The 144,179-nt window shown below is 40.8% G+C and overlaps 2 protein-coding genes across 8 annotated transcripts in view; both read right to left on the reverse strand.

Annotated features, from left to right (window-relative positions):
- Positions 1-952: 952 nt before the first annotated feature.
- FGD3 (FYVE, RhoGEF and PH domain containing 3) lies at positions 953-93,406 on the reverse strand. Of its 5 annotated transcripts, none has more exons than XM_066557917.1 (20): positions 93,234-93,406; positions 44,395-44,565; positions 39,880-40,048; positions 38,212-38,809; positions 31,636-31,725; positions 30,295-30,431; positions 29,227-29,383; positions 25,225-25,363; positions 24,370-24,428; positions 22,661-22,807; positions 21,901-21,993; positions 19,907-19,986; positions 19,492-19,522; positions 18,915-19,016; positions 14,850-14,912; positions 10,385-10,507; positions 7,940-8,092; positions 6,298-6,438; positions 3,941-4,029; positions 2,157-2,355 (listed from the first exon to the last, which is right to left on the reverse strand). In XM_066557917.1, exons 1-20 carry the CDS (start codon positions 93,367-93,369, stop codon positions 2,277-2,279), a joined length of 2,757 nt encoding a protein of 918 aa, XP_066414014.1. In that variant the 5' UTR covers positions 93,370-93,406; the 3' UTR covers positions 2,157-2,276. The 5 variants fall into 5 exon arrangements, 4 of the variants coding, with proteins under 4 accessions (XP_066414012.1, XP_066414013.1, XP_066414015.1 ...); XR_010784365.1 differs by having other exon boundaries at positions 2,242-2,355; positions 3,941-4,033; XM_066557915.1 differs by lacking the exon at positions 3,941-4,029 and having other exon boundaries at positions 953-2,355.
- Positions 93,407-104,615: 11,209 nt separating this feature from the next.
- The window catches only part of BICD2 (BICD cargo adaptor 2), a 50,553-nt gene continuing 10,989 nt past the window's right edge, over positions 104,616-144,179 (reverse strand). The window contains exons 2-8 of one of the 3 annotated variants that reach the window (XM_066557871.1): positions 125,614-125,826; positions 122,463-122,615; positions 119,148-119,600; positions 117,138-118,157; positions 115,916-116,067; positions 109,836-110,001; positions 104,616-106,691 (exon numbers count right to left, since the gene is read on the reverse strand). In XM_066557871.1, coding sequence (XP_066413968.1) covers positions 106,686-106,691; positions 109,836-110,001; positions 115,916-116,067; positions 117,138-118,157; positions 119,148-119,600; positions 122,463-122,615; positions 125,614-125,826 — 2,163 coding nt within the window. In that variant the 3' untranslated portion in view covers positions 104,616-106,685. Of the gene's footprint in view, positions 110,002-115,915; positions 116,068-117,137; positions 118,158-119,147; positions 119,601-122,462; positions 122,616-125,613; positions 125,827-144,179 lie in introns of all 3 variants that reach the window. The other 2 variants (XM_066557870.1, XM_066557869.1) reach the window with 2 other exon arrangements.

Here is a 144,179-nt window from a genome sequence, read left to right on the forward strand (position 1 = left end):
ACAGCTTTTATGACAAAGGAAAGTCTAAAGCTTACAGCTTTTATGACAAATACTGTCAGCAACACCTATTTCTTCAGCTTTGGGAGTTCCTACTTCCTTCCAAAGGAGAGAAGATGAGGAAGGAGAATGAAACAAAGGTCCTAACCCTCCAGCCTTTGATCTGGATGAGATTAGATCCTGCTGTAAATTTAGGACAAGCCTTCCGAGATGTGTGGTGATTTCTCAGAGCTTGATTGTGATTTCACAGCAGCACTGTGTTCTGGGACCTTGTGCTGGTCAATCAATGCCGACCAAGAGAGACTCTCCGACAACAGCATTCTGTAGCCTAGGGCTGTTCTCTGAGGGTACTTTGCTTTTGCATTGCTGCATGTTGGTTTGTTAATGTACTCACTATGCACATTTCCCTTCATTTGCTTAAAATCATAGAATGAGAGAATGCTAGCACATTGTAAACAAACAAACAAACAAACAAAAAGCCCACCTCCAAACCAGAAATGTTTCTAAAAGAGTAAATTTTCAAGCACTCTACATCATTACATTTTCAAGGAAGCTTGGGAGAAGAAATAACACACACTGGAAAAAATTCCTTTTCATGGTAAAAGCTACTCTTCAAGAAATCTTTTCTGTGTAGACTGTTGAGAGAGGGTGGATAGGGAGGAAAGATGCAAGTCTCAAGAAAATTTTCCAGTAGATAATCAAATACATGGCCTATAATTTTTTATCATCATGGACTTCAGATATATGATTTATTCACCAATGTAAAAAATAAACCAAACCCTAAACAAGGATAAGTCCTTTTCTGTAGGTCCAAAAAATACTCACTGATGCATATCACTAATTTTCAACAATCCTAAAAAACTCTGTCTGTATGGAGCATTTCTTCCTCTCTGTCAATATCAGAAAATGTACAAGGCTGAAGAGGAAACAAAAGTTAAACCAAACCATTTAAAAATACAGTACTGTGACAGATTTTATTTCATTTTGATTGATACTACATGCTTACTACGACTAGGAACAGACATGCCTTTTTTTTTTTGGTTTGTTTTAGACTTTTATAATTTTTTTTAATCTATATTAAATGTTGACCTAAACTTTGCTGTGCCTTGGAAATCTGGCTCAGGAGTTAACTGCAGGAATTTTTATTTAAATAGATAAGCATTTATGTTTGAAAATAAGACAAAAACAGGTGAACAGGAAAATTAAATTACAAATTCGGTTCATACAAATATCTCTTACACTATGTAATAAATCCTGTTAATTAGCTGAGGTCTTTTAAAAATTCTTAAAATACTTATGAAACATTATTTACAAATTATATAAATAAAATCTAGGCCACTTAAATTAACCAATACAACAAAAAAGTCACCTTTTTGTATTGTACGTACTAAAAATGTTTTTGTTTATTGATCATAACCCAGTTTGCAGTATAAAATGTTTGTTCACTTACATCAAAATGGGTTCCAATAGAAGGAAGGAAGGTATTGTTTCCAGAAGAAAGCAATCGATATAATAAATGCTTAAAATCAATGAGACTTCTTAATGTTCTGTTCTGCACCACTTGCAGTCATTTTTAGAAGTCCCTTCTACACTATTTGTCATTTGAACAGCTCATCTCAAAACAGCAGAGACATGGTTTTAGCAACAGGAAAATACTCAGTACATTGCTCACACATCACAAAGACCTTACCAGGAGGGCGAGGCAGAGAATGGAATGTCAGTGGCCAGCACAAGCCTTTACAACATTTAACTTAAAAGGCAGCATTTATAGAACTAATCACAGAATATACACATCCTGCACTCAACAGCAATCAAAAGGACTGGAAAATATACATTTAGGAAAACAAGACTGATGATTTTCCACTACCTTCGTTAAAATTAATGCTTTGCTCCTTGCCTTTTGTTTTAAAACCAGCATTGACACCACCACCAACTATAACTACTTCTTTCTTTAACATAATATATGGCAGGTAACTACTGTACTTGAAAAATGTACAATAAAAGGTGAGAAACCACTGAACTTCCTATGCAGACACATGAAAATATAAAGCCATATAGATTCCAAAGTGCCATGAATACCAAATTCAAGTGATGGTTTATAGCATGTAGGAAAGAAACTAAATGAAACTTGCTCTATGGGTTGCTGAGCCCTTCAGCTGTATCCTCAGTCTCTCCTTTGGCAGCTCTGGTGAGAATTTCCATCCATTTCATCTGCAGCTCTTCATCTTCTGCACTGAAATAGAGAGTTTGATGGGACTGGCAAAGCTTAAAAACGTGCTTCAGATCAAACTTCTCACCAGAACCTGGTAAACTGACTTCATAGCCAGGCAGAGGGATTGGACGTGGGCTTCGTCCATCCTAAAGGAGAGAAAACAAATGTAAGGATTCAGGACCAAAGGGAGTTTGAGGTGGGAGGGGGGGTACACTGCATGGAGCCAGCAGGCACACACTGCAGGAAGCACACAGATGCAGTCCCAGGCTCCTTGTTCAGCGCTGCAATGAAAGAAGCGGGGACAAGGCAATACCGACTGCTCAGCTTAAACCAGCAAAAAGCAATGACTTAGTGGTGCTTTATTCTTACGTCACTGATTTCCTTTCACAGTAAATATGGCCAGGGATTTTCATATAATTTCATGTAACTTATGCGCGTGCCTTTTACAAAACTTCCTCTGCATTAGGTACAGGCAATGGCACCCAGCCTAGAAGAGTTTGATGTTGTCCCTTTTGAACATCATGGGATATTTTGTAGGATTGGTTAAAAGGAAGCAATTAAGCAAAGCTGGACCCTGCGAGATACCAAGGCAACTAAAGGGCAAGGGAAAAGTCTTTGACAGAAAAGACAATTTTTGATTTTCAGTAATTTATGATGCTTTTGAGAGATGTCAAGAAAGCCAGTGCTAAAATTCTTGACCATCCTTTCATAGCCAGATTCACTCACACATCTAAGGATCAATACAGCTCTCTAGCAGTCACATCTTGAGCATCAACCAACTCCTCTCCTAATCTCTCAAGAAAGACATATTTTAGCAAGGCAAGGTGTGCCATGGCCAAGCAACCTCTTCAAGTGCTCCCAGCAAAGTGTTTCTAAAGATGAGTCCCCAAACTGAAGTCTGAATCACACAGGCATCAAGCATCTGTACAAAGCTGCCACCTTCTGTAGCAGCTGCTTGTGTTGCAGCCCCATACCAAAGCTAACGAAGCATCCCACAGAGAAGTGGCAAAGTCATTCTTTTGTCAGCCCACACCAAATGCAGATGACTTGGTAAATCTGGAAGAGGACCAAAACTCTGAGAACAATGGTCAAAAAAGTTGCCTACTTTCTCCACACTTTGTCTAAAATAATTAAAGTATCAAAACTGCTCACATTAATGCAGACACATTCATGAACTAAATTGGCAAGAAATACAGTCAAAAATGTATCACAGTTTATTAATACAGTTTATCAATACAGGCTTCTTGATTTATTCATCTATTGCTTGTTATTGTAATGCAAAAATGCCAGAGTCCAATTGCTTGAAGATCAAGCACTGTTCAACGAGATTTAAGGCAGCTTTAGGCTAAACACTGAAGTTACACTCAGTTCCCATTTGAGTGTAACTAGTTGTCCTAAATGAAGCACAGTTTCTATTCCCTGAAACCACAGTCACATCCCTAAAAACAGGAAGGTCTTGCCCATGCAGAAGAACTGGCATGTACAGAGCAGCTCCTGCACACGTGGCACTGTTCAAGCAAGCAAACATGAGACTGATGAACACAAATGCACAAGAGCACATGCATGCTCAACCATGCCTGTTTCACTGGTCTTGGTTTGGAAGAGTAGACATTTAGAGTTGTCAAATGGAAAATTGTAGGTTGCCCATGACAATGACAAATGATATTATTTGTAGCCACAAAGTGCACTGTTGGAGCAAATTGATGTTTGAATTGTATGTGTTGCACCTACCCAACATGTGCAGACACAGGCAAATTAAGCAGTCTGCCTTTGGTCTTGCATCCTCCCTTAATATGCTGCCCTTGACACTTTGTCTGTACCTGCCTGATCCAAAAGGAAGGGATTTACATTATCTCTGAAAAGCTGTACTACTGAGAGGTAAAGGTGAAGCACTTGGCCTTGAGGAATACCCCACCCCCAATCCAGACTTCTCTTTGGGACTAGCAGCATCTGTGGATGTCCTTTGCCGCTGAGCCCTTCCTCCTACCTGAAGCCCAGCAAATCCAGCAGCTATTATGCGCCCATGAGGAATTCCAGCCTTATACTGAGCATGTAAGTAGGATTTACAGGCCTTATAAGAGAGATGAAATTCATGTTTTCATTTTAAGAGCCTACAGGGTTTGGTTGGTTGGACTGTATTTAAAAAAAAAAATTTCTGTGTGCAACATAGTACAACTGCAGGATACTGGTATTTCATCAAACCAAAATACCCAGTGCTGAAAGAACTTCACTTTAGGGCTGATTACAATAATTTTCCTCAGATAGTGTGAGTGACAGATAAAAATTTAGTGGATGTGTAATACAGTCAGCAGTCACATGCACTGTGCACTCATCCTGACTCTCAGCGGCACAACACAAATGGGTTATTTATCTAGGTCATTAGAACAGCATGTATTTATTGTTTTGTTACAGCCATTGCAACATCCAGGGTTTAAGATTTGGGAACAGAATACTCAGTGCCACCAGACAGGCAGTTCTGTTTCAGGCACCCCTGCATACAGACACGCCTCTGGCACTGCACAGTTCTTTGCAGTGTATAAGCCCTTTGGACAACAATGACCCACCAATGGCATTATCCGCCTCCTACTTCCAAGTGGGCTTAGAAAATCCATGTTTTTTTCTACCCAAACTCTACTCTTTATCCACTCATGATCTAACCCCAACCTTACACAAGTCATCGAGAGACTCCTGTGATCTTCAGAACCAAAAAAGGGCAAGCAGAGTTAAGTGTAGGGCAAGGTAAAGCTTCTACTAAACAGGATCAACAGGCAACCAAAAATACCAAACTTCTCAAAAAACCCTGAGATCAATTTCAAACTTAGCTACTCCCTTATTTTCTAAAAGTAAATCACATTTACATGATGAATGAAAAATTTCTCTTTATAAAGCAAAATTTTCTCTTGGATCAAGCCTGATCTGATATATATAAATATAGCTATATATCCGATATATACATAAATACAGCTAATGTACTAGTACAGCTCTAGCTATACTAGTTTTACCCTTCATATTTCTTCAAAATCCATTACTTTTCCAGCTATCCTGGAAGCCTTTGCACATCTCACTCAGGTAAGTTCATGTCAGAGCTTTGCAAATAGCTGTGCATTTTACAAGGCCAACAGCGGCACACGGTTCAGGTGTAGTATTTGTCAATCAGATAAAGGGGGAGCTTTACTCTGAAATGCTTTATAAAATCACAGGGAAAATTTATTTCCTTGACTGATCCTAGCCACAAACAGATGCTACTAAAAAGAAAACCTTTTTATTGCTACAACTACAGCAAGGTAATTGCTGGCTGAATTCAGTTCCATTACTACTTCCATCCCACACAGGAGATAAAACAAAGCTGTGCATAAATGTGTCAAATGCCAAATGCAAAACTGGATATGGGGAATCTCCTTTCAGCATTGTTGTTCTTCAGTGCTAAGGAAGCATAACAGATATTTCTGGTTTGGATATAGATGTTTCTATCCCTTGATTTTCATCACACACAAATGCTAGTTAGCTTCAACAGTGTATTTAGAGACAAAAAACTTTTATAAATGTAAGTATTTCAATTAAAGATAAAACCCCATGATGCTATGACAAGGAGTTTTGTAATTTTTCAGGCTGAAGAACATCTACATTTTCACAAATTCCTCTATCCCATCAATCCAGAACTAGGTTTAAAAAAAAAAGCTTGAACCAGCAGCTCCAGCAATTGCAATATCCAGCCTCCTTTCCAGCTCTATATATTTAACAGGAAAGTGCTTTCCCTAATGACAGCTTAATATAACCCTTGACTACACCTGTATAAAACCTTGAAAAAGGTAAAGCATAACCTAATTATCCTTGTTTTGTCCTCTTTTTTTTTTTAAAAAAAATTGAATGAAAAAGCAATGAGCTTTAATATTTGGTCACAATGGTATCAGCAGTAAGTACAGATAACAAGGTAACCTAAAATCTCTGAGGTTTTGTGCTATCCAGAATAGGAAATTCAGTTCTGTTGTTGAAACCAAGCCAAATCCTTGGACCCATTTCTCAGCTCAACATGTTTAAACTTATGCTTTTCTTTTTCTGTGTGTTAGCCCTCATGAATGCCATCTTACCTGGCTGCTTCCTTGCAGATACAGAACAAGAGGTTCACTCTTGGGGATGGTCACCCACATTTTGGTCCAAGTCTTCCCTTTTTCAAGGAACTGGAGGTAGCTGCTGAAGAGGCTGTTTTCAGCCACAAGGATGCTTTGCTTCTGGATGATGGGGAAAAAATAAAACAGACCCGTTTCCATTTATGTTTAAGTGCACAAAATAGTTAAAATTAAATATAAAATACTCAAGTGGTGCAGAGTCAAATAATACTTGAGGGCAAATGTTGGATAGGCCAAAACCAAATAAGAAATTAATAATTATTATATACAATTAAGAAATAGCACAATTCCATGCAACAGAGGCAGAGGCTGAACCACCATTCCCAGCAGACATGAAGCTAAATTCAACTTCCACCCAGTAAATTGAAAATGGTAATTAAGATGATGCACCTCATTTCTTGCTTAGCAAAGTAGGCTGGGAGATGACTTCAAATTAATGCAAAGGGTTTATTAACAGAACCTCTTGTGCATGGTGGAGCCAAATCAGAGTGCAAAAAACAAAACTGAAGAAATTGTTGGGCTCTCATAGAAAGCAAAGAAAATCAAAATTCCTGTTTGCATTAGGATTTGCACAGAAGCCTTCTGAAGATTTCTGGCAGCTGCTAATAACATTTGTTAAGTGGCAATCTCTTCAGCTTCTACTAAGCTTGTTAAGAAAGTTTAATGTAAATAGAAGGGAAAGAAAAAGCCTGACTTTTCTTTCTATACACTGGCTTTCTTGCATTTTACCTCATCCTTTGAAGATTTAACAAAAAAACTAGCAGCCTGAGTAGAGGAGGGGAAAATGATACTTTTCCCTGGGTTTTTACAGCATTTTGTTGTAATCTCCTTTCTGAAGTAAAGCCATGGGTCCCATTTCACTGGTTTGCCTCTCAGCTTTTCAGATCAACAGGGCTCTCTCTTCCTGTGTAGGTGCAGGTTTGCACCTGCAACTTTTCCTACTGAAATAGTGCTGCAAAGTTTGTCATGAGATATCACAGACTGTATTGGCACCCATAAAGAGCTCATAATCTGTAGTCACAGCTGGAGCATGTATCACAGAATGGCTGGGGTCAGAGGGGACTGTAAAGACCATGATACCATATCTGAAGGTTCTGATGAGGTCAGCTTCCAGATCCAGAACTTCTTCTGCACTCTGCAGACCCAGCAGCTCAGGCCAAGGGGGACCTGCGGCTTTACCCCCCCTATTGCTGAGATCTTGGACGTGTTTAGGTACAAAACTGTCAAAGTCCCCAAGCAACAGAGTTGCTACGTGGAATTAAAAGTGAAAAAACAGATCTTATTTTTTGAAAAGTTACTATGCACAGCTCAAGATTGGAAATACACCATAATAAAAAGAAGTCAGAGGGTTTTCCTTTTTTTTGTAAGTTTGGAAGCTGAACCTTAGCTGCCAAACCTGTATGCATCCTTGTGTAATCAGCATCCTATGATGAATGCTTACCATCTACAAACAGCATCCAGGCTGCAAGCATGTTCAATAAGATTTATAGGTCAGAGGATTAAATACCATGGTGGGCAGAAAAGAAAACAAATTTGATTAGCTTTTACTAAATACACTAAAAAAAGAGAGAGTCTCACAAGGTTTCTTAGCCAAAGACTGTACCTCTGCAGCTAGTCTTTTCTTCTGTTCCCCAACTGCTTCCACCCCAGGGCTGCAGGGGCTTGCTGGGAGCTGCAGGAAACACTCTTTACACACGCGATTATGGCGGCTGTTATCTGCAAGTGGCTTAAACTCAGAGCATTTTGCACAGATCACCTGTAACAGACAGATGTGTTTAATGGTGTCATGTTTAAAGCACAATCCTTTATCAAAGAATTTGACTTACAGAATGGTTGTTAGTAAAGCAAAATTCAATGAAAGCTAATGTAAATGTAAGATAGAGAGACCAATAGAATATTCACTATATCTACCTCCATTAATAATTAATGTGCTTGTGATCCCATGCCATATACCAAAATACCAAATTAAGGAAAACTTATGTCTTTGGGGAAATACTGTATGACTAACATCATGCAACTTTGCTTTTTTTGCCTTTTCTTACAAGCTTTTATAAGTCAAAAAGAGCTTAAGTTGACAAAGCAATTAGTGCTTTTTAATGGTCTAAGAAAGACTCATTTTCAGAATGAAAGTGGCTGACATTCCTCATCAATCAAGGACATCCTGGAGAACTGAGTAATCCAGAAAGTACCAACTATTTTAAGAACATAGTCCAATATATATTATCCATAAAAATTATTTGTCTGTCTGATCTGTCTCAGCTGCCAAGCGCATGCAATAGCACATTGGGCCCAAGGAACCAGTGCTTGGAAACAATGCTGGATCTTCAGCTCCAGAACCTGTTTTCATGCTAAAAATTTGTCCCTAATACACCTGCTCCAGGGAGACAAACTGTCTCCAGGGTGTCAGCCTGATGGACATCCATTCTGAATTTCTGTACAATAATAACCAAAAACCCACAGCACACACATATGTTGTTATATGGTTCACTGCAAGACTCTATTTACTATATGAGGAGGACTGCCTGAAGTCAGGAAGTGTTACCCAAACAAAAGCAAGACAGCATTTTTAGCAATATGATAGTCTTTCCTTCAGAAAAATTAACTTCTTTAATTCGAATGCTATTGCCACACCACAAGGCATTGCACCAAAAATGATGGTTTAATGATAAATTACTCATTTTATATTTCTTGTTATCCCTTTGTTCCTGGGGGAAAGCCATTATTTCATTTCTTTAGTAGCACTGATTTTGCAATGGGATATTTTAAACCCCAGAAGTGTATTTCATGATTTAATAAAAGCAAACCCAGAAGACTGAAAATCCCAACTCTAGGGTAGAAATGCCTCCTCCACAATTTAATTTCAGTTGCTGAGACTGAGGTTTCCTTTAACACTTTAACTATACATTTAGATCTCTCTGCAGCTGAAAATTTATCTCTACTTCAAATGACTAACGTTATTTAAATAACATTACTCTTAGTTACATTAGGAACACTGAATGAGGTTTCAAATAATTTTGCAGAAATCCATCTCATCTTGGCCATGGCTGATTTACAGAAGAAAAAAAGGGAATTCAGGCATTGATAAATGGCTCTAGGGGAGGTGGCTAAGGGCCTTCAGTAACCCAGCCTCTGGGATGGATTTTCTTTGGTTTTTCAAGCAGGAGGAAAACACTTTTGCACAACATTTCTTTAGGGAAAGAAACGAATAATCACAGAGTATGCTGAGTGGAAAGGGACCCACAAGGATCACCAAGTCCAGCTCCAGGCCCCACAGAGGGCATCCCCAAGCGTCACACCCTGTGCCTGAGAGTGTTGTCCAAAATCTCCTGGAACTCTGGCAGATTTGATGCTTTGACTGTTTCCCTGGAGAGCCTGTTCCAGTGCCTGACCACTCTCTGGGGGAAGAACCTCTTTCTAACATCCACCCTAAACCTCCCCTGACACAACTTCAGGCCTTCCCCTTGGGTTCTAGAAAGAGATCACAGAAAGAGATCAGAGTCTGCCCCTCCTCTTCCCCTCACAGAAAGTTGTTGACCCCAGTGAGTCTCCCCTCAGCCTCCTCTTTTCCAGGCTAAAGAGAAGAAGTGCCCTCAGCTGCTCCTCACATGGCTCCACTTTGCCATCTTCACTGCCCTCCTTTGGATGCTCTCTAATAGCTTAATACCATCTTTAATACTGCATGTTCAACTGTTCATTTTAGCAGAGCTGCTGTCTGGGTGAAGCAAGGCTGTCTAAAGGCCATTGCTTCTGCAAACAAACTACAACCCCCTCCCCAGATATACGCCCATCCCCACAAAAAGCACCACCTTTCTTTCTATCCACTGAGGCACTGAATTTGCCTTTAAACCGGCACAAACTAGGACCCTTGCACCAGTTTTGCTGCTTTCCCCCCTGATATCCAGAGAGTAAAGCAAGTGGAAAAACCTGCTCTGTCAATGACTTGCCATGAACCAGGATGTCTTTTAGCCCCTACACTGATAAAATAAAAAATTGTCTTCTATGGTCTCTGCAGAAGAAACCCAAGAGCTGAGCACGCTGGGATACTTACAGCCCCACACTGCTTACAATGGTGCCGCCTCTTTGTGATGGAGTTGAAGCTCTCGCTGCAGCTCTTACAAGACTGTTTCTCTTTTTCTCGCTTGGATTTGGAAGATTTCCTGGAGGAATCACTCTGAAATTAAAAGTACAAGTATGTGATTAAAAAATAATGGCAACATTGTTCATAGATCCTCTTTGGGGTTCACAACATTTTAGGAAAGAATTTGCATGACTCTGCTGCTTGCCTCAGCTGGAGGGCTGGCTCAACCATCAGGGATCTCAGGAGGACATAATGTGGTCTCAGCCCCTCTCTGCCCACTCATCTCCTTACCACCATGGAGCAATCTCCTCTCCTTGTTTGTCAGCGCAGAGGTGGAGGAATGGCCAAGGTGGGCATCTCAAGAAAACTTCTCTTCCAGCACTCACCCTTTCCTTTTTCAAGGTGCATGTTGACTTTGTGAGTGCGCTGTAAACTTCCCTCTCTTGGTGGGAAGGAGATGTGAAGATTTGGGGGAAAATGGCTTGACTGAAGAAGTAAATGTATTAGGAGTGGACTTTGCACCACCCAACTTCAAATGCTTAATTTTGAAGTTTTCTTAGTCTCCCTCCCAGCATAAGATGAAGCATAAGGCTCCTCAGGAAGGCAGGGACACCTCTGCCAGGGACCTGCACTCTCTGGGACCTGCTGTCTAGATGGCCAGGCAAGGTTAGCCTCTAAATCCAAGCCAATACCTAAAGTCACTCAGCAAACCTTATTGCACAATTTCCTGATAAATTGAATAGCATTACTGGATCCAGCATAAACTGGACTTCCCATGCCTGGAGGTATTTAAGGCCAGGTTGGATTCAGCTCTGAGCAACCTGGTCCAGTGGAAAGTGTCCCTGCTCATGGTGGAGGTTGGAACGAGATGATCTTTAGGGTCCCTTTCATCCCAAACCATTCCATGATTCTATGATTAACATGCCAACGTGCAGATCACAAAAATACAACATGTCATATAAAGATGTCTTTAAGTGTTTGATGAATGCCAGCAACATTTCACAGTATTTCTCAACATTGTCAGAATACAGTGAGAACAGAAGAGTTTGAAACATTGCTATTGTAGCTGCAGAAAAAAATAATAAAAATTAAAAAGTCTTTATTACTTGGCAAATTCCAGAGAGCTATTATAAAAGAAAGACTTTCAACAAAATGTTATTTAACGACTGACACTGAAAAGGAATTTAAAAAAATCCCTTTCCATTCCTGTGAAAAAGATGAGACCTTCCCGCACTGGCAGTGCCCTCGTGCCACCCAGTGATGGCTCAGGTGACTTTATCACAGACTCATAACACATGGTCTGAACAAAGAGGCTTTTGTAGCAAACAAGGATACACATTATAACTCACATTGTTCATCCTAGATAAATTTAACAATCACTTTGCAACTGTGTCATTTATTACACAAGCTACTTTATTTACTGCTGATGCCTTTTAAAGGAGGTGCTAACACAGAGCCACCCTCGCTTCAGCATCTTGATAATAATGAGCTTGAATAATTGCCATATTTCTCACCTTTCTCAATATACCCAACTCTGTTTTGAAGCTGCTAAGTCTGACTGGAAAAAACACATAAAATCTGTTCAGAGCCAGGATCTACTTCTTTCAGACTAGGCTGTTTTGACTGCTAATTTGCTTTTACTCTACTGCATTTAACTCTCTAAATCTTGACAGTTTCCTTGAATTTTAAAATTTTGGTGGAAAAATAGCATATATCCCAGCAAGAGGTACAACTCATGTGACTGCAAGATGAAGGCCTATGGCAGGCCTTCTTAGGTGAGCAGACATCTTGAACTTAGTGAACTATGCAGCCTCCATTTGCTTCTGAAATGCAGGGGAGAATCACCAAAAAGCTGGTAGGAGCAGCAAGAAAAGCAGGGGGTTTAGAAGGCTGCTGTTACCATTACTTATTACTTGCTATACAGTCGGAGAATCACGCAGTCCCAGAATGGTCTGGGGTGGAAGTGACCTTAAAGTCCATCCAGTCCCACCCTGTCTTGGGCAGGGACACCTTCCACTAGCCCAGGTGGCTCCAAGCCCCAATGTCCAACCTGGCTTTGGACACTTCCAGGGATCCAGGGGCAGCCACAGCTGCTCTGTGCCAGGTATTTCATTCTGTCTGGGCTAGCAGGTAGAAATTCAGCCCCAATGTTGTTCATGTGACTCATAAATACAGTCTGACAAGACTCTAACGTGAGCAGATGCATGAGCTACAGAGCAGTTTCAATTCTTTTCCTTCTCATTATGCTCTTAGAGGTGTATTTTCCATTTATAAATTAACTACCTGGAGCAACCCACAATGGGGTTGCAATCAGCAAGTGTTTCTGGAAATGCTAACTGTAAGTGAAAAATAATTTTAAATTATATAGCAGATTTTGTACTTTGTATCTTTTAGTTTGTTTCTCTACATGCCAAAATTATATTGGCAAGACTGTGTGTAAGACATTTTCCACAGGCTCACATTTCCTCCTGCATACAGAAGTCTGAGCATAACCTGCACTAGCAGTGCAGAGCAGCAAGAGAATTCAGCAAAGAGGTACCATGATGCAATAGACAAGCAGATGATCCTTCCTGCAATAGGACTTCATTGTCTGGTTATGCAAGCGTGAACGTGAATGCTGAAGAAAATCCCAGAAGCCTCTCAGGCAAGCTGGGGAAGCACAGGAAGGAGCTCCCAGTGTGCTGGCCACCACTACCACCAAGTGGTTTGCACGTGAAGCTGTTGACCACACAATGTATTGCTTGTGCTCTCACTGATCTGTACTAAAGGGATGTCAGCACTAAAAATTCATATTTTCTGAAGCTGCAACTAACATTTTTATTCATTATTCTCTTGATATTATTCATTTTTAGCAAAATTAGAGCCCAGAATCAATATTACAAAATTTAGGATATTTTTGTCTTTTTGATCAACTCCATTTTTTTTTTCTATGTCAGGAATTAAATTTTTCTTTAAATACACGATTTAAGGAAAATTACTTAACATATCAAGATATGCTATCATATGTAAATCACTGACACAACAATTTATAATCAACTAAAAAAGATACAAGTTTTTTATTTAATTACAAATAAAATGTATATACTTAAGACCAACCAAAATTTTTATGTAGGCTTGGGGTTTTTTTAATACTTTAAAACATATTTTTTTCTAAGTAGTTCACTAAATACAGCATCTGCAACTCAAGGCACAAAACACTAATCACAAAACTGACTGTAAATAAAGTAAAAATTGTTAAGTGAAAATATTAAGTGAAGACAAAAAATAACCAGCAAGGAGCACACTAATCACAAACCCTTATAACTTGGGTTTTTTAATAGGTCAGGTTGCTGGCTTGTTTAACAGCTTTGAATTGACACTGTGCACTCTACCAGAAGGTTCCAAGCTTGGCCAGAGGTCTGGAGGTGCTGCTAAATGGCTCTTTAGTTCCTAAAATCATCATGCTAATACAAAACATCCTACAGCATGTCTCTACAGGTAAGGGTATTTCTGGTGGTTGGTTGTTCTTGTTGAGGCTAATCTTGAGTAAATTCAACTAACCCTAGGCATTTCCTGAAAATCTTTTATTCTAGAAGAGAGAGATAAGAACAATAAAAAATAGACCTTATTAAGGACTCAAACCCTTGGTTTGATTCAGCAGCAGTTATAGCCATTTTACTGAGCAAAACGAATAATATCTTGAAAGTATATTTTGCTTTCGTGGCAGGCAATGTTTTACAGGCCAGAGATACACAAAAGTACTATCATCTCTTCCTCTGCATTAGCAGAAACATGGAAAGCATACTGTGGAAGAAGTGTTACTCAAAATGTGGTTCTGGAATGAAATCCTGAGTTATACAATGCAACAGCATTAATCAGATAGATTTCCTGGTATCTTTTTGCCGTTCTCCCTTCAATCAGTATAGCTCCCTATCACAATTTAAATACATGCACACAAAACCAACCAACCAACCAAAAAACCACCAAAAATCCTCACAAAACAACAAACAAACAAAAAAGCCCACACAAATCTCCCTCTCTCCAAACCCAGTGCTACAAATTGAAGGAATCAACTCTGATGTGTGTGCAGCATGTATCTACTACTGAAGGAGTTATATTGCTTTAAGAAGTCTATTCATACTTTGAGGAGAAACCTCCTCATATCCAGCACTGTTAATAAAGTAATGTCAACTTTCTAACCCAGCAAATTGGTTGAAGAGTTTATTTCCTGGTTTTTGTGACACATCTGAGCAGGATTCAAATTCCCCGATGCTGCAAATGGCAACTAGCTGTGGGTATAACTTAGCCAGGAAACTGCACAGCTGAGGCCACAGACAGCAGGATATAAACTCTATAAAACCTATATTGAAGTATGATTATTTTTTCCTGCTGTAAAATAAACATAACCCACCTCCCAACACTGCTCTGACTAAAGTATTAGCTTCAAATTACTCACCCCTCCTAATGCACCACCACCATCTGCTCCTGGCATTGATTCAACTGAGCTGGTGCTGGCTATCTGAGGAGAAAGAGAATGACACAGAACAGTTTCAACATGGACATTCTTCCTCAAATATATAGGGAAGAGGGGAAGGGAAGGGAAGGGAAGGGAAGGGAAGGGAAGGGAAGGGAAGGGAAGGGAAGGGAAGGGAAGGGAAGGGAAGGGAAGGGAAGGGAAGGGAAGGGAAGGGAAGGGAAGGGAAACAAGGTGGGGGTGGTGGGGGAAGAGAAAAGAAAGAGAGTTTGCTTTCAGCCCTCAATTCTTTGCTTGTGAGCACACTTTAATTTATAGAATCAGATCACAGAACCATAGAATGGTCTGAGTTGAAAGGGATCTTACAGCTCATCTTGTTCCAGCCCCCTGCCATGAGCAGGGACACCTTCCACTACCCCCAGGTGCACATGTTGCACATGTGCTCAGCCATCCTCAAATATGGGGTGGGCTGTGATGTGGATGATTTTACAGATGGCACTGAAGTGCCAACCTTCCTTTGGGTGCAACCTGTTCCTTACATGCTGCAGAAAGCCAGTGCCAAAGTTTGAAGGACACTTCTCTATTGGAGCCTGCCAGCCAGACCAGCAAAAGCTCTGTGAAGGTACTTGATTCTGAGAGGAACAAAATTTACTCTATTAAAACACCACTCCGTTAAGTTTCTCTTCTTCATAATGCATTTCAATCCCTAAATAAATGTGAAGTGACATCTCCATTTATACAGTTATGGAGATGTAGATGTACTAAATACACATAGATGTTTGTATATCTATATATATAGTCCTGTAGAGTTAATATATAATATTCATATATCTATATGTATGCCATATATATAGACATATATACATTCAATAGTATTCAATATATATAAAGTGCAAATAAGCTTTGTACATTGAGTATCAAAATCACAGGCTACATTCTAAAAAGAATGGAAAACTACCTAATCTGCAAATGAATTTACAGGGAGTTTGCTAGTTTACACAAGGTTTTCAAACTATTAGATTCTTTATGATAAATTCTCCCGTTATTCCCATAAGTCATTCTTCCTTTGCCAATCAGACAACATCTCTTATTTCAAGATTATCCAAATGGCCAGTACATTTTGGCACTCTGGCTTCATTTCATTTTAAAGCAAGAAGGTTTAATCTCTGTTTGAGTGGCCAAATTGAAGAGCTATTCATTCTGATGCCTCATTGAGTCTATTTATATTCTAATACAATCAATCAACTCTTTAGAACAAGGAAAGGAGCAAATGCATCCTCTGGGACCAGGGCTGTCCCACCCTAGAGCACTTCCTAAGGGAATACAATTGAATTAAGGGAAGCATCACTACTCAGCTCTAACCAGCTATTTCTGCCTCTGCAAAAACCCAGCAACCCTGAGGTGTTCACATCATCTGTTCCTCAGTCCTCTGCAAAGGGGGCTCTTTTCACGGGAATCCTAATCAACCCAGCGTTTTACTCTGCCTAGTAAAATGACATCTGTGTGCTGTGATGGGACTTGGAAAAAGAAAAATGTGGAGGAAAAACAGGATTTGAAGAAGAGCTTGAGAAAACCCCCAGCAAATTTAGGGAAAAGAGTAAATTACTCCAGTTGCCTATTCAGATCCCCTTGTCTGTTTGTTTATTTGGAATAATGTGCTAAAAATCAAATACCCTCTACTCTTATCAGGAAAATATTTCAAAAGGGCTTCTCCCTTTTACATTACCATTACCACTCACACTGTCTCAGAGCTGGTAACAATACAGTTATTGACATGTTTGTCAGAACCACTCAGATCTATGGGAAAAGAAACAGTGGCATCTAACATTCATGATTTAACTAATAGAAGCATTCTCAATCTCAGATGCTAGAGATGTCACTTCCACAGAGCTCAGCTCTCTGCAGCACTTTTCCTTGCCAGCCTTCCAAGACTGCACAAATTAGGTCTGTCACCACACCAGGTGCCTCCAACTCTTCTGAGATGAAGCAGTGGTGAAAGAGGTCCTTCTCCTTGGGAACATTTTTAGATGGTTTTAAAAACAGCTTTCACAAAGCCTGGAAATGCTGCAGGTGAAAAGGGAGGAACTAAACCACAAAGGAACCCTAAAGCTTTCTAAAAACCCTTCTTAAATTACTACTGCTACCACAAAGTATGGTCAGAGTTGCATGCATTAGTCATGAACTGCAACCAGTCCTAAGCACCGTAACAGAGAAAATGTATGGCCAAGCATGGGAAAAAACCAATTTGACTCTTTTTGTACAGGTTAATTTCTATTAGCTGTTACAGATCTAAACAGGAATCCATGATTGCATATCCATTTATTGAGAGAAAAACAAGGGTCACTTTTCCCTCTAAAGTTGCTGCCCAGTATTCCATAGATGATATGTCTGGTGGATGCTACCTAGTGCAGTGTATTGCAGTTAGAATGTTCTCAGTATTTGTCCAGTTTTCCTTAGAGAAATACTTTCAGCCTGTTTTAAGAGTAATTTCTGTCACATTTAGCTGTGACATCAGTTTCAAAGCTGATTATCTAGAGAAGATAATCTCCTAAAAATGCAGGTTAGTATTCTGGCATTAAAGAAATTACAGTACAGACTGCATTAATATCACAGCCAGGGATAAACCAGACTCCTGCCCTGCTTGGCTTTTATGAAGAGTAGAATATAAGTGGGAGGCTACACCATGAACACAGAAGCAAAATCAAATTTGATTTACAAAGCAAAATAATAATAATGAACTTGACCAGACACTGTGTTTTAATTACATAGAAAGAAATGAGTTTATTAGTTTGCTTATTGTTTGGGCTCTGAATGCAGCCTGGCTGTGAATGCAGCCATAAGTTAACTGAAAAATATAGGCATGAATTGACTATTTTCTATTTTTTCCCCAAGTATTCTTAGCTGATGAATAGTTCAGGATAAGTAAACTACGCCAGATTCTGAAAATGACTCATTGCTGGCAGCTATCAGTAGCAGTATTCTAGACTCTATGGAGTGTTGAGGAGGTCTTCAAACTGTCAATCTGATTATGTGGGGATGAAAGGCATATCCAACATCTCTCCTGAGGCTCCTGGAAAACCAGGCAGATAAAAAAATCCAGATTTTTTATCTGAGTCACCAAATCAGTCCTGAATCTCCAAGGAGAGATGTCAAAAATGGTTAGGTACCAAAACAAAAGAACCCCAAACAAACAATTTAGTTGGCAGGGAATGGGGAAGATAAAAAGCTCCCAAAGTTGAATCTCTGTAGATAGACCAATGGACCTTCTCTCCCTCTGCTCCAAGATCTACCATCTTGGTAGATGTCATAAAAGTCATAGGCAGCACCATATGATATTCCTAAATATTTTGCTCTCTCAAGACCCATTCCTCTTTAGTTTGTAGCAAATGCCTGTGCTAAGGTTATCACCATCATTTTCAAGTTGAATGGAGAGATATGGTCCTGATGTCAATACTTCTAAAACAAAATTCCTAGCAAACACAGAGTGATACCATATGGCTGTAGAGAAACAATAAACTTTCAAGACTATACTACATATTTAGCTGAAGAGTGTTTTTCTGAAATATATATACTATCTAGAAGAACTGTATTTCAAGATCCTTTTAAAATGCATAATTTTCCTTCCGAGTCTTTAAAATATTTTAAATAATAATAAAATAACATCAAAGAAATAATCCCAAAATGCATCTCTGATGAGATGGGGAAAAGTAATGAACAATATCTCTCAGGGACACAAATAAAATTCCAGACTGCTAAGCACTTAAAACATTGAGGAATTATACCTGTTCTGCTACAAAAAGCCACCAGCCTGGAAAACATGCCTGATGGGTCTCTGGCAATTGAATTGTCCTGGGTAATTTATTCTGTATCTGCATGGCTGACTAACTGTGACTGATAGACATTTGAAAGCCAGAGAAATGGAGATTACTGCCCTGTAATGTCATATAAAAATCCAGAACAAGACTACACTATTTTAAAGTTAGCTGTGCAAGTCTCAACTGCTGGTAAAACTGTTCTGGCAAAGGAGAACGAAGCACTGGTACTTACTGAGGAATCAGGAGGATGCTCCTCCTCTTGTGAAAAAGAGCTATTGAAAGCTCTGAAGGTCTCACTGTTCTGTTTGTGCTTTTCTATTGTGGCTTGAATGACCTGAGACAAAGATGTCAGCAAAGATAAGAAGCATCACAAAAAAAAAAATTCTCTCATAGGAAGATCACTTGGTGAAAAACCCTTACACTTGTATAAATGAAAGGGACACTTAAAAACCTTAAGTGGTGGTGTTAAACCCATTATTGTTTCAGTTAAAAACTAAGACTGCCATCAGACAGTATTTCTACAAGTCAAACTGGAAGAATATACAAGGTCTGATGCCTCAGTCTCTTCTCATACTGGGCTTGAGGAATGCAGGGAAGGGGAGCCCAGCTGGAGCCCCCAGATACTTTCTGGGGCCAGCTGGTCAGCACCAGGACCCTGACTGAGTTCCACACTTCTCCATGAGCAACTCCACCACACTGGCCCACCCAGCTTCCCTGCACAGCCACATTAATTCAGAACCCCAAAACGATGATTTCAAATGCTGCCTGCATGGTGATTGCCCTCCTTATCATTGGTGCTTTGTACTAACATGAATCCATTCCCTCTTCTCCTCTTCTGTCCTGTTAAAACAAAAGAAAAATAGAGAAAACATCATCGTTCTACTTAAAATATTTTCAGTAAATTCAATTCACAGCTTCACAGCTTTATATCCATTAGATTTTTAGCTTTGCTACCCACTATTTAAAAACATTATTGATAATTATTCACAGTAATTATTACCAAATGCCAAAAATACTTGAATTGTTGACACAGTGGACCCTACAAGCACTACTATAAACACTGCATTCAATAAAGGCAATCAACACACTTTGACTTAGGACCAACATTCTCTTACATATCTGTTACCCACCTCTGCTGCTCACCTCATGATTTAAAGCTCTGTCACACTAGCACAGCCCGTAGATAAATTTCACAAACCTTCAAAGACAGAACAAGTATCATACCTGGCTTGCAGTTCCAACGATCTCTTTTTTCCTGTTATGGAAAATGTATGAGCCACATTTTGCTTGGCAATTTCTTGGACCTGTAAAAAGCACATCAGCTTTTTTACTCATTGAACTTGTCTTTCCAACATTTTTAATGACTTACAAATACAGTCATTCTTAGAAATGCTTAGTCAAAAAGATCATTTGGAATAAAGTATAGAAGTAGAAAAAATAAGGGACTGTTTCTATAGTTACCTGTCTTGCTACAAAACTTGCATGTCTGTATCACCAATCAGACTCCTATGGCAGGTGGGGGGGTGTGCCAGCCAGGGGACAAGGTAAGGCACTCAATCCAAACATGTCACACAGTCACCATTACTATGCTCCCTTTTTGAATGATTCTTATAAAAATTTCAAAAGCCCAGCTGTCAGAGACTGAAATGTTATAATTTATGTCTTAAACATCTTCATGAAAGACTTTTGCTTGTTATAGCAAAACTAAAAGATGCAGAGAAAACCACCAAAACAAAAGATGCAGAGAAAACCACCAAAACCCTGAATGGAGCCCTACACTGCTCATTGATGAAGATAAGATAAAGTGATTTAGAGGAGAAGAATACATTCAGAGAGAGATCAAGCTTAGCACCTTCAGGGTGGAAGTCACAGCCCCAGGGCTATCAGCTGCTAGGCTTGAACAGACCCTCACACCAAAGGGTGGGGGGAGGAGAGGTTTTGGGTGTGTGATGAAAAAACCTCTGATTCGAGCAGTGAACACCCATCCTCTGCTGTGCAGAGGAGCTCAGCTGTGGGCTCCTTCACCCTGGCAGAAACCGCATCCACATGAAGGACAGCAGAGTCATGGTCCATCAAACACCCTCCTACAAAGGGGTCCCCAGACCCTGCACCAGAGATGATGCAACAGATCCATAGTGTTGCAAAGGACAGTGTCAAATATGCCCTACTCAGGGGAGGCATGTGGGTGCTCCCACCTGACCCAAGCCACTTTATCAATCCACTGGATTCCCTACTTTCCAGCGACAGGTGGCAGGGGGACCCTCACCACCAAGAACAGCAGATGGAGGGGAGCAATGAGATGTTGTTGGGACCCTGGGAAGTGTGATATGTTTCCACCTAACTGGTGTCACCTTCTCCCTTTCTCCCCACCCATGCACACCTCTTTTTCTATTTCTGTCTTATTTTCTCTTTCTTTCTCTTTGCCTCTTTTACTAATTAATAAAATATATCACTTTTTTTTTGGCATCAACATTGAACTTCATTTGGTTTTAATCAAGTTTTGGGATATATTTTGAACCTTTCTGGGTTCGATCCATTTTATTCACAGAGGCTTAGTTTCCTTTGGTCTTCTGTGTTAAACTGGTTCATAACACCAACCAACCAAAAAAACCCCAAAAGAGATAAAATCATAGAATCACTAACGTTGGAAAAGAACATTAAGATCCTCAAGTCCAACCATCAAAACAGCACCATCACATTCACCACAAAACCATGTTCTCAAGTGCCACATCCACATGTTTTTTGAACACTTCCAGAGATGGTGATTCCACCTGGGCAACCTGTGCCAGGGCTGGAAAACCATTTCAGTGAAGAAATATTCCCTAATATCCAACCTAAGCCTCCCCCGGTGCAACTTGAGGCCGCTTCCTCTCATCCTGTCACACGTTAGAAGAGGCCAACCCTCACCTGGCTACACCCATCTTTCAGGCAGTTGTAGGAAGTGAGAAGGTCTTGCTCCTTATCTCCAGAATCCCCCCATCTCCCTCATCAGACTTGTGCTCCAGACCCTTCCCCAGCTCTGTTGTGCTTCTCTGGACACACTCCAGCACCTTAAGGTCTTTCTTCTTGTGGAAAAACTGCATTGATCCAAAGTGATCCAAAGCTAGGTTTTAGAATTCTACTATATTTTTACATTCATACAATGTTATGTATTTAGATTCAGCAGGGATCCAAAGCTATCGAGAACATTAAAAAAAGAGAAAAGAAGAGATGCAAACCTGCAGTCCTGCAATGTCCATCTTCTCTCGGACACTGAACTTCTGGCCGATCAGCCTCAGTTTTGGCACACAGTACAGCACCATGCTGTTAAACTGCAATGAGGCAAGAGTTTAACTTAGGCAGTTACATGCTAGACACAGCCTGCACTGTGAAGGTTTAGGGCTCTGGTGTGTTTTAATCTAAGAGATAGCTCTCAAGAAGAGATTTAAGGTGAAAGTGAGACTGATGGATCATTACTGAAAGAAGTGGGCAGACAGAAACACCTCAGCCAGTCACTTCTCCCTTCTGGCCCTCCCTCTGAATTGGACTTCCTTGAAAGCATGAGAGCTCTTCTCCCAGTGCCAGTGAGAGCTGGCCATCTCCTGCAGCGAGGTGGTTTGGCTGGAAACCACCTCCTGTGGCACTCTGCAAAAACTCAGCCTCTGAGGAGGGAGATGGAAAAGACCCCTTTGGGCCAGTAAAGGCACAGCATGAGAGAAAGAAGGAAATCCTTGAGCAAAAAACTACAAGAGAAAACTGCTGCTCAGAAGGAGTAGCTGGGCTCAGCTGGTGAATGCTTTTTGTCTTTAAGCTTAGGAAGATGTAAACATACCACAGAATCATAGATTCAAAGGATGGTTTGGGTTGGAAAGGACCTTAAAGTCTATCTCCTTCCACTGCCTGCCATGAGTAGGGACCCCTTCCACTAGACCAGTGTGCTCTAAGGCCCATCCAACCTGAGCACAGCCCTGAAAATAATAAAGCAGCTGAAACACTCACCAGGAATAAATACCTATCCTGTGCTGTGCCATTCTTTGCTGAAAGTTTCTGAATTTGTCCTTCTTTAATGAGCTCGTTGGCTGGGTTAACAATATCCTCTTCACCACCCAGGCGCTCATAGACTTCCAAAAGCTTGTGCATCTTTTCCTGCCAGTACAAACACCCAGCAATTTAAATTAAAAAAAAAAATTATTCCATGTGGTCTATTTTCCACTCTTTAATTTCTGTGGTAAATGTATGTAAGTTGAAAGAAAACAGTCTTTCACTTCCACTATAGCTTTGCATTTATATTAAAACACGTTGCATATTCTTCAGTGCTATTCCCCACTCTGGATTAGTCATACTGGATTAGTTATACTTGGATTGTACCATTTAATGACACTTTGAGATAAATTTATTTGATACTTTTAGACTATTACTATTCAACACTAAATATGTATTATAGAATGACAAAGGTTGAAATAAATCTCTAAGATCATCAAGTCCAAATATTAATCTTTGGAACTTTAGAAGCAATATCCAATAAAATCACTGGCCAAGCTGGAGACCTGTATGCTACCAAATAATGGAAGCATGATTTATTTCTTTTACTGCACCACAACAAGAGTAAGCAGCCAATAATTAATTCAACCATCCACTAACTTTTGGGGATTTTGCTACAGCATTCACTTTCCTTTCAGTCTGGCTTGGACCTCAAGCAGCAAAATTATTGTAACAGCCTTTTCCAACGGGTTCTTGTGTACTAACAGAAAAAGCAACCGACACAGAAACCAATGAGCCAATGAGTTGTTTCATATTCCTGATATCTGCAGAGATACTGTAAAAAGCTCCCAGGAGTTAAGAGGCCCAAATCCAGAAAAATTTCCACCAAAATATATCCTTATCAAGAGAACATGCCAGACTCAAATAGAAACAGATGGTTTCCTAACTATGTTTTCAGACATACTGGAAATACACAGACATCAGCTGGCTACTTCCCCATAGCAGCCACAGGAAACATGGTCTCATGGTGTCCCCACCAGCTGAGAGAGGAAGTAATGGTCTGATAGGGAAGTGAATATAAACCTTGAACCTAAGCCAGATACACAGCATTTCAGGTCTGTTTGATACAAAATGTCCTGAGACACCTGGGTGCACCAAAGGGATAACATCTGCAGCTGTAAAGCCCATTTACTTTAACGGTAATGCACTACCTCTTCTATATTAAAACCTGTGCTAATGTCCAACATCTCCACATCTGACTGCCCAGCTTTTGAAACACAGCTTTCTGAAGCTACTGATGCATGCAAAATGCACATTCTGTGCACTTAAGATGGGCCAAAATCAAATCAAAGCAACCTTCATTCTTCTGTTGAAGAACTGTAGGACTAAAAAAACAGTGTGAAAATCTGCAAGGACACCTTGTGAATAGGCCTAATTGGAACACTTTCAACACTTTTCAAGGACAAGCAAATAACAAGTTTTATGAAGACTTCCTTTTTCAACTCATTGGGTCCTTAAGAATGAGGGAGATGGAATTTAAGCCAAACAAGCCACAGAAAACTGCATTTACAATAAAAAGGACTCAGACATCCAACACATGTTTAAAGCCTGAGTGACAGGCAGATATTCCTCTCCAGTTACCGTGCTGAGCCTGTAGCACTGGGAGGCCTTCAGTTTATACAAGTGTTTCAGTCAGATCACGATTCCGTTCTGGAATTGCTACTCACCATCTTCCGGATGGCTGCATTGGAATGGTTTGCTGCTGTCGATATCAGCTCCAGTGACTCTGCAATAAAGGTACCAACAGTTATGCATTCTCTAGATTATATCTTTTAATAGCACCTTGGGGGACAGGTTCATCTCTCTGAGTAGTTTGTCCTTCAAAATTGATGATACATAAGCAATTATAGACACAATCAGTTCTGCCTGTTCAACTGATCTATGTTTCATCTTTCTCTCCTAAAAATCTAGATGAGCCAAAGCACATGACAAAGAACCCTCACTTTCTAGGAATCACCTATTAAAAGTCAAGTTTCACTTAAGTCTTCCCAAGCATATTTTTAAGATTGTTTTCCTAAAACAGGGATTATGGTGATATGCCTGTTTATGGTGATATGGACACTCTTTTGGTTGAGAGCAAAAACTCCTTGTAATCAAGAGAAGTCCACTTCTCCTGTTTCACCATATAAACAGAGTCTATCTGGCTTTCTTGGCAAGAAATACACATTTAAATTCAATACAAATTTAAAACCATTCTTCCTTTCTTCCTCTGGCTACTGCAAGGATGTCTTCCTGTCTTTGTCCTTAGCCACACAATGGAGTAAACAAAAATTTAGATGTTCTACTACAGCAAACTTCAACATATTGTCACTGTTTGTTTGCCAAAGCTGCTTTCATTCCTAGAGCAGGTATTCCAACCGTTTTCTTCTCAACTCCAAAAGCATTCAAAATCCCTTTGGTAATAATTTGATTAATTCAAATCTCCATTTCTACCATAGTCCTGGCTGTAAGTATCTGAACACACAAAGAAAAACTCCCCAGGATTTCATTGTGCTTTTAAACAGAGAGGCGTTTACATGTACTTTCAGCATCTTTCCTGTCTGGAGATTCTTCTGGAAGTTTCTTTAAATAGTCCTTCAGGAGAAGCTCATAACGAGGAATCCTTTGCACTGGTTCAAGCATATGATGCTGCAAAGTCAGGTTTCCACACACCTCCTGTTTCTGTAATGGAGAGAAAACAAGAACAGGAGGGTTTGATTTTTTTCTGCCTTTGGTATATAACAGAATGAAAAATGACCATTCACATACAGCCAGAAGAGTGTACAGGAGCTTCTCAAGCCATCATAGGTCGACAGGCTCATTAGGTTGGAAAAGACTGAGATGATCGAGTCCAAACATAAACCTAACACTGCCAAGGCCAACTCAATCAAGTCCCCAAGTGCCACATCTGCATGTCTTTTAAATCCCTCCAGGGACAGTGATTCCATCACTGCCCCGGGCAGCCTGAGCCAGGGCTGGACAACCCTCTCCATCAAGAAATATTTCCTAATATCCAACCTAGACCTTCCCCTGGCACAGTTTGAGGTCATTTCCTCTTGTCCTGTCTCTTGTTTGCTGGAAGCAGAGCCCAGCCTACCCCACATCTGCCCCTTCCTGTCAGAGAGTTGTGCAGAGTGAGAAGGTACCTCCCAAGCCTCCTTTTCTCCAGGCTGAGCCCGTTCCCCAGCTCCATTTCCTTCTCTGGACACATTCCAGCCCCTCAAGCTCTTTCATGTTGTGAGGGGCTCAAAACTGACCCCAGCATGTCCAGCACAGGGGATGGGCATTGCCCTGGCCCTGCTGCCACACCAGTGCTGAACAGCCCAAGGTGCCCTGGTCCTTCTTACCCACCTGGTTCAGCCACTGCCACCAGCACCCCCAGGGCCTTTCCAGGCCCTCTGGCTCAGCCTGGAGCTGCAGGGGGTGTTGTGACCCAAGGACAGGACCTGGCACTTGGCCTTGTTCAACCTCAATCGCTGGCCTATGATCCAGCCTCTCCAGAGCTGGAGAGCCTGAGAGCAGATATCAGAGCTGGCAGCTTTTATGTGAATCTTCATCCCATGTCAGGCATTTTCTGCCGATATGCAACTATCTTCTTTCAGAAGGCTCAGAAAAACTTTTCCCATCCATGGCCCTGTGCAGCATTGTTCTCCCAACTTCATGAAATCACAATGACCCCAGGAATGTATTGCTTGCCAGAGCTTACTGTATGAGCAGTAGGCACACTGCTCACACATCAGCTTTGAAAGGCAGAGCTCTCTCAAATTCTGCTTCTTTTGCACTTGGCCAAGAAGGGGAGGAGATTTGAGTCTGGTTACACAAAACATCATCCAATAAGGCACCAATGTGCTCTGCATACAATGGCACTGAGTATTGCAGTGTACTTGTTTTCATAGGATCCTACGAAGCAAAAGAATATTTTCATTTAAAAGAGGAGAGATGAGAATCCACAAGAAGTTGCTGCTAGTGATGTAATCTGACTCCACAGCAGCATGTTAACCACAGACACACACAAGCTCTTCTACACAGCATTATTTTTACATCAGCCCACTAATGTGGTCTGCTCTCATGTAAACAACCTCTCTATAACCATGTTAATTTCACTGTGTATTTCTCAGAGAAAGGAACTTCTTTCAAGTATCTGCAATTTCCTGATAAATATTCCAGCCCACATCACACTGCTGACTCGCTCCATTCTCACAGCAAGACTGGAGATAATGGGATGAATGTCTGAGAGAAAAATATTAGCTTTCTTTCCAGAAATTCAAAGGACTAAATTTGATAAGTCACAGTCATCAACTTATTAGTAACATTTGATTTTTGTTTTCTGCTTTCCCTAATTTAACATAATTAGTAACAGTGAATGCCTAATGCTGTATATTATATATACACTACTCCATTAGCAGCTTAGGTAGACAGTGCATCCCTGAAGGATCACAACACACTTCAACTGGTATGTTGAAAACTATCAGTGGCTTTTGATAGTGCAGAGATATGTCAAATAAGTGGGCTAAGCATTCTGGGTCTAATCTCTGCCTCCTGCAGCTATAATCACCGAGCAACAGAGCAAAAGGTGCTGTGTAGGTGTGACTAAATAACCTACAGTGCCCTTCTGTCATCAGCAGGCTTCCGAAGTGCATCTCCTGCCTGCATCGCCAGTGCCCACACTGCCTGGCAAGAGTTCTGCTCAAGCAAGAGCAGAGCTGCCCATGGTCTGGAACCAGTGTAGACCAACAGGTGACATACATAATTTATGTTGGAACTACTTGGTGGGAAGAGACAGTTGCCTGTGCTGTAGGGAAAACAGTCCCAAATGGATTACCCTGCAGAAAGTCATGGCTTGCCACAGGCTGAGGACAGCAAAACACAGTGCTGGTGCACATGCCCTTAGTGGGAGCAGGATGGGTACAGACAAAAAAGGGGTAAGAAAAGGTCCTGTGGAGCAGTAGCATGGCAGGAAAGGACCTCCCCCAGTCCTTGTTTCTCCAAACTTCTGTCTTGAGTCCCTGACACAGCCCTAAATCTCCACTCAGGGCCTCTCCTCTCCCAGCTTGCTAGGGGATTACTTGATTCCCGACAGCTGGCCCAGCCACAGTCCTCCCATTTAGGGCAGGCAGCTGTGCTCCCTGTTCAGCTTAACCCACTCCTTGCCAGCCCTTCCTTCCCAAAGGATGGTATCTGCCTTCCAAAGACTGGCAGAGGGATGCTTATGAGCATCCTGGAGCCTGCACCCATTCAGCTGGCCCAGGGGACGAGTGGGATAGAACAGTTTTATGGATACATCAGCATAACCAGAGCTCTTCCCCTCTCCCTGCGCAGCTTTTTGTGCAATTATGAGAAAACACATGAAAATCCATCTCAAGCATCCTCCTGTGGAGTTGTGATCCTGAGAGCTGCTTGCCACTTTGGAAGCCTCAGAAAAACCAGACAAACAGTAGATGCTGTTAGTGACATATCCAAACTTAAGCACACCCACCTCAGAATGAAACTGTATTTAATAAAAAAAAAAAATTAAAGTTAGAAATGAGGAAGACAAATTCAAAAGAGTCAGAATTACTGGGCCAAGGGTGAAGTTTAATTCTGTGATCAGATACTCCTCTTAAACCACAGAATCACGGAATGGTTTGGGTTGGAAGGGACCTTGAAGACCATCCAGTCCAACCCTCATCCACTGTCCCAAGTTGCTCCAAGCCCCATCCAGCCTGATCTTGAACATTTCCACGGATCCAGGGGCAGCCACAGCTTCTCTGGGCAGCCTGTGCCTCACCACCTTCACAGGGAAGAATTACTTTTCAATATCCCATCTAACCCTGGCCTCTGTAAGTTTAAAGCCATACTTAAAAAAAAAAAAAAAAAAAGTTTGAGTGGAATAAAAACTGTGTGTGAAATCTATGTACCAGAAAAAGAGAAGAAAGGAATGCCACTAAAATTGTGTAATTTTAGTATGTCTTATTATCTTGACAATGTGTGTCATTAACTGGGAAACAAATAAATACACTGAATTAAGTGAGGATCTCTCACTCCTGGTTCTAGCCAGCAGAGAGTTAATTTTTTCCAGTAGCCAGGAGGGGTGTGGCCAGGGCCTCAGTGTTAGTGGATAACACCTCAGGTCATTGCCAGGCTGGAAGAGAGGGCCTCATTTCAGAGAAGGTTCCTTATGGTGGAGCAAGTTGGCATGTGGAGCAAGTTGGCACATGGAGCAGTTTGGGTGATGCTGGTCCTGACTGGAGGGAGTGGTTTTGGTGAGTAGCTGCAGCTGGATTGAACTCTGCACTCTCTTTTTGGTACACCTTTATTTTTGTTATTAATATTGTTGCTCTTACTGTTAGTTTTCTTATCTCATTGTTTCCAGTAAATTGTTCTTACATGATTTTTGCTTTTTGTGCCTCCAGCTCTCCTCTTCAGATGCTCCAGAAGGAGGGGAAAAGGGCAGTGGGGGGGGAAAACAAAGGAGTAGCACCGTGGTTTTGGACTCTCTAAACTGGGGATTATCATTCCTAAACCATTACAATCTCCAAGTCCTATTATGCAAATTAAAAACATACCTGTATATTCTGAACTACATCTTTGAATGGAGAGGACCGCTGCATACATGTGTTCACTATGTCCATTGCCCTGTCAAAGTTCTTTACATACTCTCCATACATTTTCAGAAAAGGAGCAAGTTTCTGCAGGATATCTCCTAGCCGTGGGTTGACGCTCCTATGGTAAAGAGACAGGTAAGTACTGAAATCTCTGGAAATGAATGGTATCTTCAGAGAGAAAACACAGCTGTAAGATTTCCACAGTTGTCTCCCACATGCACAAGCATTTACACATATGTGCAATCAAGACAGGCTAAGTTCAGTTTATGGTAATCTATGCAATATCCTAGATCATAGATATGGTAATCTATGCAATATCTTCTGTTACAGTTGTCCCTGCAAGTGCAAGCCAGGCACAGAGGTGCTGAGACTCATTTACTCCTTCTGGTCACTGACAAACGTGTGAAGACTGGACTCAGACAAGACAGAGGCAAACTGTGGTCCTGTCTTGATCAATCATGGGACCTGGAAAGGTCAGCACTATCTGCACCTGCCACTGCAGGACACCATGCACCCAATGTGTCCCCTCAAATTGGGTTTCCTAGATCTGACTTACAATTAACCTTTCTACCTATCACTGTGTTTCTGCCTGATCTACAGCTTACAGCATCACAGAATCATTAGATTTGGAAAAGACCTCTAAAACCAGTAAGTTCTACCTTCAACTTCTTATAGTAGCCAAATTTGAAATGGTATTTGAAAATATTTATTTCAGCTATAGGGCCAAAAGAAGCAATTTTATTCCTTCCTAGTACTGTAATTTCATAGTACTGCAATAATAGGAGAGTGGGAATGCAGTAAGGAAAAACAGCTCTAGTAATACTTCCAACTAAAAAAATGCTCACAATATATTCTGGAAGTTTTGAGTGCTCAGGCCTACTCCTTAAGTCAGAAATGTTTGAGAATTAGTAAAGAACTAACGTAACTACTGCATTAAACAATAAAGAATTTGGAATTAGACTAGGCCTTATGGTTGCTACAGTTTCTTGAAAATGTATTTTTTAAATAATTGTAATGACAGCAACCTACCATTCTTGTGTAATTCTTGTTTTGAGCTCAGGAAGAAGAAATTGTCCATGGAAACAATAGATGGAAGAAATATTTGAGAAGATGCCTGTTATCACTTCAGATGAGATCCCTGCTTCGGACAATTTAGTGCAAAAAACCTGCAGAAGGAAACAAGACAGTACCAACATTTTTAACAAAAATCAGTCCTAGATATGCTGATTTTAGATTGCAATTGTGCAAAGCTGACTGCTTAGAACAGAGCTGCAGATTTTGACCCCTGGTAGCCAGTCCTTGGAGTCTTAAGGAGGTTCACAGAATTTAAGCGTGCTGTCACCCAGAGTTAGATATACCACTAAAGGCTATTGAAAAAACTAGGAAAATTTGAGCTATAATTCAGAAAAGATTGAAATGACTGAGAAGATCAGACATCTCATATTTGAGTGCAAGCTGCAAACATCATTCAGTCCCTGAAAAGCATTTACTGCTATTTACACAAAGTAAAATAAATAATGTGATTGGGTTTTTCTCAGTAGGAAAAATTACACTATACTGAACAAAAGGAAAAGACATTCCCTAGATTTCTATGGTCCAGAAACAGTTTCTGTTAATCTAATACAAGCACTGTAAGTCTTCCATACAGCTCCAAGAGTTGTACGGTGAATCATTCTCCAAGTTACAGCTTCTAACAGTATTTCTTGCCAGGTGACAGTTTTCTATTTTTTTTTTCTTCTACTCATTTTTAAAAAGCACTTTGCTAGAAATGTGTCTCATCCTCATTTTTATTTCTTTCCTGCATATTCATGGGTTTTTTCTTTGAGGTAATTATAGAAATGTCAGAATTGTGCAGTGTCAACTCAAAGTCTATGGGGAAGAAAGTTCAGACTCATCACACCAGTTTCACTTCATCCCCATGTGTAAACATGATGGGCAACAATTACAAAACAGACTGGTAAAAAATAGTTTGCTGTAGGCTCAGGGCTAACGCACGTGGCCCAATTTTAGTAAAACTTCAACTTCTTGCACATCAAAGAGCAATCACAGATTTCATCATTTCTTAGTGCCTTCATTATCCCTGTGATTTCCTCTCCCCATACACCCAGGGAGGAACCAAATGCTGGCAGTGTCTGTGTCTTGGACTGCTGCTTTCCCATTTCCCTTTCTGCCATCCCAATCCTCTGTTTCCTTTCAGAGAACCCTCTTGCTCAAAGCTCACATCTGGGATCCACAGCACACAGCCTGACAAGCAAACTCCATCTTCCACCTACACACAGCATTTGTACTGAGCTACAGCTTAGGCAATGGACAGGAGACATCATTGCTGCTCACTGAAAAGAAAGGAGAGTTAATTCAAAATGGAATTACCTGGTCCAAGAGATGGAGTCTTTTAACATACGCTTCTTCTGTGTGGAGCAGCTCATTGGCGATGTTGAATAGCTTCTGGGGCTCTGTACACTGAAAAAAAAGTCACAAATGACACAATCCATCTCCATCTCCACACCTAAGTTCCACTAACTCTTCTATTTTTCATTTTGTCAGTGGCCAAAATCCTACCAGCAGAGGAGCCTGGAGTGAAAGAGGTTAACACATTTCAGAATCTGCCCCACATCTCTCAAAAGACCACTCTGCTCCAGAGATATTTTAATGCTGTTTTCTGAAAGAGCAATTAGTAGTGCAATCAGTGTCTGGTCAGGACATCACTTGAGTTCATTACGGCTTTATAAAAAGAACCAGAAACATCCTCTAAACCTGGAAATAAGTCTAGTTAATTTGAAAAATAAGGCAATAGACTGTAAATCAACTGTTCTCATTTTTGGATTCAGGTCCTGTAACTAAAATGAAAACTAGAAACCAGGCTGTTTGGCGAGATTTCTACCCTTGCCAGCACAGCATTACTCTCTATGGCATATTTCTAAGATTTTTGTGCAGCTTTATACACAGGCCAGTTCCCTGGAAAGAATTTTCATCAAGGTAACACAAATTACTCAGTGAAGCCTTTCATTAAGCTCATAATAAAAAAAAAAAGAGAGAGAGAGAAAGGACTACTTAAAAACTCTAAATACAGTTTTAAAGCACTGACTTTAGGCACTGTTCAGCCAAAAGCTACATAGACCCTTCACTCACTAAGTGCTTAATAATACCTGAATTACTAGAATACAGGCTTGAGCTTCCCAACAATCTTTTAAAGTGTTAGACTTTAAATACCATGCCAACATATAATGAAACCAGTCCAGAACAGAGTGTTGGCTGGCTTGCGTTCAGGAACATAAGCATGGAAAATGGGCAGCAAGGATGATCAAATGTAGGGAAACTATACTGGGCTGGATCCAGAAAAAAAAGACAAATGCACTGAAGGGAAGAGGTGCATTAACGATTCCTGGAATGAAGAACATTGACTGGGTGCAATTAATCACTATTTCTATGGGAAAACTGAAGGGCATCAAATAAAATCACCAAGGTTCCGCTTCCTCAAGAAACACAACATTGCTGGCAGTAACCTTCACACAGGTTCACAAAAGAACCAGAAATATCCACAGAGGAAAGATTTAGCTGAAGTCTATTAAACACATGGGGCAATTTCCAGTTCAGGAAGTACCTGGGCCTGTCACCAGTAGCAGTGCTCCATCCCAAATGTCTGTCTCTGGTGCTCACATTTGGGGCAAAGACTTGTAGATATAACCCTGTGAGCCACCATCAGATTGTTGGAAAACATCAAATAAAGGGTCTCTTTAAGCTTCTTCAACATTACCTTGTTTTGTTTCCAAATGAAGTTGATGAGAAAAATTTAAACACCTGCCCTCCACACAGATTCAGACAAACTGCAGTACAACTGAAAACCTCAAAGGTTTTTCAAAGAAAGCCATGAACTCCAACAAATCAGACCCACAATTATCCTGCATGGAATGAGGTGCCACTTGGCATGAAGTACCCATAGCTCCAAGATGTAAGTATTATTGAAGGAAAGTGAATAGCTTTTGAAGCAACATCAGACTTCCTTTGAAGCAATCCAGGCACAAATTTGAATTATTTCCAGGCACAAATCTGAAGATAGGCAAACATGCCATGAGTGAAGTTTTGACATGGACTCTCTCTGCCCCGCCTCTCAAATTATTCCAAGTCAAGTCAAATACTCTTTTACACTCTTTCAACATGCTACACCACATCGTGCTCTGTTCACTATGTATTAATATTTAGGGGAAGTGAAAAAAAAAACAAACCACAGCACAATAAGTTTTGAAATTGTTCCAAGCAAATACATCTTATTACAGTTTACACTGAAGTGCTCTGCAGGCTCAGTCAAACCCAGTAACTACAAGGATCTCTCACTGAGAAAGAAATTATCTACTGGTGTTGCTGGGCACAAAGGAGTGCTCAAATGAAAGGCACTGATGTAACCAGCTGGCATGCCAGTCACCAAGAGCATCCTTTGAGTTGTTTGAATTCAGAACTGGAAAAATACTTATTTCCAGAAGTAAATCTTTACATAGCACATGTACTTTTTTAGCTCCTGACCTTCACCATCTGCAATTCAGTTTATATTTCAAGAAAACTTGCTGACATCTGCTTAAATACCAAACAAGGGCTTAATAGACTCAGCTTGAGCTCAGTTTTACAGAGTGACTCTATCTTCAGAGATAGAGTCTCTGCTAAGCAGAGAGGTAGGCACATTTTTCAGATAAATTTGCAACATATTTGTCTTTCAATGGGCATAACATTTTAAATGAAACTATAGATTAATTAAATGCGAGGCAGTCCCATTCTTCTAACTTCATTTTGTGCCATGGTGGGATAGCTTTAACAAAGCCCAAGCCATCATTCAGTCCACTAGGAACAAGATATTTCATGGTCCATGTTTCTAAAGGAAAAGTAAAACAAACCTGCAAATTGAGATTATGCTCTGCTTTGTGCAGTGTTCTTGCTGAGTGACTGCTTGCCACAAGCCACAGCATCTCCTGTGCAGTCATTCCCTAGAACCTTACACCTACTGCAAAGGCTGGACAGAACAGTGTGGCTGGCGGGGTGACAAGAAAGATGAGAAAATTGAAGAGGAGGTGTTGACTTCACAACACAGAAAGTTCACTCCAGTGCTCGAAGCAGCATGATGCACTTTCACTTTGTGAAAGATTCAAAAATTAATTTTCAGCTGCAACTGTCCATAAAACATTTTAAATAAAAAGAAACAACAGCCTGAAATCAAACAGAACCAGTTTCTAATGAAGGTCAGATTCACACTTAGAATGCATTTGCACCTTAAATCTTGCAGCAACCATTTTCATACAATGGGTGTGCACAACTACATTCAGTCAGCATTGGTCTCACATAGGGCACGTAGGGCTTTCAGCAAATCTTGCAAGAGAGCTGCTGGGATAGAGCTTAGGTTAAAATCATACATGGTTATGCTTCAAAACTCCATCAGTCAACTCTCAAAGACCACAAAAAGTCACAGAAAGATTATAGACCACTTCCTACTCAACAATCCTGAAAACAATACAGAAAAGTTATCCTATGCTTGGTTGTCTTTGTTGCACTGAAATCACATTTTCCTTAAGATATTTAAATCATGATGATGTCATATCTGAATTTTCTCAACCAACATTATGACTAAAACATTGACATACAGACTTTTTTTCTGAATATACATGGAGATAATATCACCCAAAGGTCATAGTAGCAGGACTGCAGGCCAAATTTTACAACACACACTAGACAATGAAATCAGATGTGAAACCCCAGCCACGTACAGGCAGAATGGAAGCACGGGTCCATGAGTGCATGAGACCCAAGGGGGGCTCCATTGTTACTATTGACACATCAGGAAGCATGACAGAGGGAGAAAAGCATTCTTTGGTGATTACAAATGAGCATATATGACTCTTAGTGAAAAACTGCCTTAAAAAACCCCTCGAAGCACTGATACCCCTCCCAGAAGCATTACTCAGGCTCTCGGTCAGTCAGCAGAAGTCTTGGGACTTTGGAGCACGACAGTCCCTCAGTCTCACTTTCATGTCACTTCTTTTCTTTGCAGCCATCTTTGTAACCATCCAGATTAATGTGCATCACTTCCTGGAGCTCCTGACATTTTCTGAGACATTATCAAAACTAATAACCTCCCCTTGGTTAATTTTTATTTTGATAAAAGATAACTGGAAATCCCAGTAAATCACTCCTGAGATTTTAAAACATAATTTGTGCTAATAGTGAGCCCTGTTAGACTGCTGCAGACTCCTAAAGAATCACTGCATAGCTAAGCCTACACTAAATAAAACATTACCACTCACATATCAGGTAAGGTTACCTTCCCCAACCATGAGCTGTGTGCAAGTTTGGGTGGAAGATAGAGAGATAACTAGAAGTAGAAAAAAATAGTTATTCATGATCTTCACTTACATTGATATCCCTAGGAGTTACTGAGCCATCATTAAATCACTCTGTAGCTGTACTTATGATTCTCCTCCAACTATAACAGCTTTCATATTTAATGAGACCACTGGTTACGTTCATGGTGCAGCTGCAAAGCCTGGTACTAGGGGTAGGAAGGGGAATGCAGGAAAAATGCTTTCCCAACTTAAGGCTTTTCAAAGGAGATGAGGGCCCCCCAGCTCCCAGGCCAGCAGCTGATGCTAATTGAATTCTCTCTTCTTTCAAGCAGGAAAATTATCAGTTTTGTCAAGGATGATGTGAAATTCCAGCCTAAGAATAACCATGGAACATGTCAACTTTGAATCACGTTAGCTCTCCTTGCTGGAAGCTATGGCCCTTCACTCTAACCCTGAGTCCATAGTGCCCCAAATCTGCAACAGAATCAAAGAGGGGAGCAGGAAATGAACTCAAGTTATGCCAGGAGAGGTTTAGATTGGATATCAGGAAAAAATTTCTTCACTGAAGGGTCAGGCATTGGAAGAAGCTGCCCAGGGAAGTGGTGGAGTCACCACCCATGCAAGTGTTCAAAAGACAGGTAAATGTGGTTCTTCGAGACACAGTGGGCCAGTCAGTGTCAGAGTAGTGGTTGGACTCAATGATCTTGGAAGTCTTTTCCAACCATAATGATTCTGTGATTTTATGTGGACACTTGACACAGAAATTGGCTTTACCCAATGTGTCCCCAGAAGAGGGCACAATCTTTGCATTGAAGAAGAGGCAGCTGCTCTCTCAGCCTGCCTCCTCTATGTGACTGCAAAAACCAGGTGACTTAGTGTAGCTTGGTGAGCCTCAAAACTGCCTTTGGGAAGGGGAAATAAACTCAAACTGCATGGGAAAACATGCAGCGCATCACATAAAGGAGGGAGGGTAATACAAAAAAACCAAAACAAACGAGTTTTCTTCTGGAGATACTTCTCATATATTCACCAGGTGAGCTCCAGAGAATTATAGCCTCATAATTTTGTGTCATCCTTATTTCCTACTATATGGACACATAACCTAAGTACGAAGACTCAAAAACAGCCATCAAATCATTGATATCATATGAAACAGTGGTATTTGTCAACAAAGCACTTCTTAATCATATGGTAAAGTGTTCAGTTTGGGGTTGTTCCAGTTGGTTTGATACAGTATTCCTAGTCCAAACTGTAAATTTAATTACCAGATTAAAGATTTTTAATGTAATATATTATTTTCCAAGAGCTGGTCTTTGATGATTGTTATGGGCTCCTACGAAGTCAGGAAATTCTACAATTCTAGGCTTTCTTGCTGGCCTGTTGCAACTAATAACATATCTTTCAAGTAATATTTCAGTGGCACACATACACATTATGAATATAAAAAAATTAAAGTATGTCACAGTATGTGTATGTAGGTATAAACACACTTGTCAAGCTCTGAGGTACAGAACTTGCATGTCATTTCATCATTCTTTTATTTATATCAGATGATTGACCTAGAAACTAAGAAATGCATTCTGATGTCCACATTTCCCAAGGGACAAGCCCTTGACTGGCACAAATCACTATATACTTGGTGATTTCAACAGAACCACACGATTTATAAAAACTGAGGTGTGGACACTGCACTTCACTAGCTACAGATCATTAGCTGCAACTGCTCATCATATTCTTTAAAACACAAAAATCCCACATATTAACTTTACTGTCATCATGGCTTGGCAGGGGGGGGAAACCCTAACAAACCCAAACACCTGCAAATACAAACAAAAAGAGCCACCAAACAAAAGGTACAAAAAGTGGAATATTTTGCAGATATTTTGCAATATTCTGTTCTGTTTTTCTGGAAAAATCGAATCCCTTTTAACAGCAGTATTTCTGAAAATAACTGTCTTGATAAGCTGATAATCAAAGGAATCTGTCATTAATCTTACATAGCTGCTGCAAACACACAACAGCCTGGACTACATTACTCTGGAATCAAAGAAAAATCTCTTTTCCAGCTACAGTTTCCTGAAGAGTAATTTGACATAACTACCATTAAAACAACTTCTTTGCACTCAAGAAGTGGTCACATCAACAAAAGCACAGGTTTCTGTAAAAAAACACTCTAAATTTTGTGTGAGACAAGATTCTGATCCTGCCCATTCTACTCAGATGCAAGGTCCTGACCCTGCAAGATGCACTAGCCAATTAACTCTCTGAATAATAGGGAGCTCCATGGAAAATAACATGCTCTAACAAGCTGAACTGAGACAAACCCAAGCAACAAACACAAGGTACGAGTCTTGACTTACAAAATATCTGAATTTTAACAGCTAACCTCTGGCTGTGATGGATTCTCTTATATTAAACCTTTTGAAGCAAGCTGGGAACCTTTCTAAAAAACTATTTAGGTCAGAAACAAGTTAGGACCTGCATAAAGCAGGAAACAATACTGACTATCATGATCCTTTGATGAAAAACCAACAAAACAAATGATCCAAACAATGTATTAAAGTGATGCAAGCGTCAGGAACTGGTTTCTGAGCACGCGATAGCAACAAACAAACTCCCTTACCTTGTTTACATCCAAATACTCCAACTTTGGCACTTCTGCTATCTCTTGCTCCTCACTGCTTCCTTCATCAATGTCACTGTCGTCATCCTGCGTGGAGTCTCTCTTCTGCTCCACAGAGGAAGGTTTGGTGCCCTTTCGGTCAGGTTCCATCTCTCCTGGGTTCCCAGCCATGCTGGGCTTCTTCTGCTCTGCCCCTTCTTCACTGGGGAATGTTTCCCCAGTCACACTACAAGAAGGACTGTCAATGCCACTGTCTCTGTTGGGGATTTTACCACTCCCATTCAGTTCTGCAGTTGAGTCTTTACTGCCAAGCTCTTCTTGGGACTCTTTGCTCAAAGTCACAGCAGTACAGTCTTCATGGCTTTTGCTATCACCTATGCTCAGCTCTTTAATTTTCATTATGTCTGCGTTAGTTAGATCCATGCTGCATGGTATGCTGGGCTCAGTTTCATCCAATTCAGTTTTGTCATTTGTGGAAGAGTCACTGGAAGCCACTGTGTCACGGTCACACAAGCTCATCTGCTTGGATGAGTCCAGGCCAGGTTCCATTTTAAGAGCTAAATTTAGCTGGTTTCTTTGAAGAATATGTACAGGTTGCCTGTGAATGAAAAGAAAGCACCACAGTCATATTAATACTCAGGTTTCACAAGTGCCCTGAAAAAGAGAGGGTGGTGATTGCCATTTGATTCAAGCACCCCACTGACAAATCCCAGAAGGCAAGAGTGTGCACATTTGTAATAATAACGATCACCCAACAACACCCAACGAAAAAACACCACCCCTACATTCTACTGAAATGGCACCACCAGAATCCTGGGCCTTTAGTGCTTTCCATGTCACCTTAAAGAACAGTCTGGTTTGAGGGTTTGGAGAAGAAATCGCCTCTAAAAAGAAGCAATTGGTTCTGGGCTCATTTAAACAGAAACTTTCATTCTTCAACAGAACCAAGCCCTTTTGGCAAGGTGTTTTCTGCCAGAGAGGATGTACTGAAGCATGAGAAGGCACTACTCTTCCTTTTTCAAAGATACCAGCTTCACCCAGGTGATAACACTCCAAGGCACAGTATGATGACTGTCTCCATCTCCCTCTTTGTGGAAAAAAACCCATCATTTAGCTCCATCAGGCAGATTTGTTCTTCAGGAAAAGTTCTTGTGTGTTTGCAACATGAGCTGGTTTTACAGCAAAATATATATATTTTATCCAATTTAGTGTCTTTCATTACAAAGTTTTAAAACAGCTGCTGTTCTTCATGACATTGTTTCACAGTACCCTATATCCTTCCCTGCCTCCAAGAAGCAAGATCTGATGTTTATTGCATCTTGGACAAAATACTCAATTAGTTCATGTCATAACAATCAAGTTCCTATGATGCAATTCCCACATCTAGCCAACTTACCAAAAGCAGACTGTGGGCTACTTGCCTTTGTTAGAATCTTACCAAATTCAGCAGGTCTTAAGCTCCTTAATCATGACTGCATGTTACAAACTAAAATTTGCAGCTTTTATTAAAAATATTCTTTATCCTTAGTGAAACTTTGCACTTCCAGTAGAAAACATCCCAAGAGGACTTTCCAGGGGATCATTATAGTTAATATTTTCTATTATTATATTCTAAGTTAAAAATGCAGAAAAGGGAGAGGAGAGCAGATCTGGCAAAGTCATATTTACCTAATACTTTCAAATTTCTCAATGAGCGTGTTGACTCCTGCTGATATTGGTATTTCTTCCTCTCCAGGTGCTAAGCTCCTTGATGACTTGGGATCAGCTGGCAAAGGCCGAGATGGTGCAGGAGGAATTCTTTCCTGCCCAGGTTTGAGATGGACAGGCTTAGGAGGTACTAATGAAAGAGAAGGGAACAAACAGGAGGATAAATCTCCATCTTCTTTATCCTAAACTGGGAACAAAATCCAGACCAAGATTTCCTCATTTTTTATGAGCAGCACTGGTGCAGTCCTGAAGTACTGCTTACACCAAAGCAAGCTGCTAAAGAAAAATGACAGGCTTCTATTTTGTGTCTCTACAGCTGGCTTAGCCATGCTAACAAACTGAGCAGCTTGCAGCACTGCACTGCTTCCTCATTACCAAACAGGATGCAGAGCTTACGCTTCAGTTTGCAAGTTTGCTTGCCATCTCAATCACACTAATGAGCTTCCCCTTCCACGACTTCTCAAAATTCTGGTACCCCATTGAATGTCTTATATTGAGAAAAAAAAGGTAGAGGGATGAACCATGTCCCAAAATAAACCTAACCCCAGCATGGATTTCAGTGCCTTGAGTTTGCTTGGTCCAAAATGCCACAGGCTGAACATAATGGCTTTTCTTCCTCTCATTCTCTCACCCCCCTCTCTTCTGTGGTGTACTAGTCTTCACAAATTTCCTTCCTCTTTTGGTTCTATGTTGCGTTATATATGGTATAAATAAAACAAGTATTGTAAGAACACTCACATTTCTCTTCAGGACTCACAAGGAGGCCAAGGTACAAAGTTTAATACAGTATTTTTTAAAAATGGCATTAAAATGTAATGTCATTCTAAAAAGATTATTCAGATCTTACATTAGTTGCAGAGTAAATTATTTAGCATAGACAGGCAGTAACTCATGGCAACAAGTTCCCATGCTGTCATGGTTTCATATAGGGAAAACAACTCCCATAGGAAGAACTGACATTGGAAGGCAGGAAAACTAGCTGTGGGATTGTTCCCAAAGCACACACTGAATGGAGTAGGACTGCCAAGTGTGCCCTCCAATCTAGACTATCCAATGAGTTGACACATTAAGTGAGGAAATTCTAAGTACATGTTGTATTTTGAAAAAACATTTTTGAAAACAGTTTCTTGCAACCATTTCTGACTCTGATCATCCAGTTGGGACATGTGATCAGCATTGTAATGGGGCTTGAGTTAACAAGCCCCATTGTTCTGAATGTAATTCCAGGGTTACTTTCTTTAGGAAGATAAACAGAGGAATATGCACCCAAAAAGTCAATTCCCATTTTCCCTTCCTTGCATAAGTCCCTTCATTCTGCATTTGTTCTAAGATCCACATCAGCCCAGATGTCTGCCCTGCTCCAGCGGATGGGGAGCTGCCATAGTGGTCCATAGCCAGACAGTGTCTGAGGTCAGTGATGAAGAGGTGTTAAAGCATTTTGGAGTTCTGAGTATAGGTCAGATTTAAAACTTCCTGCATTACTGAGTTTATTTCAGCATGAAAGAATAAAATCAAAAATTTTAAGGATTTGAGCTTTAAGAGGACACGTCCTATAAGCGGACTGATTTGCCCAGTCTCCAAAATCATCTGAAATTCCTATCATAAAATAAAGATGTTAAAGTCCAATTCTGAAAAGACCTCTACAAACCCTATCTTACACAGGAATAACAGGGAAACAGGAAAGAAAATCTTCTTGCATATAAATGGGATGGTGAAGATCTGTGTTTTGTTCACCAAGTTTTCAAGTGCACACCATGTAATCAGTGAGTGTCTGACCATGTTTCTCCATGTAAAAATAAAAAATAACCTAAAAACAAGTAACCACACAGACATCTGGTCCATCAACCAAAGACAAGCTCTGCGCTCCTTACAGAGGGTGCACAGTGCAGCAGGCAGACATGTCAGAACCTACCCCACATACCCCATCAGGCCTTCCATACACCCAAGGTTTTATAATACTATCAAAGCATTTACACTGGGTCTCACCACTGTCCTTGTAAAGATTTGATGTCTTTCATGTTAGTGGATTCATCTGAATCACCTCAGACACAAATTCTGCACTGGACCAAAAGGAAGCAGGAAAACACTTCATTAATTCTGAATTTTTACCTACTGAAGTAATGTTGAGAAATGGAGACTTCGACATGGAGGCAAAGCCACTAACCCTATCAAGGACTACTTAGCAAGCAAAATTTCAGCCACACCAGATGTTCAAGGCCACCTTGGTTCAAGGCCAAGTGCACCTGTGTCAGGGCAATCCCAGATGCAGACTGGATGGAGAATGGATCAAGATTAGCCCCAGGAAGAAGCACTTTGGGGTGTGGTTGTCAAGATGTTTCACATGACCTGAGCACATGCACTGACAGCCCAGAACCTCATCATGTCCTGGACTGCATCCCCACCTATAGCATGAGCACCAGGTAATGCAGATTCTCTGCCTGTGCTCCATTCTGGTGAGACCCCACCTGCAGCTCTGGAGCCCCCAAAACAAGAATGATGTTGACTGGCTGCAACCAGAGGAGGCCACAGAGATGCTGCAAGGCTGCAGCCTCTCTGCTCTGGAGATGGGCTGAGAGAGCTGGCAGGGTGTTCAGCCTGGGGAAGAGAAGGCTCCAGGAAGAGCTTAGAGCCCCTTCCAGTGCCTAAAGGGTCTCCAAGAAAAGTGGAGAGGGACTTTGGACAAGGGCCTGGAGCACCAGGACAAGACAGAATAGTTTCCTGACTGACAGCAGGGTTAGATGTGATATTAGGAATTAATTCTTCCTAATTCCTAATTAATTTGGAATTAATTCTTCCCCATGAGGGTGGTGAGGCCCTGACACAGGTTGCCCAGAGAAGCTGTGGCTTCTCTATCCCTGGAAGTGTCCAAGCCAGGTTGGACACAGCTTGGAATAATCTGTTCTACTGGAATGCATTCCTGCCTATAGCAGGGGATGGAACAAGATAAGCTCTAAGTTTCCCTTTCCACCCAAACTGTGATTCTTTGGCTCTAATTAAATCTAGAAGTTTGCTACATGGAAGATACCAACATTACAAAGCATTTTCAGGTGCCTCCTAAAGGCTGAAGCCATATGCTGGAAAGATATCTCCTCATTCCTCCTTCTCCTTAAGGTTTTACACAGCAGCTCATGGCTTCAAACCAAGCTAACTAGGGCCCCTCCAACTTTCTGAAATACACACATAGAAAAAACAGTTTACATCCTCAGTGATTGGAAATCAATGCTCATGAATACAACAGCAAAGTATTTGCACCAGGTGAATTCATTCCAGTTCTCACTGAACAGACACTTTTGCTATTCCTTTTTGTTGCCAGTAATAACAACATTCATGGAACAATCACTAATTAAACTTGGGCTACCAAGACCTCTAGGTGAAAGCTCCATAAAGACACAGACCTTGTGAGATGTTTCAAGCATGAAGTAGTATATTAATTTAATGTTTAAGGTTTACTTCCAGAAGCAGATAATACAATGCTTTCTTTGTTGTTGTTTAAGGCTGAATTGCTTTTCTATAGATATTTTAATTGGGATGGGGTGGTAGTGCAATGGCTTAGAGTTTACAACACAAAAATATCTTCTTTTTCAGATGACAATGACCATCTATCACATGAATCCATATCTTCTAAACATTTTGGTTTATGAACTTAGTATCTTCTTGAGACTTAGCTTCCTTTGTTCCAAACACCTGTCAAGTTCCATGCTTTTTGCATCTCCAATTCCCTTGAGGCAAGCACCCATTACACACATTCTACAAAGCATGGGGTGGTGAGAGTAAGACTCTTGGCAAGCTGGCATTACAAAGACAGACCACATGTCATTTCACTGATGAAGAAACATGAAAACAATTTCTACTCTTTCAAGAAATTTCCTGCAATCTTTTTTGTAGAATTCAGAAGCCTGGGGAGACCAGAAGAACAGCTGGAACACACTACTTCCTGGCTCCTCTTCCATCATATTTTGGTTGTGCCATCTATTTGACTATTAGCTGGCAGTTCTGTGGAAGTACCACAACCCACAGGTGATTGGTTTAGCTTCTACATCATATTTTCAAAATACGTTTGCTCCATTTAGGCATTTCCTGTTGCCATATGTAGTTCTTACAATAAATGGAAAACAGACCAGGTTTTGACAGTAAGATATTATTACCTAAAATACTTCTAAAAAAATTTATCAAAAATATAAACAATGTTGTTAAATTCAACTTACGCTTCACAGCTGCATGAGGTTTACCAACAGGACAAGAAATATAAAGTGACAAGTTAAGTAACTGGTTATTGCTGAATCAATTTCTTCTTGAAGGCTTCTCTAGGTGGTTATCTAACATTGGAAAATTAAGATAATAAAACCATACCAGCTGTACATTAGAATGCAAAAGTAACTGTTTTGCTATGACTCAAACTGAAGCAATAATTTTAAAATATTATACTTCCTGTGCAATAGAAGCTTGTACAATTTCTAGAAGGACAAAGCCACCTACCTTGGGGTTTCTGTAGAGGATGCATTTTGGCCAGTGCAGTTTTGGTTTTGGGCTTCCTTCCAGCCTGATGGAGACATTGTGCTGAGCTGATGTGCTGCAGTTCCCCACATGCTTCCAACACAGGACTGGAGTCAATGTGACACTTGATTTGAAAAGGACAACAAGGGCAACCTGAGGGAGGGAGGGAAGGAGAGAAGAGAGGGAAGGAAAGGAGGGAGGAGGAAAGGAAAGGAGGGAGGAGGAAAGGAAAGGAGGGAGGAGGAAAGGAAAGGAGGGAGGAGGAAAGGAAAGGAAAGGAAAGGAAAGGAAAGGAAAGGAAAGGAAAGGAAAGGAAAGGAAAGGAAAGGAAAGGAAAGGAAAGGAAAGGAAAGGAAAGGAAAGGAAAGGAAAGGAAAGGAAAGGAAAGGAAAGGAAAGGAAAGGAAAGGAAAGGAAAGGAAAGGAAAGGAAAGGAAAGGAAAGGAAAGGAAAGGAAAGGAAAGGAAAGGAAAGGAAAGGAAAGGAAAGGAAAGGAAAGGAAAGGAAAGGAAAGGAAAGGAAAGGAAAGGAAAGGAAAGGAAAGGAAAGGAAAGGAAGAAAAAAAGTTAGTATTTGTTCTATCGATCCTGAAGAAAATTTGTGCTACTTCTGGAAGAATATCACTCATTCAAGTTCCTGAAGAAGGGAAGGGGGAAAGGAGAGGGGTGAGCCATTCACTCACAAGTTATTACAATCAATATACCAGCATTAATAATCCCGTTAAACTGCCTGAATGATAAGACAGGCAGAATTTCCACAATCCTGTCTTTAATGAATTATTTACTTCTTTACCATAGAAACCCAAAATAAAAGAGCAAATATAAAAGTTAAAAAACATTTCAAAATTATTTCTCAAAAAAATTTCTCCAAAAAATACAAGTGTTGTAGCATATAATGTTCTGTTACTTGATAAAATACAACTGTATTAGAATGATTCAGAAATATGTTCCATGTGGTGGGAATGGTACAAGTGCCATTTCTTCAGATTTAATCACTCAAGTTATTTATTATTCCCCCTTATATAAAAGATTAACATGCAAAAGCTCCAGCGTAGAAGATGCCATTAAGATACAATCCAGTGGCAACAGAGAGAAAGATGTTATTAATATGATTGTTGGTTTTTTGGTTTACATTCTTGATTCAATTCTGTGAAGACTCAGAAAACAAACCATCATGGACCCCGCAGTATTTGATTTGGAGTTTTTTTGGATTTGTGGCAAGGCTACATAAAACCCTTATGTCAGCTTTACTAGTGTGTCATAAGAAGGCTGAAAAAAGAATTTAAAAAGGAATGTGGTTTAAAGTTGCTGCTTTTGAACATATAAATATATGGGGTTCTGGCAGTACTCAGAAATAGAAAACACATAATTTAGAAATTTGACATAAATGCACTAAAAAATGGCAAAGAAAACATTCTTTCCCTATTACTGTTTTGAAATGGACTAGCTGAATTTACCAGAATCTCACCAGAGTAGAGGGTGGCCTACATCACATAGAAAGGATACATCTAAAGGTGAAAAACCAGTTTTTGCCTTTCTGTGATGTCTTCAACAACATGGCTTTAGCTTCAAAAATGCAACCTACTTTCTCCCAGATTCCAATTAAGATCAAAAGCCTGAAATGAAAAGCACTCCCATTCACATCAACTAAATTTTCCTAGATTTATATTAATGGTATTAAATCAGGATGTGACCTTTTGAATAAAGCCCCTGGAGTCTGAGCCATGCAGACTGCAGATTTTGTTGTCAAAAATAGATTCAGATGGCACAAATCTACTTACTGATCTCTGCCACCCAAATATACAATCCCTGAATTCCCCATGTATGGATGCCAGTTGCTGCTGGTTGAAGCTTCATTAGCATTTCTACCACAAATATCTTCTTTTCAGCAGATTTGAGACCAGCTATTAAAACATCCTTCCAGCTAAAACCAGGAAACTATAAGTATTAAGTTCTATTCAAATATAATTTCATTTAACAGAAAAATGCAGTGAAAACAGAGAAGATTATTAGAGCAGATTAATATACTGCAAACACATCATCACTGACAGAATTTACGCTGATGACTTGGCTCTGGGTACCAAAAGCTCCCTGTGACAGTAGCAGTGCTGCTACAGGCCAGATTTTAAGGGGAGGGACTAGAACTTCTTCCTTATGAACAGTAGCTCAACACAGCCAGAAATTAAAACAGTGCACAAGGGAAAAGCCTGAATTCGAGAAAATTAAAAGGGCAGCATGCAGAAAACAGAGCCCAATATTTCAGCAGGTATTCACTAGCACGTGACTGGAATGCAATCTAGCAATGTTGTACGTTCTTAAAAACTGCTTCAGTGATCCAATTCCTCAATGGACAAATCTCTGCACCTACCATAGCTCTAGAAAATATGAGAAGACCCCTCTAACCTGTGCTGTGTTGTGTGACGACACAGGCACAGCACCGGTTTCAGATCTGGCAAAGCATTGAATTCCTGGCAGATGCCAGACACGTCCACAGTCCCCCACAGGCGCTGAAGCAGGAGAGCCACAGCTTCTCCTGCCCTCAGGCACCACATACCTAGGAGATCCCCAACTGGACATCCAAAGCTGAGCCCAGCTACCCCATGCTGACTTTGGATAAAGTACCAGTTACCCTAAGCATTCCCCATTCTTTTTCAACCACTGCCACATGTTGGTATCAGTTTGTGAAATTTCAAAAGGAATTAAACCCCAATTCCTGTTTCTTTCCTCCTGGGATTCATTGCTGTGAGCCACCTTACATTTATACTGAAAACAAAAGCTAGTGGTTCCTTCATTGGTTTCAACTGTGTGGCACCACCAGACACCCCTTTTGTCTAGGCTAAAACCTCTTACGAGCTACTTACAGTATTGCAAAGTAGGTGCTTTGACCCTTATTTTATAAATTCACACATTAATTCTTTGTCTTATGCTGCTTTATTAGCTCCAGCATTTTCCTCAAACCTGCTTAAAGCTCATCTCTTCCTCCTGTCCACGGCCAAGCTGAGACTTCAGCAGGGGTGTAAGGCAGTGTTTGTGCTGGGGCTGTACAGCCCTGCTATAGAACCCAGCTCAGTGACACTGACAACAATTAGCTTACATTTTTCAGGCATTCCAAAACATCAAGTTCAGCAAAAAGAGTGATAGCAGAGTTACCACCATAAGCTTTCAGAAACAGATGCAATCAAACAAACATTATGTTTCAAAGCAAGCAAGAATCTGGCATGGACTGCAATTCCCCACCAAAAGAGAGGAATACCACTTACTCGTGCTTGAGCAGAGACTCACACATTTTTTCTTACTTGCTTAAGCTGTAAGACAACTAAAAAGAAGGAAGAACAGCTCCTGCTGCAGCTTTCATTTCATGGGTTAAATGCCATGTTCACAGGAAGTGACCTCCCCCAGCTCACTTCCGACCACCACTGCGGTTGGTGAGTCAAAGCATATAAACGTGGCAAATGCCCATGGAGGAGCTGTGCTAAGCACAAGTCACAGGAGATTACTCTGGGTTTGAGTTTCAAACCATCTGAAAGGCAATACAAAGAATGTGGATGGTTTAGAAGCCTGAATCTTCTGTAATAGAAAAGAGAAAGCTAGATCATGGAATCATAGATTCTCAGAATGGTTTGGAGCAGAAGGCACCTTAAACAAAAAACATCTTGTTCCAATCCCTTTCCATTAGACCAGGTTGCTCAGAGTCCCATCCAGCCTGGTCTTGGATGCTTCTGGGGATGGAACAGCCAGAGCTTCTTGGGGCAACCTGTGCCAGGACTTCAACAACCTCACAAAGAAGAATCTCTTCCTAACATCCAACCTAAACCTAAGCTCTTTTAGTTTGAAGTCATTCGCCCTTGTTCTATCACTACATACCCTTGTAAAAAGTCCATCTCCAGTTCTCTTGTAGGCCTCCTTCATAATTTTATAGAGTTTTTTGATTAAATGTAGTTTGATATTAATGCAAGAACAGTCAGTAACAGCAGTAATATGTCATGGAAACCAACAAAAACACAGTTCTCAGCATGCAAACTCTCAGTCTGCTTCACAGTCTGAGAAGGGAAATGAGGGACTACAAAAAGTGGCAATAATGAGGGACCACAAAAGTGACAATAAGTGCAATTCTACCAGCATGGGATGGAGCTTGCTAAAAGATTTACATCAAATGTCTTGAAGATGTTCAAAGATTCCTCTTCTCCTATCCTGCTCTTCCATCAGAATCTCCATGGGAAATGATAAAGGATGAAGCAAAATCTAAAATTTTTGAATGAATGCTGCATTGCTGGGCAGACTCCACCTCGGAGGAGACAGCTGCTTTGAGGGGCTGCTGCTTTGAGCTCTTACGAAAAACACAAACCTGACAAACCCTGACAAATTGCTCAGTCTGAGCAGGGCTGCCAGAAATTTGGTCTATTCAGTTCATCTCACACCACCACAGAAACACAGACACAAAAAAAGTTTTTTGTGAAAGAAGCACATTGCTGAAATTAACAAATTTGTGCATGTAAAGCACACGGACCAAAAGTTTCCCTAGACCTATAACACTAGTATTTGGGAATTTGGGATTTGGTGTATGTACCTTTATCCTGTCCTGACTAATTTTAACTGCCTTAGGTGAGGATGCTTTCTCTAACAGATGTTTCATAGCTTCTCAAGTGTCACTACTGAACATCATTGTCATTGTATCTTCCATAAATCTGGATCAAAATACCCCACCTTTATTCTCATTAGATTTTCCTATGGTACATTCCTGCAAGCTAATCCAAATAAAGGCTGTGCTTTACCAGCACTAGCACACACCTTCCATCTCTCTTCATCTGAATCACAGCAGGCATATTCCCGAGGAGTTTTCAGCTCTGACTTCTGTTCTTCTTGAACAGATTTTTACATACAAAGAGTAAAAACCTCTTTTACACACTCATTTCAGTGCAGTCTCTGTATCTGTCATTGCAATGTTGTTTTTATTGCCCTATCCAGAACAGCACATAACCCAGGTACCTGTGCAAAGCTTTTTCAACACTTCTCTGCCTCTGGGACATTTCACACTTGATCCTGCAGCAAGGGATTTCTCCACAACTGCTTTAAAGGAACCATTACAGAATTTTCATTACTCATTTAATCTGGTATACTTACATTTGAAGAATTAGCTTTTCAATAGATGTACATCAGCCCTTTCCTCACAACAATAAAGCACACTCCTTGTCCCACTCAATGCTCCCTAGACAGAGTACTACAGTACAGTCCTCATTTTCTATCTTGCATGTAAATAAAAAAACTTCACACTGCAGACCCACATTTCTCCAGCTAGAAACACTCCTGGCACTATTAGTTCTACATGAAGCAGGAATGCAGTGTCAGTACAGGCTCTCTGGCCCCCCACTATTGCAGGGGCAGCTTGGGCACTAGGGCCTTTCTCTTAGATATGGGTTAGCTGGCAAACTGCTATTGAAAACTGGTTATAAAAGTGATTCTTAAGTGTTTACTTTACATTTATATAATTACAGTGGTCAGGAGAAGATTTTTGAGTGACATAAAGGAGAAGCTTCCACATCTAATTCTTTATTGCAGCACTAATTAACCCAGATGTGTAAACCAAATTCCTGACAAAATCTTCATACCTACCCAATGACAAGGTAAAGAAAAGGCAAAATTACAAGCACATCTCAGAAATCCTGCTGCTATAAAGTCATTACATACAGTTTTACACTGGGGCAAGGAAAAAAAACAGACAAAAAAAATCAAGCAGGCACTCTACTTTCAGGTGTTTTATGTTGCTCTGAGCGCAGCTGGCCACTACATCCCCCACAGACAGCACAAAGCAAGGATCCTTCCAAGGCCAGTCAAATATGCCCCATCGTTTCTACCATAGTGGCAATGATACCATCTCTTGAGACGTAATACAGGATCAACTCAACTTGCCACTGAGTTGCCACAGAGAAAATTTAAACTCCTTTCGAGGACAAAAAATCAGAATCTGTCACTAACTGTATGGAAGGTCATCTTTCCCTAGTTAAGAAGGAAAGTGGTATTTCTTATTTAATTTTCATTTTGTAGCAGTCTGCCAAGCAAATTCTGTCCAAAAAATGAGTGAAGGGGAAAAACACATCAGCTGAATGGGAAGAAGGGCCAGCTTCCAGCCCTAGGTATTCCAAGGGGGCCTGAGGAGTGGAAGCAACAACCAGAAAAGCCATACTGAGAACAGAATAAATTCACTCAAAAGGAAAACGAGAAAGAAAAAGCACCACAGAATATATTCTCCTCCAAGACTAACAACAGGCACAATAAAGCCTTGAAACAAAAATATTTTTCTTTCCCGTATGAAACAGGATGTGGTACTGCAGTTAGCAAGAACTTACCTTCAGCTCCTGGGGTTATTGGTACAAAGTTAAAAAAAAAGTCTTGTGTTTTTACTGACTGTGTTTTGAGTCCTCTGTTAACACCCACAGAGACTGAGGACATGCAGTCTGCTGCTCAGCCCCAGCCTCCCTTCAGTCACAGGAGTCAGCCCCAAATTACAGGGTTGTACTGAAACCTCTCTGTAAGAAGGCACCTGGCTCATCCAGCTGGCACTCCAGGGACAAATCCAGCCTGAGGATCTCCTGCAGAGAAGGAGGGACTGTGGTGAAGCAGCTCCTCCTTGTGCATCACTGTTATCAAAGCTCTATATGGACGCAAGTCCCAAGAGTGGAAAACTCCACATGTAATTATTTCTTTGCTAATAAACTTCTAAGTGATTATAATCTAAACTCTGCTGAAGAGTAGATGAGGACTAATGGATTTTGTGGGGGCTTGGGAGATTTTTTCAAGTAGTAATATATGTTCATGTGGTTTAACGCAAATATTGTAATTTCTAGATCTATGTCTGTAGTGCTGCTGAGTGGGATAATGAACTACACAATAAATGTCCTGAACCAATGTCAACGTTGTGTGCTTCTCCACAGTATCACAGGATCACAGAATGGTTAAGATTGGAAAAGATTTCTAAGAGCACCAGGTTGAACCATCAATTCCCCCATCATCTGCATGTTCTCCACTAAACCATGTCCCCCAAGTGTCACCTCTACACATTTTTTTGAACATTTTTGAAGACTTCCACTTTTTGAGCACTCCACCACTGTCCTGGGAAGCCTGTGCTGGGCTTGACCTCCTTTTCAGTGACAAAAATTTCCCTAATATCCAACCTAAACCTCCCCTGGCACAACTTGAGGCTGTTTCATCTTGTCCTGTCAATTGCTACCTGGGAGAAGAGACTAATACCCACCGAAGTGGCAACTCTCAAGTTCTTCCATGCTGTTCTGTGACAAACTTGTACCAAAGTTATTCTTTCAGCTTTTGTTTATATTTGTATCCCTTTGGAGAGTATCAGTTTGACCTTAGGTTTTGTCTCTCAGTTGACTTGGACACAGATGCCCATCAGCAACTTTTGCATTAGCATTTCTGTCATACCTCAGAATTTGCCATATCTTTACAGATCTGGTCCCTGAAACTTTGGCATTATGATTTCAAACCTCCAGTGACATTCCCACACAGGAAACAGACAAGGAACACAGGAAACAGGTTTCCAATTTGAAAAAAACGTTTAATTTCTCTGTCTAGGGCTGGAGACTATTCATTGGTAAGCAAATTCCTGCATTTAGCCACAGTCTTCTCAGTATTTATATTTGGCCTGCTCTTCATATTGACATAGAGAGAATAGATGTTAGGGGATACTGAACACCAAATCCCCATAAATGAAGGCAGTTACAAACTTTTATGATCTAACAAAATATAACAAAGAGGCTGTGAAAATCTCATTCTTCTGGAGGAAACATTTAGCTCATTTTACCCCTCAAATGAGGAAATGGTTTAATTAGGCAAAAATGATCATCACAGTTACTTTCTGTGACACAAGATCGAAGGTAGAAGAGAAAAACCCCTGAGACTCTTCCATCTAGTAAGAAAAGCAGGTTAGATGACATAAAAAGACCGAGGCATAAAGAGTGACAAAGAAAAGGAGAAGGAGCCTGGGATAGGTGTCAGCCAGCCTGACATTGAAGGAGACAAAAGCCCTGCCAGAATGCTGCACACATGAGGAGATTCAGCCATCACATGGGACTGTCAAACACTGTTCGTCTACTAGAGAAAATGGAGGCAAGGAGGGATGAGCAGCCAGACTAATTTCTTTGGTGCATACAAGTCTTGTCTTACTTTTGTGTGATGAAATGCAAAGCAACTTGTTTAACTTCAGCAGTAGATTTCAAGACTTAATTATTGCATTGGCCAAGGTGCAGATGCCAAGGTCCAGATATCGAAGTCCATCTTAAGTTGTTGCATGTGCCTAATTTAGAAGGGAAAAGGGGAATTGGTTTTTATTCATATATTTCATTATAACTAACACCAAACCCAGAATTCATTAATTCGTAAGACCGTGTTTTGCTTTGATTTTTTCTTTTGCAAAAGGATTCATTGAAGATGGAAGATAATGGGCCTTCCTCTAATTTTTTCCTGAGTTCAGGATTGAATATTGGGCAGATAACATGCACAGAGTAAAAAATAAAGTAAGCACTTGAAACAGGCTAAAACACTCAAAGAAGTTCTAGTTATAGTGAAGTATTTCTGACCATAATTTTACCCTCATTGTTCTTATTCTAGCCAGGTGAGCATAAGCAAGGGTATTTCTCTGACTTACAGGACAAGTCCCACACACCACCACTGTGGGGTCTTTCAGCACAGCAGCAGCATTTCAACATAGATTTTCCTCCTCCTGCCTCTTCCCCATTCAAAGTCACTTTGCATCCCATGTTTCTGGTAATTAACTTGGTTTAGCTCTGGTCTCCAGATTTAGTCTGGCTGCTTCCTCCATGACACAGGGATGCTTACGCACGGACAACTCCTGGTCTCCCAGAAGGGAACACCCCATACCAAACTGATCTCTCTACAGTGTCCCCAGAGATCAGCCAAAGGAAGCTGAGCATGACGTGCAGTGTGTAGCTGCAACTATAAATGCATTTTCACCACGGATTTTCAAAGATGAAGCTATCATTTTGCCTGACAGCCTCAGAGCCCTCACTGATGTCAGATGTCTATACCACCTCTAAGATGGCCACACTGGATGAGCCTCCTCTAAGATGCACATACCAGATCCTGATGAAGGGATGCAGGCAGAATCTTTATTCAGCATTCCTGAGGCTTCCCTCTTAGATGAGCACAGTTTGTTTTTTTCTTTTCCCCCTGACAAGTAAAAGGTTTTTCAATATGATGAAAGAGTCACAATTAATAATTACACTGATTTTGCAAATCAATGAACTATTTCAGCCTAATAATATACCTGCAACTTCAAATCTGTACTACTTTAACACAGAAATTGCAACACCAAAGCGATCCATTACTGTGAAAACTTAAAGAGATTTATTCTACAAACAAATTACTGCAGTCAAAGCCATCTCAATTTGTTCCTTTCAGGTTACCTGCAGCTGTGTGATTTACTGTCTTTGGGATTCTCTCCCAAGAACAAAGAGAAAGATGGCAGATCTCCAATTCCCAGAGTTGCAGGAAGAGCTTCTCTGTTCTCCGAACAGAGAAAAGCATTACACTGCCCACCTTCCAGTGATTCAAAAGACAAAATTATGAGAAACAGCCCAGTCAAGTCCTATGAGCAAATTCCAGTCTTCATTCAAAACCATGTCAAAAAATGCTTTGTGTGCTTTGTTTCTTCTCTTACTGAAAGCTTACTAAATTATTCCTAATGACAAAAGCAGCATGCAAGGATCTCTCTCTGCTCAGCAGATGTGCCTGTGCATCTTCTTAATGCTACACATTGCAATGTGTAAGATCTTATTTAACCAACAAGATGAGTAAAAATTACCCTCCACTTAAGATTTAATGACAATATAATTCGTCTCCAACAGTGTCCCTACCAACTTGCTTTCTCTTTATAATCCTGAATTGTTTCATTAGTTTTAGTAAACCAATAATTAGCCTTTGCTGATTTAAAAGTCTATTTAGGTACTAAATAAAAGCAGGTAAGTGAAAAGTAGCTCAAAACCGAGCCCAGGTTCTTTGCTACAGAAGTAAGCTTTGCAGGGCAGGTCTAGCTTTTCTGTGTGATCACAAAGTGCTCACTCCACACTGCAGATATTAAGAAAATACAACTTCATTATTGAAACACACAAGGAGTATTTTTACACTATTTTGACAGCAGAGCGGCATGTTTCAAAATTCAGAACACTTTCAAAATAATCACTAGAAGAAGACATATTTCAGCTCTCAGTGTGGCTCAGTAATGTCCTACTTGAAGTTGAGAGCTTTGATAGAAAACGGCCAAGCCACAGATTCTGTGAGCTTGGAAGGAACTTGTGGAGATCACCCAGTCCATCCCCTCTGCTCAAAGCAGGGCCACTCAGAGTAGGCTGCTCAGGACCTGGTTTGACTAGGTCAATCACACATATTACAATGTGACATGTATAATAATATTTTTGTCCCATTTAAAACAAATGTAACAAAATAACAATGTAAATTACCAATAAATAATGTTCTCAAATAATAACTCCTTTATTGAGAAAAGACACAGAATAAAACATTTCTGACTGATAATCTGAACATGAGCAGCAATGAGAAGCAAACAGGTTGCCGTGGTGCCTCGGCTGTGGACTGGGTGATTGAGTGCCACATGGGCTCACAAAAGCACAGTCACAGTTTGGAAGAGCCTTTAAGAGCCTGGACAGCACTGAGAGGCTAACAGCAAAAGCATCCCTAGTCCTGTGCCTTTTTCTCATATCTATACTTCCAAAAAAACAATCCCACACAATGACTGCAAATCCAGCGCAAGAAAAGCCTTGGAGGGGTCTAGCCACTGTGAGTCTACTTTTTGGAGACTTGGAGCAGCCTATGACGTTGACCAAAGGTCCACACTACACTGCACTGACTTCTCAGCTGACTAGAGAACACCATCTTTACCCTTCTCTGCGGCCTCAGGCTCTGCACCCTGCTCCTCCAGAGACCTACACACCCAGGTTACCCCAGAGCCACTCCTGAGGTCAAACTCCATGTCTCTTCCAGCTCTGAGGGGACACACAACCATATTCTGTATATTGCAGATGGAGGAACCAAGAGCAAAGAGCACTCTTTCACTCGCATGGCCATCTCCTTATGTTAGATGAATGCTTCCTCACTCTGTGATCCAGAGTCTCTAAGATCCAAAGTGAGAGCAAGAAAAAGAACCTGGGAAAGGTTAAAGGTGTCCATGGGAACAACACACAGATAAATAAAGTGGAAGAGACTGAAAACCACTGAACCAGCTCCAGTATTTTGGATCCCAGTCACAGGATAGGATAAAGTATCTTTTATTTCAGCTTGACAAGCTCCAAAGAAAGTAACACCAGATCAAAGGCCTGTAATATAGAGTACAGAGAAAAACTGGAGTAAAAGGAATTAGTATTAGTTTTCCCAACAAAACTTCAGTTAATTAATTATATCTATAAGAGCTATTCCATCTCTCCAGTTATCTACAATTGCACTTTTATCAAATCCATAGCCACTACAACATGAAAACCAAGGACATTTTTCAAGAACCCAAGTTATCATTTGGGACATCGCTTATAAATCACAAAAAATAAAATCCAAGTGAATGACTGCTAAATTTTCATTCTAAAGAAAAAAAAAAAAAAACCAGACTTAATCTCAAAATTGAATTACAACTCTGCCAGAAATTATTTTAAAATAATTTTTTAAAATAAATAATTTTTTTAAAGCCGGACAGGAACAGGCAACAATTTCAGAATCAGATCATTAACCCAAAATATGCATTCAAATTACTATTGTGAAAATAGTACACATTCTGTCTTGCTTAGGTGATAGCTTTCAATTCTGAAGTTAACTTAGAGTGTGGTCTATCATTACATAAATTATAACAGGCAACTAGCATTTTGCAATATGTATGTATAGCTAACGTGGATAATTATAAACTATGTCACTTGCACAGGATAGCTGAATGTTTGTGTTTAAAATTATATTGCATAAAACAGCACATACTGCATGGCAGGCACTGTTTCAATTAATCTTTCATTATTGGAGAAATCTCCATGCATACAATGTATGTTTGTTGGCAAAGCTGCATTATTAAGAAAGGATGACTGGAAGGATTTAAAAATAAAAGTCAATACAGAAATTTAGATGCTATTAAGAAAAATGCAAAGAATTTTCACTGTACAAGAAAAACAGTAAAAGAAAATCATTACAAGATTATTTCAGATAATAAATGACTCTTGTAATGAATTTACAATCTTGAGCTCTTATAATAATTGACAGTGAAAGTGTAATTTAGTAATATCATCATAATCCTATCAGTTGCTTAGAATGGGTTATGGATAAATAATTTTTGTTTGGTTGGAGTTTTTTCAGATCGATTATGGCATATTGGCCCCAGAGAGCTTTAAATGCTGCCAACTTCACAAGGAGAGGAACAAGACACCTTTCAGAGCAACATCTTTACATGTAAAGTGAGGATCTGAGTTGGCACCCATCAATAAAGAACAAAACAGTAATATTAATAGAACTCCAAATTGCCTAGGACACATCCTGCTTCCTTTTGCAGCATGCTGGTGTCAGCAAACACCACTGAGCCTTCCATAGCCCTTCCAAAAAAGAAAAACAAAAACCACCAAACACATGCATACACGAATTGCGATAAGGTCTGATTATGCCCTGGCCACCCTGCTCCACTCTGGGAATGATTGACACACACCAACTCATTGACTGTCATTGATCATGACACTGTGTGGCACAGTCCTTAGCCACACTCCCCTGTGGCAGTTGGGTCAGCTTCTGCATATGATGGGCAGACCCCTTAAAACACTGTGATGATTATCACCACACAAAGTTACTGCTCAGAAGGCACCTAGCTCACAAATAAACTGTGGCTAATTCAGAGATGCTTAGAGCTCAGATGTCATCCCTCCACACTCAAATCTGGCATTCATAAATGTCTGCAAAGTCTGCACCAGCCTTGTCTCCCCACCTGCACTGCTCAGGAAGGACAGCTCTCCTCAGAGAAGCCAAACAGGATTGCTGCAGTTCTGGCAATTTCTAAGTTAGGCCAAGCGCACAGCCGGCCATGCACAGACCAGCACACAGCCCTGTTGTTTCCCCACCCTCACTCCCTACCACACCACTGTGCTGTGGGGCCATTCCTCTTCTGTGTTCCTGCCTCACTTCTCAGTTCCCTGCAAACACTCCATAGAGACACACTCAGAGGGACCAGCCCTGAGCTCCAGTGTCCACTGGCTAAAGCTGTGTTCTCAGAATGGAACACTTTGATCGGTTTCTGTGATGTACTGTGGCAAAGGAAAAATCAGACTGTCAAGCAAAATAATTGCTTCAAGATGGTTTTTAACTGAAAAGCCCATTTTCACTAATGGTCAGGAAGAATCAGGTATTTTGCTCCCTGCAGAGTTACAGAATCACAGAATGGTTTAGGTTGGAAGGGACCTTGAATGATATCTTGTTCCAACATCTGCCATGGGCAAGGAAATCTTCCACTAGACTAGGTTGGTCAGAGCTCCATCCAGTCTGGCCTTGTGAAAAAACAAACAAAATAAAACTAGAAACAAGTTGAAAATCCTAGGTAATCTCTCCAATTTTCTGGTCACAGATCCAAGAGTGTGTCTTCTTTCTCACCATAGTGCACCTTCTCTTCCTGCCCAAATACTTGAATGCAACTCCTACAGCACTCCCAACCCAATATCTACAAAGAACATTCTTGGACCAAACAGATCCCTCCTCCTCTCAGAGCAGCCAGTTTGGAATTCTCAGATGCACAAAAAGGCAGCATCCCCTGCTACAGATATATGTTCAGAAAGGCACAGAGCACAAGATGCACTCTACTGAGGACTACTACATTCATCTTCTACTAATCTTCTACAAGGAGATACATTTGATAATAGGAACGTGTGACTGGCTTAGTATAACAAACATTAAGTGCATCAACCTCCAGTTCTTTTTGCACTTAATAAAAGTGGCTACCCAATACATGTTGTAGCAATCTTACAATTCTGTACCTGTCATTTAAAAACATTAAATAACATTAGAATGCCAGAGTGCACAGCATACACAAAGCGTAGGCAGTTTTCAGAATAAGTGACCCAACCAGGGATGTTGTCCAAATATTTCAGTTTAGTGACCTCATCTGATGATGGAATTACAACAGCTATATTACAGTTCCATGAAAGAAGTCATTCTAGCTATGAAAACTATACAAATTTCTTAATATCAAAATTCAATTTATCACACATTCTGAACTGTATTATACACTAGGGTTCCTCCTTCTTCTGTACAGTAAGATATGCTTTATTTCAAAACATTTTCAGAAATAAAAATATAATAGCTATATAAAAGCCATAACAATATATTGGCTTCTTTGATTAAAGAACCTAAATTGTAATAACATTTAACAGCATAAAGTTCCAATTCACTCAGCAATCTATTGGAAATACACATGATAATGTTAAAACTACTGGGTTTTGACATTTGAAAAAAAAATTAAACAAACAAATTGTTACATTTGATTGTTTAATCACCTGAAAGTGGCAAAGGCTTCAAGCAGTTTTGGCGTTCAAAGAGGATGCAAACAAGCCTTTTAAAAGTCATCACCATCTGGGCATCAGGGACAATAGGCAGGAGTTGCCTCTCTCCCCAGGGACATACACACAGTGTAAGCTCATCATTACCATCATTATGCAGATCACACCATGGATGTTCAATGACATTTTACAGACAGATAAGACTAAAAAGTCCTGCCCTTAGGAACCAAAGCCTTGGAGGACAGGGCAAAGCCTGTATACCACACTTTTCAAACTGGAACTATCCATGTCACTGAGAAGTGATTTATGGGTCAGAGCCCTGCAAAAAGTCAGTAAGACATTGAATTTTGTAACCATTTCCTCAGAAAAGACTACAACTTAATTACTTGAAGATTAAAGGTAATCTTCAAAATGTCTGTGATTACTAGGAAGTCAGCTCTGACTAGTGCTGCAGGACATGATGAAAGACACAAGTCATGGTTCTCGAAAGCCCATTTAGAGACTTATTGAACATCTCACATCTTGCAAAGCAACAGCAGTGCAACTAAGAACATAAACACAACAGAAACTACAATTACAAAGTCAAAGTCTGGTGCTACTACTTGACAGAAGATATTCCCCAGTCCATTACCAACATAAACCCTCCTGGCTGTCAGTAATGCTCTGTATTTCTTCAGTCTCAGTCCTCCATGACCTAAATATTCACTGATTAATACTTCTGTGTATTTAACTCTTTGAGGGCCCTTCATATTTTTCCATCCAGGCTGGTCAGAAGAAACACAAGAGCACTGGGCAGCTCCTTTGGAAGGGAAACTCAACACCTGGTAAGACCAGCACACTAGCACCACTAGCATTCCATGTTTTGTATCTATTGTCATTCTGCTTCTCATAGCAGTATTTTCCATTTTAACAAACCAGATCAAACACCCAATTGCAGAAAGAAATGGTAAATCCTGGGCTAAAGGACAGAATTTTACACAGGTGCAAGATACATGTGGTGGGACTAATGGTGTGGTTTAATACTACCCTTAGCGTCCTCCTACTGAAAGAGTCTTCCTGCCCTGCTCCCTCAATCACAGGCATTATTCTTCCTTGGAACGTTTTGACCCAGCTCAGAACTGACTGAACTGATCCCATGCATAGGGCAGTGGTGTGAAAGCTGCACTCAGGATGGAAGCCAATAAGACCACAGGCAGCAGAAATAGGAATTGGGCTTGGAGGCATCTTCTACAGTGGTACTGCAAGCAGGGCTGCTGTTGTAACAGGTCCTACACTCTGCAGAACCCTGGGAATCACATGGTTTACTGCAACTTAATTGGCCAGCAAACAGAAACACTTCATCTCAGTTATTATTATGCAATGGCATGGAAAAAAAAAAATATCACAACCTCTTGTTCTGCAACAAAATACTTTTTCACTGGGAATCAAAAGTATTGAAAGAAGTATTTGAAAACTGATACCATTTATTCCTCTTAAAAGCAAAGTCACCTTTACAAGGAAAATAACTCTAGTTTGATCTTTCCACCTTCTCAGACCATAGCATTTTTACCACTCATTCACTAAATATAACCCAAGTTAAAGCAGTTTGTCTTTTATAACCAAAGAGGTCAAGACCTTGAGCTTTTTCAGTGAGGTGTGTTTTCCAGACATCTACAATTTTCGTGGCAAGGGTTTTTCATTGTCATATCACATTTATAGGGGAAATTAAACTTCAACTGATCCCATGCTTAAGTGAAAAGGCTGGTTTTGGTTTCCTGTTGGAACTTGCATATGCAGAAACTTCCTTTTTTTTGGGGGGGGGGGGGAGTGGGGGAGCAAGGCAAGAACAATAGCTCTAAAAAAAACAAGATTCAGTTTTAACACTGAATTGTGAATTTATACACTATGATGAAGTCTTCCCTTTTTTTGAAGGGGTGGTAAGTGGGACTCAGTAAGAATTTTTAAACTTTGGATGTAGTTCTTCATGGCAGTCCATACATCCACACTCTCCATGTACTGGAAGGGACAAGAAGCAGGATTAAAGTGCAAGCTAGTGCCAGTCTCTGACACACAGCAAAACCAGGGTGTTCCTAATAAAATACTGCAAATTAATTTAATCCTATTTTGTAGGACTGAAACCAAGACTTTTCTTTCCCCACTTAGAAATGAAAAAAATTAGTAAGAAAAAATAAATACAGATGCCTTGATTTCAGGTGACTGTCATTGAGCTCTTAGAGCACTACTGCTGAGAGCAGGTGGAGTAAAAAGCATCATTTTCATCACCAGAATCCTAAAGCACCAAGAATGCTGTAATGGCATCACCAGTGTCACTCTGCCCTATCCCCACTGGATTTTCATATGTTAGAGCTATTTCTTTTGGTGTTGATTTCCTTACAGCATCAAGTTTGACTCTAACCCTAGAAGTAAGAAGAGGTTTATTGTGTCATTTGCGGTTGGGGATTTTTGGCGGGGAAAGGAAGGGTGGGTTTATGTGTTTTGTTTATTAGCTACTCCTAAATTTGGGACTTTCAAGTTTTTGCCTCTAATATTATGTATCCTAACTGTAAGAATCTTGAAAGCAAGGTATGTAACCACAGAAGTCTATATAACAAACGCCACCAGTCTCTTGCTCTTACTTGTTTTTTCTCATAACAGATTTATCTCATTATTTGAGCCTCTAGCTCAAAAGAAATCTTTTCTCAGAAATGTGAGATGAATTTCTGAAGGACTAAATTTTCCTCACATTTTCTATATTTAAAATTATAACATCACGTAACTTCAAGAAAAAGGGAAAACAGGCTACATCACACAGACATACAGCACTTCAAAGGAGATAATCCTACCCAGATGTAGAAAATTTCTTTTAAGCATTACTTGAAAATTTTGCTCCAGCTTAAGACAGAACTCAACATTTTTCCAAAGTAGAAAAGTCATTTTATTATTCATTTGGCATCAAATAAAACATTAGATTAATGGGTGTCAAGAGGAAAATGCGTGGTTCTTCACATTCTCATGTTGAGATGTAGTGTAATAATACAAGGTGAAAGTCACTGTCATGTTGTACTTACTTTTCAATTGCCCCAATACTGAAACATACTCACAGCTCTGCCACAAGGGCAAGTAAATCCATACACTCTCAGAAAATGTCACAGACCTACTTTCTCTCCAAGTTTAGATAGGCACAAGTGACAACTGCAATGATTTTTACTTTCATTTAACCAAATTACCATGGTTTTTTCCATCAAGTATGATGATAACTGAGAAGCATGTAATTACCCTCCTCTGCTGACACTGAAACGCCACCTCCACAGAACATCTAGTACATTATTCCACCAAATTCACTATCAGTTACATAGGTTGCTGCTACAAGTATGAAACAAACACCTCTCCAACCCTAGTAACTCTGCCAGGAGGGAGCAGAAGACAGCACCAGGGAGATATCTATAGGTAAGATGTCTCCTCCCCAAAGTAAATACTCTTCTAGAAGATTCCTAAGCTGGATCACCCTAAAATATTAACCACAAAACAGGCACATCTAGTTCCACACATGTGCCCATAGCTGTGGCAGTGGAGAGAAATCAAACTCCACAACTCCCCATCAAAGCCTTTTACTGTGCTGCCACTACTGCCTTCCCTGCACACCCTCTCTAACGTGGGGAGTCTTTCATTCCCTTCTGAATGGTGCCAGGGCCTCAGGAGAGCTCAGAATGCCCTGTATGGTCCAACTTCTCACAGTCTGTGTTCACCACTCCAAAATCTGTAAGTGATGATGGAGAAAGAAACTGAACACAAACCTTACTCCCCTCAGGCAGCATTACTTCACTATGTCCCAACAAGTGCAGAGGAACAGCCAGCACCATATCTCGCAAAACCCTCTTCCTCCCTGAGAGGTACACTCAGCATCCCTTAGCAAAGGAGGGTAGAAGAACTGTTTGTTTCTTGACCATGATCAGTCTTTTTTATTGTCGTCCCCGAACTTGCCCCTAACTCCAGGCACTTCTGTACAAAGATTCTCTTACACATTAGCTTGCACATAACTTTCAGGAATCTCCAGGCTCTGGGTCCTACATGGGAACACCACACAGGAATCCTCAGGACCATGGAAAAGCTCAGAAGTTTTCAGATCTGCAACAACAAAATTGCAGTAAAGGCAGACCCTTAACTCCTGTCGAAGGTGCTCATGTCCTTGTTTAGATCCTACCTCAATTATACCACAAACTGAATAATACATTGGACTGAGCTTAATCCAAAAAAGCTCTGCATACATAATTTACTTTAAGAGCTGGATATCATTAAAAGTCCTGTACCAACAGGAGCTGTAAGATACTCCTTCAAACAGCTTAGGGAATGCCCAAATAACAAATATTAAACAAAAAAAACCAAAACAGCAAAAGCATGGAAAGAAGTCTGATCCAGGTCCCCATGTTGTCATGGTGACTTCCCAGTCATTTATGTACTTCAGACATATTTAGAAAAAAGCTATATTTTCACCCCTCCCTGCCAAATAATGTAAGAAAGGGAAAAAAACCCTGCTAGCTTGTCCCAAGCCAACCAAATGGCAACCAAATCCTTTGATCAGGTAGCACCCCTGAAATATTTTAACCAATACTTTTCCTGCACTGTGAATCAGATACTCAGAAAACATGGAAACAGACATCAGCAGAAAATTCTAATTAATAATCCATCCGATACCTTTATCATACAAGACTCTGAACACACTTGAACCAGACAGGTTTCTGCTTTCAGATTATTAAAAAAATAATTACTTACAATATCATTTAATTCATCCCAAATTTGCAGACACTGTTTGCAAGCAATTGGTTTTCTTTTACCAAGTACTATGTGTTCCACATGCCGCTGTTATCATACAGAGCAATTAAACAGTCTTAGACGGTTCAAAAAGCATAAAATCCTCTCAACATTTACATGCAAATACTGCATAAATATGGATTTAAAAAAGCAAAAAATCAATACAGCTCATTATGGAGCTGTACAGAAAGAGCAAATTTTTTACTACCAGTACTAAACTGCTCACACTCAGCAAGCACTGCCCAACACCGCCAAACCCCCCCCACTTCTACACCAGGAAAAGGCTAATGCATAACACAGTCGAGGAGGAGGCATCTAGTAAGACACCATTTTCTACATCATACCTGAAAAAGCATTACAGACTCCACAAGAAAGCGCTATTTGAACAGATCACAGCATGCACACTTACCAGCAGCTCGCCAGCCCAGCCATCTGCCCTTGCCCGCCACCTACCAGCATTCAGGAAATCATTGCATTTGCTTCACAGACAGACCATTCTGATGACCCTCACCCTCCCCATTAATCAATTAATGAAGCAGGACTGTTTTTTCCTTACTAAGCAATGTACGGACACTAAGCCACTTGAAGGTTGCCTGTTCCTTCCTGCTGCAGGGCCTCCCAAATAAAAATTGCCCAGCCAAATTCAGGCTTTTTCTTTTTTTTATATTCATTCAAAGCTGTAGGAATACACTCAGCCCTTGACAATGCCAGCTTGCATGATGAAAGAGCAAAAGTAGTTTTGAGGCTGCAGAATGCCTTCTGTGGGTTACCATGGAAATAAATGTGGCAAGGGGAGGGGGCTTCGCTGATGGCAATTGCTGCTACTCAGTGGAGATGTTCTAAAGCCAGACTGCGTGGGAGTGTAGTCCAGGAGAAGAAAATGTATTTTACTATTACTACTATAATTTCATCTGCTCTCCCTTTCATTTGCACCAAATTTCACGTAGTTGAAAAGCATGAAACTTCCCTGAGATGCTGAGGGGATGCTGGTTGAAACAAGTGCGGTGTAAGATCCCTCCAATGAGGAGCTGAAGAAACTTTATTTACATATCGGAATTTACACAGATAGGAATTAATGCTCAATCGCAATTAAAACTTGATTGACAAAGATGAACGTGTTGCAGAGCTGAGGATGTAGCAAGGAGGACTAGTTTCACAAAGGCTTGATAAGAAGCATCACCTTTATCATGAAAACACAAGGCAGCCTTTCCTTTACAAAAAATTCTCACATATAGTATGAAACAGATCACCTCAAGGATCTTGTCCCTTGTGAAACTGAGAAAAGTTCATCAACAAAAGCAGGGTGGACACTGTGGCACACTGCTCCACAGTGCTCCTCCATGAGATCCTGACTCACACCATCCCACCCTTCCCCTCCTTGCATCTTGTCAGGGTCCCCACGGAAAGTCAACCAAAATAATCCATAGGAGGTGGAAGCCTGACACCAAAATCCCAGTGAGAACAGCCAATACAATTTCATCAAACTGATTATATTTTATACAAATTTAGTTAGTATTTTTTAGAATATTATTAGTAGCATTTTTTAGATATTAAGAAAAATTCTTTAATTGAAACAGAATGGCTAAACATTAGAACAGGCAAACCAGAGCAGTGGTGGAGTCATTGTCCCTGGAAGTGTTCAAAAAACGAGCAAACATGATGTCTGGTGACATGATTTAGGGGCCATCATAGGATTCAGTCAAATGTTGGACTTGATGATCTTGGAGGTCTTTTCCAACCTCAGAAAGAGGTAAGAGCTGCTCACTACAGTGACATTAGCACATTGCTCCAACCAAAGTGCAAAACTCACTGTCCAATATTTGCCACAAAACAAAGCAACTTCCACAGTCATCAGTTTACCACTGATTATTACCAATGTAACTTAATTTTGCACATCAAAAAATTCTCCAAGCACTGTCTCTGAACACACAGAAAAGGTTTTTTAACAGTAGTTAATTAATAGAGAGCTACACCTTGGCACACTAGCCAGACCTCCTCCGCCTCTCTGCAGAGGATACCAAGAAGCCTGCACCAACACAAAGCCCACTTTGATTTGCAAGAACAGCAGCTAAAGGCAATCCACTTCAAAATCCACCATTTATTTACTTATTAATTCCAATGGGCTTGTTTAGAAACTTAAGCCAAAAAGAGAGGAGGTAAGCAAGTTGTGGACCATATAAAAGGACGGAGTAAAGCCGGGGTGGAGACAGTGTGAGAGCAATTACAAGCCAGCTGGGCACAAGGCTGGAAAAAACCTGTCAGGCTTTGGAGTTTCTTCTGAAAACCCCAGTGCTGGCTGCTCCACAGCTGCTCTAGCCAGCCCCCACGCAGCTGCCTGCTCCCTGCAGCTCCTTCATCTCTCCAGTCCCATGTCAGAGAAAAGGAGACAGCACTGAGGCCCCAAGAGAAGTGGCTGATATCTTCTACCAAAGCGGGACCAGGGGAGAACTGGTTTGAGAAGTAACCTAGGCTAGGTCCCTTTCTGACTCCTCTCTCACTTGCAGCAATTTCTGCCCCAATCTGAATTGAGAGAAAGAAAAAAAAATATGAAAACATGGTTTTTGCAACATGTCACAGCGGTAAGATGAACTAGTACATTACATTTACACATATAAAATCCCTAGAACACACACTGCCGGGACCTGAGGAAGGCAGGAGCAAACAGTCCAATCCATCATTTCCACCTGTGTTCCTCCTCAGCCAAATACGAGTACAACATTTCTTTACAAGACCACAAATCAAAAACCGTAATACAAATAAAACACAAATCTGATTTTATGGTATCACAATAAAAATCAGTTTTGCTGATCACACCTGACCCAGGTGTGATCCATGCTTTCCCAAGTTCCTCCAGGTAGCCTCGCCATCATGTCTTTATAACTGCCAACAGCAAAATTTCACTCACAGCAAAATCTCACTTCATACGCAAAGTCAAGGAAGAGCAGAATTAAATCTGCCAATGCAAGCACAGCAAAGCACTATAAAACGTTAGCTACTACACACAAGCAATGGAGAAAGGCTGAAAGAGCTTAAAAATCCAAAGAGCCGGAAACCAGAGCAACCCAAAAGCACAGAGCAGCTCTGCAGGGCTCGCCTGGCATGGGCTTAATGTTTCTAGCCACATTGCCTCACACCATGCCAGCTTTCCACTGCGCCCCTCTCCCAGCTCCAGCAGGCACCAAGCGGTGCAGGATGGGGCTAGTTCAGAGCAACTCATGTCCACTGTCCAGCTGTTGTCCTGACGCTTCTGCCCGCTTGTCTCCTCTCTAGGAACCAGTCTATCTGGCTAATAAATTTTAGGGAAAAACAGAAAGGAAAAGGAAAAAAAAATATGTTTAGCTCCCTAGCCCTTCTGCTGACCACTCTGAAATGAGCCTGAGGAAGAAGAAGGGACTGAAAGCACAATGCATAAACCTCACTTACTCAGGAAACCAGATTAAAAGCCACACCATCAACTACCAGGGGAAGATCAACAAGACCAGGGAGCAGCTCAGATAGATTATTCTTTTCTTTAAAAGGCACCTGCTAGGGAGAGACAAAGGTATACAGTGAGGCTGAGCAGAAGGCCAAGAAATTGCAGGGAGAGCATATATTGATTATTAAAAGTCAAGAATATATTGATTTTTATGTGTATCATACATACCCAGGTATGTCTTGGAAAGGGCAGCCAGGAGATTTCTCTGAAGCCACCCTGAACAAACAAAAAAGCATCACTGTTTTAGACTTTCTAACAGCTAAATAGCAACAGACTGACCAGCCAACATTTCTGTGATTATGTGGCTAAAACCTTTGTGCTCCAGGAACATACACATCATAAAAATCATACCTCGTCTCCTAATAACAAGGCAAGGTATCAGATGTGCAAAGCTGAGGGGAAACACAGACTTTAGTCTTTTATTGCAAAAACATAAACAGAACAAAACTGACAAATGACTGGCTATTCAATATTACATGATCCTCCTGTAATCTTATTGAAGCTTTTTATCAGAACACTGCATGTGCAAAGAAATGAAGAGTTGATCTCATGGTTGGTGGTAGCTTTTAGATGACTGACAACCTCTTATTGGAAGAACAGACATAAAATTACAAAAAAAAAACCCCAAAACCAAAAAGGAGACATTGTTAAGGATAAACTATCATTTCAAATAATGTACCCAGAAAAGCAGGGAACAAGTTGATATCTATTATTTGTTTCCCTTATTTTTTGTGTTCTGACAACTACATTCATCTGCCAATGAAACAAAGGAAAAGTCAGCTTGCCTAACTGCTACATCTGAGGCAGACACTTGGACACTTGCATTGCTGTATATTCCTACTTTCGCTAGTTGCATGCACAAAAGTTAAACAAAAAACCAAACTAAGAATATGGAATAAATCACTCAAGCCACAGTGGAGCAAGCAAAAGAGCCTTTTTTTTTTTGAGTGGAATAATATCTTTTAAATAACCAACAAAAATACATACAATTATTAATCTGTCTAAGAGCTGCACAAGTGCATTGTGTTATCTGGTTCCCAAATAACACCACTAAAGGTGAAATGGTACATCAGCCCATGGAAATGTAAATTTATAGAGGTCCCAGTTACATCCGTGGACACGCTGTGGTTTGCAATATGTATTTTTATAATTTTCTCCTGTGCAGAGCTAACTGGTTAGAAAGGCAGAACACTCAGGGTACTTTTGTGAGCTGTACAGGTTTGCCATATATTTCAACCTAGTCCAAGTCACCTGAAAGGAAACAGAAGTGATTTTTTAAAGGATGACTTTTCACAATTCTCCTTGAATTTTCAACATTTGAACACCATCTCTGCTAACACCCAACATTTCCTTCTCATATGGCAGCAGAAAAAATCCTCATATGCACTAATAAGGCATATAGATGCTACCCTACAGACCCTGGCTGCTATAAATATCAATTTTAAAAAGCTATATGATACAGTGCTCATTAATTATTATTTCCTCCTGCATGTGCAATCACTACAGGGGCACTGCAACTTTAAAGCTTGATCATTCTGATCCACTAGGAGTTACCTTAAAGGCATTAAGACAGCAAGAGGATTTTATCACCATTCTGTTGCAAAGAGCAGCTTTTGAAAACCAAGTAACTTTTGAGAAAATAGAAGTAGCTCTGCTGTCAATCACTTCTGCTGCCAAAATACATTCCTTTAAGAACTCAATATCTTTGCTCTTTTAGTCTTAAACAAACTAAACAGAAATTTTTGCCTAGGTCATAGAAATTTCTGAAACTTATTTTAGAAACTCCCTGCATTAAGATCTGCAGTAAAAATAAAGAGAGAGGTTTAAATCACTTACATGGTCTAAATGGTGCCAAAAAAAGGTTAAACACCCAAATAATTTCACCTACTTAAACTGGGTAATTTTTCTACTAGAACAACTGAAACAAATACTCCTCAATAAAGCTAGAAAATGGGTCTTCAGACAGCTCTTATCCAGCCATTTCATACCACATCTTCAATAAGTGCATTAAATTTCACTGTTCTAATAATAGGTTATAATTACTATTATCATCACTGACAACAGACAGGCAGTGCTGACCATTTCTTTAAGCACAAACACTTCTGAGTTTCATCCTGGAGCTGCGTGTCCCTAGAGTGTTTTGCTCTGGAATCAAACCAGGAGAAAATCCAGAACTGAACCAGCGTGAAGGGGGAAACAGGGGGAGCTGGAAGTTCAACTCAATGAAATCTGTCAAGCAAGAATGAGAGGTGTGAAGTGCCTTTTTCCACTTTCATTTTATTTTCATAGTCAGAAAATGCTTTGAAAGTAAATAGAACTTATTTGTATGAGGTCACTGATGGGAGCTGTATATTTCTTCCAAAACATTTGGAAAAGAGGAACCAGACTTGAAAGCATAAACTATAAACTATGGCATGCACATTTATTCACAGTTGACTTTGCAAGTTCCAGTTTGCTTTTTATCAGGACAAAATCTCATGGTCTCATTTCCTTCAGTTAACAGTGAACTTCATTATTAAAACACGAGGTTTAAAATAGACCATGACTTCACCCAAAAAACAAAGGTAGTCTTTGTGCAAGGGGAACAACAGTTGTATGCTCTGAATGGTGCAAAACACAGCTTTAGTAAGAGCATGAGTGAGGCCAATTATTCTTAATTTTTTATATGCAATTCTTAACTTTTAATACATGTATATATGCATTCATACACTATACATATATATATATATATGTACACATATACACCTTGACAACCACTCCTTTTAATAACTTCAAACTTAAGGAGACATAGTTTGCTAATGTTACAGTAATTGTTCATGATTAATTTTATGTATCATCTCTTTAAGAAAAATATTAATATAAATCTATCCACAAATAACATCACTGAACAATTTTCTTCCCAAAATCCCTATCACTGCTCCCATAGCAGACAGTGCACAAGAGCAGCACACTGTGCTCAGGTCTGTGACATACTGAAGTCATCAGTGAGGAGAATGAATCTCTGCAATTAGCTGAATACATGCGTATGTATAATGAAGCAACTTGCTGTCTGCATTTCCAGGGATTTCACAGCTTTTTGGAAGCTCGGGGATATGGAACACCAGGGCCTGCTCTTGGTGAGAGCCCTTTGACAGCAGTTTGTTGGACCATTGGCTGTTTCTAATTTTATTATTCCTACAAAGGCACGCAACAATCCCAAAAGAAAGGAGCCCATCAAGATAGGCACTGTGCAAATACTTACTAAAAACAGGCTTTGTTCACAGTTCAATCAAATAATGCTTTAAAATGAAGGAAAAAAAAAAAGTTAAATGTTGCCAAGGTTTCACAGCAGGAACAGAAGTGTAGCATGGACTCCTGGCCAGTGTCCTACCCAGCTCCTGGGACAGAGCTAGCTCCCTTCAGCACTGGTTAGCGAGCTGGTAGTATTGTTTCAAAAAAAAAGAAGTAAATAGGAACCTTTGTTCTCCCACCCCACAAAGTAAATAACTGAAGTATATGTATTCTTGGTGCACACAACTCCTCCACATGGGGGAGGCAGGGGAATTCTTGTGGGAATCCCCTACTAAAACACTGGCAGAATATCACTGGCACTACAGAAAGCAAATCTGTACATTAGTCACAGCCCAATGCAAACAGCATGTACAATTCTGCAGGAAAAAAAAAAAAGGGAAGAAGTACAGAGAGACTGACACCATGCAGAGAAGTTAGTATCATTTCATGCAAGAACCAGTAAAAAGAAGAGAGTAGTATCCCATATTGATTCAGTTGCACTGAGCAGTAAGAGTATTTGAAAGAAATCAGGTTTAAATCAGTTCTTCCAAGCAAAACCTCAAGTTTTTCAAAGAATCTAAATCCTCTTCATGGCACACTAAAACAGGGTCATCCCACTGCTGCCATACAAGGTTTAATAGATCAAAGATTTTGTCTTCCACAAGTAGAAGACCCTTGGATTGATTGTCACAAGCCCATTAAAATTGTTTTTAAAGATACTTGTTAGCACATGGAAAGTGTCAGGTGGGCTCATATAAGGATTTATACCAAAGTAACACTATCCAGAGCAGAAACTGTATTTCTGTAACAATCTATAATGTAAATATGGGATGTCCAAAACAAGGGCCAATTCCCATCCAAATTCCATAATACAGCAGCCTTAGACAAAAAGAAGTGTAAGGATTTATTGAGTTAACATCTATTCTTCATGACTAAGGGTGACAGAACCCTGCAATCATAGAATCATTAAGGCTGGAAAAGACCTAGAGATCATGAAGTCCAACTGCCAACCCAGCACCATCACGTTCACCATTAAACCATGTCCTCAAGTGCCACAGCAACATTTTTTTAACACTTCCAGGGATGGTGACTCCACCACTGCCCTGGGCAGCCTGTCCAATGCTTCACTTTCAGTGAAGGAACTTTTCCCTAACAGTCAATCTAAATCTTCTCTGGTGGGGAAGAGGTCATTTCCTGTTGTCCTGTCTCTTGGTCCCTGGGAGCAGATCATGATTTACCTCTGGCTGCCCCCTTCCTGTCAGGGAGTTGTAGAAAGAGACGAAGTCTCCCCCAACCCTACTTTATTCCCCCCATCTCCCTCAGCCACTCCTAGTGCTCCAGACCCTTCCCTAGCTCTGTTCTCTTTCCTCAACACACTCCAGACTCTCAAGGTGGGGCCCAAAACTGAACCCAGGATTTGAAGCACAGCCTCATCACAGCTCAGCACAGAGGAAAAACAGACTTCCCCTCTGGGCTTCTTTTGGGTTCAGTGCAGCATCTTCTGCTGGAGCAGGCAGAATGCTACACTGCTTTCCTCTACTCAAACATACAACTGGGCCATCAGCGGTCCCTTCTTTCTCTTACTTAGTTTCCAAATTAATTCAGAAACACCAAAAATGGTGTTAAAACAAAACACTGCAGAAATCTGCACAGCAACAAAGAGCCTGTGATCATATCAGCAATTTTTACATAGACTATTGCTCTACTTCTGGTTTATGAAAAAAGCTTTAACACTCAAAGCTTTATTCTGCAGCTTTTGTAATTAGTTCTATATATGCATGCTTTCATGAAAAACAAAGCAAAAGTCTTTTTGTTCAATTTTGCCTCTCAATTTATCCTTTGCTCAATTGGTCATTTCTCTACCAGGCCTAAGAGGTACAAATGCCCTTGTTTCATTGCCAGGAAACAGCAGCAGCACACTTGCTTGACATGGCAAATCCATGCATCTCACTCCACACCAAAGAAAAAGTTTAAGCTTTATAGATACAAATTTTTAAAAAAATTTTTTAAAAGGAAGAAAAAAAATCTACTAGTTTCAGTATTGCATTGATCCAAAATCAGTGCCTGTACAAAGATCTGCAAAATTCAAATCAACTCAAGCCTGTAGTATTTAGAGCCCTCATCTTGGATTTTGAAATGTGTTCAATCATAATTAATCAGGCTTAATAATAATCTTAATATACAAAAGGTGTTTTTCAAAACACCCCAAAAATCCCAAAGCACTTCATGAAGTAACATTTCCATTCATATGAAACAATATATCAGTTACAGACATTCAAACACCTCTCAGCTGAGATTTTTATAAGCTTTTGGTGAAGGGACCTAGACAAAGAACTACAAATCAAAAGACTCAATTTTGAATTTTGCCAGCTGCTATTTTGGGCGCTGAGCATGGCAATTTGGAGAGCACTGCTCTGTGACCAGAGCCTGGTCTGAGATGCTCTGGACCCAGAACTAGCTCAGTACCTGCAGAAGAAGCATTTACTTTAGTCCTTTGATTTTTCACATAGCCATGAAACTGCACCCTGGCTTGAGGAACAAGGTCACAATGCATTTGTCTTGCACTAAGTTGCCTATTTTATGGCACGCAGGGCTTCTGGTTTGAATGTTGTTCTTTTAAGCACAGCCTCTCACACAGGTTTAAAATGTTTGGCACAAGACAGTCCAAAAAAGCTCTTTGTTGTAGCTTGCTGCCAAGAGGTTTGGACTTAGGATGGTTATCATTTGTTCCCTCCATACTAGTGACATCCTTTAGACAAACATTTGGCAATGCACTCTTGGCTTAAAAAAACCCACATTTTCTCAAGGAAACATCCTTCCAAGTTAAATGAATATGAAAAATTAGTATCTCTGTATGAAAAAGGTGGAGAACTACTGTACTGGTTATGAAACTTGGACCTGTTGGACTACAGGAAGAAAAGCAGGGCACAAATGAAGATAGAAAAAGGCAGAACACCACTTCCAATAAATTCCCAAGTTTCCCACTGTGAGAAAATGTGTGCAAATGCAGTCAAACAAATCACCCATGCCCTCAGTTAATGTCAGCAGCACTAAAACAGAGCTGCACTGAACCACCCTGTGACTGGTGTCCCACTCCACTCTTCCCCGACCTGTAAAACATGATTTTATACACAAGTAATTTCACGTTCATATTAAGGTAAATATTTTGTTGCCCTTGGAACATTAGAGTCTCCTACCTGCCTTTAAGAGCTCTTCAGATCCTCTTTAATCCAAAAGAAAATAAATTTTATGCATCTTTTGCCCCCTTCAGTAATACACCTTGAGAATATCCTGTTTTTTTTTTTTTTAAGTGAAACAAGTTGATTTTAAGACAATTTTCTGGACACTTGTAGTAAACCTTGCACAGCAGACAGAGCCCCAGGACTGTTGGGACTGGTCCTGCAAACACATCACAGCGCAGCTCCTCTGGAGTCCCACAGGCACCCAGGAACTGCATCTGAGGCAGCAATAATCTGCTATTACTTATTAAGTTGGGCTTCAACAGATGTTTAAACAGAACTGAGGTTTATCATCAATAAATCTGTCATGCTCACTTAGCTTTGCCTCTAATTAGGGATGCATAAACCTCCCCCTGTTCAATTTCAAATCTCTTCTGAACACAGTTTAAAAGCTCCGTTTGTCTCACTTACTGCTTTATGGTTTTGGTCAAATTCTTTTATGGAGTTTTGAGACAAAACTGAAGGGAACAAAAGAGTTGATCATGAATATCGTAAGAAAAGTTGTGAAAAAAGAGTGAAAGTGAAAAATAAAAGATTTGGGGAACAGATGGTAAGGGAGGAGGGAGGGCAGCAAAGAACACAACAAACGCATACCATGGCCTGTAAACTATGGCCTGTAAAATCCCAGCCTGGAGGATTTGAAATTGCTGTCAATATTGTGGTAAAACCTGCAAAGGCACCTGGTCTCCACCACACAAATGGATATTAAAACTACTCACATTCTGATGAGTTTAACAGGGTAAGAAAACACCCTTCTTAGGGTCTTTACTCCCACCAGTAACCTCTCATTAAACAAGAGTATAGAATCATGGAAGGGCCCTCAAGGTTCATCTCATCCCATACCCTGCCACAGGCAGCGACACCTTCCACTAGCCCAGGTTGCTCCATGCACTGTCCAGCCTGGCCTTGAACACTCCCAGGGATGGGGAGCATTGTCTGTACATATCCCTCAAATTTTACAAGTACCAAAAGAAAGCATTTTGGAAATAAGATGTTCTGAAATTTTTTCTAAATCAACATAGGAATACAGAATTTTTCATGCAGGACCACTCATGTTTTCATCCTTAAGCATCAAGTGTCATCTGGTGGACTGACTCAGAACTGCACCAAAGAACCTCACATAAAAAATTTTGCTAGGGAGGAAAAAATAAATGAACTAAACAGGGACAATATTTACCTATGGCCTCAGAAATGTAAAGAATAGAAGTCCAAACCTCTGCCAGGTGCAGGTATTATGAAGATCAGCCATAAGATTCTTATAACACATCCAGGGATTTGGTGGACTTACCTCTCTGAAATTTGGGAAACACAAATTTTTTATGACTTACTGTCTAAAAAGCTGTATGCCTCCAACAAAGACATGGAAAAATCTCAGTCAAATATTTATTTAGTTTTTTAATCTAATCTGAGATCCATAAGTAACTACCTGAATCTAGAACTGGAGCTTTAAAGGAAATCTGTCACCTTGGGTAAAATGTCAGGCTGTTTTCCCTCATCAAGAAAAAAAAAATTCAAAGGAATCAAAAATCAGATGCCTTAATCAAGGCAAACAGAGATGCTGCAAACCTTTAAATAAAAGCAAATTTTTAACTAGAAATCAAACTTCATATTTCTTTTTGTGCCTTTGAAACGTATATCCTGTGCTTCTCTCTCAACCAACGTTAATTAGCTCTGATATAATGATTTTTAAAACCAGACATCCCCTTTTTTTTCCACTAAAGAGAAGTAAGAGACTGAGCCAAGAAGGAAAAGATAGATTACTAGAAACTCCTACTAATGAAGCTCCTGGAGACAAATAATAATAATTTTTTTTAAAAAACCAAACCTAAATAAACAAACAAAAAGGAGCCATTACCAGGATCACCACAAAATTATTTTCTATCAGTTTTAGTGCTTCAGTTTTAAAAGTAATCCCCCCTCCAAATGAACATATTACTTTAAAGACATTGATTGTAAAACACATTTAGCAATCTTGATAAGCAAACAATGGGGTACACACCTCCAAGAAACACTCCAGTTTATAGGAAGAAGACAATTGTTGATCAACTTAGGAGGCAGAAAAAACAGCAACATCTTCCTGACCTTTCAAACAATTTCATTGCTTATTGTGGAAGGTCATGGCTACTGATGGCACTAAAGCAAGTTTTAATTGTTTGAAATCACAGCAAAAGCCAATTGTCAGAGAGGCAGCCCAGCCTTCACAGCATGGCTTTATTTGTCAAGGTCCTAGAATGATCTGGGCTCAATGGCATTTTAAAGATTGTTTCATTTCAACAAGATGTTCCTGCCATGGGCAGGGACATATTCCACTATCCCAGAGTGCTCCAAGCCCTGTTCAACCTGGCCTTGGACAGTTCCAGGGATCCAGGGGCAGCCACAGCTGCTCTGGACAACCAGTGCCAGGGCCTCACCACCCTCACAGCCAAGAATTTCTTCCTAAAATCTAATCTAACTCTGCCCTCTGCAGTGGGAAGCCATTTACTGTCACTGTCACTCCAGGCCCTTTTCCAAAGTCCCACTCTAAATCTCTTAGAGACTCTTTAGGCACTGCAAGGGGCTCTAAGGTCTCCGGAGAGCCTTCTCTTCTCCAGGTTGAATGCCCCCAGCTCTCTCAGTACAGCTCCAGCCCTAGCTGCTACAATCACGGGACTGTATGCTTTTAATTCCTCTTGTTCATTTCCCATGCTGTATTAATGTGCATAGGGGAATTTAAGCTGGGTCCTAGTGAAGCCAATCTACTGGCTGGAGTGGAATTGCTTTGCACTGTTCTTCAGGTGCTCTCCTGCTGACCTGTTACCATCTCCAGGCTCTGGGTATCTTTAGCTGTCACTACCATCAAACCAGAAGGAGTGCAATGGATTGAGGTTCTCCTACTTTACTTTTTGGGTCTAGTGGCTGAGTTCTGTGTTAGACTGGGTTGTTCTGTGTTATGCAGTCAGACATTTGCAAACATCAATTTCATCATTATCCAAAGTCAATTTGATGAGCAAAGAACACCTTACAGACACAGAATTAATCTGCTCTCTGACACTTCTTTCCTGTGTGGGATCAAAGAGAAGAGTGGCCAAGGCTCAATTCGAGCCTTGAGTCATAGTCCCACCAAGCTGGCTGTCAAAATTCACGGTGCGGGTTTTCCAGGGGATGACAAGTGAGATGTCACTATCCCCATTTTAGTGCTAGCCAGAGGGGTCCTTTGAAGCTATCTCCCACCTCACTTCATATTCCTGTGTTTTGGTTTGTAGCCAAGCACAGCCTGGGAGCATATGACCTGCTCTCTCTCAAGAGGACAGGCATTGAGTGAGTGTGTCAAGCACACAACAGCAGCTGACAGGCACGTGGTCTTTCAGGGTCTACCGTGAGCTGATCTCAAAGCCCTTCACACTCACACCCAGGGCAGATGGTGAACCTCAGCACCACCTTCCTTCCACAGATCCAGTTCCACAGGCTAATGCAGACATAGGAAATACAAGCTATTCTTCTTTCTTTGATATTTTTAAGTAAACATCTTACCTAAGCAAAATCTACCACTAAATAACAAAAACTAAGAATACATCCCAAACGGAACAATGTCCACTATAACTGCTTCCCACACCTCAGTCAGAAACAGAAATACTCCAAGAATTGTTTATACTCCTCCCTTACAAGCCAAATCCAGTCTTCCCCCAAAACTGAGACAAGAGAGAAGGCAACCACCAAGTCCAGTCTATCCAGAGCAAGTGAGAGCAGAATTCTTATCAGGAATTTCTAACAGGAAGCATTCACTAAGAAAAGGTTTGTAGAGACTGTTAGTCTCTGCATTCCAAGTCACAGTTGCCACTAATAAATACCAATGCTACGGATGGAGAGAATCCATCCAGCTGCAAGGGAGACTGTGTGTATCTGTGCACTCTGGATCAAGCTGAAACTTAAAGATTTTCCAAAACACCACTAGTTCTTCATGCCAAGAGGTGTCTTGCTAGCAACACACTAGCCTAGATATCCAGCCCAGTCTTTTGGGTAGCCTTAAAGCTGATCCAAGTCCAACAGGGTTTTCTAGACAGCTCAAATAACCTAATCCTGTTTTTTACAGACTCCAAATAAAGTCCTCAACTGACCAAGATGAATTATGGAAGAGAAAAAAAGCTTCAGGAGGTCAGAGGAAACACAGCCTCTTCTTGACTTTCTCAACTGCTGTCAGAGGTCCAACTGAGCCCACAAAGACCAAAAAGCATTACCTCAAAGCTCAATGCAGAAGTAGCTGATTCAAAGTGTAAGCACTGTATACTAACACCTAAAAGTCAGTTTTTCAATTATACAGTGTTAGTCAGTACTTGAAACAGGACAAGCTTCTGATTCTCCTGATTAGAAACCCTCAAGCAACCAAGTGCAAAACATGGTCTGCCTAACTGCAGAGAAAGCTAGAACACTAGAGCAGCACCTTACCTCTCAGTAATCTCCTAGTTCCATGCCTAGTTGTTTTAGGTGAAATCTAAAAATACTCTAGGTAGCTAAAGAGGTTAATAAAATTGTTCGTTGGTTTGGTTTGTTTTTTTTTTTTAATCAGTTTACTGCAATACCATGCATTTACTCCTGGTGCTCCTAGGTAAATATGATCTTGCTATTAGTCCTAGCAGAATAAAACACTCTCTATATATAATAAGAGGAATAAGAGGAGCCCTCCTCCACAAACTGCACGGCAGCAATGGTGCCAAAATTAAGCTGTGTTACAGCTCAAGGCATCAGAATGTCTTACCACAGTGCCGAGTAAAGCCACTTCAGTGAGAAGTCTTCATGCACAATTAGGGATTGCAAACCCTGTGTTTAGATGCATGGAAAGAAGCCAAGAGACTTACAAGAATTAGCAGGGCCATATCTTGAGTTTCCTACAACACCCACTTTTTCCAGTGAAGGAGATCTGTGGTCTTCTGATGACTCCATCAAATGCCACTTTATCCAATACAAAAAAGATGTAAAGCCACCATGACACCAGCTTCTAGCTAAAGGAATCTTTTCCTGACATACATCTTACAGATTCATTAAACGCTCATCTTTCTAGTTTTGCCTTTGGTGCTGGTGCCAAGACTGCTGGCTGCCAGTACAGTAGTAACTCAAGTTTGTAATGGGGGAGGGGGGCAGAGGAGCATTCCTGACAATATTAGCAATTAGGAGTTTCCAGTAACACCAGCAGAGCACTGACTGGTGAACAGCTCTGAAATGCAGAAAATTATTTTCTTCTCTCAGACCTGATCGGCCATTATAAGACAACCTCTGTTACCACTGTGACTGCAGGACCCCCAGAACTCTGCAGAGACAACAGTTTAGATTACTCACCAATGAATAAGACCATTACAAAGCTCTTTTGTTTGGCAGAACTCAAATTCTCCCACTTTTCAGCATCACATTTTTCCCTTGCCTTCAAGTAACTATCTCAGCCACTGATCACTAAATATCCTTTGTTTACCTCAAAAATGACAGATACCTTTCTGTGACTGCTGCAATTTTTTCCTAATCTCCCAAACTGAAAGAAATCTAGTGTTTCCAGATGGACCCATGTGCTTCACAAGCTGAAGCACAAAAATAACTTCTTCAATCAATTTCTACTGTAACAAACACACCCCTCCGACAAAGAGGAAAATGAAGGGGGGGGGGGAACTTTGTTCCTACTTTTATTTTCCCATTGGAACAGAGTGGTGTAACAGGCAGTAAAGATTTTTTTTTTCCTGTCATTTCCTGCTCTTATGGACCAAAGTCTTTCATGCCACATAAACAATAAAATTTCTATCAAGCCTGCAAATACAGAGTGGAAAAGATAATAGAAGAACTATTTAGAATAGCCTAGGCTTTTACCTAATGATATTGACATGTTGAAGACAATCCTCAATTGCTAAGCACCCCAGATCTTAAACTAAGATTACTTTACAATCTGTATCTTCCAACACTTTTAAAGATAATCTAAGGAGATTACCCAACATTTGAATATGGAAAACACTCATAACATGACTTGTAGGGAACTCTACATTTGGTTCCGATCTCTGAGCATGCTTGGGACCTAAATCTGGAGAAAATAAATATCCATTTTCTTACAAAGCTGAATCTGCAAGGGAATATACTGAACCTCCATGAACTCAGAATATTTTTTTTCCCTAACAAGATACACATTTTTCCTCTGCTGTACTGGGTCTGCTTAGTATTGCAAGCTGACTACAGTACTAAAACCTCAAGTGTCAGTGCTTGTTTCTGAAGTGTCATCCCAAAAAGAACACTTGTCCTGGGTTCCAGCCAAGACAGGGTTAATTTTTACTGCAGAGCCCAGAGGTTATGCTGTACTACTTCACATCATTTTCCAGGATGGGGGAAGGAGTCCCTTCCAGGTGGCACAGCATGGTGTGGTCAGGTATTGTCAAGGGTCCTGCATGGTGATGAGCACATGAATTGTTGGCCTCTTTCCTGTTCATTCTGTATTACGATTGTTGCCTTTATTGTTAATTTTCTATGTTTTCAGTAAATTGGTCTTCTCTCAAGTCATGATCTTTATCTGCTCTTTATCTGATCTTTTATCTGATCTTTATCTCTCCAATTCTCCTATCCCGCTGCCACAAGGGAGAGAGAGCAAGTGGAGCATGGCTTGGAGAGTCTTGGTGGGAACACTTAGCTGGGGAGAACATTCCCAAACCATGACACCATGAAACCAGGCATGCCGACAAAGAGCGGAAAACATGTCACTGTTTATAATAATCCTGGCTACATGATATAAAACTATGGTGTGCCCACATTTACAAACACTGCAAGCCAACTTTTAATAGTGGGCTAGCCTACCTGAACTCAGAAGATAATGCTTCTTTTCTAGTGGAAAATCCATCCAGGGATCAAATAACATATAATGGAAACTAAAGCTGAGCTTACTATACTGCGCTATACTGCTAAGGATCTGCTGTTCGCCTTCACTGGGATGAAGCTATTCCAGCATGTATACAACACATAATGTTATTTTTGAAGGTCTTCTTAAAAACCAAACACACTCAAAAAATCCCAAACAAACAAAATAACCAAACCAAACCAAACAAACAAAAGAAAAAGCCCAAACAAAATCAAACAAAACCAACCACAACATCCTCCTCCCACAAAAAAACCCCACAAATCCCCCAACAAAAAAAGAAAAACACCCCCAAAACAGTACTTGTAACAAAGATTTCTCTATCTTCCCAGGTAGAAGACCCTTAGCCATGATGGCTAGACCCCAGCTGAGTTTACATGGACAGCCCCAAAAAGGAAGGAGCTGACTACCTGCAAGTTGTTTTAGCAGAAGAGAGCTTAATGAGTGCTCTAAATTTGGAGACTAGCACAGGGAAACAAATCAAATCTAGACACAAATAGCTTTTTTTTACATGGTCAGTATGACAGAAGCTGAGGGAAGAAGAAACTGGAGGTGTTTGCATTAACTTTCGGGAATAGTTAGTGTGCTGGGAATGTATTCAGAAGCAGGTCTGCATGATGGGGTGTGGATCTGTCAGCTCAGATCTAACATTCAGGAGACAATTGCCAGCACTGAAAAAAAAAAACTAGAAAGAAGGAAGCCATACTCCTGATTTCCCTCAAAAAGCAATTAGTTAAAAAAAAAATCCCAACCCTACAAGACAAAACCCTAGCCAAAAAACACATTAGATTTAGTATCAGTAATCAACAAAACCAGAAAATCAGAACAGATATAATGTGTAGGATTGACAGAGAGTGGCAACACTGACCTATCTAGGATAACTCCAAGAGACCAGAGATGTCAATATCTTTAATGAGTATGCTACATATTTCAGCCAAACAACAGAACCAAACACTGTCACTATCTAGCCTCTACAAACATTTCTATGCTTTCTATAAACTGCTGTAGAAATCCACAGCTGAGCTACACTTCAAATCCTGCATAAATCAGCCTCTACCATGACTGTCATTAAATAAACCTAAAAATAACAATGTAGAAAAAATACAGACTTCTAGTTTTTGAACAAACTAGTTCAAATCTTGCAACTGTGACATCCAGCTCTTTAAAAATGCATTTAGTATATTCTAAAAGGAAGAGGAAAAAAAATTTGGGCACTACAGTTTAATCAATATCAGCAAGTGGAAATGAAGACTCTACACCACATCTTGAATAGGCCAGCTGAGTGCAGGGCATGGGGACAAATTCAGAGTCAGCTGAAGAGTCAGCTAAAGATGCAGCAACACATTTTCATCACTGAAAACCAAACCAAATACAAGTCAAAGCCAAAACAAGGAAGTATAACAATCTACATCCAGTTTCTGCATATTCATATTACAGAATTACATATGGTTTGCATTGGAAGGGACCTTAAAAACCACCACATTCCAATCCCCTGGCTATGGGCAGGGATGCTTTCCACTAGACCAGGTTGCTAACATGGAAAAGACAAACATATTTGATAAATGTGGTCCTTATGAAGAAAAATCTTGTTAATTACATTTCTTTTATTCTGGACATAAATTACACATTTATTCAGTAGACACATTTATACAAGTCTATTACCCAGCCGTAACACGACCTAAAAATATATATAATTAAGACGCATCATTTTAAGCAGAACTCTGATTATAAATCCATCAGTAAGTTGAACATTACCACCATATTTCCAGCTCAGGCTCCCTTTTGGATAAGCATTTTTTCCAACAGATTCTCCTTCTCTGGGGATGCAATCTGGGCATGCAATCTGGCTTATCAGCTCTAGTCCTGTACTGGTTACCCACTGACATTAGAAGACATCGAAGAAGCAATACCCAGGCAAAGCTCTGGCTACTCTGTTCAGAGAAGGCTTTATCTTGCTCCAGCCTGTGTTAATCCCCGGAAGTGTGACCGCCCTCCAATAAATCTATCTGGCAGCAGAATCGTCAGGGGGAAAGCTGTAAAATTTCTTTGGGTTGTGTCTTTTAACACCAAAGTTGCTGAAAAGCCTACTCTGCTTCTAAGTGAAATAAATTACAGTAATCTTCACTACACCAGACTGAAATATAAGGATTTGGATTTGAAGGTCTGCCACAAGCCTTCTCAGCAAGGGCACACCACTGCAATCCCCAGCATCAACTTAAAAAATCCTTAAACCACCATCTGATTTTCAAGTCTTAAAAAAACAAACAAAACCAAAATGGAAGTTAGAGAATCACATTCTAACTACTCCCCCTTCTATAAATGTGCTCCCCTTGAAAATTCTTACTAACATTTTTAAAAGAAAAAATAATTTTATTTCATAAAAAAGTATTTTAAGGCCTTTACTGCAAATGATGACTCTGCAGTATTTTTAGAAACTAAGGCATATGTCATTTAAACATCTTTAATGCATTTCAAAAGATAGATCAATATATCGATTTACCAATCAAATGGATATTAGATTAAGTCTCATCTTCTTTTCCTCACTATCTGGTGAAATAAAAAATCAGCTTTTAGCGCCAAGCACCTCCTCAGTAGGTGCCTGAAGGGATTCCCTGTGGGATGCATGGCACTAAGGAATGACAATGACAATGGATTTTGTTATTTATCATATCACCACACCCAGAATTCTTCAAGCTACACCAAGAGATTACATGCTCAAAAGCCTCATTTAATATGCAAAATCACTTCTTCCATCACAAGATAGAGGAACATAAATTCAGTGGGAGGTGGGAATTACATGAAATAAAATTAAAAATCAGGGGAACAGCAGCATAGAGTTATCATAACTCCACAAACACAACCTATCTAAACCTCAATAAGTTTTGGATATAAAACTAAAAGTTTTAGAGGGCCAAAAGTAATGCACAAAAATGTGCATTTTTGCAATCTGGTCTCCAGAAGGATCTGAAGATCAAGGCTAAATTCAGCTCAAACTGCAGTAACTTGGGGTTTATTAATTTTTATTAGTCAGCCAAGCAGATGCAACAGCAGAAAAATTTTAGAAAAGATGTCATCAGGAATATCCTGGAGCTTCCATAGAACTGTGTCACTCAGAACTGAGTATGTCAGAGGGAAGAGACCAAGAACAGCTGGAAATGAGGAAAAAAAAAAAGTGTTAGGTTGATCCTAAGCCACATCAGTAGTACTCAAGGATTCCTCAGGCACTGTGAAGTGGGACAAACAGATGACCAGGACTCAACAGGAGTTTGATGTTCATCCTATAAAACTAATGGAACAGATCAGGAAACAGGAGACAGAAAAATCTAATGTGTTTGGCAAATTTGGAATATAGTCTTAGCAGCCAAGACCTTTGCGATTGGCAGACCCAAGCAATATAGGTGCAAAAGCAGACGTAGGGGAATCCAACAGCCACATTTAAAACCTGTGTTCTCGCAGTTTAAGATTTTTAAGAGCATTTCACCAAGGCTCTCCCAGATTACAGGCACCACCTATGACTCCTGGGTTTCTGACCCTCCATGGAAGAGAGAGGAAGCCACCACCCCATAGAGGCTCTGCTGTCATCAAAAATCATTCAGCAAGATCCTGCTCAATTCTCCATGAAAATCCAACAAAGAGGGAGTAGAGAAAAGGGAGCAATAAAACCGTGCACACTGTGCAGTTGGAGGCAACTCACCTGCGGGTTCCTTACAGCTTTGAATGAATCAGCTCAAATACAAAACTCAACACTTTGCACAGAGGAGTGGGTTGGAACATCCACCCCACCCTCCCAATATATTGTCATGATACAACATTTTAACACTTCAAACATGCAAGTAAAACAACTTGGCACAACTCTGTATACAGCTTCTGAACAACTAGAGCTTCTTTAGCAGCCATAAGAAAATGTCAATTTCTGTGGAGGCCGTGAATTCTGTGAGTCAATGAACCCTCCAGCTTTAAGACACAATGGAATTTTTAAACAATTGAGAGTAAGGGGAAGAAAAGAAATAATAAAACCACCTCTTGCTGCCAGTTATTCCATAACCATTTGCTACAAAGGTTTTCAGTCTGTGGCCAGAACCCCAAAGTAGAAGGACAAGTAACACAGCAGCTCTCCTATACTCAACATTTGCTTCGGCAGTTTCTTTGTCCTAAGAGGATTAGCAGTTTTAAAAATAACTTTTGGGACTTGCATGGTCTGGAAAATACCAATAAAACACCAGACTATCCTTTCAAGTGAATAAGAAAGGCATCTGTTCTGCATTCCAAGTGAGGCAACTTTTTTGACTGCACAGCCATCAAGATCAAGCAGCCATAACGCCGATCAAAGACCCAGTTCCAACAACTCCACACGGCATGGATAAGACAGGACTTTCTTAAATTACTATTTTTATTTTACTATTTTGAGGAAATCTTACTCTCCCCTAGCTGGGAACACTTGCACTTCCAACAGTAAATTAGAAATGGCAAAGCAAGGCATCTATTTGCATAAGATGAAAAAAATGTTAAGAAATGCATTTCTCAACCATGCAACAATTAGAAGGGGACTTCTCCCCACAGTGCCGATATTTGGCCCCGGAAATTTTACAGTCAAGAAACAGGCTGTAAGAATTTCAATAGCAATTAGTAAAACAGATCCAGGAGAGTACAGCAGGCAGCACCCTTTGTTACTCCGTGGGAAACTTCACTCTGAATGGATGACTCTGACAGCCAGTGAGAGCGATTCACAGAGGTGGCACACCTGGCTCCAACAGGAAATCGGAATGGCGGAAGTTTCCTCCAGGCAATATTCATCTACCCCCAGTGAAGGGCTTTGCAGATATTCAACAAACAAGGAAAAAAGGGGAAAAAAATTAAATAGAAAAACCATATATGTTACTTTAATACAAACCCCTAAGAGTTTCAAGATATACACTACTACAGCCTGGGGGCTAGGCCTTAATCACTGTCAGTTTTTGTAGGTTCAGCACAGCTCCAGTACAACCATGTCAACCAACAACACAATTTTACCTATGGGGGCACAATCACCTTTTCTATCCAATTTAAGAGGGAATACAATGCCCAGCTTGCACTGGGTTATGTGTTCAGCTATCCCATGCAGGTGCACACAATCCTGCTCTCCTGGCAGCTCACCAGCAGCAGCATGGAGCTGCAGTGTGACCCAAGGGCCACACCACTACCAAATCCCTGGAGCTCCAAGCACAACTCAAAAGGTGTGGCCAAGGTGGGCTTGTATGAGGAAGCTCCATCCTCCACCAAGAACCTCCATGAGAAACCTTGCATATTTCTCCCCCAAAAGGTGTGAGAATTGAGTACACTCTCATCCCCTGTCTTTCCCAGAAACACTGCAGCCAGCACAGGGCATGATGCTGGATTGAAACAGCAAAATCCAGGGGAAAAAAACAAACCCATGGGAAGCTGAGATCTGGTGGTATTTTCATTCACTGGTCTGCAGAGAGATCACTCCTTCCTTTACTGCATTTATTCAGCTCTCTGTTGGTGCTACCCTGGAGAACTTCTCCCTCACTTCTGCAGTAAGGGAATTCACCTGCCCACAGGTTAATCTCCCAGAGCGTTTTGTGCAGGTTTCCTTTTCACAAAATTCAGATTACTTACTAATTTTGACTTTAAAACCCTCTTTCTTCAAAATCTCTTCCTACACCCCTATGAGGTTTTTTTGCATGGTACTCACTTTTTCCTTCTTTTCTATCTCAGTCTTCTATTCTACTTCTTCATTCTCTTCCGTTTTTACACAAACAGTTTTATTCAGCTTTTTAAAACAGTGGGTGAAATTCAAATCACAAGCCCCATCAGACATATAGGGCCAGTGGCAGAAAACACAGTATCTCTAGATCTCGTTCTGGAAGTGATAACCAAATTACACTTAGCAGGTGATTCATATCAAACATGGTAAACCCATGTCTGGAGGCTTCTTTGGTCTTCCTTTCACAGTTCCTTGCCCCAGTGTTTGGTACATTAACTTTCACCCTGTCCCAACCTCACGGTTCAAAATGATTACTGAAGTAGCAAGAATCTCATGAATGTAAATATTTGCTCAGGGTTAAATTATCAAGAGAGAATTTCTGCTCAGAGCCTGCAAGCCCAAAAAGAAAGAATAAAAAGAGGCCAAGAGTTTAAGAAAACTAGACCCCAGTGTTAAATCCCTTCATTATAGTCAGACACCTGCCTGTTTTTCAGAAGTATAAAATAAAGAGGAGAAACCTCTGACATCCAAGTGATATTTAGATGTCACCCTGTCTTTCAAAAAAATACTGGAACTACTGGGTTCTTCAGACTTTTAGAAATTAGATTCTTTAATATGAAGACTGCTATCCTCCAAAAATCTCCATCCAGATTGCCATGATGCCATGTAGAGATGTGTATGCTGTTTGCACACACTATATCCAAATGCTCCATCCCAAGGATAGAGGCTGGGCTTCCAATAACAGGCTGACATCTAACCAGTGTCAGCTTTGTACTCTGTATTAGTGTTTTAGCCATTCACATTAATTAACCAGCTTGCTGAGTACCAGAATCTATCTGTAAAGGTACTACACTTTTAGCAGTGATTCTGTACACTTCAGTGGAGATTACTCAAAATGCTTCAAGAGAGAAAAATGGGAAATTGCATGTGCAGTTGATTCATTCAATAGTCCAGCATAAAAATGCTCTCTCCTTGAATATTCATTAAACAAAAGAATTTCTGTGAAGCAGCATCAAGTTAGATGAATAAAGAAGAAATAAAGAACTAGAGCAATCTTTCAAAGGGGACATTTCAGGATTTTAAAATGCAATTACAGTAAAGTAATTGCTCATGGCCATGCTGAAATGTGCGAGGACCTAAAAAGTTTCAAAGCTCCTCACCTCTCACAGCAATGGTCAGTGGTCTGCTCTGTCCCTGCTAGTACCTTGAAGGTTCTGTCATCCCAAAAGATGCATTTTTACTATGACTGGGAAAAAAAAAATAATCAACAGATTTGAAGACCATTAATTCTACATTACTCTATTCACTACTCAATGACTGCTTCTGACCCAACCTCAAGAGTGCCCTCTGAACAGCTATCAATACTTCCAGCACATTTAAATGTACTCTAGAGGCCTATGAAATTTTAAAATTTAGAAACAGTTTGCTGGTTTTGCTAGTTTACTAGTTGCCTCTAGTAACTGTGAGCTCTCTATAAAGTCACCAGCATTTAAGACACCAAAGCTGGTAACACTTGACATATTTCTTTGAGACACAAAACACCCTTCTCAGGCTATTGGTGCCCAACACGAGCACAGAGAGAGACCAACAACACCACTTGGGGATGCCGTGTGACAGTGAAGCCAGATTTACTAGGTCCACGATTAACATACATTACATCATTCAAGCACTACCAAGCTCCTCAACAAAGGAGAAAAATCCCATTTTAGCACTCCTGCAACTTTTTTATGCTGATGGTTACCTGTGGAAGAGCTGTTGGTTTTTAGAGTCCATAACCACAAAATTAATTATACTAAGAGGGAGAAGAGAAAGACTGAGGGACAAAAGTATTGTGCCCATATCTGAAAGGTTATTCAAACGGCCTGGCTTCACAATAGGAATTTCATCCCTCTTTTAATGGAGGGACTATAGATGAGGAGTTGATGAACTCACTTTGCTGAGCCCCTTAAGGATCCTGCAGGGAGTCTTGTATGCCACGATTGAGATTATGCTATGTCAACAACCTCCACTTCTCAGCCTTCCACCTCAATTCTTCACCTAGCCCTTTCACAGCAGTTGAATCATTGGCTTTCTGTCCCACACAACGGGGGACAGACATTAACCCCAGACAAATAGCAAGAAAAGTGCAACCCAGAAAACAAGGAAGCAGGTAATACCAATAAACTCTTTCACAGAACAACAAAAAAAGCAATGGAAGTCAGTAAAACCAGAAGAAAAGGCAGGGAGAACAGCATTTTGTGAGCTAGTGGTCAGGAACCACAGAGGCAAGCAATGTGTTTTAAATAATGCCACTTAAACTCAACAAGTTAATGCTAAGAAGCCAGACCACAACTGCAGACCTGGGTATTTCTCATAGAAGGACATGGTGACCACTGACAGAAAAATAACAGCCGCACCACCAAGGGAGTGGAGATGAGCATGAGGCTGTCGCTCCAACTAGCATCACCAGCAGGGACACCCTGTACCAGCACATTTTCTCTGCACAGGCTGGCACAGCACTCGCTGGGTACCCAGGTAAAGCAAACACTCAGTATTGTAATATCAGGAACTCCTAACTGCAAGGCAGCACAGATAGAATGAACAGCTACAAACTGTGAAATAAAACCCAAAGACCCATTAAATTTTAAGATGCTGCAAAGTGTAAAATGCAAATCAAGTTATAACAATCCTTGCTTTTAGGACCTGGCTGTGAATGGGAGGAGGGAGAGTAGAGGGAGGGGAAAAAAGTTCTCCTGGAAGCACTTTCCAGTATACCTCACTATTGTTCCACCAACAAAGGCATCTCAAATTTCAACACTCATAACCTCCAAACCAGCCAGAGTTCTGTGCTGTGACTTGACTGCCTCCCAAATGCTCCAGAGAATGCAACAGTGAGCTGCAGACATCTATTTTCAATTTCACATGGATTTTCACCATGGAGGTCTGAGGTCCTGTGCTCAGGGGTGCCAGGCTCAGCTCTCAGCAGGGTGTTCAAAGGGGTTGGCAGAGAACAAAAAAAATGAGAGCCCTGAGAGCTGGTGACAGGCATGCAGCATGGATCAAGAGCTGTCACATCATGGAAAGGACTTCAACGATACTCCCTCCTACTTTCCTCCTCCTCCTCTCTCTCGCTCATATCCAAGTCCATCTTAGCTCAGGTTATGTCATATGCTCTGTTCCCACATCTGAAATATATGAAGTCACATTATTTTTTTACTTAAAAGGAACTTTCAGCTAGTTCAGAGAATTTGAAACAAGAGACATATTTTCAAAAGAGTATCAATATTCATCATTGTGTAAGAATCACAAGTCATTGTCTCTCAAGTGAAACATCGAATTTCACAAATCTGATGCTGCCAATACAAATGGATATTACAGTAGTTATTACTGATTTTATCCACCACTGTTCACTCAACTCAAACGCAATCAATGGCTCAAATGTCTAACACAATATCTGTATCCAGGGAGCTAGAAATAATAATTACTTAGGTTTTACCAGTCACCTCTTTTAGTTTCAAATTGAGTTTTCAGTAAATGAAAAATTTAAATTTAAAAATTAAAATGTAAATTTCAACAAAACAGCTTGAAGAAGAAAATTAATCTTACACAAAATCTTACTCAAAAGCATTTCAGAAGTTCATAGTTTCTGTGTGCTATGTGGTAGAAACCAGTGCGCAGTCAGAGGAACTAACTAAAGCATTAATCACATCATTGCTGCATGTATACTCCCTGCCCTTTCAATTCTCACACAGACCCCTTGGTCACACTCACTGACCAAAACAGGACTATTGCTGATCTCCAATAATCTTATCAAGATCCCTAAAAAAAAAAACAACCAGACAATCTGGAAAAAAACCCCATGCATCCATAATTATTAAGCTTGGTCAGCAGGAACAGACATGCTTCAGTTAGGAAAATTCAGTGGTTTTTAAGCTTATTGACACGTGGGAAGACATAGCTGTTCCCAAATCTTCCTGCAGAAATTAGGTGTACATTTTTCATTGAAAAGATGTAGGAAACAGTTGGACTTTAGATCATACTTCAGAGAGCAGCACTGCCCACACCACTGCACCTTACACAGCTTGAGAACAAAGCTTCCTCAAAACCAAACACATTGAACCTGATCAGGGAACTCAGAGTATAAAACCATTGGAAAACCATGCAACAAAAAAACTGCCTTGAAAACAATGCAGTGCAAACAATGCACAACTAAAAAATCATCACCTGGGATTTTGACTTCTCAAGTCTGTCACTCCTGGTGTCACAAGGTTTCAACATCCCACTTCCACTACCACTGATCTAAGGCAGTCTTCCTCATTCTGGATCACGCTACAGAAGCTCATCCCACACAAAAAGCCATGAGGACCATCATCACTATGATTCAACTGCTTTTATTGTTTTGAATGTAATATTCTCTCTTGCACCTCTGATACTCCAAGACCAAATACACTCTGCAGTCCCAACCTTGTCCTACATTATCACCTCAGCCATTGTTAGGAGCTGGGGAGACACCCACAAGAATTGTGTCGGTCAGTATTTCTGTAGCATTAGCACGCTACACTGGACTTCCTTAAGGAATGGGCAACCTAGTATCAACTCCATCTTTCTTCCTGCTTCTGTAGAAGATACCTGCCAGGCCTTAGATCTGCACACTCGGTAAGAGGCAAAGGTCCTCTGGAAAGAGAAAGTCCTGACTCCACTTTCAGCAAAAGTTTTAGACATACATTTAAATGCAGGAAATTGTGGCAAATATGACTGAACCACAGCAATTCCAGCTCCATTCAAGAACGATTCCAGCCAGGACTATGCAAGCAGGGCACATCAGATCAGAGCCATAAGAGCAAGCAAGCTCTACATATTTCCCTTATATTACCACACTCTGAGTCCCCTGACTCTGAAAACAGGACTAAAGCTCACTGGTTGATGCTCTTCAGTAAGATGCACCACACTCAAGGAAATCACAAACACACACATACAGAGGGACACATATTGCACCAATCTAAAAGCAACTGACATTGCAATTACATACTGCTTGTATTGCAATTTACAAGCAACTGACATGAGAGCCCTGACTCTTTCACTAACAGAGCAGGAGGCTGCTAGCATGGGCATTTCACATAGCAGGCTCCAACCCATGTGGGAGGACCAGCCTCTAAAAATTAATGTACTGAAGATTGGTACACAAAGTTCAGGAGGTTCCAGAAGTCAGATTGCCTGAATATCTCTGGATCCAGGGCAGGTGGGGAACTTCAGCAGCTCTGAAACTCGCCATCACCTTTCCTAGGTTGACCCAGCTTTCGTAGGTAAAAACAGGACAGAAAACTTCCACTTTTTAAAAATAAGAATTTATTTCTTTAAAAGGAGTTCCTTCAAACTCAATTTCATTTTTATAATTTTTCTTTAGCATTATTAAGGTAAGAACACTTACAACATAACAAACTGGGTCACAAATGAGCTAAATCAGGAACAACCCAGCTTGATTATTCCAAGGGATATCATAAACACAGCTCTGCTAGATGGAGTATGAACTCTAAAACATCCTCCTAGCATTGTGAAAAACAGCTTTCTATGAAAGACAAACTTCTTCTAAAGAATGCAAGAATCCTTTTATCAATGTATTGGTCACCATACATAATCCCTTTCCATTCCGCATGCTTCTCAACAAAACCAATTCTGGTCATTAACAATTGCCAATAGTCTCTCCCATTCCTTGGTGCTGCTATGTATCAGGCACTGCAAGATTCTTTTATGTTGCAGAGCTGTTTTCCTTTGTGTTAAAATTCCCTAAAGCTTGCAATGGAAAGTAGAGTATATCCCTTTAACATAGTTACACCACTCTTAATATTTGGAATGGAAAATGTGACATAGGTACTGAGGTTTAAAAAACAGCTACGATTAATGTGGCCAGTTTTCTAAACATAAATCTCTTCAGGGTTTTTTGGGCTTTTCGCCCCCTTCCTTCCTTGTTTCTGTTTTTTGGGGTTTTTTTGTTTGGTTGGTTGGTTGGTTTTTTTCCACGAGAATCCTGGTTTTACAGAGACAGCCACCTAAACATAACAGATCATTATGGTTCAGAAATTTCCAATTTGCAACTGGAAATGGTTTATGTTTAGAGTACTAACAGTTCCAAAAGGTATTTAAAAAGGAGAGAAGGAAAAAAACCTCAGCATTTCATAAGTGCCTAAATATGGATTGGCAGGAAATAAATTTAATCTCTACAGTTAATAGCAGTCTTAATGAAATTAATGTTTAACAGAACTGATTTTGTGTGGTTTTAGGAGAACTAAAAATATATTTACACAACTCAGTGCTGCATTTACTCAAACATGGATTCCCTGGCCATTGTGAGCCGCACAGGGACGCGGGGTCCGCGGCGTGTGTGCGGGGGCAGCTCGGGGTGAGCCCGCAGCTGGCGCTTGCGAGGCCGCGGGCAGCGCAGCGAGCGCCGCTGCGGGTCCAGCCTGGGGAGGGCGGGCCGGCCCCCCGGGCGATGGGTCTGCATCAGAACCGCGCCAGCCGCTCGCGGGGGCAGGGAACGAAAAGAAAAAATCAATTAAAGAAAGAAAGTTAGTTGAAGGCGCCCCCGAGTCCGTGCGAGCTGTTCCGCTGGGCCCCGGCCTCCCCGCGGCGGAGCGGCCCGACCCCAAGCTCCCCACCGAGGGCGCGGGCGGAGCGGGGCCCTGGCGCCAGCAGAGCCGGCGGGACCGCGCCCGCCCGCCAGCCGGCGAGGGGAGGGCAGGGGAAGGAGGCGGAGGCGGCGGCGGCGGGCCCCCACACCTGGAGCGGGCCGGCCCGGGAACCAGCCTCCCCGCCCGCGCCGCAGAGACCCCGCGGCCCGCCGAGACCACGGCGCCGCCTCGCTCCCGGCCCGGCTCCCCGCGGCCGCCGCAGCCTCCACCGAGAACACGGCGGGCCAGCGCGAGGCTCCCTCGGAATCGCGGCCGGGGCGCGGGGAGCTGGGCGTAGCCTTACCCTCCGGCTCCATCTGCTCCCGCCGCCGCGCTCCGCCGCTCCCCGAGCCGCTGCGCGCTGAGCTGGGCCGGGCGGTTACAAAGGCGGCCGCCGGGCGAGGGGGGTGGGTTTCCTCTCCCTCCCACTGCAGCTGCATCGCGCCATGAGGCGCCGCTAGCAGGACGCGGCGCCCCTGAAGGCGGCGGAGGCGGGATGCCCCCGCGCCCCCGCCCCGGCCCGGCCCAAGTGGCAACGGGACACGCCGGAGGGGCCGCCCCGGCTGCCAGGGGACCAGGTGCTGCGCCCGGCCCGGGGGCAGCGGCGGGGAAAGGGCGCACCCGCCGGGGCTGGCCCCTCCCTAGGGCCGGGAGCGGGGGCCAAGGGGAGGGGGGGAAAACACCCTTTCCTGCCCCCTTCCCGCCCGACCCTGGGGAAGCAACGCCTGCCGCTTGCGTGGCCCCTTGCAAGGAGCTCCCCCTGAGCCAGACCCGTCCTGGGCTAACCGGAGGCATCCCACTCCCCCCTGAGTGAACCGGTGGGCTCCGGGATGCAGCGGCAGGGAGCAAGAGGCCCTCAAGCTCCTCATCATTCGCATGCCACAGGGGTGTTTATGGGCCCCTTAGTGGACTAACCCAGGGCGAAGCTCAAAATCACGTCACAAGGATTAGAAAGGGAAACCTAAGGTCTACAGGCTCTACACCGGCTATTGCCCTTGGAGCCAAAAGCTTCTCGGTGCAGCTGCTGGGGGCGGCTGTGGGACACATGCCGAGGCCCAGGAGAGACCCCGGGCTGTTCATGGCTTCTCTGGCTGACCTGTTATTCCATGTACGCATCAGAGAGCAATTCAGATACTAATTTTGTCTGAGGGAACAAAACCCTGCCAGCCTCTTCCCAGCTCCTAGAACCACTCCAAAAAACAAGAGCTTCTTAAATAGTCAGACCCGAAAGCCCACCTGACACACTACTCTGTGCCTGGACAGGGAGTAGGATGCTGTAAGTAGGAGGGATTGCAGCAGAGTTGGAGGGCGATGCTCTCTTTTGTAGCCTGTCACCCTGGTGAAGTGCTCCTTCCACAGAGGTATACCCCTGCTTCTTCAGGTGAGGCACATATTTAAAGGAGAGCTTTCTGAGATTTCCCAGCTTCTCATCAGAAGGAGTAAATAATACAGAGAAAAACAAAAGTACCTATCAAGCAGTCTATCTCTGAAAACAAAAGACATGAAAAATGGTCTTCACAAAGGCATTTACCTTCAGGAAAAAAATAGCAAAACAAGAAAATGAAAAGTTATCTGTGTTGGGCTTCAGTCTATTTTTTATTACCCAGTAGTTCGTCATTGCTCTTTACCTTCCCCTGAAATAGCCAATGTTGATACAGGCATTAGTGTGGAAATATACTGTCGAGCACTTCAATAGTGTGGTGGAATGGAAACACAGTTTTGCAGTGACATTCCCAAAAATAATTTCCGTGGACTAATCATTCCAGAACAAAAGTAGCTGTTCTAGATCAACTCTATGAATAGGGTCTAGATAAATCAGAGTAAGAAAGCAGATTCATCAGTGATGAACCAATCTGGATTTTTGTCACTTTGAAAAATCCAACCTGTTATTTTCCAAATCCTACCTTAAAGCATTAATATACATACCCAAATTTAATACACAACGAATTATTTCAGAAATATATTACTGTAAAAATGGATATGGCTCTCTTAGATTAGTCCTGTCCTTTAGGTCAGTGAGGTGGGTCTTCTCTATAGCATTTTCACCAGAACAGAGCCAAGCTGGCCAGTCATTGCTGCATGGTTATCAGGTATAATGGATATACAGCAGCAGAAACAAACTTACAAATTGTTGGAAATTTCCCAGGTTCTTTGTGCTCATGGAAGCAAGGTCCATGCTATAAAGTGTGAAGCTGAGACAAGCTTTATTTTAAGCATTTAAACTTGTTAGATATAGCACCAGAACACCAAATAACCAGCATCCCTTAAAATTACCTATTTATATCCTGTCCAATTCTTTCCCCACCCTAGCCAGCGTTTTGATTTGTTTTTTTCTCGAGAATTGGACTATTTTTCATTTTAGGCACTCAGTATCTACAGTCTGGGTTATCTGCAGCATTTGTTTCTCTGACCAGAATCAGTTAAGTTATTCTGCAGTAAATCGTATAGTCTCAGAGAGAAGTTTCAGCAGATAAGTAATAAAGAAGGGCTCTGTTTTGCAGCTCTGCTAGGGATTGGAAGGAATAAAAGCTAAGAAAAAGGTGGTCTGACACTGCCAGAAAAAGAGCAAAACAGAGCAGATTTAGGAAGACAAAAGAAATTGCTGGGACACCTCCCCTGAATCTGGAACTTTCGTCTCACCTGAATTGAAAGGCATGCAATCCTTTAAAACTGTGAGGAGCAAAATGTTCCTGGGATCATTTACAGCACAGTTTGTAACTGTGACTCTTGAGTAACAAGCATGGGATGCCACCTTTTGCTGAGTTGCTGGCAGTAGATATATATTCAGCTCTATAAAGCCCTTTTCTTCTAACCTATCTCAGTTAGGTTAGAAGTTCTTACGTGAGCTGTTTCCCTTCATGTCTTATGAAGGAAGTCATAATAGAAACAAGTCTGCCTTGTCAACATTTCTGTCATTTCTGCCATTCACAGCGTTAGTCTCAAAGAAGTTGAAGATTCTCTTAAATAGATTAGAAACTGGTTGGAAACCTCCTGCAGTGACCTGGACCTTGCTGAGGACCTGAAGGTCTTTGTTTTATTAAATTTTAGCAGTGAATTCTACTTTGGGCCCAGTACAATGGGCTTAAAGCTTCTTTAAGCTTTGAAGCACTGGGCATGTCATTGAATATGGTCCTTATCTTGGGCCGGTTTTAATTGTTTTCAATCCCTTGGTATCTAATGCACATGTGTGCAAGGGTAAGAGTAAAGGGCCAATAAACGCAGTGTGAGCAGTTAGCAAAGTTCATACAGATATTCTTTGTCTCCAAAAAATAAAAAACTTGCCTGTCATATTGCATTAAAATTCTGTTACAAGATGAGCTGTCTCAATATAAAGTAAATCTTCTTCATGATAGTCTTTGCAGTTCAATGAGGATTACCACTGCATGTCCAGGAAAGATAGATTTAATGGGGGAAAGAATAACCTCTTCTAGATTTAAAAGGACATTGGAGCCAAGGCATTGCAAATACATGGGGTTTTTCTGCCGCACTTTTCCTGTAGGAGATGCATGTTGTGTTTTGTTCCGGATCACATAATCCTTGGGGTGACCTTCATGTGCTTTTGCACATGACACTCTACAGCAAACACAGAGTTCCTTTGTGCACAGAGTCCTTATTTATAAATCTTGGAATTTTGATTGGAGTTTCTTCTCTTTCTGAAAAGACTATTTTTCATGTGAAAATTAAGATTTGAAGATTACTGTGACATCTTTTGAGTATTTGTGCAATCTCATTCTCATGAATTTGAGGCTGGGCCTTTGCACTTGCAGATAAAGCAGAACTGATTTATTTCTCATTTACAAGACTAAACCAGAAAATGCAATAAAATCAAATAAATTTTATGGGAGCACTGAAACTTATTCTGTTGCTTTTAAATTTGAAAAAAAAGTTTGAAAGAAATTATTGATCAAAGCTAGTTTTCAAGGGAAAATTTATTTAAGCCAAAACTCTACTGTGGTAGGGTTTGGGTTTTGTTTTAATGATATCTTAGGCAATAGCAAGTCTATTCCTTATTCACCAACCCCTCTTACCACAACAGCCAAGAATCCAGAAGAAAAAAACCCATAGAACAATATACAGAAATAAGGAACTGCAGATAAAAGTACAGCAGCCCTCCATTTGGGACACAGGTCCTGTGGCAGCTTTTAAACTCTGACATGAGATTTTTATAGCAGAGTGGAATAGTATTTTAGCTGCACATCATGAAGTAATTGAACATAAATATTTACTGGGGCTTGAATGTTAATTTTTCTTAGCAATGAGCATTTCCAATCCTGGACTTTCTAATATCACTAGTATTCTTTATACACTGACTTCACAGTTTGGTTTTTTTTTCATTTAAATTGATTCAGCTATTTCTAAGCTAATACACCTCCGAGTTATTATTTGGGCTCTCTGAAAGCAGAATTAGGTTCATACAACAGGTAATGAATGATCAGTGCACCACCTGTTTTAGGAGCCTGATCTTCACAACTGAAAATGTCCTCTATGTCCAAGGAGGGCACAAGAGCCATTCTTCACCTTTTCAATGCTGGGCTGGGGAAAACAGTAATCCTGTTGCCATTGCTTGACAAAAAAACAATGAGCTACAATACAAGAGTGGTGGATTCATTCACTTCTGTCTCTGGGGTATAAAATGAGGGTGGATCATTAGGGGACTCATAATATGCTGACCAGAAAGACTACACTTGATGTGTGACTGTCCTCACCGGAGAGGATGATGAGGATGAGGAAGTGTTGCTGACCACTAGCTAACAGCCAATATGTGTGACAGATACCAGAATCCTCACCTGTTCAGTCGGTGTCTTTCCGTTTATTGGATGTTACCAGAATACCAGGGCTGAACTCATGACAGAGCACAGTAGCATTATAGAAACTTCTGTGTATAGATTAGGTTCTGTTTACTGTGGGTTTGCATTATATTTTGGATTACTTAAAGCTGTAGACTTGTATGCTTGTGCATACAAGCATTGTCAGATGTGCACATTAATTTGCAGCAGTGGGGGTAAACTCAGTGACCCAGAAGATCCTTTCAGGTCCATGCTCATAATTTATTCTTGTATCACATTATAAAGTAAATGAGGAGCTATAGCTTGTCACCATTCAATTGAACACTTTTAAACAACACTGACTTTTGTGTTACCTTCAAAAACAAGATGTGCTTTAAGAATTGAATCATGCATCAAGGGTGATGGGTTTCACAGTCAATGACTTTCAGGAACACAAATCTCATTATTCAAAAGGAAAAAGCACAGAGGTACGTAAGTGCTTTTAACAATGAGCAAATTAGAGTTAAGCCCTTTCAGAAATTAAATAATCTAAAGGGCATTGCAGATTTTGCCCAAGATTTTCAGCACCCTGAAATCAGCCAAACTGAGGTTCTGTCAGATTGCTGCTTTGATTAGAAAGGTAGTAAAACTGGACTCTCTGTCAAACAGGAGAGGTAAATACTCTTTTTTCCTGAGCACCACTAGATTAGAAATTTACTCCAGAAATGTTGATTTCTAATACATGCCATAGTGGTCTGGCAGACATAAGGTATAGCTTTTAAACAGAAAGAGGGAATTTCAGCACTTGATTTTTGTCACCCTAGTCACTGTTAATCTGGGTTCAGAAACAAACAGTGACTCATTTTGAATTCTGATAAAAGAGTTCTCATCTCTTTTTTTTGTTACTCTATTCATCAATTATGGAATCACTCCATTACTGAAGGGTGACCCAGCAAATTAGCTGAAGCCAAAATATTTAGTAAAACTTAACTCTAAAAAAAAAAAAAAACAAAGCAAAATGGTTAGTACTATATTTCTGTAATCTATTATTAAATTATCCAGAATACAGATGTATGCTTTCTGAAAACAGATTCTCTATGACTCTTCATGAAACTACGCAAAGGTCCTCATAAAGTTTCACACCAGCCATCATCTATTGCTCTTCTCACAGATGTGGCTGGTCTATGTGTTACCAGGATCTTGGTGATTTCAATAGTGTCATGAGCTATTCAAGCATCCCAGGGTGATCACCACATTCCTGCCCAGCCTGGGCTAGGCTTTGCAGAGTCGTAAAGCAGAGGCGGAGGGAAAGGTCTACATACAGCTCCTGCCCTGCAATGACATGCCTGTTTTCTGTCACATGGGAGATATAAATTATATAAATTATATAAAGCCTGAACTTCCTTGAAAGTTACAATCTGTGGATTTTTAGCCAAAGCACTTTTATTTCTAGATATTTATCTCCCAAAATATATACTAGATTTAGTTTTTACCTTGTGTAGACATTTTGGATATACTTAATAAGCAGGAGATGTTAGACTGTTTGTCTTCATACCTATATTTTCTTAGCTGTCACTATGATGAGCCAAGGCAGGCTTTAAGTAGTGTGGTCTTCACTAGCAATCCATTTGTGAGGCTTAAATACCTTTCCACCAGCAGCAATTTTCCACCATATGACTTCACTCACAAGTAAAAAAATACAATTGGAGATGAACTGAAGATCCAAGAGTGGAGTTTCTGGTGGAGTTCCTTCAAATCTCTGAGAGAAATCAAATCTTACCAGGAGTGCTATTAGCCTTTAATTGTTGGTTAAATAATAGAATTATTTGCTACTTTTCATGTAGCAGGTTTGTCTGCTAGTGAGAAATTACACCAATTTTCGCAGCTATGCCACTGGGACTTATTGTAGTTTCCACATCAGTTCTTGGCAGCAAAACTGCCTAAACTAATGAAACTAGGCGTGTATGCAGTGTGTATGTGGCCACGCTATTCATTACATAATGAGATTCTTGATTGCTTTCAATAATTTTAGCTTTGTTCCTCTCTGTACAATAGGATGATGTCTGCTGCAGGACCCTCAGCATTGCCTGCCTGGTTTCTTACCTTTCACAAAGTCCCCCTGCAAGCTGGCAACGCCAGTGAGTGGTGAGCTATGTGGAAGCGCTCACTTATAGGTAGCCACATCTCCCAGCCTGGCCTCTGGCTGCTGGACTCAGCTGGGTCAAACCTTGGCCATGCTGATTGAAGCAGTGGTCTCAGACTTGGGGTTATGGATGGGCAAAGTGGAAGGTGCAGACCAAACTCTCAGTGGTTGCCAACCACTCTGTCAAACCTGTGACCTAACACAGCTGAAGACAGCTTTTGCTGCCCCAACCCATTTCTGCTAGGCACTGAAATTAACAAGCAGTTAATTTGTGCAGTGTTCTATGCCCAACGGATCCTGCACAAGCCCAGAACAGTTATGTGAGACACGGACAAATGGTGAATACTCAGGAAGTGAACTGGTTTACCAGAGCAATAAAAATAAAAATTAAAAACAAAACAAAACAAAACAAAACAAAAGAAACCCACCAAAACAAAAACTTCTTCACAATTGTGGTTCCATTTATTGTCTCTCATGTGACTCAGGGTAATCACCTGCAGCACTGGTATCCATCCATAAAGCTTCATACCCCTGAGCTGCCAAGCCAGTGACTCGCTCAAAGTGCAAGCAATATATCTGAGGTGAGCTGTACAAAACCACAGGTAACCATGGCAAACCTGAACAAAAGGGAGAAGGGCAGGGGTGAAGGGGAGAATTCATGAGACAAAAGTCAAATCTCTTAGTGTAGAAGTGTGACCAGCTTTGATCTGCTCTCAGCTCCCATTTTCCTTGAAGAAGCAGAGGGTCCTGTGAATTGACGAGTCCCGCTGGCTGGTGCTGCCTGGCCCTGCCTGGCTCTCTCTGGACCTGTCTGGCTCTGTCAGGCCCCGCCTGGCCCTGTCTGGCTCTCTCTGTCTCTCTCTGGTGCTGTCTGGCACTGCCATCTCGTGTTCTTTGCCAGAACTGCTTCCTGATTCCACACAGCTGCCAATAATTATATTTTGCATGTTCAGGCATAAGGGCCACATCCCTTTTATGTTTCTTACTAATCTTCAATTCCCACCACGGATTCTCCTCCCTTCATGTAGAACACAGTCAATGTTATTTCTCCAAGCTGACTTCCAAAGGGAGTTGCTCTGGACATTCAGCAACTGGGTAATAATGTGTACTGGTGAGAGCTGGTAGCTAGGGAATTCTGTCCACTTGGAGAAAAACAAAACCACAAGGAACTTACTTTTACAAACTGAATCTTATTTTTGAGACTTGTTACTAAACAACCTCTTGATTACCAGCTAAAAAGAATTAATGCTTTTCCCATCTTAATAAGGCAGGGTAATTTTAGGATACTCCTTAGAGCCAGGTAAGATCACATGATAAAACCTCCCTCCAACACTGTGCATGGCATGTCAGCACTGCTTCCTGGTGGAGACAGCTGACTGCTAAACAGGAGAGAGGTTTCTGCACCAGCTCCAGGGCTCTGGATACATGGCTCAATGAAGGTTTTTTGTTCATCTGGTAACAGAAGGAAGCTGATGATTCACTGCTGGATCAAGTATTTCATTCTTTATCCCTTGATAAAGCTTTGAGGTGCATTCATTTGAATTCCAGGGTAGAAGCCACAGAGGAAAAAAAGCTAAGCAACATTTGAGATTGGTAGAAGCTGCCTGAATGTTTAGTCAACATAATTAGAAATAACTGTCACAGTTAGTACCAGTCTCACCGCCTGAAATTAAAGGGAAATTGTTTGTTATTACAGAACTGCCAAATTGAGTTTTTTCGCTAAATGTGAGTTAGCATGCGTCTGAATGCTGAGACAATGTTAAACTGAAAACTTCTGTGTAAAAAATAGGGAGTAAGGTTTTGTGGAGAAGATATAAAAGAAATTACGTCAAGCAATATGAAGAAGCATATAGTTAAATGAATTGTTTCTTATTCTCTCCTTAAAAATGAAGGATTGTAATTCTTCAAATAGATTACTGTTTGAAAAGCAGAAATGATCAGTTTCAAAAAAAACCTTAAATGCTATTGAGAATGGATCATGTGATTGCTAGTGAGAATTTATTTTTACAAGTTTCACTCTTTTAACATTTTTTCTTCCTCTTATGATTGCTTTAAAACTATATACTAAATCATCAGCATGGAAGTTTCTCCCGCCTGTTAAGCCTGCTACAGTATTTTAGCCTAGCACATTCAGAGCCCAAATGTCCACCTGCTGACATTTCTTTTAAAAGTAACATCAGAGATGCTTCAAATACATAAAATTGTTCAAAATTCTTGCAATGTAAAGATAGTCACAAGGGTAGATATTTGGCTATATACAGTGTACTTCTAATATGACACGATTCAGTCAAAAGCCACAGTATTTGGGAGTTCTACCCTGAAAGTAATTTTCAGCTCAGTTAAATTCTTATTCTCATGAGGCTGATGGGAGGTCTGGACATGCACTACTAACTCACTTCAGCCTGCCTTAAACTCACCTCATTTACATCTAGCTAACTCAAGCTTTGCTCATGTATGTAACTTTCAACTGCAAGCAACACATTACACACATTGTCCTGGTTAGATATCAGTATAGATTTGATCTAAATTTTAAAATTTTTCTCAGGTTTTCTCCAACACAGTCACAAAAATCAGCTTTCATTACACTGCTCCCACTCAGTGTATTACCTTTGCTTCAGAAATACTCTAGAATCAGATCCAGCTTGTTAGTTGGCTTTCTTGGGCTTTTTGAGTTTTTTAAACAGTTGCTGGACCTAGGGCATTTTACAACCCTTTCACTTGATAACTATCAAACCTGATGGCTTAGTTCAGGAGCAGTGTGTCCCAAAGTGACAGGGCTGGGTAAGGTAAGGGGCAGATCAGCTCTCAGGTTACCTCTGAGATACCAGTAAGGATAAGAAAAAACATCCCCTCCTCAGCTGTGATTACTTCCTTCTTGGGGAAACTTGCATTTGCACTGGGAAGCAGTATCCTCCCCTCCTTTCCTGGGAAAGGACAGATGAAGCTATCTTTTGAGTGGTTTGAATGATTTTTCCAACAATGACTAATGAATGTTTGCTTGAAACTTTGATAAACATTCAAAATAACACTCAAAAATAACAACACACTCAGAATAATCACATTAACTAGCACTTTGCTAAATTATGAGCTCCCAGAGGTGATCTTTTTTGTTTTTGTTTCTTCAAAGTTCTTGGATGCAAAAACCCCTTTTCCTGATCCTGTAGGTCCATCTACTATATCAGCCTTTAAAAATCACAAGAATGTGAATATATTTTTTAAACTCTAACTACTGTAATTATTTGTCTAGCCGAATTTTCCCACGTTATCTAGGTGGATCTCCAAAAAGCACCTCAGTCTTAATCTTCATCCCATGAAACCAGGTACCTGGGAACTTCCACGTCTCTGATCTTTAGGCATCTCGGTACATCCAGAAATCTGCCCTGTTCCTCTTTTGGGAAGCGAGCAACTTGTTTTCAAGCCTCACTTGCAAGAAACAAAGAATCACTGCTGGATTACTGTCTCCACAGCAAGCAGGAGTGTGACATTTGCTGGCAGATTCCTCTCCCAGAGACTTAACTCCAGCCACATCTGCAGCTGGAATGCTGAACCCACCCTCCATCTCTGCAGAGGCAACTTTTCCCCCAGGGCTTAGGGAGGGGATTTTTCTACACAGAAGAGAGTCAAAAAAATGAATGTTTTCATAAATAGCCATTCACTAGACAACTTTTTAATGTAAATACTCTCCTTTGACAGTTTTCTCATTTTCTTTCTTACTAAAGCATTCTTGAATCCTGTTTTACTGTTTCACAGGTCTGCTCTCACATGCATGCAGATGGATTTACATGTTTCTTCTGCAGATTATCCTGCAGGTAAAGCTCCTCTTATAGAAAATGCAGACCTCTACAATCAGGGCAAGTGTTCCAGCACACATGCTCTGCTAGTTCATCGCGTACCACTGAACAAGTGTTTTCAACGCCCAAGGAAAAACTTGCATCTTGCGCTCCAGCTATAATTTATGTTGATGAGCTGGTGTCATGCAGCTGACTGCTACCAGATAGAGAAACAACCAGCAGAATGGTTCTGAGAATCCTACCTGGGGGCACAAGAGTTGTTAAACTAGAGTATAAAACTATATTGAATGTTTCTAGGGGACAACATGAAGTCACTGCTCCAAGAATATCTTTGTATTGATGGGGCAAACCTCAGCCTTGCCTTCAGAATTTTGGCATTCTCTTTCAGGGGCTTTTTGTGAGTTTGTTTGCTAAGTCTACTGGACAAACATCAACTTAATGGATTTTCACTGAATCCCTGACTGGTTGGATGGGACTTTAAAGACCATCTTGTTTCTCCCCCTGCCATGAGCAGGGACATCTCCCACAAGACCAGGGTGCTCAGGGAACACTGCCAAGCCAGGAAATACTTCCAGGGAAGTGTTCAGAGCCAGGCTGGATGGGGCCCTAACAGTACATGAGTATTTTGGAGAGTATATGAGAAATTAAGATGCAATTTCAGGATGAATTGCCAACACTGATACCATAGTTCTACCCTTAGTTTCCCTGTACAAGTGTTTGCAAGGGTGTTCAGTGACACACATTAAACCAGTCGGATCCAGGCCAAAACTAACCCATGAAGATGCCACGGAATAGGAGAGGATGGTGTTTCCTGAACGTGAGCACAAATGATTAATTTTCTAGTTCTGCGGAAAACTTGATGTGACGTATTCAGTTTCTTTCAGATAAAAATTAGTATTTATTTGGCCCCTGGCTGAAAATCCCCTCAGCCAACTACTTAAACCAGCACCTTCTTAAACCACAAAACCAACAGGCAGAACACACAATTCTTTTTGTCTTTTATTGCTCCTGCCAATGTGACTACCTTTACGCAGGCACATTGCTTTCCTAGATTAAAAACTGTTTTATTAATCTGGAAGCAGTGTTTTGACCTCCACTCCTCTTCCTAAGGTTATCCAATTAACATAGTTATCATTTTAAGAAGCATAACTTTTTTGTTTTTCAGGTCTGTGTAAAGGTTACTTGGCAAGAATACATGCACAGGACGTTAAATGGAGACCAACCCACCACTAAAAGGTAATGCACATGGAACATAATACAGTACTTTGACATAATTTCAAATAAATACCCACATACAAATGTAGTAATTTTAAATGCAACAATATTTCTTATGAATCAATAGTGTAACAGAAGATGGAAATATAAGTCCCCACATCTAGGAATAATTTTGCTTTTTCCAGCAAACAGAAATCTTCTCTGCACTTTCAATATTAATTCAATTTGTACTTTTTTTGAGAAGTGGGAGGGCTCCCCTCCAGCAAGTACCAATTAAATCATTCACATGAGCCTCACCAAGCCATTGAGAACCTGGCATGGCTTGTTGATGAGCTTCTCTCTTTCTGTTTGCTGAAATCACAATTAGATACAACATGCAAGGGAGATCCCAATGTGCTGTGGTTCACATATGCACACAAGTGCTGTGGCTCCTGCCCCCACCACCGCCCACAAGTGAGCAACATTCCTGACACATTCCCAGACTGATACCATAAATGTGGCCATATACTGCTCATCTGCTCAAGATGAGTCCATCTGGCTCCCAAAGTGTAGTCATGTTTGTTCAGGTTTGTGGTTTTGATTTTTTCCCGTCTATACCCCAAATTTGCAAGGATTTGCATGATGAAATATCATTGACTAACAGAATTTTTTACAATGCCTTGAATATATAAACTCTATAATAAGCCTACCATTAAAAATGTGCGAAATGGGAGTTCACTTTGCACTTATTGCTCCACATCTTTAACAAATTCCAAACCAGCCATTCCATTCCTCCTAAGTGACAGGACTTAACCTACGCTACTCTAAGAGTCTCCTTTCAAATTATCAAAGGCACTACTGGCAATAATGAGTGACAGAAAGGCGCTGACAGATAACACCCTATCACTGACCACTTTAGAATTTTTCTTTCTAAATGTACCATAATTTGGCACAATAAAATGAAAAAGTAACAAAACAATTCCAATTTGGAATTTAACTGGTATAGTTGTATAAAATTCTGTTAATCGATAATACTTCAACTTCCTAAAACCCAGGAATTCTGGAATTTATATGTAATACTACTTATTTAATATTTTTCAAGTGCCTATTACTGTTTTAACCAGAGCAAAGTCAAGTTTTCTTCTTGTTACATTGAACTATTCCTAAGAATAATAATACAATATGAAAAAAACCCCAGAATTGGAATACCCTGGATTTCTTAATTAACATGGCAGTTAAAAAAATCAGTAATTTAAACATACAAAGCATAACATTTTAATAAAAAAAAAGATGCTGAAGCACAGCACATAGTTCAGCAGAGCTCCTGTTTTTTGTTGAAACTCTTTTCTAATCACAATCTAGAGCCCCCCCCCCAAATCTCTGCCACATGCTGATATATAATTCATAAGTCACAAGTTTCAAATTGGAGAGAGACTATGAGCACAAACCACTGCATTTATATAAACCTTCTACATAAGGAATTAAAGAAGCTAAAGAAAAATATCAAAAGTGCACAGGTTTAACAATCAGGTAAAAAATGAGCATCTGCAATGAAGTAAATTCCCCCATCCAAGATTTCTAGGACAGCACAGACTAATATGGTGAGGATTACATTTGAAGTAGGTTTCTTCAGCACTTGTAAGGTTTCTTACTGCAGCAGCATTTATAGGTAAAGCTTGTTTGTTTTATAGCTTCAGGCAGAAAGGGAAGGTTTCAGGTAGTATATAGGAAAAGGTGTTTTCAAAAGTTAGGATCAGGTCAGTGGTTTCCATTCTGTGTGCAATGGGCCACCACTCTGAACCAGAGTGAGGAGGGCTAAGAAATGTGTTGCACTGTTGGAAAGGCCTTCTCCAGGGACTACTCTACAGCTGAAAAATGGAAAAATAAAATAGCATTAGGAAAAAAAAAAATCAGTGTTTATTTCTCAATCAACTGAAAACGTAACCCCATCCATGTGCTGCACAGGCAGGTTAGTTGGCTGAGGGTCTGTTATCTGGCTAGGGGAACAGCAGCCACTCCAGCTCGCAGATGCCTTTCCAGTGGGTGAACAAGGCTTTGTGGGGTCAGCCTGGAAGCAACAGCTTTGCAGAAAGAAGGATTCTTACAAGTACTGAATACAGCTTTGCTATTCGAGCATAAGTTAAAAGCAGTGAGTGTGCAAGAAATGTTTTCAGTGAAGCTTTAGGTTCTCCAGAAACATGCAGGTCAGAATATCATGCAGGCCTATGCAGAGAATCATTCAGAAGAGCCCGCTTGCAGAGGTAGGTGATGGCTTAAGGAATTTTCCATGCTTTACCCCAACCCATTGAGACTAATATGAAAGACTTACAGTAAATGAACATCTCAAGAAATTGTTAATCAAGAATTAAAAGACTCAGTCTTAAATATTACCTAGAAATACAAACGGTAGGATCAAATCACTTTACACCATTCCTCAGTTCTTTTTCTGACAGGATAAACCATAACAGTGATAGACTCAAACAGCAGGCTGGCTGTTAAGGTTTTTTAAATATTTGCAGAAATGACTGAAGATGGAAATGATCACTAAGGCTATTGGGCTAATAGCAAAACTGCTCACACTTGGAACTGACAGAAGGAGCCAAGCCTGAAAGCAATAGTCACTGTCTGGTAACACTAGAATTGTTACAGAAAATTCCAACTAATTCAAAGAAAAAACTAACAATGCATTCAATTAGTTTCTCCAGTTTACCTTTTTGCCATCAGTATTTTGCAAAAGTACTGTCACTAGAGACATGGAAGCAGTGAAAACTGTGTTAAAGCTCCCTACTATGGTGGAAGCAGAATTGTAACTGAGTCTATTAGAGCAGAGAAAGTTAGCATTCAAAAGCCTGCTTTCATGATGTATTAAATTGTACTTAATGTAGGACTGAGAAGAATAAAGGCCTTTTGGAAGATTGTGCAGCAAAGAGAAAAGCAGGATTGAAAATTATAAAAGGTATCTCTTCTAAAATATCAAGCCTGCTATTTAGCGATATTAAAGCTCAAATTCAGGAGAATTCAGTATTTTCTAAAAGAAGTAGTAACAGACACACAGGGCCTAGTTTCTAAAACCAGAACTGAAATTTCTTTAAGCCCCAAGCAGTCATGTTTTAGAAATGTATTAGAATTTAATCACTTGAGGTTTTTTGATTCTTCTCAAGATCATTAGACGAAATTCTGGCTCTGGGCTGCAGTATTTCCATGGTTCCCAGCTTTGAAGCAAAGTTACATTTGTTTAAAATCTCACTGTAGTAATTTAGACTTTCCCCCAACATGCCTAAAAATATCTGGGAAGCCAAAATTTCCCATGGTTTCTCCTCAGTGGGAAAACCAGCCATGCTCTTATTAGCTTCTGTTAGCATTGCGTGTGCATGGGCAGCACACGGAGCAAGCTGGGAGCAAGGATAGGGACAGGCAGGGGAGCACAAGCACAGCACAGGGTTAGAATGGCTTTGGGAATCATGCACTCACCAGCACAGGCTCACATTTCTTTTAGTAACACTACGGGCATACAAAAGTATTTGAAAGAGTACAAAATGAACAGGGCTTTACATTAAAATAAAGTCTGAGGCTAGGCACTTCAAACTCCGGGTTAAACAAAGAACTGTGCCTTTCTGTGCTCCACAAATTTTCCACAATTTTAGAAGCAACATTTTCAATCTTTTTCTGTTATGTAGGCACCAATTAGAAAGTACACTTCTATACTGTCAAACTTATTGTAATTAAGTGGGTAGAAAGGCCCCTTAAAAGTTCAGTATCAGACAAAGGTTTATTCATTTTTAAAGATTAATATGTGCACTAAGCTACTTCATAAATCACTATTAGCAGGATGATCTGGATCAATTTCCTGTGCCTCTAATGTAGAGCCCTGTGAAACACATGGCTTGCATATGGAATGCAGTGTCTTCCATGTACTTAAAAAAATGATCAGGGCTCTGAAATGCTACCTATTTATGTTAATACTGAGAGCTGAGAAAAACTGTTTGTGACCAACAATGCTAGACCATAGTCACATTAATTCTACACATACATATTGTGTGGCTACTTTCCCGCAAAGGGTATCTCTGATGGGTTCTTTCCAAAGTGTTATGCTTGGAAGGTGCAACATAAAACCACACAGAACCTTTCAGGACATAACTTCTTAAAGTGGAACTGTCTACCAGGTAGAATCCCAATTATTAATATTTTAAATTTTGTATCAGATGGAGTTAATATTGCATATTTTTAATATAAATGTGCAAGTTTCTTCTGATTATCCCTCTCAAGAGAGGGATGCAGAGTGTCCCAAATGTACCTGGTTTTGTTTTAGCTTTTATAGCCTATAAAAGCTTTAGGACTTTGGTTAGTGGTGATACAACAGCAAGTATTTAACATCCACTACCACAGGCAAATTAAGTTTGACTCCAGTTTCCAAATGTTCTGAATTCTGGAGACAGCTCTAATTTTAACCTTTGTTTTTCACCACTTAGGCCACAGTAACAAAGAAGGTTTTCCGTTTGTTTCTGCCTATGAAAGCATTTATTGAAGTATGCTGCAACCCTGGAGAAGGGATCACATTTGTGCTATACAAACTACAGTAAGTAACACCAGATACATACTCTATCAGGCGTACTCTTAACACTTACCATAAACAGCAAACCCCAGATATGCTAATTGTGGAAAAAGCTAGCAGGTTTCCACTATTAACTTGTTAACAGCATCCCCATACTTATGCATTACTTACAGTTAGGACCACTGTAATACATTTGTATTACCTGGTTCAACAACACACTAGTACGAGTCAACTCATTGTGACATTAGATATCGGGGATTTACGCTGACAGTTACAGCATAAAATAAGATGCAGAATATGGTTTTTCTAGACATGTGTCCTAGTCACAACAGATTTTATATTTCTCACTACAAAACACCTGGTTGTTCAGGGCAGATCCTTCAGACCTGTCCCCACAGGACCGAATGGGACTTACACTGGGGTTACTGCCCTTGGCTTTGGAGGCAGACTTTGTGCGCACCCTTTTGGACTGCTCGTGGTCCAGTTCCAAATGTTCCAGGCGCTGGGTCAAGGCCAGTTTCTGTTGGATAGCCATCCGAAGCAAGGAGTTCAGAGTCTTCTTCTCATCCTCGGCTGCTGCAAGTTGCCGCTGCATTTCATCCAGCTGTGTGACATACTCATCACATCTGCAATGAAATACATCAATCTTTAGCAATACTGGTTCCATTATAAACACCTTCCAACATAAGCCCTTGTGTCCAGCCTATATAGGAGTGATAGCTTTGCAGCTGCTTATATACACATTCTTGAACAGGAACTTCAACTAAACTTGTAGAAAACCACAACTACTTCTCACTGGGGTTCTAAGAATCCCACACTCAGCACTTCATGTTTGTGGTTTTCAAGATGGTGTATAATTAACAGCCTCCTTGGAGAGAGGAAGTGTGGAGCCTGATGTATCTGTACTCATGTCTGAATGTCAGTGAGATGTCCTCCCACAGCAAGTAGACCCCATGCAGTCATACTGCTTTTGTCTGGGCTTACAGAGTGGTTCTAAGCTTCAGGCTGGAAAGGGTCTGCGGACAGCAACAGGAGCGTTGTGAAATGGCCACCTGAACTGTGCTGTTACTCTACACAAAGTCCAAGTAAGAAATATTCAGTGGTGACTGAACAGCACTATTAAAAACAAGCATCCTTCAGAATTCTACTTTAACCTACTCTGATTATGCTGTAAGTAGTGGCTGTCTTCTCAATAGCAAGTGGCCTTTATTTAATTGTTCTCACCATCAAAATCAATTTTAGAACAATTAAAGGAACTGTGTTAGTGGGAAGGCTGTGATAAAGCTATATGAATGCCTCAAGCTGTTCCATCTACAGTCATTGTCACTGAGTCTGGAAGCTGCTTAACTTAAAAAATTAAAGTCTACCTGTAGGTCCATATAGATAGAGACAACATTTATGCATATGGATAGACAAGTAAATATTCATAGGTACCAGCTGGAATTTACCATCTGCAAAGTACAACTTCTTCATAAAAGCAGAAATATCAGCAGAGAATTTCCTTTAAATTTTGAAATGGAAAAGCTCCTGACTTAAAGGGAAAGTTATCCTTAGGTAATATAAAGCAGACTGCAAAAAAACCCACCACAAAACAAAAACGCATTGATATGCAGATTCATCAGCTGTGCTTATGCTATCAAACTCTAGTCTCCCTTACTTTAAATAGCAGGATTAGGCCTATATGCCTAATTATATTTGCTTGGGAATATAAATAGGAAAAAAAAATCCAGATTTTTATTTTTGAATACATAGAGATGTTAAATAGCAACTCAGTAATATGAACATATAGTTCATATGCATGAACTAAAACTGCACTGCAGCTTTACAGACCAGGAAGTTTGGGTGAGTTTGGGGCCCCCACATGCACAGGAATCTGTCCCCTCGCCTCTCTGGGCATCCTGCTCTGGAGTTCCTCACAGCCTCTCCCACACTATGCAGCCCAGGAGAATCCAGTATGTGAGGGGTCTTTCTTAAAAAAAAAAAACAAAAAAACAAAAAAACCCCCAAAACAACAAATAACCAAACCCAGGAACCTTAAACTTGTTGGAACACCAACACCTGCCCTTCTCAGTGTGGTCAGATGGACTTATACCAACTGCTACACTCCAGGGAGTGGAAGCCAGACTCTGGGCCAGATCTTGTCCCATTGACCCATTTCAGCTCTAGAGACAAAGTAAGATTGAAACAGCCCTGGGAAGTCTGAAAAGACTAAAATAATCTCAAAAGTGTAAGAGTCTTCCCCTCTGAGGGAAGGTGTCACCAGCTCCAGAAGGAGGGTGTGGCCACGAAACTGAACAGCTCCCAGCCTCCTACTGACCCTGGGCCCTGCTGCTCCAGAGTGTCAGAGAGGTGTTTTCTCCCCCTGGGGGTGGGAGCAAGACACAGGCTAAAGATTTCTGGGAGGACAGAGAGGCTGTGGGGTTTCACCCTAGCTTTCAAACTCACTCATGACATCTGAGGTGAAAAGCAAGGTCTGGTTATATTAGAAGTGACCTTTCTGCTATCTTTTCTGTGCACACCTTGAACCTGATTCCTTCCAAGCTCCACTACTGCAAACCAGGGGGATGCCCAGAACAGCATTACCAATTCCTTGAGAAATGAAATGTGATTGCTTCAGCAAAATATGATCTGGCACTGGAGTGACCTGTCCCTGTTCCCCTTGTTCATGCTCAGTATTATAGTTCCAAAAGATTTGGGACATATAAAAAATATGCAGAGGTTCCCCTCTGCTCTCTTCCAGCTTCTTTCTTGTAAATTAAAACATATCCACATTTTGGTACAGAATACAAAGTTAATGTAGCCCCAAAACTTGCAGCTCAGTGAAACAGCGCCAAGATTGCTGCTGTCTTGATTTGTCATGCAGCAGAGAAGTGTTAATCCAGGCCAGCTAAAGCAAGGGGAAGAGAACTCTTCACCGCCATCCCATTTGGAACAAAAAGAGATAAGGAAGAGAAAACCAAACCATTGCAGTAAAGCAGAGCAGGGACTTCCCACACCATCTTACTTATTTTCTGGTATCACTCCTGCCTCTTGACCAAGTACAGCCAGTTGTGCCAAAGCCAATGGCTGACTGGCCTTTCTAGGCCTGGCATCTAGCCTAGAAAGCAGTGAAGTCTTTCCCATGTGAGCCAAGCTGTAATTAAAGCCAGGATTTTGACTCTAAAAGATTATTGTAGCAAGTCATTATCTCACAGAGCTTCCTGTTAGCACAGAAATTTAGAACATCAACTTACTGTCCCTAGAAATTACAAGGTATTCACTATTTCAAATACCTAAATTGGTTGCTTGTTTTTTTTGTTTTCCACAGAACTCTATTTGGGGAGTTTTTCCTTTCTTCCCCACAAAAAGGGAAGTGTTGTCAGTAGCATATGTGCAGCTGCAGTTTGTAACTGTACCTGAGCGACCATTTTCTTCTATAGAAGAGATGACTGGGGAGAAGCAGGAGCATTAACTACTCTGCCTACACACCATCCTGCACCCTGAACCTGCTTTCCTGATTCTTTAATCCAAAAGGAATCATATAGCCGCAAACTCAAACCTTGTCCTGGTGCAAGCATGGCTGTCCTGGGTCAAGGAACATCACACTGTACAAAGCACAGCAATCATTTACTGGAACAAGGGGATAAGAAGTTTTCTAGAAGTGGCTGTAGATGTTGCACACAGAGGTGGACTGGGATCTGCACTGCTTTCTTCCTTCATGCTGCTCACTGACTCTCAATTTCATTTTCCCAAAAAAACCCAAACCAAAACCCAGCAATGTTGCCTCCCTAACCATCTAGGACGACACAGGCTCTGGACCTGATTTAGATGGTGGCAGCAGCAGCTATGGCAGCATATCTTTGTGACCTGTGTATTTTTACTGCTTTGACAGAACAATAAGGGTCCTTCCCCTTTTACCATTCCATTTGTCATGTGCTAGGCTACTTCCCAGCTATATATTCAATAAAATCAGAACAGATGTCTTTCTTTTAAGAACACCTTTGAAAGAAGATCATTTGGCTTTCAGGTTTTTAGGAAGAATGTGAAATTAGTATCAGCCTGCTTTCACACATTTGCAGCTTTAAGTAGACAGTGAACACAAGACTCTGATTCTGCCCATTTTCTTAGTACTGGTAATTAACAACAACAAAAAAAAGAAGCTTAAGGAAACATCAACTAGATTTTTAAAAACAACACCAGCTATATACAAATATATACACCAAGAAAATAAACATCCTGAGTGTTAAATATAATGATGAGAAATAAAAACTATATCTTCTAAAACTCTCTGAAGCCAAACTATTGAAAAAACCTAACTTGGCATTTTCCAAAGCTGCATACCACTGCTTCCCACAAACATTGGTTTGGCCTTAGTTCTACAGACCAGTTTATGTAAGGGTCAGCATGTAATAGTTTTAATACCATTTATATGTAAATTCATTAGTAAATCAAGCCCTGTTCCAGAAGAAAAAAAAAAAAGAAAAGAAAAAGTGATGTAACCAAATGCACCTGGGCATACCCATATTTTTCCCCTCTTCCCTGCAATCAATGAAGACCACATGACAACTTCCAAGAAAACAAGACAGGTGACTCAACAGTGACTGAAGGAGGAACTAGAGAGAAGCATCAACTACTTCTACCTCGAGAGATTAAACTGTCAACCCACTAAGGAAATTCAAACATGCAGGATTAAAATCACAATTTCTCAGCTTTATTAAAAACTGGGAAACGTATTAGCAGAGACACAGTTAAAATGAGATGAAAATGAGCACTGACTGCATTCAGCTGTAAGAGATCAGCCACCTGCTGTTTCTAACTCAATCTTTATATTAGAAATTAATAGTAAAGACAGATTTTTAACACCTTCCCCCCACCTTTTCCTTACCGAGGCTCTAATTCCAAGCTCTTCAGCTCTCCCCACCCCACACCACCCAAGCCGTGCATGTGCTTTGCTTTTTACATCATACAAGCACTGACACTTTCTATGAATTGTCAAACATAGCCAGGACTTGTGAATCTAAAGCATGGAGACAAATAATTGTTGTTGCAGTAATCTCCTGTATTTTAAAGTAACTCACTTTCCACTTTGATTAAAACCAAAAGGGCAGACAAACTGCCAAACAAGAGCTGGCACAGTGTACTGTGAGGAGCTCTCTGCACACCAGTATTATTTCACAAGAATGCATCCTGTGGTTCACTCTCTTAGCAGCAGGGTTCAAGCAGAGCACCAGGAATATGGGAAGGTGGTGTGGACATAGACACTTCAACAAATCTCTGGAAGAAGACTTTTACAACCCAGGTCCAGGGCCTATCTACAAAAGGCACCTTCACCAAGGTTGAATGTCAACATATGCAGCACTACATTTTAGTTCTCAGACACAGAGTCTAGAGCAGGCACCTCAGTGCTGTAAATGTGTGTGCACAGCATCATTTATGGGGTTTTGTAGCATGCCCATTGGATAGTGAAATGCCTTTGCCCTGCCTCGACATCTCCTTGCTTTCACAGGGATGCTGACAGCCCAGACCTTTTTTAGTCTCTAGATGCCATTCATCACCTCCAGATCTAGCACCAGGAAAAGGAGGTAAATGCTGTTATTCCCTTTCTGGAAATGCTCAAAGTCACATCTTCTGTGTCTAGCTTTTCTGAATATTAATGAGGAATAGCTGAGAGAACTGGATTTATTTAGTCTTGTCAAGAAGAGGCTTGGGGGGATCTCATCACTCTCTACAACTGCTGGAGAGGCAGTAGTGAGGTGGGGCCAGTTTCTTCTGCTGTGCCTGCAGTGAGAGGATCACAGGAAATGGCCTTGAGCTGAGACAGGGGAGATTCAGAGTAGGTATTAAAAAACTGTTTTCACTGTTCAGGTGGCCAGGCATTGGAATAGGCTGCCCAGGAAGGTGGTGGAGTCATCCTCCCTGGAGGTGTTCAAAAAACATCTGGATGCAGTGCTGGGTGATGTGGGTTAGAGGTTAAATGGTAGTGCTGGGTGGACAGCTGGACTCGATGATCTTAAAGATCTCTCCCAAACTTGATGATTTAGTGATTCCATGTATCACACCATAAAGCACAAGTAAGAAGCAGAAGCAAGTTCCAAATACAAAGCAATCAAATCATCTGACACAGGTCAGTGAAACAACAGATGCCAATTTCAGGATGGACAGCCTAAGAATACCAGGATGTTTGCAACATCTTTACCTTTTCCTAGATCATCAAGGTAAAGCAGAGTCCCATCTTCAGTGTAGAATAAATGCTCATTTTCCATTGTTAAATGTCACTCCTTCTCAGAGCTAATCACTTCAAGAACCAGGGAAAACAGGTAATCTCCCAACCAACTTGAATAAATACTGCCACAACAGCTTTATGTTTTGTAGCAGCACACTATAGCCACACATGTTCCTCATGAACCGGAGCATATCACAGACACACACACACACTGCAAGCAATGATCTTGGAAAGAAGCACCTACTGCTTCACTCTCTGCATTGTGGGTGAGAAGGATGTTCAACTCTTCCCCACACAAGCAAGGAATCAAATTTTGTGGAGTTCATTATATTTGTTACCTTGTAGCAAACATAGCTCTCAGGGAAGAGAAGGTGGCAGCATCCTCCTTCAAAGCCTTCAGCTCATTTCGCAGCTTCATCATGGTCTCTGTAACCATCGCTTTCTCATTCTCATACTTGCTTTTTAAGTTGGCAAGGGCTACTTCTGCAGTCTGTTGTTACCAGGGAGAACAGAAACATAACATTTAATGAAACTCTTTATCAAATGGCTGGCTTAAAGATTTTTAATCACTATTCACATAATGAAACATTTACTTTGTACTGGAATGTTAAACTTGTGGTGAACCTATCTTGTACAGATAAAATGAAATTTCATTTCTGAACACTGGGAACAGACATAGTCATCTCTTACTCCCATTAACCATGCAGCAGCATTAAGGAAGTTACAGAATATAGATGTAGTGAAACCTATCTACTAGCAACACAAAGGAACAAAACAATCTGCTTGGTATCTCAATACTTAAATGCATTTGTCAATCACTAGCGCAGTTCCCTCTTATAGCATCTTACTTATCTTACATTTGGGACACCTTTATTAAAATGTGCAAAAGAAAACTTAATGTGTTTATTTCATTCTTAAACAACACCACTAGTAGTTCAGTAGACTAAACTACCTTTTCTTTTGAGACCATTTAAATTTAAGCATAGAGAAGAAGATGAAGCGTGTCACGTGGTGCTTCAATGGCAGTTTTTTTCACCTACTGCACTGCTAATGTTGTTGAATGTCCAATCCCCAAAGACTATTTTTACCTTTCACCTCTGTTCTTTTGACCACATTCTTATATCACATTCTCATTTTGGAAGGCTCTCTTTTATTTTGGAGTTTGAGAGAGAACAATACTTAAATTTCAGAACTCTTTTAAGGGTCACTACTAGAATTCTTTCAAGTAGAAAATAAGATTATCTCCATTTTAGGTGTCCTACATTAAATATAACCTAATCTAATACAGACAGACAGTAGATTGAAGCTACCTTAACCTTATAAAAGTCTCAGGAGTACATGAGAAGCTGAAGTCAATTACAGCTCCAGTGCTCATCTTCAGATGGGACAGCTGGGTTCCTCTAATGGAACAGCCAGCTTCAGCCTCAGACTAGCAAAATAACAGCAACGAAAGCCCCACAGAACTGAGGGAATGGCAGAATGAATTAAAAGAAAAATTTTCTTTTGCTTATGACCTAGTTGCCTAACATTGTAACCTTCAAACCTCTAAGACCTGGTTACCTGTTTGTTGGCTTTCAGCACAGTTCTCAGAGTTGCTATCTGTTCCCTCTTGGTGCTCAGCAAGGATTTCAGCTTCAGGATCTCTTCCATAAGAGCTTCCTTGTCTTTGTCCACCACTGGGCCAAGCTCTTGAGTAGCAACGCGCTGCCTGGACAGCTCAGTTGTTCTGTCCACAGCAGCCTGCAGGTGCTTGATCTGATCCCGAATTATAGCAATCAAGTTGTAAATGTTCATTGGTTCCTTCCGAGGATCTGACACAGGGGATGGCAGAGATGACACCGGGGATGGGCTGCTGTCACCACTTCCATTCTCTGCCTTTCCCAGCTCAATAGTTAACAGCCCTTTAGAAAGAAGAATGGGAGACCTTCTTCCCTTGGCCTCTGGACTACTGCGTCCACCTTTACCTTCCTTGTAGTAGTCCAGCATCACTCTGTTTGGAGTTTCATTGTTGCACATGCAGACATGGTGGTACAAATTGGCCAGCTCTTCACTGAAGGTGACTAGTTCATCTTGAGCCACGCTGAGGCTGCCCTGTGTTTCTCCAGCGACATCACTGACCTTCTTCAGTTCCTTCTCCAGCCTGGCCATCTGTTCTCTATCAAGCCTACTGGACTTTTCCAGTGAGGTGATCTTTTCAGTGAGAGCTTGGCTCTCAGTCTCATATCTACTCTTCTCTTCCTCATACTTAGACTCACATTCTTTGTATTTTGCCTTCAAATTTTTGAGCTCTTCCTTCAGGTCAGTAATTTCTGCCACAGCCACTTTGTACTTGCATTCCAGGATCTCTGGCCCATTGATGTCAACTTCATAATAGTCTCCATCTTCATGGCTATCTCGGTCCTTCTCATTATCAAGGGCAGACTGACGCTCCTTACTGGCCTGGAGCTTCTTCATGGCATTCAGATTTTCAGTGAGCCTGCCAATTTTCTCATGCTGCTCTGAGAGGGCCCCCCGTGTATTTTCCAGCTGCTTCTGAGATTCCTGCAGCGTTGTTAACAAGTTAACCTTCTCTCTTTCCATCTGAAATGCGGGAACATAGACATCTATGTTAAGGGAATTGTATGACTTAAATGGTTTTTACTCTAAGAGACAGCAACTTAGCCAACAGTCCATATGGTTACAGAAATTCAATCACTTGCACATTATAGGAAAGTCTCCACAATATATTCTAAAATTATCTCCAGTTACAGTGTTCATTGCCAATTTTTTCTTATCTCCTCGTCAAAATGCACATTTTTACACATTTATTCCCTAGGTGATGGTCTCATTGTGAAAACTTCCTTTCAGTTAACAACAAGCTAAATTTTATTGCTATCTTCTAAATTATCAAATAAATTCTAGAAAACACCGAGTTACTCTATGGTGAAAGCTTGGAACTTCATGAAAGACTCAGAAATACCAAAACCTTTTCAAGTTTCTCCTCTTAAATTTCTCATTTTTAAAAATTCTGACAGCTTTTTGCATAAGGGCTTTTTCTTACAGAACATAATTTAAAACACGTCTGACAAAATATTAGTAGGAAACAGAAAAGTGCACCTTGTTCTAAGCTCTCCAACCTCCTAATTGCACAAATATAGCACAGAAATGCTTGGTGCTGATTAAGACTTTATGCTCTTTGAACTAATTACAGAAAATATGAGTACAAAACTTCTTTTGATGAAGGTGATTGGAGTAACTTTCAATTTTGAAACAAACCACTATTGTTCTCAGTAGTGACATAATGAAGTAGACACAGCAAGTATTTGCACAGGAGATGCATTAGAACTTTCCACCAAGGAAAGGACATGACTGCCAACTCCATTGCATTAAAAACAAAAAAGAAAGGAAAAGAAAAAAAGCTGTGGTTTTTCACTGACAAACATTTAACATCCTCAAATTCTAAACCAATTAAAGCCTTTAAAAATACACTATAAACAGTACCATGTGAGATACCGAAAAGACTGAAATTACATCCCAAATGAACTTTAGGAGCTATTTGGAAGTACACAGCTTTTTAGGAAACCCATTTACCTGCACAAGCTGCTGTTTCAGCTTCTGGATTTCAGAAATGTTTAATTCACTCAGAAGATCTGAAACCAGACTTGGGGCTGGAGGGAAGCTTTCATTTTTCTTGGGCGTTGAAGTATTGTTTTTACCATTGCTGAGTTTGCTGAGGCAGTTTTGTTCAAACCCATTCATGATTTCATCATTATTGGGCTCTGTGGCTTCATCGCTGAACTTCAGCCCATCCAAAGAGATGTTTAAATGGCTGTTGTACATGGAATCATTGATGTTCATGTAGTGAGACAGCTCCTTCCGAAGGTTGTTCTTCTGCTCCCGCTCTGTCTTCAGTGTTTCCAAGGCCTCCTCAAGTTGGCGCTCAGAGATCTCCTTCAGCCGGATGGCATCTTCCAGCTGGCTATTGAGAAACTCGGTTTCCTCTTCCAGCCTTTTGATTTCATGTTTCAAGCCTTCAAACTCCACCTGGAGATACACAAAGTGGAGGGGAAATCTCTGATGAAAATGTCTGCCTGGGAGGCACCAAGTCATTTTGCTTTTGAATGCTTGATATCACTTAAATATTGTAGAAATAGAATACTTTTTTCATTTCTGGAGTCTAGTTTTAGCACTATGACTGTAAACATGGCTTATGTAATTTACCTTCACAGAGACTACAGAATAAATTCACTAAGCAAACTGTCAAATGAGCTCGTCTATTCCAGCTCAATCAGGACAGGTGGGAGATACAGTGTGTCTGATACAGAAGCATCCAAAAACAGTCTTTCCTAGCTCTACATGCAAACATTTGTTTGATTAAAAAATTCCCTGGCCAGACTTCCCACAAAGTTAAGCTTCACATTTCCAAAACAGGCATGATAAAGGTACACTTTGACACTGCTTCACTGCCATTCAAATACACACCACTGGGTTAAAACTGTGATTAAGCTCTGCTTTGATACATTCAAATTAAAATGCTTTAACATTTCTCTCATTATCATTTCAGCACATCTTGAAAGGGCTACAATTCAGATTCTACACTTCAGATCCACATCGATGAGTTTGATGGCATGCTATCTATCATGTCTAGTACTGCACTTTTCTAAGTCTCTCTTGCACTGAAATTATGTACACAAACAATTCATGTAAAATTTTTAATCACTTGGGAGTAGCAGGGAGGAGGCAAACAAAGAATATTATTCTTTACTCTGAAAGAAGGGAACTCATACCATATGATATCTCCCATTATTTATTTTTTGCCAATTGCTAAATAAATTTTAGATGTCAACATAGAGCAAGCTGGGAGTGGGGACCACACCCAACTTACAAACCAGGAATCAAGTATGTTAATTCAGTGTTGCCTGGGAAAACTTGATGGCTGCTTCTAGTTGCATGAGTAACTAGAATAATTAAAAACTAGAATAATTAAAAGTTCATCAAGTAGGATTAGGACACGGTAGAAAATTAATCCACTGCCATGAAAAGAACAAGCTCTTGGTTCTGCATACTTCCACTAAGATAAAATACTTCAGACTGTAGTCTATTTTCAAAGTTTCCAGAATAAAAATACAGCAGTCAATAACTACAAGCAAATATTGAGATAGCATCTGAGGTTAAATTTAGCTCAGGCCAGAATGGCAGCATTCTCCAGTATTGTTATTTTAGAATGAGAACATGGAGCTGGGAACTTTCACCTGCTGCTCTGAATATGATGAATGAGAAAAAAAGGTAAAATCCCAAAGTAACCAACTACATTGGTTTGATTTTACCAATTTCCTCTGTCTTCCAGCCTGCATCGAGATCACAACAGCCCCTTTTGTCCCTACTACAGGATGTCAGAGTGCCCAAAACTGCATAATTAAACCAAATATATGCAGATGAGAACAGGTCCAACCTGGAATCCTGTTTTGCACAGTGAGGCCCAAAGTAATAAACAGAGATACAGAGTTTCACTTGGACATAAATAAAATACATTCGATATCCCACATATCTAGCCTGACAGGGCAGCTTTCATTCATTACACAGAAGGACTTCTGCAGCAAATTCTACAGAGATTTTACTATGTGCTGACCACAACAGATGGTATTAACATTCAGTTTTCTAAAGAATTTTGATTTCAGGAATATTTTCATGGAATTGTAGAATCAGAGAATAGTTTGGGCAGGGAGGGACCTTAAAATTAATTTCATTCCTCCCCCTGCCATGGGTAGGAACGCCTTCATCTAGACCAGGTTGCTCCTCCAAGCTCTGCCCAACCTGGCCTTGAACATTTCCAGGGATGAGGTAGCTGCAGCTGCTCTGGGCAACCTGTGCCAGGACCTTACAACCCTCACAGCCAAAAATTTCTACTTAATATCCCATCTATCCCTGCCCTCTGGCAGTGGGAAGCCATTCCGCCTTGTCCAAGGTCCCTTTCCAGCTTTCTTGGAGCCCCTTTAAGTACTGGAAGGTCTCCCTGGAGCCTTCTCTTCTTCAGGCAGAACACCCCGAGCTCTCCCAACCTGTTTCCAGAGCAGAGGGGCTCCAGCCCTGGCAGCATCTATGTCCTTCACTTTCCCAACTGAGCTTTATTTATGCAATGGAACCGACAGCTACCTGAAGAATAAAAATAGGAAGTCCCACACTGATAGATGAAGATAAGTGAACCATGCCAAAGACCACATCTATCTTAATTAGCTCCACAAATGATAACTCAGGGAAGCTCTTAAGAAATTCCAAGAATGCAGTTTTCTAAAACTCTGGAAATAGCTGGAACTGCACAATTAAACATGGCCTTTCAGACAAGCAGTCACACAGATGTGACAGTGCAGAGCAACTGTAACAGCATTCCAAGTTTATTGAAAGTAGCTAGAAGAGTAGCACAGAAACGAAGAGAGAAGATAAGAATAAAGTAGCAACTAAAACATGTTTCAGAAACATGTTCAGAAACACTTCTATTTCCAGATACTGTAGAAGGGGAAGGATGAAAGATGGATGGATGGATGGATGGATGGATGGATGGATGGATGGATGGATGGATGGATGGATGGATGGCGTTGTAAAGAGACACTGAAAAACTACTGCAGCAAAAGGACTAAAACAAGTAACAAAGCAGAGTGATAGAGACCTTTCTTTCATCAGAGAAAGAGAAGGCAATGGAAGGACTTGGAAGTCAAAGTAGAAGCAATGAAGTATTATGATTGTGTATGGAGTCAGAAAGGACAAGTCTTGGTGCTAAAATAAAGAGCTTCTAAAAAGTAGTACAAAGATAGAAAATAAGTAGGTGTATGCTCAAATGAGACAGAATCATACTGTAACACAGGAATTAACTGTACTACCAAAGCAATGCCCACTGGTTGGAAAACTTGCCTGACTTTGCTTCAGGACAGACACTTGTTTCTGGAGACAGATGTTTTCCTCTTCAAGTTCAGTATAGTCTTGCAGCAAACGTGCTTCTCGGAATTTATATTCTTTAATATCATCTCGCAGGCGGGCCCTTTGGATCTCCACATTTTGGTTGACCTGGAAAAACAAACAAAGCAAAACAAAAATGGTGGCACCTGGATCAACTACAATTAAATTGCAAAATTTTATATCTTTTATATCTTTTTTATATGCACTAATTCATTGAATTATATTGAAACATATTGAAATTATACATTTTCCCCTCACCCTCCAAAATTACAGAAAACCAAGTCATTTACACAATAATTAGATTTTGTATTCTTGATTTTTTTACAAATCCTCACTATCGACTCAAAAAAAGTCAAGAAACAAGCAGGGAAAGCAGCGTTTACACCTGTGCTGTTTCACTGGCTGTAGCAACCAGCAAATGTTTTCCAGACCAGAAGTCAGTACCCAAATCTGTTTCAACTTTAACAAGAAGGGCCTTTTCACGAGAGAAAGACAGAGTCAGATGAGTCCAGATGTTCTTATTTGGACATATATTTGCTGCTGCTTTTCAACAGACATTTTCTTTATAACCAGAGCAATAAGTTGAAAACATGATACAATTAATCCTTTTGGAGAAAGACACTGAGTTAAAACCCATGAAGCCTAAGATCTCAGGTTGAGAAAAAATAGAAACTAGTTGACATAAAATACTCCCTTCCCTTAGCCCCAAGACTTATGCAGGACTTAATGAAAGACTTAACAAAAAAAGTTAGCATGGTTTTGAAAGATAAGAAGTAAAAACCAATATATTGGTGTAGTATGACCTTGGGATCTTTCATGAATGTACACAGACACTTTAATAAATTGAGCTGGAACATAGAGAGCTATAGAAATGGCTCACTGCACTTACTTTTTATTTTTTCCAATATTATTTTCCTTCAAGTCCTATCTTCAAACACTTAACTCATACAAAGTGAAAAAGTATGTTCTAAAACATTAACAGAATCAGCTTCAGAACTAGGCAAACAGGGAATACAGTTGCCTAAAAAAATAGTATTTTTGTAGCTGTGCCCATGATATGACCGAGTAGTTTTCCACACTTCTAATTCAAAACCACTGCTAGCTGCTGACAGAGGCAGCCTGTCACTTCAGCTGGCATATGGGACCTGCTGCCTGATCTCACCTGTCCTGCAGCCCAAGAAAGCTTCAGCCTCAGGCCTACAAACTCAGATTCCCTCCGAGCTCTCCACTCCTGGCCAGACACAGGCATGTCAGTGATGACTAAATATGGTCTCAGCCCTTGAGAGTGTGCAGCAGGGTTCCACTGAATAACCACACAGGTACCAACAGGCACACGCAGCACACTGAGATAAGGGAAATGTTTGCAGCTGGAGGATGTGCCAAGAACTGAATCTGGCATGTTTTGAATACAAACACTGAATCACCTGCAACTGTTAAGACTAATAAACTTAAATTACAATGCCCTCACACATCAGGTAAAGATTAGACTATATAAAATTGTCTGTTTGTTTTTAGCCTGAAAGAGAGCACAACTTCACAGCACACCAAGAAATCAAAATTGCTGCAATCAGACACTACAGTACACCAATACAAATTACAAGTTGCTATAGCCCATATTCCATGCCTGAGTAAGTGTTGACTCTCTATCTTTGCACAAACCCAGGGCCACAGGGAAAGCTGAAGGCTGACATGAATTCACATTTTTATGTCTCCTTAAAAGGTGACTGGAATGTGGCAGTATCTAGAAAGAAAAATCGCCTCCAGTTGCAGTGACACTGGAAGCAGACCAGAAATCTGCTGCTCAGCACACTTTGAGAAGGGACCAGAATCCCTCACAGACACTGTGCTACCTCTGGGGTGGGCAGTTTTTCTATTAAGCTAGTCTTAAAGGTTGGGAAATACAGACAAAGAGTTGTGTCTGTGTTTCTAGAACTCTTTCCCTGTCTAAGGAGAAGGCTTGATTCCAACTCTTTTCCACAAAGTTAAAGGAGAAGTTAACCAGCATGTTTGATCACTTGTGACCGCTTGTACCACAAATCTTCTCTGTCATATCCCAACAAGAGGCACCAGTGAATCCCCACATCTCCAGAAAAGTAACCCACATTTCCTCATCGATTTTACCACCAAATATTATCCCCATATTTGTTACTATGTCCTAAAGAAATTACATGAGACACTTGCAGCTGAGGTCACATGGAGTGAGTTGAGATTCAGATATGGACTCTTGGATAGCCTTCCCTCCTGGCAGGGGAGGCCAGTTGATTAGCTTAGGACTAGACAAGATTAGACCCCAGTGCTTCAAAGGAAGGTGGAAGAAAGCTCAGGAGTAATAACTGCTGACTGTTTTATCCATCCATCTGTGGTTTACAGACTCTGTAGTTTTACCAGACTGAATTTAAGCAATAGTTTGAATTTAAGCAATAGTCTCAAAACAATCATTTCTGCACCAGTACCACAAAGACTTCAGCTGAACTACAGATTTTGTAAGTAATTAAACTCTTTAAGTAACTTCTCAGCAATTATTTCCCCTTAAAAATATGTGGTTTCAATAGCAAAAAAATAAAAGGTCAAAGCAATTATGTTAAGCAAGCTACATAAATGTAAAAGCCACCGCTTCATGAGAAAAAACTCAAGACTATAAACTTTCCTATCCCTCTCTTTGTGCATTTCAGTGTTTTGTTATAATCTCACACCTTCTGAAATTAAGGAGGAAAAAGGGATAAAAAGGGAAATTATGCCACAAATATTTTGCAGCCAGAAAATCTGCACTGGGAATGAAGCAGCAAAGTACATCCAAGGGTCTCTGTGCTTGGCCTAAACAGGTTCCTCTGCTTTTTAAGGCAGCAATTCTGGAACTGAGGGAACTGATGCACAGTACCTACAGGACCAGCATGACCAAACATGCAGCCATGACTATATAAACCGTGTCTGTCAAATTGCCTTTCAGCCAGGAGCAGCTGCTGGGAGCTCTCAGCCTGGGAAAAGGAACAGGCTGCTGTCTGTCAAATCGCCTTTCAGCTCAGGAATCTTCCCTTTTTTTTGGCTACATAGCACCAGAAAATGTAACAAATCCAAGCTGCAGTGAACCCTGTGCGTCTTTGCTCACCTCCTTCAGTTCCTGCGCAACAGAATTAAGGCGTTCATTTTCAGACTGTGTGTTGGCAAGGACATTTCTTATCTGTTTCAATTCTGTCTGCAACTCCATAACCTTCTTCATGTAGTATTCTTCTTTGGTAGCTGATTCTTGAATCAAGGTTTCCTCTCTGCTCTCTCCATCTGCTGCTACTTTCTTGTGGTTGGTATGGGCCTGTCCAAAAGCCTAGGAAAGTCAGAAAACACATTTTTTATCAATAAACCTATAATTCTGCATAAGTAAATTCAATGTTAAGTAGTTGAAAACATTTACCCTCATATAGTTCTTCAGGGCAAAGGAATGTAACCTCTTCCTACATCCTCCAACTCAGATTTACAAATCCTAATAAGTGGCCAACACTGCGCTCTTGAAAGTAAACCATAGCACCTAAACAGTGTTTTTTGATGCAGAAAGCTTAAATAGAACCTCATATAAACCCTTGTGGGAGGGAACAACAATGTAGTGACTCTGCTGTTGAAACACGACTGGCTTTCAGCCAGATGACTGCATGACCAGATACTGCTGCACATGCATATTCTCTATAGTGGGGTTAGATTCACTTCTGCAAAACCAGAATCACTGAGAACACATCTGGCATTAGCAGCCTGTTCCTTTTCCCAGGCTGGGAGCTCCCAGCAGCTGCTCCTGGCTGGTAGATTACAGCCCCCTCCCTTGGGCTTGGAGACGTTGGCAGGGCTGTTCCAGATCCAGGCTAAGCCAGTGGGGTCACACTGGCTGAAGTAGGTCAGCGGACAATCCTCCAGCCAACTTGAGACATCAATCCCCAGCAGTGTGCCAGCAAAGGTAGTCAGAGGCAGGTCAGAAGTCCAACCCACTTGGCACAGCCTGCCTCTGGCTAGTCCTGACATTGGCATTATTTTTCCTCCTCACATTTCTTTTGAGGGTCTTCATTTTGCTTGAAACCGTTGCAGGTGATGATGGTCCCTGTGGTAGTGTTCTCCACATGTGCCCCCAACCCACACAGACACAGCTGCTGTGGTACAGAACAGCCTGCGGCTGTCACTGGCACATGTTGAAGAGCAGAGCTGGCCACTTCCAGTAGTTATATTTGTAACACACGGCCCAGCAGACTGGCCATATTCAACAACATTAAAAATGTGATCTTTTAAGCGTTGCACACGCTTGCACCACAATTCAACCCAAGGCATATTTGGAGCTTTCAGGTGCCACAGTATCTTTTCGGGATGCCAAAACATGGCAGATTTTCCTAGTCAACGTTAATATCAGGCCAAGTCAAGGACAGAGAAGCATCTCATGAAACTCCTTATCTAGTCATAAATTTTCAATTGATGCCAGCTCTTCAGAAAAATACTGTCAAAGAAGAAAAAAAATCTGCTTTGAAGAGAAACAGATTTCAGTGTTTTATTACTTCTGTATATTGCAGCAGGCACATTAATAGCACAGAAACTACTGATTATACCAGGGCCGAAACAGCTGATCAAGTATGCTAACTCTGCCTCTGATTAAAGGAACACAGATATTGCTCCTCTCAGACTAAATTTTATTTCAAATAAGCAAGTCAGAGATATAGGAGACAAATATCCATTGGAGAAATTCTAGCCAGATTCATCAAGATAACCTAAGGGAAACTAAAAAGTGCCATATTTCAGACAAAAAGCACCATCTGGTGCTGTTAAGTCCTTGTCAAATGAATTTCAACAAAGCAGCTTAAAAGCCTAATACCCAAGATCTCCATAAATGTTAAAGGGATAACAAAAAGCACACTAGCTCCTCAAATACACTATTTTTTCCCTGTAATAAACTAAGATCCACCTTTAAAGATCAGTATGGATGACAAATCTCTGGCACAGAGAAAGGGACAATGGGTATCTCTTTGCCCAGTGAAGTAGCACCATTTGCTCAGCTGCAGGATGCCAAAACAGCAAATGGAAGTTCAGGATGCTTAAAGCCACAGCTGATCACCCAGACCTCAGAGTCCAGGCATGATTCCATCAAGGAGCTCAGTAATGTCACTAAAGGAGGGATTCTTAAGAATAATTGTGGAGACCCTGGGGTCTCCTGGTTTAGGGACACTCAAGAAGCCTCCCTCAAAAAGCTGTTAAGACCCCATTGTCTCCTTCCCTTATTCCTTTGTCCCTGAGCCACTCCTATTCCCTGATGGGCCCTTATCTTTGTACTGCCTCCAGACCAGGGTCACCCTTGGGGTCCCTTGGGAGAGAGAAATGTGGACCCTCCATGTGCGCATGCCTGGGACCTGAAAATGTTACCCACCGGCTAAAGAAAACATCTGTGGATACCATGCAAAGGCCCTTTTTGCTTCCTTACCCCGGACTTTATTAGCAGCAATAATGGCTGCAACAAATAATGACTTATTTGCTTGTGAAAGTTCCAAGGCAGATGCTAGGCCATGGGTTTCTTTAATATCTGGAAAGAAAATGTCATCATTTTGCCCAAATCACAACTGACAGGGAGTATTTAAACACAGAAACTGCCATAGAGGATGAGACTTTTTAAAAATCCAATATCCTGTCTTCTAGTGAGGCTAATGCCAGATGCTTCAGAGAAAGGTGCAAGAAACCACATAAGCTCTTCAAGCTGGGGATTGCCTTAAACTTTAATGGAGAATGCCTAATTTGGGAAAGCTACTAACTTTGAGTTACCCATGTAAAATACCTCCTTATTTTTCAGAGGTTTATGCATTTTTTGGCCTCAGTAAAATCCTACAACAATAAATTCTATATATAAAATCTTACTCTTACATGACAGCTTTTCATCAGTTTACAAGTTTCCTACATTTCCATAAAAGAACACATATTTTTGCTCAGGCTTGAAGGTGTGGTGTTAATCCCATGGTCAGCTGTCAATCACTCACTATTTTTTGAGACATAAATCACAAGTCTCTAGTCTCTGGTGATGGCAAGGTGAAGTTCAGTAGCTTATCACTACTTTTATGTATGAGAGGTTTTTCCATTCACTACAGCAAACTCCCTTTTCAGAAACTGCCTTTTATTATGGCTTGTCCCAGCTGGTTCCATTCCAACCAAATGGAACTGCTCACACACAGTAACTGCAGAAACAAGCTCATGGTCACTCCTACCAAAGGATGCTGCTGCTCCTTGTGGGCTCCAGTTATTTCTGCACAGTAAGGCTGTTATTTGCTCTCAGCCCGCATGCTTGTGAAGTGTCAGCAGAAACCCTGCCGTTAGCTTGAGTATTGCTGCCTGGAGTACAGAACTGTGTGTAAACAGCCTCTGACATACACAGAACACGAGACACCTCCTTCAGAGTCATAGTCATCGGGACAGACAGCCTGGAACAATGCAAGCTGCATGCATTTATAAGACAACACTTGAAAAAAGCACTTCCATTCCAACCAAGCTTTGTTATCCCTCTTATATGTACTTAGAAACAACCTCAGACATCACTGTTACAAGCCATTTTCATAACTCCTATGGAGAACAGGAAATTAACTTTTAACAAAACTGTGCAAAATTACAGGGCAATGCAATTACCTGCCATAACTACAGCCCAGACCTGTCTTAAATCAAGCTAGGAAAACTGACTTTTTACTGCTATGCACGAAACCCCTAAACCTTCATACATGCTGGAGTCCAGCACCTGTCCATCTACTTTCGCTTTAACATTATCTAAAGCACAGGAGCAGAAGTCAGTTACTCTGCTCTTCCTCCTCTTCCAAACCCCTACTTCCATCTACTAGGGAAGAAAAGTGTTCACAGTTATACTGGAATGATAGACTTTGGAGTATCTCTTCACAAAATAAAAGCTTCTGATGTGAGGGCTGCAAAACATCATGTTTTGCTCAACAGCTGCCTCTAGGAATTACGAGACATTAATGTTAAGGGATTATCAAAATTCTTATCTTCCAGATTCCCAAGATCAAGGAAAAAGCAAAATCAAAGAGTTCATGAACCAAAATGCTGTCTTACTATTTGCTCAGCTGTGCTTGTCAGCGCACTGGAAAGCACTTTTCTGGACAAAGGTACAACTTACTCACAACTATCTCTTCAGAAAGCTGCACGAGACACACATCAAAAGCCCTCCTTGGGTTTAACAACATCTGAAACCAACATAAATGAACCTCTACCCCCAACATACAACCTCAAATTCTGTCATACACAACTCCAAATTTTGTATAGCCATTTACCACTGGACCAGGCAAACATGGAACATTTCCCAGTGGGGACTCGCAGTTATGTGGTGCAAGTGCACCGAATCATGCAGATGCTAATTTTTGGTCCTCGCTCATAACCTGCTGCCAAAGCTGCAGATCAACTGACACCCTGTCAGGTTTTCTTTGGTCAAGCTGCCATCCCCTACCAGCTACACCAGTCTGTGAGGTCCTTCTCCTCTCTTCCTTCAAATACACTAAGACAGCATTGCCCAAAGGCCAATTACAACATCCCTGACACATACAGAAAATTTACCATAATTTGCTGGTGAAGGTTTACCAAAATTAGTATCGAAAATGCTATTAAATGCACTTTCATGTTTACAGAATTACATCAGCAGACTCAAGGCATGTAGAAAATACATGCTATCAAATTCTTAAATAGCCCAGAAAATATCGTTGCTAAATTAAGGAGATTACTACAAATTTCAGATGATAACATCTTAAATCTCAAGAATTTAAAGCTCTCCACAACAATTATGAATGGAAAAAAGAATCTGGACAGCAAATGGATGAGGCAGACTCATCCAAAAACTGCAATGTTATATAAAATGGTCAAACCCAGTTCACTTCAAATGAAGCCCTGGATCAAGCTACATTTAGACTGAGTTTAAAGTACTGATTTCCAAAAGACAGACTTAAAAAAAGGTGACGCTTCCTCTAGGTTTGATGATAATACAGATTCATCTGTTTATGTTGCAGGAGGAACAAGATCCCAATCATGCAGATGCAGATAAGCTTTCTGCATGAAACCCAGTACACTGAAGGAAGCTTTCATATCAGACTCCAAGCTTTGAGAAGAAAGTTTTCCCAATTCTGTGAAGTTTAGCATACTGTTAACATATTAAGTTCTTAAAAAATTGTTAAAATTTTAAACATGATCTTTGAAAGAAGTTCTTTATCACAGTGCAGCTGTTCACAGAACACATGAAATGTGAAGAATCTCTGAAACATGCTTCTTAGAGAATTCTAAATGCTTTTCTCAGAACAGCTGCTGTGGTATGGGAGATGCACAGATTGATCTCAGTCATGCTCAAAAAAAGACTCTCAGGCCTTCAGGAAAATCAGAACAGTTCTGCCTTATTTGCCTCTATAATCTGTCACGCCAGATCTCTACTTAGCCCAAAAGTCATCCAAATATGGAAGCTGGTTATGCTTCCATATTTTCTGGGATCCTGAACTAGACTGCTAAAAATACAAAATACTGGGATGCCACTATCAAATAAAAACTCCCAAAGAGATGCTGGAAAGGGCTTTTTCTGAACAAACCCTGTATGATCTCAAATCCTCTACTAACCTCTGCAAGGAGGCAATGTTCCTAAAGGCCTGTCAAGAGCTGATCAGAATCCAGATGCTGCACAGGGACTGTTAGAGGTTCTGGAGACTGCCCTGCATTGTTTCTAGGGCACTACCTTCACCCTGTACCTGTCTTTTTACACACATCAAAACACAGCAACTAGGAAAGGTCAGAAAGAGAGTCTCATGGATGCTTAAAGCAGAGACACTGACAAGGAAAGTCATAGCCCATGGGCCTTGAGATGACACAGATGAAACAGAGGAAGTGACATCCCACTCATACTCAGTCAAAATCACAGGGAGGTTCCTGTGCCATGCACAAATACACCCAAACAAACAGAAAACAACACAATTATTTCAGTGAAGGAGTTTCATAAAATAAGTTGCTTAAAAATTCATTTGTCATCTAAACCTGAACTTGTGTTCTCCATTTAAAGGAGAAGGGAGGGAGCAGAGAGAGACAATTGCTTATACATGGGATGAAAAAATAATAGAGGGAGAAAAATCTTAAAAGAGCACAGAACTCCACAATATAAATCAACTTCTGGACATCACTGATCCCCATGCTCATTTCTTCTCCAATGAAGACTCCTTTGCCTGTGCACCTCCTTTCTTCCCGTTTTCCAAGCTGTGCATCCAGCCACACATGATGCTGAAAATGTCAAGCAGCAAGGGCAGTCCTTAGTAAATGTCACACTAGCCTTTTCTCTGCAGTGAAACACTGCTATATGATGATGCTAACCATCCTCAACAGATGAAGCAGCATAAGGCATTAACCCTTTCCTTCACTCACACAGTGATGTTTAATTGATGCTTCAGCCTTTCTTGCTATCACAGTCACATTAACGTGGCTGCTGCACCACCACAAGCAGACCAGAACATGCACAAGTTCCTCCAATAAGCACATTAGGAAAAGAGGAATTAGTTTTAAACTCATTGACAAGAAAAGCTGACATAAACACGGGAGAAAGGCAATAAAGGAGAGCTTGTCTGAAAAGAGTCCCTTGCCTTTCTCAATCAAATTTGAAAAGCAGAGTGATGCTCATGTGCATGCATGCACCAGAAGAGCAGTACCATGTACATCCACCACCAGAGGAAACACAAACAGCGGTGCCTATTCACCTTTGTGGTGAGGTTTGAGAGCACTCTAGTAGATATGTTTCTGTTTCTTTTGTACTGAAGATCAAGAGGGATTTGCAGAAACTGCCCCTTTTAGAAGGCTATCATTAGCTACTTTTGCAATGAAAGAATGGTTTACCCATAAAAATTAAACAGAACCCAAGCCCCCAATAAGAAAAGGTGCCATTAATCAAGATGTCCTTTTTTTCAAAAAATAAGGATAAAAGTCATGAGACTAAACATCAAACAGGACATTTTCCTTCAGTTGCTCTCTACCACTACTCAAGAGAGATTCAAGTCTTTTTTCAGGAGGCTTTCTACCAATTAACTGAGATTAGCACTCATCCTTCCCCTCCTAGCAACAGGCAACAAACTGTGATCAAGGTACACATGCTCTCTCCCTTTGGTGTAAGAGAATAAAGCCAGCCCTGCCAGGAGTCATTTCTGTCCGCTCTGACTTCCAAGCAGAGGTCCTGGAAAGCTTGGAGTTAAAAGCCAAGGACATTAGTCACAAAGTATTTCATTCATCACTGCCATGAAAGACTGTGGGCATCACTGCTCTTGAAGATGTGAATGCTACTTTTGTTTCAAAGTTTGTGCTATAAATTACCTAAATACATATCCTCACAAAATGTGGTCTCTGTCACTCATAAACACATGTGACTACTGACATCAAAAGTACATTTCCTGACATGGTGGAGCATTTCCTTATCCCCAGTGTCCTGCTCTGGAGACAGTGGGCAGGACGGTGTCCCCATGGCCACCTCAGAACCTGCTGCTGCCTTCATCATTAATCAACTTCCCATAAAAGCCACACAACCAGCAAGACCCCTTCACAGCCCACCAGCAAGTCCAGCTGTCGCCAGCAACTTCAACGGGCACTCAGCCAAAGCCTGGGATTTTAGTTTTGGTTGTTTTCGTTGTTTGGTTAGTTTGGGGGTTTTTTTTGTACGAAAAATTCCTATAACTGTAACAGGGAAGTAGAATTAAAAAGGACTCAATTGCATTCTACTGAGTTTAAGCCAGAGAGGAATGGAAGTTTTGGTGAGCATTCATTTCTGCTTTCTTATAAATAAAGAAAAGGTGCATGAGAGGGGTGCATGAGGTGGAGTGACAAACAAGTCAACAGAAAAAACTACTCCTTTCAGGATAATTTTAGGTCTGATGGGTTAAGGAAGAACAAAAAACAAGCTATCCTGAGGCATCTTTCTCTTCTGTGCATCAATTAACTACTGCCAGGAACATCTACACAGCTCCAGACCAAGCCTCAAAGAAAAGAAAGATGGAAATGTGTAGGAGAAGGAGTTGATGCTGCTGAACATCATCACTATTTAGGGGCTAGACAGCAGAGGAGACTAGAGATTTCTACTTACAAGTGCAAAGGCTCCCCTTACCTGCCTACTGTGTTATCGAAACATAGCTGAGACTCACTCTTCCCAGAAGTCACACTGCAGGAAATTTGATCATTGGTTGCTCATTTTTAAACCCCTCTGCTAAATTTGACTGAATTATTTATTTGTACAGGCCAGTTCACAACGTTGGCTGATCCTGTTAAGCAGGTCATTGGGTCATTTTCCCCTGCATATGAAAGGAGAAGTGACTGCAAATGGACTCTTTACAGTAGTGTCTTGTTAAGACTGTGTCTCCTCTGCAAGCACTTGAGCTAAGCACCTGTCAGGACATGCATTACAAATAATTGCGCAGAAACTTGATGTGGATATTATCTACAATGAAATAATTTTTAGAAACTGAAAACCAGGCACAGTGATCTGTAAGTATTACACTAGATCTCTAGCAGCTGACCTAAAAGAATAATTTCAATAAAGCCCATAATTAGTCCTGAGAAGATATGTTATGAACCTTCAGAGGGTGCAACAGAGGGTGCCTCACACAGCCTTTATTGTAATAATTCCTAGAAGAAAAAGCTTTCATCTAGTGTTAATAATCAAATGATACCCATTGCTGTTCAGTAAATGCCTGATCAATAAATCACTGGAAAGTGAGCAAATGCATCATGGAGTACCTCTGCTGACACCCTTTTGCCTTCCTTCTCATCTTCACCTTTGATAAGAACAATAGAACAATGCTTTTTTTACTCTTGTCAAATAAAGGGAACAATGCAACCTTGGAGAAATAGATATGGCTGACAAAGCAGAAGGCATGCAAAACAATGATATTACACTTCCTCAAAAGTGAAGGTTGAAAAACAGTCACCTAAAAAGCACACCAGAAATTGAAGACCACCAAAGAAGACCCCAAGGAACACATTAGGACTTCCAATAAGGAGGGCAACTATGTAAAAGAAAGTATCACATACGCATCAAGTAAGCAGGCACAGCTAATGAATATATAATCAGAGTGTACCATTAAATCTCTGTTTACCAGGGCACTCAATCAGAGCAGGAATCCTCCAAGTGACCATGGCTGCAAAAAAGAACGCCTGCTTTCTAATACTCAAAACCGCATTAGACAGTTTCCATCTGGCTAATTTTGGTACCACCTTAACCTATCCTGTGGCAGTGTGGGGCTTGAAGGCTGGATGGAATTAAAACACAACATTTCCACTAAAAGGTCCCGCAACAGCATGAAAGAAAAATCAAATGAGATCTCAGTCCTCTAAACATGTATATGTCTGTCTTTAAAGTTAGGAGGAGTTATACCTACCTAAGACAACTCACAAACTTACCAAAACCAACTTACACTTAACAAAGCCAGTATATGCATTCTGTCCTTCACATTAGACCAAAATGCAAATAGTTTAACTGCCCCACACATGACTTGCATGAAAAACCTTTCTTTTTCTATTTGCACACAACATTTTGCCTGCAGTCTGTCAGGCATATGCACTGGGAATGTGTGTGGCCTTGCAAGTAGCAGGTGACCGAGTTCCTCTTGGCAACCTTGGATCTCTCGACCAGCACCACTACCTCCTTCATCCACAGCCCAGCCCACACACAGCCTGTGACCAGCCACCACTTGGGCGCCAGTACAGCCACACAGATCTCAGCTCCTCATCTGCTCCTCACCATCACAAAGGCTCTCGCACTTCCATGAGTTTGAGAGTAGGCTCTTTCTCCCACACACAAATATCCCCAGGGGCCAAACACTACCATAAACTACATAGCAGGTGTAGATTCACAAACAACAGCTTGAAGGAGATTTGGTACCTTCAGGGAAGTTGTGAGGCTTTTCAAAACATTACATCACTTCCCACCACGTCAGCCCACTCCATACTGACATCAAGCATCTTCCAAATCGTCATGCAACAGTGAAGATTTGTGCACGCTCCAGGAAAGAGTCCAGTCCTTGATCTGGCTTTCATTTTGTTAAAATAATGGTCTACACTTTCTTTGGAGAAACCCCAGTTAACACACAAAATAATTCTAGACTGCCTTCCATAAAATGTTGCGGTGTGAGCTGGAGAGAAGGATTATACCTTCCAGTGTCCCGGCAGTGCAACCTTACAGCAGAGCTCAGTTCCCCTTAGGTACCTGTTAAGTACTACACTGTAAGGAAACAAAGTGACATTGTAGAAATTTGAAGAATCAGGCTACCCATCTACTGTTGTAAAAGCCTGCTGAACGTGCTTCAACATGATTAACTCCAGAATTCAAAAAAAGCTGCTGCAAGATTATGAACTACTTTTCTATAAAAGGAACATAAAAATAAAGCACAAGATATAACATTGTTGCGCCCATACAAGAAAGATTACTTATTAATATGAGCACAATCCACTTATACAACCGATGTTGAAGTGTAGGCTTCTACAAAGTCAACCAAGAGTTTAAGTTGGCACCAAAGGAACTGCTCCCTGGATCAGCAGACAGTCCCAAGAAATCAAGTTTAACCTCTCTCTCACTCCTCTGCCCCAACCCAGCAGTTGAAATTAGAAAACCAAGAAGATAATTGTTTTAACTGGGAGCAAGATTAAGAGGTTCAGGAGACACTGCTGCCACTCACTCTTTAATTATTGGTAACCAAAGGAGCACACATACACAGTGGTGATAGAAAACACTTTCCATCCTCTTCACTGGCTTTGCTTCCCAACCAAGGATGTTTTATCTGTATGGATAACAGTAAGCATGAAATCCTCCAGTGATATTCAAGTAAATGTTTTCCTTTTTTTTTTTTAATACAATAGCTAATAGCATACAGCACTCATTGCAAGAGGACTCCTCCTAAGAACAAGGCTTGCCTGCTGTGCAGGCACACCCACTCTAGAAATAACACAAGGAAGTAAGTTGCATCCTGCAAAACATATGTAATGTACAGCTTATTACACTGCTGCTTATTTACCAGCATAGTGGCTTCCCCTGGTTCTGACAATAACAGAAACTTCCAGGAACAAACTCCATAAGGAGTCAGAAATACGGCTGCATAAACACAGCCCAGTACATATAAATACCTACTAGTTGGTGGTACCAGAATGAACCAGGGCATGAGGCACTTTGGGGGGAAAAAAAAATTTACCATCTCCGACTAATTATTTAAAATACCTAAGCAGATTTTCAATTACTGAAGTATTAAAGGAGACTAATGCTAAGTGTGGAATCACTTCCTGCATATGTCAAAGTTACCAGTGCTCATGTGAGCTCTGTTGTTCATGTACTTTTATGCAGAGAGCTTTATAAAAACCAAAACTACTAGTCAGGATTTCTGGTTTTAGTGGTCTTCAATCATTCTCACAGAGGCATGCACACGTACACGTGCACAAACTGCACAAGGCATTTCATCCAATGTACCATTGGTAGCTAGTTCTGCATTGCAAAAGCAGACATTTTCTTGTTATCTAATTGCCCTTTAATTAAGAACTCATTACACCTGAATAACAAATTTATTTCTCCCCTAGAACCTAAGCAAAGGTCCAGACAGTTTAACCCAAATACAACTGCATAATCTATTGTGTCCTACTAGCACAGTATTTTCAACAAATTCCAGAGGAGTCTCTCGATTCCTTCTGACATGTTCTGCTTGCAACCTACATCCAGGAACAGTACACATATTTGAGCCTCTATTTTAAGGTTTAGGTAAAAAAGCAAGAAGGGCGAGGGACAAAACCTGGCCTTCTCGCAATGCAATTTCTACAAACAACCTGTAGAGAGCAACTGCCAGCTGCAACAGCCACATGGCCAAGACACTGGTGTGCACCAGTTAATCTGGAGCACACAGCTCAATCGATACTTGATGTGGCTGGCGAGGCACTGCCAAGCGCCCTCCAATGTCTGTCTGACAGTAGTGTCAATGTCAGAAACAATTCAAGGACGGGGTTTTACCATCGCTTAAAAAAGGGAGGACAAGTGCATTTCCATCTCTTCAACTCTAAGAGACACTTTCTGAAGTAAAGGGAGGATTAGGAAAGAGAGATACAAAATACAGGAGGAAGTGAAGCCCTGGTGCATGACTTAAACACTGGCAAACAGGAAACAGAGGCCTCCCTTAGGGCCCCATCCCTGCAGGGGTCCCAGCAGCACTGCATAGGAAGGGAGAAAGCCCCTCAGCACATGACAGCACAAGCACACTGGCAGCTCATTTACAGGGCCCTGTAAAGATTACAGCAGTCACTGCTCATTTTGGAGCAGAATACCTGTCAAAAACAGAGCAATAAGAGGCAGTCTTTGCTGGCAAGAGCAGGAGTTTTGGCAAAAACAGCCAGCCCAACAGAGAGATCTGCACACCATCATCTACATGCTGAAGATGTTATGGATCCTGCCCCTTCGTTCAAGCCCATTCTAGCAGCATCCAGCACATCTAAAGAGACTGCAGTTATCCTGGGATGTGTCAATGCTCTGTGGCCATCTGAGAGGTCCTACATCACCACGACACTACCAGCTGCAAAGCAAGTGCCTCTTCTCTCCAAACATTCAAATACTTTACATTATTTAAGTTTAGCTTTGTTTTCTACCTTATGAGCAAACCCACAGTCTCCAAAGTTCAGGCCTGATGGTACCATGGGAAGTCAATGAGTCTCATTGCTTGCAAGACAGAGCTGCCAATTACAATGGGAAACCTTACTCAGCAAGGCCCAATGTCCAAAATCAAGATAAACTTGGGAATTCTCTAAATTGGATGCAATCTGAGAAACCCACAGATAGCTTGTGAACACAGTCTGTTCCTGACTTCAGAAATCTTTCACAGAAACTATAACTAGAAAATTAAAAAAAAAAAAAAATTAAAATCCCCGCCAGAAACCAAAATGGAGCTTCAGAAAACACCCAAACAAAGCCCACAATGTTCTGTCCTTGCCAGGAATGAAGCAGCAAGCAAGCAACAGCAAAGGGTCAAGAAAAAGCTGTCCTCTGATTTCAAATTAATCAAACACAATTGCTGGCTACTGAAAAGGGAGCAGAATTAGTTAAAATAAATGACTGAATAACAACAGGACAAGAGCCTGATTATTACTGGACGTGGCAAAGGGTGATCTTTTCTTTGTTAATTACAAGACTGTAAAGAGAAGTTGTGTAGATTTTTAAATTATTGGCTGAACAGTATAGCACCTTGTCAGAGAAGAAAAACATATAAAAATTCTTCAAAGTTAAAAGATGCATAAAAACTTGCAAGATTCAACATAGAAAAGATGGAACTACCAAACTCTTCAGAAAATTGCACAGCAAATATTCATTACACACAAAGAACAATTAACTACAGTTAGAAATTAACAAAAATATGGATCATTACAAGTTCCAAAGGATGTCTTGAAAAAGCTCTGTCTTGGGAGTCCAAGGCCAAGGTCTGAAACCTGAAATGACAGCACTGCTTCAGAGGATCCAGTGAAAAACAAGGAAGAGTTGGAAGAGCACGATGGATTCACACATAGTAAGAAACTGCCAAAACCATTAGAAAGGAAATTGTCAAAGACAAGAAACTTGAATAACCTACAATGTTATTTTATCCTAAGGCCTTGGACATTCAGAATTAAAGGGCAGTAAATTAAATCTGTGAATTTTGGAGACTTTGAAAGCAGATCACAAAGCTCCTAAAATAGCTTTACACAGCTAAGTCAAACCATAAATAAATCTTATATTTCATTAAAGGATTAATTTACAACTAATAATATTGAGACTTTGTAAGTACACATAAGGGAATTATTTTCTTCCCTCTCTTATTTTAAAAATTTAAAAATAATTGCATGTTCTTCATCATCTCAGGAGACAAGAATCTCCACGGTTATTCACTTCCAAGTGCAAACCCAGGTATGAAGTGCTACTGATGCACATCCCATATGATTTCACACCTCCTGTGCAAAGGTGCAGAACTCCTGTAAAAGTGCAGAACTATGTGGTCTGTGTGGTAGGAAATAAATACAGCCACCATAAGAAACATAAATCCTGGCCACGAAGAGCAGATCCCAGATTGCAACAACACAAGGGAGTACTAATGAAGAGACAATAAAATATTACTCAAAAATAAAAATGAAGCATTTTTCTTCCAATTAATGGATCTGATTTTATTTTGTACTCATAATTTCATCACACCCCTGATTTCAGCAGGGCAAGACACTGCAGCAAAGCAGAGCTGAACAGCAGGAAGCAGAAGGAATGTTTACACTCCTGAGCAGTGCTCTCACTGCCAGATCCACTGAAAAGAAATCAATGTTATTATCATCTTTTAAAAAAATGCATACAGGAAACCTCATTTGGAATTTTGAACATGTAAGGGACTATCACTCTAACTGTTCCAAACATTAATTCAAAGGCCACTTGTTACCACAACAGCTGTTCGACCAGCTCTTCTGTTTTGCCTATGTTTTTGCTTTCTTAGATGGGGAATGTCTATGACAGATTCATTCATGTCTGTCACCATCCTCCAGCCAGAGGCCCTTCATGTGGTTGCTAACTGAAAATGCATCTTAAAACAAATAAACACATCTTGACTTAAGTTCTGATCTCATGTTCAGTAGGAACGCAATGCAGGTTTTGTTGCCTCTATTAATAATTTAAACATCTCTATTGAAGGTTCACTTGCCCAAGGTCATGCACCTGAGGAGGTGATACATGTGAACCCCTCTGCCAGCACCCCTCACTCTTGCACTTGGGTGAGGACCAGACTATTCAGGAGCCATCTCTCCTAGGCCACAGACAGATCAAGAAGGCCCACACCAGGTCTGATCTTTGTAGTAATGGTACAGACACTGCTATATAGAATCATAAGTGAACAGGATGGGGAAAAAAAGTCTTACATAATAAGGATTTTAAGATAATTTTATATAGTAGTATATTTCAGATCCTATTGCTAGAATCCCACTGAAAATCTCCAAATTACTTTTTTCCCTCAAGGAACTTGCATAAAAACACGGAATCAAAGCAAGCTTCTGGATATGTTTCACTGATAAGCTGCCCACAAACCTCTGTCCCCATTACTACTCCCTCCTTCCATCCTATTTGACTGCATTTCTTTAAACAAATCCACATATTTATGAGCAAATAAACATTTTGACTGCATTTTGCTCTACACAGTAGTTCCCCCAAGGAGAGGCATAAAAGCCTAGTCTTAACAAGGGCTTGAAAGGCAGTCTCCTCCTGTCCCCAAAGGTGAAATTTGTTGTTTCTTAATCCAGTTCAGCAATTCCAAGAGCAGTGAAAAGTTAACCCCCCTTGATTTATGTTGTGGCAGTAGCCTCACGTAATAACAGTAATTTAAACTACAGTTTTACACACACAGCTGCCGTGATTAAAACAAACCAATCCATACTGCCAGGACTGTTTGCTTTCATGCAACACTTACATAGCGCATGGCTGGTGGCTAGTGAGTGGACAGCCAACAGCATGGACCCAGCACACACAGTCAAGGCAAAGTCATCTCCCATCACCACAGCATCCAGGGTCAGGACTTCACAACAGGTACCTCCCAAGTTTCATATGGTATGAGCCGTACAAGGAAGTGGTAAATAACTACTTCTCCATACACCTCATAGGGGACTTTGGAGTTGTATCTACAGGCAGATCAATAAAAAAGCATGAGTCCTCTCCACACACAAACCATCCAGGACCATTGTTGTACAGGTTGGTTGGACAGTGGCCCAAACAATAAGCTGTTTTCAGAAAACCAGGGATTCATCCTCTTATGTGGCATGAGGGAGGGATTAAGCCTTAATTTAGCACCATTTAGAAAAGATTACCCTTTAATTGCAATAGGAGTTGGCAGACACTGGCAGCAATGAAAAGCCTTTATCCTGCAAAGCTTCCAGGCAGTCAGTGACAGCTCCCAGGCCAGCAGCAGAGAGCCAGCCCATGCTGTCCCCAGCCAGCTGCTCAAGGCCACTGGACTGATGGGGCAGAATGCGGGGGCCACACAGCTGCATTACAACTGCAGAAACAAACCCCTCATTCATTGGCATTCATTGGGTAGGGTATGTGGGGCTGCCACAGTGCACTGAGAAGCCAAAGCTGTCAGAAGGGCTCAGCTGCCAGTACCACCCAGAGCTCTGCCCAGTGGGACCCAGCTGGTTTGGGCAAAGATCCAGTACTGGGGATATGCCCACTTCCTGCCTTCTGCTATCAGACTGGCCCAGTCAACAGAGGAAGATCCCTATTGACCTCAGCTCTGCTATTCTCTGGTGACAGGACAAGAGAGGTGTCATGCTGTATTTTCTGGCACTGAGAACTCTGCTAAAGCAGATACCCGACATGCCTAGGTGGAAGGCTGCCAGATCCCTGCCAAGGGTTCCCATTGCTGCTCAGGAGCCTGTTACAAATGTCTTCTGATTTGGAGCAAAGCTAAATGCTCTTCGAAATTGGCACCCAGGAAAATATAATTCTTGTTCAAACAGATTTTGTTGCAGCAGTAACATGTGTTTTTACATCTGTGCTGGATTTATCCAAGTTTAGGCTGGCATAGGACATCCCAAAGCCTACAGCAGTTTAACTCAGCCAGCTTTATTTTTAAAGATTCAATGAAAAGTAACAATTTCTATGCATAGACAAGGCCTTAAATCAAGATTTAACCCCCTTCCTCTCCACTTCTTACCCATGCTGGGCAGTGCCTGGCATTTCTGACAGCCTCAGGCCTGAAAGATGAACCACTGTCCAGCTGGCTGAGCCATCTCAGCTTACTGGGAACCAGTGAGGGGAGAAAGAGCTCTGCAGCATGGAGGCTGGGAGCTGGGAGCTGAAGAAGAAAACTGTGTGACTGATTAGATGAGGAGCCATGAGAAGTACTAGTGTCAAGGGAGAAAGCAGGTCTTGTAAGGAAAAGACAAAGAGAATGTGTTCAAGGGAAAGATAAGAGATGACGGTCAAGACAGTGGTACTGGGCAACAGCAGCAGGATGAGGGTAACAGCAGCAGGATGATCAGTGGCTGCAATGGAATTCAACAGGAAACCAAGGAAGAGGAACAAAAACAAGCACAGGATAAAGTAGGAGTGGGAAGAAGAGACATGAGCCTGTAAGCTGCTTGTCCACTTCAGATATGAAAAGGCAGCCTCATCCTCTTTGTGTCCTAAGTGCTTCCAGTTTCTTAGCCTGTGGCTGAAGTTTGTCTCCTACCCTGGAAGAAAACCTGACCAGTAATTGTGTAATTTGCTCAGGGCATTCTTTCTAAAAAACTTTCAAGTTTTGAAAGTTCAACACCAAGTAGCCCGGCATTGCACTCAAGAACACCTTAGAAAAAACTCAAGAGTATATTATTAGTTATCCTTGGACATTATTACACTTAGCATTCACTGTCACTGCTACCCTTGCTGCTCATTCTCAAATGAAACACTGGATACATCCATACAGGACTGATGTTTAAAGTAAAATTAATCCAAAATAAAATTCTGATCAGAACATAGAACTGAGAGTTTCATCTTGTACTCTATGACACACTGAAGCAGACCAGTGTTACTTTTTAAGAATACAAGGAAGAATTTTGTCTCTCCAGGAGTTCATTTCATATTTAGAGTTTGAATTTCAGCAAGTTGATTTGTTGCATTATAAATAGACACTAGTTTTAGGCACATGAAGGCCACAAAGTTAAAGAAAAAATGAAATAAATTGAGTAAGAGGAACCCTAGCCATCCACACAGATGTTATTCAAACTCCTCAAACATAACTTTTCCATTATTACTGCAGTCTTCTGCACTACAAAAACAAAGAGAAACAGACATATACCTATTATCTACAGACCTGAAATTTCAAGACACTAGATCAGTAATCCAACAGCAAAACACTACAAACTACACTCTGCTGCAGCACCAAAGGCAGCATTAAGACAGTTCTTAAAACACAAGAAGAGAAGTTAAACAACTCAAGAGTTAAACAACCTGAACACTGGAGAGCATTCCTGGGTACACAGACACCAAGTACTAGGCTGTTTCCGATAGCTCTAGAATCCTTTAGAAGTAAAATGTAGCTTTAGAGACTCATTGAACTAAGAGGCAATGCAATAAAACTTGGATCTGCATGAACTCCACATCTCATGGAGACTCTGTTCCCTTGCTGAGCAATGCCTACTGAAGATTAAGGCAACATTCTTGATACAAAGCCTAATGTTATGTGCAGTAAGACAAAACTAACACATGACTAGCACAGCATGGTACCAGGCAACAAATGGAGCTCAGGGCAAGAAAAATACCTTCATCAAATTAATCACTTTCTATGGAGATGACCCCTGCCACAGAAAACAATGATAATAAAACAAGAAAATACATTTCTCATAAAGCACACATGCAGTGTCAACCTTAATGCTCTTTCAGGTCTATTATGGGAAAAAGAGCAAACACAGCCACATTGAGAGCGGCAGATCACAGGGCTGATAAATGCTCTTTAAGGCCTGTTCTCACAAATCCCAGAGCCAAGAACCTTAAAAACAAACAGATGCCTCACAGAGGCTTCACCAGCCCCAAAAGCCTCCCTGGATGAGCCAGATTCCAAGATGCTCCCCAGCTGTAGTCTCTTACACTGAAGACCATGAAAGGAATTTATGCCTTACTATCCTCCCCAAAAACCCTAACAATAGGGAGGTAAAATGGAACAT

The sequence above is a fragment of the Molothrus aeneus genome, chromosome 12 (assembly GCF_037042795.1).
Source record: "Molothrus aeneus isolate 106 chromosome 12, BPBGC_Maene_1.0, whole genome shotgun sequence".
NCBI classification, from domain to species: domain Eukaryota; kingdom Metazoa; phylum Chordata; class Aves; order Passeriformes; family Icteridae; genus Molothrus; species Molothrus aeneus.

Coding starts and splice junctions, on each gene's coding strand:
- FGD3 (XM_066557915.1), bottom strand. CDS start 93,369: ATGCAGCTGCAGTGGGAGGGAGAGGAAACCCACCCCCCTCGCCCGGCG. Junction 44,566..93,233: donor GGAGCAGATGGAGCCGGAGG/GTAAGGCTACGC, acceptor TCCCTCCCTCAG/GTTGCCCTTGTTGTCCTTTT. Junction 19,987..21,900: donor TGGACATTGCAGGACTGCAG/GTTTGCATCTCT, acceptor TGCTTTTTACAG/GTCCAAGAAATTGCCAAGCA.